General features: G+C 41.4%; 1 protein-coding gene across 9 annotated transcripts; it reads right to left on the reverse strand.

Moving 5' to 3' along the window:
- Positions 1–1,424: 1,424 nt before the first annotated feature.
- LOC129853503 (pre-B-cell leukemia transcription factor 3) lies at positions 1,425–95,233 on the reverse strand. Of its 9 annotated transcripts, none has more exons than XM_055919618.1 (11): positions 93,920–95,233; positions 93,122–93,195; positions 29,424–29,665; positions 27,612–27,802; positions 22,822–22,957; positions 21,912–21,941; positions 15,197–15,245; positions 14,398–14,475; positions 13,848–13,960; positions 12,273–12,362; positions 1,425–3,615 (listed from the first exon to the last, which is right to left on the reverse strand). In XM_055919618.1, the coding sequence occupies exons 1-11, from the start codon at positions 94,111–94,113 to the stop codon at positions 3,523–3,525; spliced, it is 1,290 nt and encodes a 429-aa protein (XP_055775593.1). In that variant the 5' UTR covers positions 94,114–95,233; the 3' UTR covers positions 1,425–3,522. The 9 variants fall into 9 exon arrangements, with proteins under 9 accessions (XP_055775593.1, XP_055775591.1, XP_055775594.1 ...); XM_055919616.1 differs by having other exon boundaries at positions 15,080–15,245; positions 93,920–95,225; XM_055919619.1 differs by lacking the exon at positions 21,912–21,941 and having other exon boundaries at positions 93,920–95,232.
- Between the last annotated feature and the right edge of the window lie 48,946 nt (positions 95,234–144,179).

The following is a 144,179-nucleotide window of genomic DNA, read 5'->3' on the forward strand; positions in this document are numbered from 1 at the left end:
GGAGTCTGCTACAAAAATAGGAATACATGGGTGTCAATTTCCATGTATTATTGGTAACCAAGGACCCATTGAGACAGCCTTCCTACCACAGACAGAAAGAATAACTGGAATTAGAAGTGCCTGACATTTCAGTTAATTGCAGAAAGCATGCTGGCTAAGCAGTAACCTCAGAACCAGGTTCAATGAAGTCTTCACCTTCCAGCCACAGTTTCAAATGAGAGCAAAGGCCACTTAAACAGTCCTATGAAATAAGAGGTGTACTGTATGATATTGGGTAGCAGTCTTTTGAGACAAGTTCCTGTAGGAAAACCACATTGGGTCATTGGATTTTGTACACTCAATTCTGTCTCTGATCATCAATTTTCTGATTTTCTATTAGACAGGTGATTGTGTCTATTTATTCACTCTAATCTTCACACTAATCTTCATAATTGGCAGGCTCTACAATACGCAACTCAATGCATCTAAATGCATGTCCATGCAGACCTTCATGAAAAGCTTACTTCATTGTCCAATGGTTTACATGTTGTTTATTTAGGATAATCCAGGATTTGGCATAATCCCAGATCTCCAAACAGCCTAATTACTTGAGGTAATTAATTTAGTTGCATTTGTCAGAGGGCTCAGGCAACAATTAGCACTATTAATATGATCTTGTCACATGTCAGCCTACCACATGTAACGGCAAGCTGTTCCTCGTATTTCTATCAAAGCAAATGCCTGAAATGGGCCCTGAAGTCTTAAAGTCTTTGACGCAGGCCTGGCCCTGTGGATAAACCATGCTTTCTTTAAGGGAAGGGATGAATTCACTCAGAAAACCTACCATGGTCCAGTGTGATATTTCAGCATAGTAATTCTTCGTGAGATAATTTTTATAAAGATGGATTCCGTTAAAAATGATTGGTTGGTTGATATTTATTTAGTATGTCACAATAGAATGAAGTACCTAGATTGGTCATAATTTATGCAATGACTGGAGGGGTCTAATGAGCCATATACAGTCATGTTATTACTTTTCACTGTTTTAGTTTATGAAATGCATTCTGGTCATGTCAAAGTCAACGAAACTGAAATTATCTAGACTAAGAGTACAAAACATTAAGAAAACCAGATTTTTCCATGACATACACTGACCAGGTGAATCCAGGTGAACTCTATGATCCCTTACTGAGGTCACTTGTTAAATCCACCTCAATCAGTGTCGATGATGAGACAGAATAAAGAAGGATTTTTAAGCCTTGAGACAACTGAGACATGGATTGTGTACTGTATGTGTGCCATTCAGAGGGTGGGGGGGGTGTGTGTGCAACAATATTAGGAAGGTGTTCCTAATGTTTGAAATACTCAGTGTACATGGGGACAGACTGTTAGTAATGTATAAATGTACAACGTACACATTAATAATAATAAGAGGAATTTCTGTCTTGAAAGCAAAAAGTTTATTCATGTTTGAAATTACACATAACTACCACAAGGAAGACTTTTCAGTCCAGGGTGTAGTCTGGTTAGAAAGAAACACTAAACATTTGTAATACATTAGAATCACTGCCACAAATCATTTGTCATGACTTTATCTGTTTCAGAATCACATACAATACAAAAAAGACAAAGAAAGTTTGAACCCTGTCAAACAGAGCTTGAAATGTACAGTTCAGAATACTGAAACCTCTATGCATTACAGTTTTTATAATGTTTTTTTTGTGTGAATTAGTAACAAGATGAGAAACATTCAAAATGTTCTTCAGTATTTACAACAGTTTTACTGTTTGGTGTTAATTTATGACCAACATTCTCTCAACCCTCCCTCAAAATCCACCAACGAACAATTTTGCACCTCTCCCTCTTATTTTTTTAATTGAATTTTTTCACTATTCTTAGTATTAATATTATTGTTAACATCATCAATGTTCTTGTTTTTGTGTTTTTTTACAGTTGCAACAAAGCAACTTTGTTTTCTTAAAAGATTAAAATATACATTAGATTACATGAACAAAAACAAAGAGCTAATTACAAGATATAATCAAAACAACTAAATAAAAATGTTAAATAAAAAGACAAAAACTATGGTCGTGATATTGTTTAGAGGTAGTAAGTGAGCACTCTAAGCTATAGAAATGTTGAAAATCTATTGGTTTCTATGATTTTGAATGAGGTAATAAAGCTGTGTATTGATTTCGTGGGATGTATAAATACTCTTAAGCTATATTATATACAACATATTTTGTGTGACTGGTATCTTGTCACATGCCAAAAGGAAGTGCTATAACTGGTTGGATTTAAGGTTAGACCCATGACTATTTCAACCCATAGCAAAAACAAAAACATATTTAAATATCACATGACTTTCATGCTTTTCTATGTTTGACAATCACTCCAGTCTTTTTATGCTTTTTTTGTTGATAACTGTCAAATATGTTGCAAGTTTGTAAAATACAGAGTTATCCCATTAGCATTGTCAATGAACTTCTTCTGTCAATTACTTCTAAAGCATTTCAAACTGGTGGTTGTAAAGCAAAACTAATATTGAAAGTAACTCTCCCAAGCTGCCATAGAGTTTACAATGGGAGCCTTATTTAGTTGCTGTACAACATTAGAGTCAAACATCACTCCTGGCATTCAGTGATAGAACCGCTACGTTGTTAGTCAATATACGGAAAGAGACCAAGAAACAAGGTAATTGATTGATCAACAAACCAAAAATTGTATAGGAAATATATACAGTACCAGTCAAAAGTTTGGACACAACACAACTGATTGGCTCAAACGCATTAAAAAGGAAATAAATTCCACTAATCAAGGTACACGTGTTAATTGAAATGCATTCCAGGTGACAACCTCATGAAGCTGGTTGAGAGAATACCAAGAGTGGGTAAAGCTGTCATCAAGGCAAAGGGTGGCTAATTTGAAGAATCTCAAATTTAAAATATATATTTGTGTAATGCTTTTTTGTTACTACATGATACCATGTGTTATTTCATAGTTGTCATGTCATTACTATTATTCTACAATGTAGAAAATAGTAAAAATGAAGAAAAACCCTGGAATGAGTGGGTGTGTCCAAACATTTGACTCGTACTGTATATATATATTGCATTTCAAAACCAAAACGTTTTAGAATATGAAAACACATAATGTCATACACTCAGCATTGGGAATAATTTCAGTTTGGGAAAAATCATTTCTTAAATCAATTGCCAATTGAAATGAATGTTGCACAATAAAGATCTGGGTCTTGTTTGATTTGTACAGTACGTGCTTACCCCTTCAAATGACAAACATAACTATAGCAATGGTGAATTATAATCATGAGACTGATGAAGTTTGAGTGACGACTTCACTGAACTACCAAGAAAACATCAGGTGTCCATATTGTAGAAAGTCATTGCGAGGGGAGTTGAGGACTCTGGTAGATGCAGCAGACAATTAGTTCTGAAAAAAAAGTTTTGTTTATCCTCTCTGGTTGGTCAGTCAGTGAAAGTTCAGGCTTTACAGCTTGGGGATCAGATGCATCGATAACAGAGATCAATTTGAGGTATCAGAGTGCACACTTCCAGGTCCTTCTGTTGGGGAGATTACAGCAGATGGAGTAGTTGTATCGTGCCATCCCCCATTAGCCTAGGAAGGAAGCAGAAGAGAAAGGATCACAATTAAATACTTAATAATATAATATCTCACTACAAATGAAGAAGTCCATGTTAACAACCTAATGCTTTTGTAAGGAGCCTCTATTTGTAATCAAGACCAGTTATTATTCCCCAAAAGACATTTTCATGTGAGGGAGAATAAGATATCTCTGTACAATAAAATTTATTTAGTAGAATACAGATAACCAAAACATAAGTTATAATAGTCATTCTCATTGTGTACACAGTATGTGTGTGTACGTATGCTCATTTACTAATTAATTAATACAAATAGGTGTCACCTTTAGGGCTGGGCGATAAGACTTAAAAATCATAGCTACATTTTTACACACTTGGGCGATTCACGATATACAGTGGGGAGAACAAGTATTTGATACACTGCCGATTTTGCAGGTTTTCCTACTTACAAAGCATGTAGAGGTCTGTAATTTTTTATCATAGCTACACTTCAACTGTGAGAGACGGAATCAAAAATCCAGAAAATCACATTGTATGATTTTTAAGTAATTAATTTGCATTTTATTGCATGACATAAGTATTTAATACATCAGAAAAGCAGAACTTAATATTTGGTACAGAAACCTTTGTTTGCAATTACAGAGATCATACGTTTCCTGTAGTTCTTGACCAGGTTTGCACACACTGCAGCAGGGATTTTGGCCCACTCCTCCATACAGACCTTCTCCAGATCCTTCAGGTTTCGGGGCTGTCGCTGGGCAATACGGACTTTCAGCTCCCTCCAAAGATTTTCTATTGGGTTCAGGTCTGGAGACTGGCTAGGCCACTCCAGGACCTTGATATGCTTCTTACGGAGCCACTCATTAGTTGCCCTGGCTGTGTTTTTTGGGTCGTTGTCATGCTGGAAGACCCAGCCATGACCCATCTTCAATGCTCTTACTGAGGGAAGGAGGTTGTAGGCCAAGATCTCGCGATACATGGCCCCATCCATCCTCCCCTCAATACGGTGCAGTCGTCCTGTCCCCTTTGCAGAAAAGCATCCCCAAAGAATGATGTTTCCACCGCCATGCTTCACGGTTGGGATGGTGTTCTTGGGGTTGTACTCATCCTTCTTCTTCCTCCAAACACGGCGAGTGGAGTTTAGACCAAAAAGCTCTATTTTTGTCTCATCAGACCACACTACCTTCTCCCATTCCTCCCCTGGATCATCCAGATGGTCATTGGCAAACGTCAGACGGGCCTGGACATGCGCTGGCTTGAGCAGGGGGACCTTGCATGCGCTGCAGGATTTTAATCAATGACGGCGTAGTGTGTTACTAATGGTTTTCTTTGAGACTGTGGTCCCAGCTCTCTTCAGGTCATTAACCAGGTCCTGCCGTGTAGTTCTGGGCTAATCCCTCACCTTCCTCATGATCATTGATGCCCCACGAGGTGAGATCTTGCATGGAGCCCCAGACTGAGGGTGATTGACCCTCATCTTGAACTTCTTCCATTTTCTAATAATTGCACAAACAGTTGTTGCCTTCTCACCAAGCTGCTTGCCTATTGTCCTGTAGCCCATCCCAGCCTTGTGCAGGTCTACAATTGTATCCCTGATGTCCTTACACAGCTCTCTGGTCTTGGCCATTGTGGAGAGGTTGGAGTCTGTTTGATTGAGTGTGTGGACAGGTGTCTTTTATACAGGTAACGAGTTCAAACAGGTGCAGTTAATACAGGTAATGAGTGGAGAACAGGAGGGCTTCTTAACCTGTTGAGGCTAGGGGGTGCTGTTGTCACTATTTATGTAAATCGTGTAATTTTTTTAACGGTTTCCTACTAAATTTTTGATCGTACAATATGCATATTATTACTATTATTGGATAGAAAACAGTCTATAGTTTCTATAGGCGTTGGAATTTTGTCTCTGAGTGGAACAGAACTCATTCTACAGCAATTTCCCTGACATGGAGTCAGATTTCAGAAATTTTGGCCACTGTTCTGGAGTCAGTTTTAAAGCCAATGTTATTCCTATGAGTATACGGACACTGCTTACGTCTTCCCCTGGATGCCTTTACGTGATGACGATTTGAATGGTGTCGATTGCCCAATCACAGCCACTATAAATCAAACAAACCTGTAGGTAGGAACTCTTTTCCAGCTGCGTCAGGCGCGCGGTGGCCACCGACCCGCACTTGTTCCAAGCATTAGTGTAGGGAGTAATATTTCTCCGGTCATGTTTCTACTCGTTATAGGAGTTAAAAACATCATAAGGTAGCTAATTTAAACCGTTTTATAGCAATTTATAACCGTTTAGTGCGATTTTGGGACATTTATTTCTGAGACACTGTGAAGCGCCGGGCAGGTTTTCAGTTCATGCCGAACGCAGTGGGCATTTCCACATGGCAAGAGGACAGCTTTCGACCAAAAGACGATTAGACCCAAGAAAGGATTCCTTGACCAAGATTCTGATGGAAGAACAGCTCAAAGTAGGAACAATTTATGATAAATCGTGTTTCTGTCGAAAAATTTTAATGGCTTAGGACGCCATCTTGTTTGACGTAGCTTCGCTTGGCGCAAACTGTATTGAAAAGTAAGGATAATTTAAAAAATGTAATTCCGCGATTGTATTAAGAATTAAATTGTCTATCAATCGCTGTCCACCCTGTATTTTTTAGTCAAGTTTATGAGTATTTATGTATAAGACTAGATCACTGTCTAATATGGTGCACGACATTGTCTGACCAGCTGAGCTACTTTTGTCATTGTCTAACCATGATTTTGGTGGCTAAATATGCACATTTTCGAACAAACTCTATATGGATTGTGTAATATGATGTTACAGGAGTGTCATCGGAAGAATTCTGAGAAGGTTAGTGAAAAAATTAATATATTTTGGCGATGTTTACGTTATCGCTCTCTTTGGCTAGAATCAATGCTCTGGTAACGTTTGCATATGTGGTATGCTAATATAACGATTTATTGTGTTTTCGCTGTAAGACACTTAGAAAATCTGAAATATTGTCTGTATTCACAGGATCTGTGTCTTTCGATTAGTGTATGCTGTGTATTTTTACGAAATGTTTGATGATTAGTAATTAGGTAAACACGTTGCTCTATGTAATTATTCTAGTCCATTTGTGACGGTGGGTGCAATTGTAAACTATGACATCTACCTGAAATATGCACATTTTTCTAACAAAACCTATCCTATACCATAAATATGTTATCAGACTGTCATCTGATGAGTTTTTTTCTTGGTTAGTGGCTATCAATATCTTAGTTTAGCCGAATTGGTGATAGCTACTGGTGTTGGTGGACAAAGAAAAGATGGTGGATTATGCTAATGTGTTTAGCTAATAGATTTACATCTTTACATATTGTGTCTTCCCTGTAAAACATTTTAAAAATTGGACATGTTGGCTGGATTCACAAGATCTGTGTCTTTCATTAGCTGTATTGGACTTTAATGTTTGAAAGTTAAATATTAAAAAAAAAAAAAAAAAATTAATTTCGCGGCTCTGCCTTTTCAGTGGGGGTGGGGGGGGGGGGGGGGTGCCGCTAGCGGCACCCCAGTCCTAGACAGGTTAAAGAAAAACTAACAGGTATGCGAGAGCCGGAATTCTTACTGGTTGGTAGGTGATCAAATACTTATGTCATGCAATAAAATGCTAATTAATTACTTAAAAATCACACAATGTGATTTTCTGGATTTTTGTTTTAGATTCCGTCTCTCACAGTTGAAGTGTACCTATGATAAAAATTACAGACCTCTACATGCTTTGTAAGTAGGAAAACCTGCAAAATCGACAGTGTATCAAATACTTGTTCTCCCCACTGTATATGGGCAATTTTCTAAATAAGCTCTGTTGTACAATTAAAGGTCAGTACACTAACATTTTAAACAGTCAGCAATAAACTAATGAATTCAGGGCTTGTGAAATTATACCTACAATAGGCTAAATATAAGCCTTGCAAAAACCAAAAGAGACAGTAATAATTGTATTATTTCATCAAAATAGTTTAACCTGGGATTTTCTTTTCAATAATCAGTGATCTGGCTTTCAAGTCTGTTTATGAAAATGCACTTGTATTACTCGTGTTACATATTTTTTAGTATAATTATTTTAAACATAGTTTGGAATTCCTCGTAAGCAAGCATTTCACGGTAAAGTCAACACCAGTTGTATTCGGTGCATGTGACATATACAATTTCATTTGATTTTGATTTGACTAACTTCTTGCAGCAGGCATGATAGAAAATGAACACAGGTCTCATAAACAATCTGTCAAGCACAAGCCTACATTTCAGTGAGTAGCCAGATAATCTTGATATGTAAAGTTGAGCAAAATTGTATCTATTTCCTAGCTAACAAGGTTGAACAGTTGAATTGTTATGAACACACCCTTCTGTCCATCTCCAACTGTTTAAACAGCATGCTAGCCTGTCCACTTTGTTCACATGTTGAAATCAACCTTATCTACCTTATTTCTCAGAATGAGAACGAGTTGCCAATTCTTTATATAATTGTGTTTTATGTTTATTGCATATCTATAAAACACAAATTAGACAGCTAGTATAACTGCTGATAGTGGGACAAACTGAGCATACATTTTCCACAATCATGTTAATTGATCCTCCTGTTTTAGTAGCGTCTGCTCTGCGCACAATTTGAGGAGTTGAGACACAAAAAGTGTATCGTTAGAAAGGTTAACTTCTCTATTACAGTAAAATGTATCAATGTGTTTCTGTGTCCATATGACTGATTCTGTTGGACCAAACCTCAAATGCAAATGGCGAGTTGAAACAGCTTGTCAGAGAGGAAGAAGTGCTCTCTCATCTTTGTTGTTGTGAGTGGCAGGGGGAGGGGCTTGGCATGTGTGTGTAAACAGAGAGGAAAAGGCGAAGCAAGAGGTTTCACTCTCACTAAAATCTGTCCAAAATAAGCCCAATGCGTTTCTATGTGCTTATTTTGGACCTAAGCTTGTCACCTGCCTTCCAGCCTTTGGCACAACAACTCCCATTGTTAGGGTGGAGACATGAGCGTCTCGTCATTAGATACAGATCTCAGATGTAAATGGGAAGGTGCACACAGCACAGAGGAGCAAAAGACACAAGACCAAAAATACATTATGAGAACAAGCGGACATAAACGTTCATAAAAATAATTTTAAAAAACGATTATTGCCATATATGTATTTGGAATATTGCGCAAAAAGATACATTAGAATTCATTGACTTAATTTGATATCTCCCATCCATAGTCTCCTTTGATATAGTATAACTGCCAAGCAAATGGGCATTCTCTGCGTTATATTAACACTAGCACTGAGACTCCTTGAAACAAATTGGCCTTATGTCTCAGCCAATGGGAGCGAACTCTGAAATCAATGTCCAATCAGATTTCAGCAGCTTGTCGCTACATATTCTTCTGTCAGTCAGGAAGAGGGAAGGCTGGGGCTGGGTGAGGTGGAAGTGACAGGGCAGGCCATTTCCAAGAGAACCAGTCTGAGCCAGCCTTACTTGGCTTGGCTCGCGGCGGGACTAGCCTTTGCTGGATCACCTCCGTCACATCAACAAAACAAAAGGTTAGCGTATGCTCATTTACCTAAGATGCACTTCATTATCAAAACAATTTGTCTGCATTACTGTAAACTGGGAGCTCTAGTACTCATGTGGCTCATTGGTGGAATTAGTATTTTGATGATTTAGATCGCCTGGAATAGGTCAATAAATAGCTATAGCTGGTCAGCTTTGTCACAATGTCGGTACTGCATTGAAATTAGAGTATTGCTGGATGAGAAGGCCTCCCCATCTCTTGAAATTAATTATCCAAAGCATGTTTTTTTGTTGCCTGGATATTTTTCCTCTTTTCACAGGTGCCCTTATTGGATGTGTTGACTTGTCATTAATGTTGGATTTCAGAGCATATTCTCATGTGGTGATTAAGTGAGCTCTGGCATAAACAGTGAAGGAAAGTGAGAAACCTTGTGGGAGAGTGTGAAACACTTCAGTTGAGCCTGCTAGAGGTTGACACTTCTTCTAAAGGCCTGCAGGCTAAAGGGTGCTCAACAAAACCAAAATGACAGCAAGCTCTTTCTGAGAACACTAATGGCGGCCTGTGTTATAGTTTAGCAAGAGAGTGCTTGCTTACATTGTAAACACCACAAAAAAACGGTGTGGTTATTTAATGTTCTTCCAAATACAGTTGAAGTTGGAAGTTTACATACACCTTAGCAAAATACATTTACACTCAGTTTTTCACAATTCCTGACATTTAATCCTAGTAAAAATGCCATGTCTTAGGTCAGTTAGGATCACCACTTCATTTTAAAAATGTGAAATGTCAGAATGATAGCAGAGAGAATGATTCATTTCAGCTTTTATTTCTTTCATCGCATTCCCAGTGGGTCAGAAGTTTATATACACTCAATTAGTATTTGGTAGCATTGCCTTGAAATAGTTTAAGTTGGTTCAAACGTTTCGGGTAGCCTTCCATAAGCTTCCCACAATAAGTTGGGTGAATTTTGTCCCATTCCTCCTGACAGAGCTGGTGTAACTGAGTCAGGTTTGTAGGCCTCCTTGCTCGCACAAGCTTTTTCAGTTCTGCCCACAAATATTCTATGGGATTGAAGTCAGGGCTTTGTGATGGCCACTCCAATACCTTGACTAGATTGTCCTTAAGCCATTTTGCAACAACTTTGGAAGTATGCATGGGGTCATTGTCCATTTGGAAGAACCATTTGCAACCAAGCTTTAACTTCCTGACTGATGTCTTGAGATGTTGCTTCAATATATCCACATAATTTTCCTCCCTCATGATGCCATCTATGTTGTGAAGTGCACCAGTCCCTCCTGCAGCAAAGCACCTCCACAACATGATGCTGCCACCCCCGTGCTTCACGGTTGGGATGGTGTTCTTCGGCTTGCAATCCTCCCCCTTTTTCCTCCAAACATAACGATGGTCATTATGGCCAAACAGTTCTATTTTTGTTTCATCAGACCCAAGGACATTTCTCCAAAAAGTACGATCTTTGTCCCCATGTGCAGTTGCAAACCATAGTCTGGCTTTTTTATGTCGGTGTTGTAGCAGTGGCTTCTTCCTTGCTGTCGATATAGGACTCGTTTTACTGTGGATATAGATACTTTTGTACCTGTTTCCTCCAGCATCTTCACAGGGTCCTTTGCTGTTGTTCTGGGATTTATTTGCACTTTTCGCACCAAATTATGTTCAACTCTAGGAGACAGAACGCGTCTCCTTCCTGAGCGGTATGACGGCTGCGTGGTCCCATGGTGTTTATACCTGCGTACTATTGTTTGAAAAGATGAACGTGGTACCATCAGGCGTTTGGAAATTGCTCCCAAGGATGAACCAGACTTGTGGAGGTGTACAATTTTCTTGACAATTTTCTTGACTGACTTGTGGAGGTCTTGACTGATTTCTTTTGATTTTCCCATGATGTCAAGCAAAGAGGCACTGAGTTTGAAGGTAGGCCTTGAAATACATCCACAGGTACACCACTGCATGTATCCAACTTTTATACAATGAATTGGGACTGGAGTGATTGTCAAGTTTGAAGAAAAAAATAATAATCGAAACTGTTGACCAAGGTTCATAATGTCGAAAGTATTCAGTTTATCTCGTTGTATTACTGAAAATGTATAACTTTTATATGATTATTTTAGACTGTACATATAAGCTCATGATATTCAAATGCCTCTCAATAACAATAGCTGTCATGATGGGAAGCTGAAGATAACTGAGCCTTCACTATCCCAACCATGGCAACATAAAGACAACAAATGGTAATTGTTTCTCTCTGATATTGCTAAGGGAAATATGTCAGTAGCCATTTCTCATCCTCCCTCTGCTGCTCTCTTTTCTTGCTCTCTCTCATCAAATAAATGAATCTTTACTCTGATGGCTTCAGATTATGCACTGTATTACAAAAAAGCCCCATATCAGGCCTCATCAAGGAAGATGGAAGTCACGTCTGTAAAAGGCTGCAGGCGATCTCACTTTCATATTTTATCATGATGATAAGGATATGGCGACGTCTCTGAAGCATTTAAAAAAAGCTAAATCAAACATAGATACGCAACTAAAAGCCTACTCATTTAATTTTGGTTTCAGTCACATAAGGTATTACAAGATGTTTATAAAAGCAAAAACAGGGGGATTTAATTACACCTGCACTATGATCTATGTGTGCTTTATTAAACTATGCATTTATCCTCCTGCAAAGAAAATGTACCAACATACCTACAATCTCTAATCTCCTATGTCACATGTTCTCTTCATCCTTTAAGAAGCTCAATCATTTGATATGGCAGTGCTGAATGGAGTTTCTCACTTCCCTGGCTCACTGAGCTCAGATTAGCCATCTATTCTTACTATGTTCCTGACAGCCTAGATTTCAATAAAACCTGTTCTAGTAACATTCAAAACTTTGTTCTGAGAAAAGGAAATGTATAACGGGTCAAGAAAGAAAATAAATGAGTGCAATTAATTTGCCTAAGCTTTCACTTTTATCACAGTGGGAAGCAAGGCAAGATGAACTGTATCCGAGCTTACTACTAACATACTGTGACTAATGTTTGCAATAGAATGGATCCAGGTTGGACAAGGTCTGCTCAAGGTATAACCACTGTCTCCAGAATGGTACCTACAAAGAGGAAGCAGTGACACTTACATTCAAGCCGTGTGGACTGTACATAGTGTTCCCCCCTAGAGCTTCACTGTATCCTGCCGTCTGACTGATAACATGGCGCAGGGTATCCACCTGATGGGAGAGAGGGTGGGCATGGCTGTCAACTCACTATGGCATGGAGTTTTACATTAACACACATGCTCAATGCCATGTTTCAAAACATACAAAACTTACTCTATGTGGGAAGGGACTATGAGACACAGACAACATGTTAACCAGACTAATCTCTCCATGATGTTATGATTGGTGTGTCCACTTTATGAAACCATGGCAGCTGGAAGATGGGTTGGTGGTGCTGTTGTTGGGAGGGGGGGCACCCTCAGCACCCCTACTTCCTGCGACTATGTCCAAAACCATTAATCTCTAGTTCTAATGGGTGCATCTGACATGTTTATGGATATGTTTCTCTTTGCCAGAAGATACTGACCCTACGGTTACAATTGTTTACACTGAGCTGCATTGGGTTCGGAACACAATCATGATTACATTAAGACACCATGGAGCCGGCGCAAGATACTGGTCGGATAACGTACCTCAATGCAGGGATGGGATATGCCACTGTACTCCAAATTTAACCTTTATCCACACTGATACACCGACAAGAATGAAATACTTCTAATTTTAAGGGAAAACTGCCCTTTTCATTCTCAATGTTGGCTAGCATTAGCCACCGCAGGCATTTTGGATTGGCAGTGCCAGCCAATCAGCTCGTTTGTTGTTCAACGTCACATGCCATTCAATAATGGCTGATGTGGCTAATGCTAGCTAGCATGAGAACAAAAAGGGCAGGTTTCCGGGGAAACTGGTAGTATTCCAATCTTCTATATGGGGCAGTGTGGATAAAGGTAACATTTTTAGTACAGTGGAATATCCCATCCCTGCATTGAGGTACGTTTTCCAACTCATATCTCACGACGGCTCCATGGTGTCTTAATGTAACCATGATTGCGTTCCGACCCCAGTGCAGTTCAGTGTAAACAAGTGTAACGGTAGGGTCAGTATCTTCTGGCAATGTTTCTCTATGTCTGTCTCTGAACCTGAAGAAATAACATAATGGATGACAACAACAACAAAATGCAACACAACCAAAATGAGACAAAGACAGGAAAGAATACAAGACAGGACTGTAGGGAGAATACAATACCATAAAACCCAACACCAACCCAAGAGCTCAAGTCAAAGCCAAATGCATTCACAAAATGGGAATCTTCAATCGAGTCAGTTACAGAGATTAAATAAATACATTTTCTGGAGTCTTTTAGAAATAATTGTTGATAGCAATGGGGTGAGATATTTTTAGGTAGGCCAGAATATTCCATCCAAAGCGAATTACAGTCAGTAAACACTTTCAATGTTCTCAAAATAGACAATGGAGCCCACTTTGTCACTTTTACAGTAGAGACTATGACACTGTGGGAATCTGAGCTGGCCCAATGTGGGAAGCATGTCTTAGTTACTGTACTTCAAGACTGCACTGTGGATGGCTCAGCACACAGGCAAAACTGGGACGGCTCTGTGCATTTGCACATAAGACCTGTCCCTGTTTGTGGCTCCTACCTGTGACTGCACATTGGCTCCGACTTGTGCCCCTTGGTAAGAATCCCCATTCAGAGACTGCATGCTCAAGAACATGTCCCCAGAGTTTGGGAGGTTAAAAGAACCTGAAGAACCTGGAAAGGGAAGATGTAAGTAGCTGAATAACTATATAGAGGGCTACGAGGAAAGAGTACATACTAACTAAACACACACAAGCACACAGAGAGACACAAACACACTCTACTGTACATACACAACACCCACTACTACACTCAGTTACTAGATTCCCAAAAAGCAAGCAACTACAAAAGGAAGGGAAGCAAGGAAACACATGATAAAGGAGAGGATAGTGGTCATGTCATAATTCTGAGGAGGGTATTCAGATTGTCCACAAAAAAGGAGGCAAAACAAATTTAATAAAAATCACATGAAACAAACAGTGATCCAACATGTGGCTGATCGCTTTAAGCTCCCAATTTGTTCCACATCCCTAACTCCCTATCTACTGTTAGTGGGGAAATATCATATACCAATAACAAGGACAATAAGAAGCTTATGAAAAGAGCAGTACCAGTAAACATGTTGGTTAAAAGAGTGTTTTTGCTCTCTGCAGAGTCCAGCTGAAATTCTTCATCTTTCATCTGGAATCCTGGGTGCAAGAAAAAGGGGACCACTTCAAATAGCTATCGCTTACCAGATCACATCCCCTTGTCAGGTCAGCCAAGTCCAAAATCACAGTCATTCTCCTGTACTATACATTGTGTTGGATGTCTTTGTACTGGCATTTGTGAGTCCCATTATTCATTAACAATTGTGTGCATTGCTGTTGTTATTTCACATTGGTGTAACCTATACAGTCTACTCTAACTGCTCCCAGCTATTATTTTCAATCTCTCTTAGAATAAAATGCACTACCATACAGTGGAGCTACAGTTTGACAAATTAGAGGGGGGGCTGAGGAAAAGTCAAGGGAAAACAAAACCTCAGTGACATCATTTTGAATTGTTATTTTTGTCAGATATACATCGGTTCTCGGTTCACAAACCAAGAATGCACTCTTTATGCATGAGTTTGCTTGTCTTATTTGGCATCGACTGTATCAAAGACAGGAGACTCTGTGATCCCAAGGCTGGGAGCAGTGCCTGTCACTCCTGCCTGTGTGAATGGTGCGTGAGTGGGGGTTAAGCATGGGGGGCTGGGGGCTGAGGGCTGGGGGTGGATGGCAGAGTTAGGGCCTGCACAGGGGTGCCTACCGGAGTTGGGTGTGGTAGGGGAGTTGGTCTGGCTGTTCTGCACTGCGGCGGCCACTGCATGCGCTGCTGTTACTGCAGTCTTAGCAGCGTACAGGTTAGCTTCTTCCTGGAACTTGCCTATGTTCTTCTTGTACCGGATTCTCTTGTTGCCGAACCAGTTGGATACCTGGGGGAGAGAGCAGAGGGAGAGCCGAGGTGTCAGACGTCAAGCAGCCAAGGCACTGTGCACTGAGCAGTGTGATTGTTTCAAGATGTCACGTTTGGGTCCATCAAGTACTCAATTCCCAGCCCCTGCAGTAATGTCCACTGGGTATGCAGGCTAATTAAGCAATAATCAGGAATCACTTGTGCGTTATCATAGAAAGGAGCATGACATGCTCTCTGTTTGTCTCTTGACAAAACCAACACACAAGGGGCTGCTTCTCTCCCACAACACACACTGAACATTTCTCAGATTGTATTACATTGCCAGGCCTAAGGAAATAAGTTCTGACATTTTATGTGTAGACTTGTTTGCTATTGCACTGGTGGTAGAACTTGCTTAACAGATACACAGATGAATATTAATGAAGATGATTTCTTAGTCCACCAGTGCAGAGCATCAAACCCATGTCTGGCCACTGCACATTCAGTCAGCCAGGCTGCACAATACAGGACGCAGGCATTGTGGTGCTATGGTGAGGTCAACGAGTAACAGTGAGGCCTACAACACAACGTTCATGAGGAACTTTTGTGTCCATATGAAATACAATCTCAGGGCAAAATGTTTGCTGTGTCTCTATTAATAACAACTCTATCATCACAGTTTAGCTATCACTTTAACAATAATAAATGCTAGCATTAAAAATTGTAAAAATTGTAGCTTCTGTAATTAAAAAGTGCAGTTTCTATATTTCTACTTCTAAATGCTTATATTTGTATTATATCATTATAACTAATACTACAGTATTACAGCACAGTGACAGAAATAAATCCTTCCAACCTCATGGTAGAAAGAAAGAAAGAAAGAAAGAAAGAGAGAAAGAAAAAAGGAAAATAAATAAATAAATGTTCCAGGTTGTGAGGGTTGGCTCTGCAATAAGAGTGGAATAATAAAGAGATTAGGGTTGTGTTTTAATAGGCCTATAAATGAAAGTGGCCTGTCGCCGTGCTATGGCTCCCCTCAGCTCCTGCAGCATTCTGCCGGACCAGCCAAAGAGCAGCTGCCCCTAATGAAGCTTTATTTCATTTCCACCCCTGCGCTTACATTTTAATATCTCCAGCAACCCGCCAATGCTGCAGCATGCGCAAACCAACTGGATTTGCATGACATCAGATCGTTTCTATCCTGCATGTCTCTGTGCTTCTAAATCTTTAATATCTAGGCAATTAAAATGAATGACCATTCAGGCGAAGCCACTGTTGGCAGGGTTTCCTTGACATCAATTGTTTAATGTGTTTACCTAGAGGTTAAACTAACAAGCAATGTTTAATTGGAAGCAATGAAAGCCCTAGCCATCATCCTTTTTACTTAACCTGCTTACAGTGGATGTTAAGGGCAGTGAGGATGCAGGCAGTCTCAACCTTTGAGCCATAACACCAACATATATATATATATTCACAGTAATATCTCAATAATGATACCACTCAGAGAGGTTTTTATGCACTTTTATGCATTTATTTATATATTGGTTTTTATTTATATATATATATACTACTGTATATATTTAACAGGAAATAAAAACACATTACCATGCTTTGAGAAATCACTTTAAGACAAATACAATGGCATTGTTATATTTCAGAAAATGCAGTACTATAATGCCTTTAATATCAGTAATGATTCTGCGGTACAGTACTTGGGCTAACATTTAAGAGAGCTAAAACAAAGCATAGGTAAAAAGAAGCCTCCAGACAGCTCTCTAAAGCCTCTGGCCTGTTTCATCTAATAGTAACGGCTGAGCTGAGCTGAGCTGCCTGTCTGTCTGTCTATGTGTGTGTGTGTGTGTGCTGCTGGGTAATGGCTGTAGCTACCTTTAATCGATTCTTTATGAAATCACATGGAGGACCGAGGCCGTACCTGTCTGCTTCAATGGCATCTATGGGCCTCACAGCGCATCATAAAGAAGTCACTTATCAGCAGCGCTGTTTTAACACAAGGGCCACAACATAATGAAAACTACCTAGCCCACCACAGCCAGACACTTTTATGAATCCCATCTACATGGCATTATAGTGCATAATAAACACAATGATAATGACAATGAGCTTGGATTAGCAATATATGAGAGGCCTTTGAAAAATGGTTATAATGGTAATCACCATGGTGACTATCGCTGGTTTTGGTTTTGCTATAGTTCTACTGGGGTTATAGTTCTACTGGGGTTATAGTTCTACTGGGGCTATAGTTCTACTGGGGTTATAGTTATACTGGGGCTATAGTTCTACTGGGGTTATAGTTCTACTGGGGTTATAGTTCTACAGGGGTTATAGTTCTACTGGGGTTATAGTTCTACTGGGGCTATAGTTCTACTGGGGTTATAGTTCTACTGGGGTTATAGTTCTACTGGGGTTATAGTTCTACTGGGGTTATAGTTCTACTGGGGCTATAGTTCTACTGGGGTTATAGTTCTACTGGGGTTATAGTTCTACTTGGGTTATAGTTCTACTGGGGGTATAGTTCTACAGGGGTTATAGCTCTACAGGGGTTATAGTTCTGCTGGGGCTATAGTTCTGCTGGGGCTGTAGTTCTACTGGGGCTATAGTTCTACTGGGGTTATAGTTCTACTGGGGCTATAGTTCTACTGGGGCTGTAGTTCTACTGGGGCTATAGTTCTACTGGGGCTGTAGTTCTACTGGGGCTGTAGTTCTACTGGGGCTGTAGTTCTACTGGGGTTATAGTTCTACTGGGGCTGTAGTTCTACTGGGGCTGTAGTTCTACTGGGGCTATAGTTCTACTGGGGCTGTAGTTCTACTGGGGCTATAGTTCTACTGGGGCTGTAGTTCTACTGGGGCTATAGTTCTACTGGGGTTATAGTTCTACTGGGGTTATAGTTCTACTGGGGCTATAGTTCTACTGGGGCTATAGTTCCACTGGGGCTATAGTTCTACTGGGGTTATAGTTATATTGGGGCTATAGTTCTACTGGGGTTATAGTTCTACTGGGGTTATAGTTCTACAGGGGTTATAGTTCTACTGGGGTTGTAGTTCTACTGGGGCTATAGTTCTACTGGGGTTATAGTTCTACTGGGGTTATAGTTCTACTGGGGTTATAGTTCTACTGGGGTTATAGTTCTACTGGGGCTATAGTTCTACTGGGGTTATAGTTCTACTGGGGTTATAGTTCTACTTGGGTTATAGTTCTACTGGGGGTATAGTTCTACAGGGGTTATAGCTCTACAGGGGTTATAGTTCTGCTGGGGCTATAGTTCTGCTGGGGCTGTAGTTCTACTGGGGCTATAGTTCTACTGGGGTTATAGTTCTACTGGGGCTATAGTTCTACTGGGGCTGTAGTTCTACTGGGGCTATAGTTCTACTGGGGCTGTAGTTCTACTGGGGCTGTAGTTCTACTGGGGTTATAGTTCTACTGGGGCTGTAGTTCTACTGGGGCTGTAGTTCTACTGGGGCTATAGTTCTACTGGGGCTGTAGTTCTACTGGGGCTATAGTTCTACTGGGGCTGTAGTTCTACTGGGGCTATAGTTCTACTGGGGTTATAGTTCTACTGGGGTTATAGTTCTACTGGGGCTATAGTTCTACTGGGGCTATAGTTCCACTGGGGCTATAGTTCTACTGGGACTATAGTTCTACTGGAAACAGTAGTTCTCAAATATATTTGCTTCTGATTATTGATAGAAATAATGAACTCGCCAGTATTCAACATTGTGTTACATGAATGCTTGAAATAGAAAAGTATTACAATCAATTCAAAAACAGAATTGCTTTTGACAGATCATGGGGAAATTCTATTGAATATATCAGTTTGTGAAGACCTGGTCAGTGTTATTCTATTATTCAGGACAAGTTGTTATGACTGTGTTTAACCACTGTACGGTGTTGTTAGATTGCACTGCCTCAGCAGTGTTAGCATCCTCTACCCTGGGTATTAAGGGGCCACTTCCCCTGGTCACACACATTTTTCTCCTGCCCACTCAACTCTGGCTTTGGTGATTCACAGTTGAGCTAAACATTGTGTAAATGCAGGCACCGTAAGGTAGGGACCACAACCCAATCCACAGAACTAATTCCCCTTTATCTTGTGGCAGACTGTGCATTCAATTGACTTCCCTGTGTAGTGGGAGCCAAGTTGAAAGACTGAATTACCTGACCTCAGCAGCTGCATCAAAAGGAGCGATTGTATAATGGTCATACAGACTCCTTGCAAGAACACGACACCGGGTTTGTTCTCAGTGACCCACTAGAGGGGGCATGTAACAGTAGTTAATAATTCACTAACATTTCTACCCCACTCCGGGTCAATACACTGCTCTTGTCATTGAAAGGGAATAGATGATCTTTCCAAGATCTCAATACCACTGGATTTATAAGGTCTTCTTCGGGAGACTCTTTAACGAAACCTAAAACATGGGTCTTAATTATACAGACAAAGGTGGTTTCAGTGGCCATCCTGCTGCTAATATTATAAATAATAGAACAGAGAACATGAATACTTAACACCTTAACCCAAGGCATCCCTCGCCTAAATATATAATGACCTGAAATATTGATAAGTGTGAAAACTGTGAGCTCTGAAATGGGTAAACACAGATTGTGGTGCTGAATCGGCCCTGTGTTCTGAGCTCTCTCTCTTTTGTCCGTTTAGAGGGCTGCCTGTCCCTGTCTGTGCCCTGGGAGCAGAGTGCCCCCTCACAGCAGCACTGCCTGGAGATTATATCAATTATGGCCCCTGACACATCCATAAACACTGACAGAAACCACTGCCGTCCAATCCCACACCTTTATATTCACACATGCATACTGACAGAGTGAAATAATACAGTAAGACTGACTCCTGAATGTAGAGGGCCATTGCTTCATGAAGTGAGATAATATCTTGAACAACAGAATTACAGATGTAGGATCTTAACTTTAACACTCTTTTGGTGCTGAGGATTTTCCTGCATAGCAGTTAATGCAAACTTGTATTCAAGTTTGTATTCAAGGTTTAAAAATGCTTCTAAAGTTTGTAATATCCACTTTAAAATGTCCGACTTGATTTTCCCTAAGGAAAGATTTATCAACCACTACAAAAAATGTCCATGAATTATAATACAAATAATAATTCACATTTCCTGTTGATGCAGGATTATTTTCCTGCTGTAGCAAACTGGCTCAAATTATACTGAACAAAAATACAAACGGAACACGTACTGTCAAGATGCATCTGTATAATGATCACTCTGTTTAATCAGCTTCTTGATATGCTACACCTGTCAGGTGGATGGATTATCTTGACAAAGTAGAAAGGCTCACTAACAGGGATGTAAACACATTTGAGCACAACATTTTTGAGCAATAACCTTTTTGTGAGTATGGAACATTTCTGGGATCTATTATTTCAGCTCATGAAACATGGGACCAACACTTTACATGTTGCATTTATAGTTTTGTTCAGTATATGTTCATGCAATGAAACACACACTCAGTTCCCTCTAGTCAGAGAACAATATTGGCATTGTGTAATGTCCACCTAAACCTACTTAGTCAATCCATATTTCAAAGCAATAGATTCCACCTAGACATCTCTGATAACCATCAGACTGATATCTAATGCTTATTGAGTCACATATTTATACTACAGTCACTGTAGTGTATATGAAATAAAGTTTTATAATGAAGTATACAAAGGTACTGTAATACTGTACATAATGCCTTCCTTAATGAACAAACCTCACCATTGAGTTTGAGAGTATCTGGAAATACCCAAACATGCCATTACTGCCCATTCTCTGGAGTAACTCTTCTGACTTCACCAGGCTCTCCTATGCTTGGGTAAGACATCAAACCCAGAGAGGACTTGACATAGTCTAACTCACAAAGACTGAGCCAAAGCACTACAAAGTAGTCAATAGGAGTGGCTGCAGTGGACTAGGCTTGTCAAGGAGAACCCTGCTAATGGGGCTTGAGATGAGTTCAAGTGAATTCTTAAAAGGCCTCTTATTTCTGGACTGATTTGTCCTCCTGGGAACTCCTACAGTGCCCTGTTAAGTCAAGCACTCAGAACAGAGAATTGTTCCACTTGTGAGGGTCAATGCCCACTACTTCAACAAACATGAACCACACTGGCAGAAAGCAGAACATTAGACATACACTGCATGTTCTAAAACCAAGAAGGACATAACTAGCAGACAATCTACAACTAACAAAAATGCATACTGTGTAGAAAACAAATGATTTGTGTTATAGAAATAACAAAAAAAAATTCAATGATGTGACATGAGACATCAAAACCAACATATAATGTGGTGGTATGGTTGTTGTCTTTAAATGGTATTTAGCAATCATAATTAATGATCAAAAGTGCACTGAAAATACAGTGAAAATGTTGTATGATACCTAGTCTTGGCGTATGATTTGCTCACCCAATATTGTGTGATATTCAACAGCAAAATAACACACATTCTATGTATCACAGTGGAACTTGCTTGGTGCCAAACTTACAGTAAAGCTGTAAGCATGGTACGCCTACATTAAAATAGCATCAGACTGATTTTGAATGCCAGGATATCAGTCCATTTGTGTGAGGAAGGGGGATCTGTGTGCAGTGGTAGACTGTGAAGGTGCACATACAGAAACCAAGAAAATATACAAAAGAATGAAAACAACAACAGTGGATCAGGAGAAGTCATGACATACCTGTGATACTGTGATGGTGCTTCCCACCCCCTGAAGGCAAAAAAGAATGGGCTTTTACAGTATCTGACTCTGCATGACTACACTCAATATACCCCTCCACACCCCCTCCCCACAGACAAGAGAGAACATTGCAAATCAGTGTTTATTGTATAGGTAATTCTCAAGTTGGAACAACCATGGATTAACATCTGAACTAGAATACACAAAACTAAACGATCCAACTTCTAACAATAGTAGCAGAACAGAGTGAAGGAGGATAACAACGCTGACTTGGTTTGGGTGTGGGGGTTGGGTGTGAGAGATTATATTGCCTTCAGGTTAACCCATCTATTAGATAAAAGGTAAAGTGGGAAAGTCACATAAATTGTTTGTAAAAACAAAATGTTTATTGGGTGAAGCAGTGTCGTCTGCATGTAAAAGCCTAAGCCTGAGCACTGTGACTTCACATGTACCTTAAACATCATATGGATTAACTGGATAACTTATACAGGTTGACATCCAGCCACCTGGACTGATCGAGCAGACAGAGACAATGACAAAGTAAATGGCAGGAGACCCAGAGTGGACATCTATGGAGGACTAACAGGCCCAGAGAGGACATATATAGAGGACTAACAGGCCCAGAGTGGACATATATGGAGGGCTTACCCACTGTAGGCCTCTGATTGCTGCCAATATTAGGACACTGACCTCCCCTCCCCGTGGCCACTGCTGTGATAGGCTGAACCTGCCCTAGCTGAGGTGTCATTAGGCTCAATGTCAAGGTAAGATAAGGACATTGTTCTCTGACAGTGTGGCCTAGCCGTCCTTCCAGAATGGTCATGAGTTGCAGCCAGGGACCTCGTATACTGCCTTTTCTCCCCTGAATACCCACCAGCCACTGCGTCTGAGATAAGGAAGCTGCACCCACCTGGGATACTGTAATGCTGCACTTTTTGGCCAACTCCTCTTTGGCTTCTTCACTGGGATATGGGTTGCTGAGGTGCGAGTAGAAATACTCGTTCAAGATTTCTGTCGCCTGCTTGCTGAAGTTTCTCCTTTTCCGCCTGAATAGTGAACAAAATGAGAGAAAGGCCAAGGAAGCTCATTAGCGAAACCAGCATTAACTCATCCATTTGGATCGGACAAATAGCACAATCAATCTCACACATAAATGGTGAAAATAATGAGGAATGGGGGTCTCAGGAGCAGAATATTGTGTCCTCCTTTCAGCACCATCCTCATCAACACACACCAAGCCATCCTCCAACCGCTAAACCCACACAACACACACAGAAACATACAAACACATACATTGCTTAATTTGGTCTGTTGGGCTCTGATCTCCAGGCCAAGCATGTAATGTGTAGTGTTTAGCACAACAGATGGGCAGGCTTGGTGATGGAGTGCTAGGCCCAGTTGCATCTCGGTACATTATAGAAATCAAGACATGCCCAGCGAGCATTGTTCCTGGAATGCCACGGCCTCAGGAAAGTCCAGTGGGAACAAATCCCCTCTAACTAGATCTGGGTCTCCTTTACCCCCCAGGGCACTACTTATCATGTTATTTAGCATTTGCTGCTTATTTTGCCTTGTTTACTGCACTTCACACAAGCAAATGGGCAGCAACTGTGCATCTGCTTGGTTTCTGCTTCCTCCCACTCTCCTTAGAGCTCCACTCCACAACAAGGAACTCCAGTGGGAACAAATCCCCTCTAACTAGATCTGGGTCTCCTTTACCCCCCAAGGGAACTACTTATCATGTTATTTAGCATTTGCTGCTTATTTTGCCTTGTTTACTGCACTTCACACAAGCAAATGGGCAGCAAATGTGCTTCTGCTTCCTCCCTGTAACAGTCCTGACCTGTTTTATGTTGTTTTTATGTGTTTATGGTCAGGGCATGTGTTTTGGGTGGGCAGTCTATGTTATTCGTTTCTATGTTGGTTTTGGTTTGCCTGGTATGGCTCTTGATTAGAGGCAGGTGGTTTGCATTTTCCTCCAATCAAGAGTCATATTTAGGTAGGGCAATTACACTGTTTGTTTGTGGGTGGTTGTCTCCTGTGTCTGTGTGATGTTACGCCACATGGGACTGTAGCGTTTGTTTGTAGTCGTGTACCTGTTCGTGCGTTCTTCAAGTTATATGTAAGTTCGTGTCCAGGTCTGTTTTCATCGTTTATTTGTTTTGTAGTTTATTCAAGTATAGTTCGTTTTCTGTCTACGTCGTCTTTGTCTATTTTGTTTATTTAATAAATCATTATGTGTTCAAACTTCGCTGCGCCTTGGTTCCCTCAATACTCCTCCTTCTCCGAAAATGGAGAGGAGGAGGAAAATCGTTACAGAACCACCCACCTCTCCAGAGCCAAGCAGCGGAGTCAAAGGAGAAAGGGACAGGAGAAGAAGGAGCAATGGACATGGGACGATGTGTTGGATGGAAAGGGTGTCTACACATGGGAGGAGATCCTAGCTGGTAGAGATCGCCTCCCATGGGAACAGCTGGAGGCACTGCGGAGAGCAGAGGCTACCGGAGAGAGGAACCGGAGCTATGAGGGAACGCGTCTGGCACGGAAGCCGAAAAAGCCCGTGAGTAACTCCCAAAAATTTCTTGGGGGGGGGCTAAAGGGTAGTGGGCCAAGGGCAGGTAGGAGACCTGCGCCCACTTCCCGGGCTTACCGTGGAGAGCGGGAGTACGGGCAGGCGCCGTGTTACGCAGTAGAGCGCACGGTGTCTCCTGTACGAGTGCATAGCCCGGTGCGGGTTATTCCACCTCCCCGCACTGGGAGGGCTAGATTGGGCATTGAGCCAGGTGTCATGAGGCCGGCTCAACGCGTCTGGTCTCCAGTGCGTCTCCTCGGGCCGGCATACATGGCACCTGCCTTACGCATGGTTTCCCCGGTTCGCCTACATAGGCCGGTGCGGGTTATTCCACCTCCCCGCACTGGTCGGGCAACCGGGAGCATTCAACCAGGTAAGGTTGGGCAGGTTCAATGCTCAAGAGTGCCAGTACGCCTCCACGGTCCGGTATTTCCGGCACCACCTCCCCGCCCCAGCCTAGTACCTACAGTGTCTACACTATGCACTAGGCTACCAGTGCGTATCCTGAGCCCTGTTCCTCCTCCACGCACTCTCCCTGTGGTGCGTGTATTTAGCCCGGTGCCTCCAGTTCCGGGCCCACGCACTAAGCTACCAGTGCGTCTCCAGAGCCCTGTACACACTGTATATTCTCCCCCTACTAATCCTGATGTGCTTGTCCTCAGCCCGGCGTCACCAGTGCCGGTACCACGCATCAGGGATAGAGTAGGCTTTGAGAATACAGTGTGCCCTGTCCCTGCTCCCCGCACTAGTAGGAAGGTGCTTGTCAGTAGCACGGTGCCTCCAGTTCCGGCACCACGCACCAGGTCTACAGTGCGCCATATCCGGCCAGAGCCATCCGTCTCCCCAGCGCCATCTGAGCCATCCGTCTCCCCAGCGCCATCTGAGCCATCCGTCTCTCCAGCGCCATCTGAGCCATCCGTCTCCCCAGCGCCATCTGAGCCATCCGTCTGCCAGGAGCCTGCAAAGCCGCCCGTCTGCCATGAGCCTGCAAAGCCGCCCGTCTGCCATGTGCCTACAGAGCCGTCAGCCAGACAGGAGCCGCTAGAGCCATCAGCCAGACAGGAGCCGCTAGAGCCGTCAGACAGACAGGATCTGCCAGAGCCGCCAACCAGACAGGATCTGCCAGAGCCGCCAACCAGACAGGATCTGCCAGAGCCGCCAACCAGACAGGATCTGCCAGAGCCGCCAACCAGACAGGATCTGCCAGAGCCGCCAACCAGACAGGATCTGCCAGAGCCGCCAGCGAGCCATGAGCAGCCAGAGCCGTCAGTGAGCCATGAGCAGCCAGAGCCGTCAGTGAGCCATGAGCAGCCAGAGCCGTCAGTGAGCCATGAGCAGCCAGAGCCGTCAGAGCGCCATGAGCGTCGAGAGCCGTCAGCCTGCCATGAGCGTCGAGAGCCGTCAGTCTGCCATGAGCGTCGAGAGCCGTCAGCCAGCATGGACCTGCCAGAGCCGTCCAAACAGGACCTGCCAGAGTCCTTCAGCCGGGATCTGCCCCTTGTCCCGGTGTTGCCCCTTGTCCCGGTGTTGCCCCTTGTCCCGGTGCTGCCCCTTGTCCCGGTGCTGCCCCTTGTCCCGGTGCTGCCCCTTGTCCCGGTGCTGCCCCTTGTCCCGGTGCTGCCCCTTGTCCCGGTGCTGCCCCTTGTCCCGGTGCTGCCCCTTGTCCCGGTGCTGCCCCTTGTCCCGGTGCTGCCCCTTGTCCCGGTGCTGCCCCTTATTCCAGTGATGGTCCTTATCCTGGTGCTGCCCCTTGTTCTGGTGCTGCCCCTTGTCCCGGTGCTACCCCTTGTCCCGGTGCTGCCCTTTGTCCCGGTGCTGGCCGTTTATTTAGGGGAAAGTGGTTTTAGGGTGGTCATTAGAAGGGGTAGACAGAAGAGGGGAGTGACTAAGGTGGTAAGGGGACAGCGTCCTGAGCCGGAACCACCACCGTGGTCAACTGCCCACCCGGACCCTCCCCTGGACTTTGTGCTTGTGCGCCCGGCGTGCGCATCTTGAGGGGGGGGGTACTGTAACAGTCCTGACCTGTTTTATGTTGTTTTTATGTGTTTATGGTCAGGGCATGTGTTTTGGGTGGGCAGTCTATGTTATTCGTTTCTATGTTGGTTTTGGTTTGCCTGGTATGGCTCTTGATTAGAGGCAGGTGGTTTGCATTTTCCTCCAATCAAGAGTCATATTTAGGTAGGGCAATTACACTGTTTGTTTGTGGGTGGTTGTCTCCTGTGTCTGTGTGATGTTACGCCACATGGGACTGTAGCGTTTGTTTGTAGTCGTGTACCTGTTCGTGCGTTCTTCAAGTTATATGTAAGTTCGTGTCCAGGTCTGTTTTCATCGTTTATTTGTTTTGTAGTTTATTCAAGTATAGTTCGTTTTCTGTCTACGTCGTCTTTGTCTATTTTGTTTATTTAATAAATCATTATGTGTTCAAACTTCGCTGCGCCTTGGTTCCCTCAATACTCCTCCTTCTCCGAAAATGGAGAGGAGGAGGAAAATCGTTACACTCCCACTCTCCTTAGAGCTCCACTCCACAAACGGTTTGTGATTACAGTAATCCAGAACACCTGCTGATTACATATGACTTTGTTCCCACTTCATTTAATCTAAAATGCTTTCAGGTGATAGCGGATGATTATCTTGAAAGATGGCTATAACACATAACACGTGCGCTTTATGGCAAGATCATCTATGAATATTTGCAGTGTACTGTTTGGCGCTGTATGTTGTTGATTCGTTTTTCGCAGATATAGAAGTACATTTCTAGGAAGTGTTGTTATTGCGATCATGCCTTCCTACTGTATGCTCCAAAATAGAAACATTGGTTTTGTGGGTCTAGAAACATTGGTTTTGTGGGTCTAGAAACATTGGTTTTGTGGGTCTAGAAGCATTGGTTTTGTGGGTCTAGAAACATTGGTTTTGTGGGTCTAGGAAAATTGGTTTTGTGGGTCTAGAAACATTGGTTTTGTGGGTCTAGAAGCATTGGTTTTGTGGGTCTAGAAACATTGATTTTGTGGGTCTAGAAACATTGATTTTGTGGGTCTAGAAACATTGGTTTTGTGGGTCACGGTCTAAGAAACGTTTTGGAACACAGAGACACACAGTAACACACATGCACGTCATATATACACACTGACCTGGCATCAAGGAATCTGGAGCGCAGGATCATGACGGCCTCACAGGTGCTCTGCTTGAGCTGCATCTGGATGGAGCTGAACTTGCGGTGGATGATGCCCACCATGCGTTCGATCTCTTTGGGAGAGATGGGTCGCGTGCGGGACTGCTCCCTCAGCAGGTTCATCACATGGGTGGTGAACTCGTTACACGCCTGAAGAGAAATCACAGAGCCCAACCCAGCCCTGTTAGTACCCTCCTGGCTAGTATCCTTTGGTTAGGAACAACTTTCAGTAGCTGAATGTGTTTATTAGCCTACTCCCTTAGTTAAAAGTATCTTCACTGATCGGGCTTTTGAAAAACACAGCCCAGTATTTATACGACTGCTGAGCACTTCAATTACTTAGTTGGTGAAGTCATCTATAAATGCAAATGCCGATTTGCAATTTGGCTTTGGCCCAGCACAGAGAGAATTTAAACAGCTTTTCGTTAAACCAGTAGTTCATACATGATTAATTAGAATAACTCATTTACGTAGTGCACACTTTAGCTCATTACTCTGAGTAAAATTCGTTAAGTATTTACATTTAGATAATTAAAACCTGGAAACACCCCTAAGAAAGATGCATTCACTCCAGGCAAAGTGTGTGTGTCCTCTTCTCCCCTCCCTCCTCTCCTCTCAGAGTGCCGGGAGTAAATTAGTCTAATTCACCTCGCTGCACTGCTGAGGCATCAGTGTTCCACCTTTCATTTTCTCTTATAATGTGTCTGTTTTATTGCTGAAGCTCAACATGGCACCTGAATGAGTTGATCATATTCTCATTTTACTGAGACGACTACATTACTTAGACTACACTACTTCCCAGACTTAGTTACCTTACTTAGACTACACTACTCCCCAGACTTAGTTAACTTAGACTACACTGGGCCTCCCGAGTGACGCAGTGGTCTAAGGCACTGCATCGCAGTCCTAGCTGTGCCACTAGAGATCCTGGTTCAAGTCCAGGCTCTGTTGTAGCCGGCCGCGACCGGGAAACCCATGGGTGCACAATTGGCCCAGCGTCGTCCGGGTTAGAGGAGGGTTTGGCCGGCAGGGATGTTCTTGTCCCATCGTGCACTAGTTACTCCTGTGGCGGCCCGGGCGCAATGCACGCTGACACGGTCACCAGGTGTACGGTGTTTCCTCCAACACATTGGCGCGGTTGGCTTCCAGGTTAAGCGAGCATTGTGTCGAGAAGCAGTGCGGCTCGGTTGGGTTGTGTTTCAGAGGACACACGGCTTTTGACCTTCGCCTCTCCCGAGTCCGTACGGGAGTTGCAGCGATGGGACAAGACTGTAACTACCAATTGGATACCATGAAAATAAAGTAAAAAAAGAAAAAATAAATTATAAAAAAAGAAAAAAAACTTAGACACTACTCCCCAGAATTAGTTAACTAACTCTGGGGAGTAGTCTAAGTACGTTAACTTACGACTTAGACTACACTACTCCAAAGAGTTAGTTAAATTAGACTTAGATGACACTAAACCCCAGACTTTTTAGACTACATAACTCCCCAGACTTAGTTAACTTAGATGACACTACTCCCCAGATGTAGTTAACTTAGACTTAGACTACATAACTCCCGAGACTTAGTTAACTTAGACTACACTACTCCTGAAACTTAGTTAACTTAGACTACACTACTCCTGAAACTTAGTTAACTTAGACGAACCACAAAATATGTACGTTTCCAATATTACAAATATTTTGTTCCTGGTTTTGTACTCTAATAATATGTCTATGAAGCTTAAAGGTGTGATGTGAAGGTGGTTAAAGGTGTGACTCACACCAACCTGTTCGTATTTCTCCAGCTCTGTGTGGTAGATCTGTCTGATCTGGGTGAGTTTAGCTCTGTAGTCGGAGTGTTCGATGGAGTTGTCTGAGGCCCCTCCCGAAGCTGCGGCTGCAGCGGCGGCAGCGGCGGATCCACCCCCTTTCTCTGGTCCTGACACACCCTCCGCCAGCAGCATGTTGTCCAGACGCATGAGCTGGGGGTCGGGAGGGTCCTCCTCCTGTGCACCACGGATGCTGAGGCCTGAGAGACATCAGAGAGAGAGAGAGTGACAGTTAGACATGAGGACGTCCAGACCTCCAGACATGACACAGACACAAAGGAGTTTTGATACTGTTCTTTTTTTGATAGGGCAGAACCTCCATGGTAACTGAATAATAATTTGTAATTTTTTAGTCTTCATTCTATACTAGATGGTGGGTTTGATGGACTCACCAAGAACCACATCTAGACATACTCTTAAACTGACTCCTCCATGGCTGACTGGCTGATTTCCATAAGGGTAAAAAAAATATAACAGCCCAGATTATGCCGTGCCAGCCTCACAATATTGTCTTGTACAGTATCCTGAGCAGTGAGCCGCTAAAGCCAAAATTATTTTCTATAGGTACCTTTCCCTGGATGTCTGTCATATAGCCAAAGTGCAGTGCGGGTAATCCCCTGTGGGAATGGATTGGGTACCTCCTGTGTACGTGCTGTGTTCCTGTCGCCTAAAGCCCGGGCCTGCCTTATTTTATCTACACACTGCACTGCACACTGTGTGTACAGGGAGGCTTACATGACAGCAACATCCATAAACTGACAAATGCTCAACTGCGAGGTGGCACTTCTATTCTCCGAAAGGATGCTAAACAGAGGAATAAACCTCAAGCATGTGTCTGCCTTTTCTGCATGATGCAAAGCCTGAAATCACCACTGTCTGTTGGTTTTCTGTGATTACAAACAGAGCCAGGGCTCTTCCACACTCTTAACGTTACCATATTTAGCATTATTCTACCTCATTTACAACTACTCATAGACAATATTTTCCCTTTTTCTCTTCTAATTGTGCACTTGATTACTGTGCAGCTCTAAGATACCTCAGGGCTCGCACGCAACCACGCATGCACAAACACGCGCGCTCACGCACGCACATACACACACACAAACAAATCATTGAGTGCTGACTTTTGCTATTGTTATCGGGACCTGCTGTTTCCTTTTCTCTTTTCATTCTTTCCTATATATTTCAATCCTAATTAGCCATCAGTCAGCATAGGAGTACACCTGCATGCATAGAGAATGTTGTCATGACGGCTGCAATGAAAAAAAGACTGCAGCCGGTCAGAATTACCAGCCAAATAAATCTGCATTATTCAGTCCAATAAATTAATAAAAAGGGCACCCAATCTGCAGTAAACACTGAGTGCCCACTTAGATGTTATGATTACCAGGGTTATCTCTATTCAATAATCTGCCAGAGATGTAGGGATTTAACAGTTTCTTAAGGCTTCATTAAGATATGGTGAGCCCTTGAATTTTAAATAAGAAGATTAGTCGTTCTATTGTGTGAGGCAGTAGCCTAGCAATCAGAGAGGAGGGGCTCTACCAGGCACCGACTGTGACCCAGAACACCATACTATATGGATATTTAAAGTAACATACTGTCACCTCTCTCATCACATACACCATTAACAATCCCCATCAACATTGGTGTGTGTCTCAGATTTGGAGATGCTACTGCAAGGCAAATTTGTGTCTATCTGTGGATCTATTGGCTGAATGTTTGTCCTGTAGTTGTAATGGTGTTAAAGTAGAGGATGCATGTGGCCATTGATGCTGGAAGAGTTGTAGCATCAGGCATGCCAAGCCAAATCACCCATGTGAACAATATGCCATTACTCCACTAACTTTAACCCCATCACCATAATATATTTAACCCCATCACCATCATATATTTAACGATATGATGGTGATGGGTTAAAGATATGATGGTGATGGGTTAAAGATATGATGGTTGATGGTGATGGGGTTAAAGATATGATGGTGATGGGTTAAAGATATGATGGTGATGGGTTAAAGATATGATGGTGATGGGGTTAAAGATATGATGGTGATGGGTTAAAGATATGATGGTGATGGGTTAAAGATGTGATGGGTTAAAGATATGATGGTGATGGGTTAAAGATATGATGGTGATGGGTTAAAGATATGATGGGCTTGTGTCTGCTTGTGATGGGGTTAAAGATATGATGGTGATGGGGTTAACCCCATCACCATCATATCTTTAACCCATCACCATCATATCTTTAACCCATCACCATCTTATCTGTAAAGATGCTGAGCTATTTGTATAGTACCTCTGGTGGTGGTAATATCTGGAAGTTGATTGAGCAAACAGGTTTGCTCAGTGCAGTACTTTTGCCTACCCTTTGCTGCAGACACAAGCTCAAGTCCGCACTTTCCTTTGTGATGGAGGTGATAGTAAGTAGTTAAGCATGTTTTTCATGTCAGGTATATTAACTATAACTCTGAGAGCAGCAGTGCACATTTCCACACCAAACCCATGTTGTCACTTTTACTCCACTCACTCTTTATCCAGGGGAAGCACAGCTGGGGGAATTTACAGGGTTTCATTCAAACCAAATAATCACAGGGCATAAAGAGCTACTTGTCTCAACATATATTACAGTAAAGTTCCTGTGAGCAATAATGTGTCCATTCAGAGCATGGGCAAACAGAGCGAGACATTAGGAAGTGACGTGCAATCCTATTAGGAAGCTAACGTGTGGAGTGGCCATGACATTTGTATCATACATGTCCATTTCTATTTGGGAAATCAGCGGGATAAAAATGATTACTCCACTGGTCTGAGATTGTTCCGCCCCTCCAGGAGCCCACTAGCGTGTGTTTGTGCCAGAGCAGCTATCGAGGCCCATCCATAACAAACAGGTTTGGAAACACTTCCCCCCTCCACCTGCCTCAACATACAGCAGGGAGCAGCTCCCAGCCAAAAGATCAAGTGCTGTGAATTTCCATCTTCTACTGGATTTCTCTCTCCTTGGATTTTTGTTTTTCTATCATTGAAATCTGTGTTCATATTGTTTACCTAAATTCTACTCTAGGGTTGAAAGGAAGTCGACATTGTGATTAATACATTCATATCAGTGAGGTGTGGTTTTACTTATTATTTTTACATGTTTCAATGTCATATCTGATCCGATGAAATAACACAACTGGCAGATGAAGACAAAGCAGGCCTTTCTCTCCCCTCCACTGTTTAGAATGATTTCCAGTTTAGTGCCATTGTCTCGTTTATCACCCCTGCTTGAAGTTCTGACAGTGATCTGAGCAATGCCTCTGGCCACTCTCCTTTCCTCCCACCTCTTTCCCCTTGTGCCTTCTTTTATTCCGGGGGCTTAGCTGACCTTTGGCCCAGCGTTTGTTTACTCTCATCACTGAAGTGTGAGCAGGAGAGTCATAAAGGCAGAGCCCTGCTGGGTTAATGTGAGCTGCTGAGGAGAGGAGCAGGATCAGGGGCTGGAGGATGGTTATCCACCAGATCATTCTGCAGTACTACACTGTCACAGAGAAAAGACCATAACACCTCAGTACATCACAGAGGAAAAGAGAGAGATTTTTTTTTAGTGAGATGATTTTCCCTTTTTACATTTACTTTGTCTGAATATTTGTTCCACAGATTTAATTATATACCTAATTATTTTCTCTCTACCGCATTTGGTTATATAGAGGGATAGAAACATGAAAAAATACAAACTGCAGAATAGTGTGTTGCAAATTAATTGTGAACTGTTTGCCTTGTTGTATTTGACAGAACACATTGTATCTCTGTTACTTCCACTGCTTTCAAAATATCCTGTTCGATACACCTAACCCTGACCCCATGCAGTTCCTCTCCTACTCAATGCATCCAACGAAAAGGCCCAGCGCATATCGACACACTGTGCATCTAATTGCATTGATCCACAAAGGTCTCCTAAAGCTAACTAATCGAAACCAAATTTATTTTCTGTCAATATTTGCAAAGGTCATCTCTCTTAGAGCAGGATACAATACCAAGCAATACAGAGACAGGCAGGCCGTGGCTCTCCTCTCAGCCTGCTGAACAGATCCCACCGAGGTGGCCCCTCTCTGGGTGAGTATTAGTGAAGATCCCTGAATCTTAACCCACCATATGATTAGAACACAATGTCAAAGCAACACACAAGAGACAACAGAACACAAAGAACACTGTGTCACTACAGACTTGTTTCCATGTCTCTTTTGACTTAATATCATCTCGTTTTCAAAGCCTCCACATTAGTGGCTCTCACTTTAGAAGCAGAGAAGTGCATCAAATTACCATTGGAAATCTTTTGTTCTGGCCAATAAAACATAAAGATTCTCTTTCATTGATGTCCTTAAAGTCTTTTTTAAGCTTGGCCTACATCCACATGGCACAGAGAATCTGGGAGAATGCCTTCGGGCTCTCTCAAGCATGTACAGTAATTAACACATTAATACACATTAGCTATTCCCAATGTTAATGGTAGGGTAATTACCATACCTGATACCACACTGAGGGAAAGCTAGCACGCATTAGCCACATTTTGTTTCACTTTCTTTCTTGCCATAAAAAAGCTGAAAAGGATCCTGTCTAATTCAGGGGCTAAATCATTATATTTCCCCACAGACAGAAACGGTGAATTTGACAGTTCCCTGTACATCTGTCAATGCGCGCTCACGCTCCCTCTTTCAAACTGCATCAATAGGAAAAGATACACACTTTACATTACTATTCCATCTCTATAAAAAGAGACTTCAAAGCATGTGAGTTCTTGTTGTATCCACTGTAAACCGCAGAGGGTTTGACTTTAGAGTTGAGGCAGGCAGAGATACTGTGGGGATGAACAAGTGAGCATGCAGATAGATTAAATACAGAGTAATAGAGGGCAGGGAAGGGACCCTAAACTGGGGAATCCCTGTCTAGCATGATGATGTATTTCCTCCCAGTGCGGTGAGTGATAAGGCCCATTGACAGTGAAGTGTTACAGCCCCCCGGTGCTGGGTCAAGACTTCTCCTATCATACACCACCAGCACACTCTAAACGGACAGCACAGAGGGCGGGAAAGAAAACGTGACAAAAAGTGGCTCCGGTCAAATAAGAAGATCCCTGTCAGTTCAGGTAGCCTTTGTCCTTCGATGATGATGCTCTCCTCTCCCAAAGCCCTTGACAAGAGAAAGGCGGGGGGTCGGGCTTCACCGAATCAGAGAGATGGGAGAGGGGATGGGTTAGGGGGTGGGAAAAGTAACCCAAACAAACATCTTGAAGACATTTTGCCGAACTCACCAAAATTAATCACTGTCCCTTTGTGGAAAGTGACACATGGCATGACAGACCACAGGGAGAGGATGGGAGACAACTGAGGGAGGGACACTGGGTAAACAAGGCCTACTGTCACTTGCTGTGGCCGTGTGTGTGTGTGTGTGTGTGTGTGTGTGTGTGTGTGTGTGTGTGTGTGTGTGTGTGTGTGTGTGTGTGTGTGTGTGTGTGTGTGTGTGTGTGTGTGTGTGTGTGTGTGTGTGTGTGTGTGTGTGTGTGTGTGTGTGTGTGTGTTTGTCCACTCTGGATGTTGCCCTCACAGACTTTGAGTGGGCAGGTGGCCAAGTGGCGCAGTGATGGCTGACCAGGCCTGGCTGTGGCGGCCGCACGCAGTGGTCAGGGAGACTGGCTAAATGAGTGGACAGGACCTCCTCCACAGATCATCACACTGACTGACCCTACAGAACACATACAGCATGGGGCTCAAGCACAGGGCTGGACTAGCAGCCCAGAATCAGCACCAATCATTAACGGCCTGTTAAAGCATTTACCATCAATACTCACATAAACCTAGAATACAAAAATACCTTATTTTTTTAAAATGGTACCTTCATGTAATTATTTAGTAACAAAGAAAATGAGATTTACAGTAAAGTAGTATTATAGCATTTCAAGATAACTAACAGCATTTGCTGCTTTTTCCTCTCTTATTTCATTTCATATCTGATGTACTTTTGGTTTTTAGCTACTAGCCTCAATTTACTGCAAATGTACCCTAATTCTTTATTCAGACCCCAAGCACATAATGCAAATGTGGCACTGAAAGCCAGTTATGAAATACCCAAAGGCAACTAATCTCTCCTTCCTTTGCAGCCTTCTCTGCAGCTCCCTAATTAGAAGATGGAGATTGCACGAAACCAGGTCACACAGCAGGTCCTGTACACACAGACAACCAGGCACATATAGATACCACTTCATCTAAATATAATGTGCATGAAGCCATGCATACATTACTCTAAAGGCTAAGGGTGAAACAAATAATACTACTTCTGTCATTAATCCCATGTTTTTACTGTATTCCTCTAAATAAATGGTTTCGGCTTGAGGCATTTGTGTGTGTGTGTGGTGTGTGTTTGTGTGCATGAGTCCACACATGAATGCGTGCAAGCTTGTGTGTGTGTGTGTGTGTGTGTGTGTGTGTGTGTGTGTGTGTGTGTGTGTGTGTGTTTGTGTGTGTGTGTGTGTGTGTGTGTGTGTGTGTGTGTGTGTGTGTGTGTGTGTGTGTGTGTGTGTGTGTGTGTGTGTGTGTGTGTGTGTGTGTGTGTGTGTGTGTGTGTGTGTGTGTGTGTGTGTGTGTGTGTGTGTGTACTCATGAACCATAAAGCAGCATTGGGAACATACAGCAGACCATGATCCAGTGCCAGACACAATATTCTTTGCAATGGCATTTCTACACGAGAGATGACAGTCCATCATTTAGATTTGTTTCAGTGAATCCACGGGAGAGACTGCACTGCCTGAAAAAGAGGGAGCTGTTTCCCTCTGAAGAGTGCATTTTATAGGGAAGAATATGACTCCAAATTATAGATTAACATTCTCTTCCCAGACAAGCTAACATATATAGCCCCAATTGCATGTGGAGGCAGAGGCTGTACCGTTGGAAATGGGTGTCTTTGACAGCCATCATACTGCTGAGCGGTGAGACATGTTGAGATGCTCACCAATGAGAACACATATACATTTGTTTTTTACAGTGTTTATAACCTAAGGTAAATAGTGGCTGTGATTTGGAGGGACAGAATGTTCAGCCAAAGTCTCATGTACCTGAAAAGGAGCATCATGGCTGCTGGTGTATTGTTGTGCCTGATGCCGCAGGTTGCTGTGGTTTGTAGAGTGACAATGAGGAAGACTAGTCAGATCAATGTACTGGACAGAGAGGATGGACATTAGAGCAGATACTACCAGGAACGCTGCCAATCTACTCTTAATTAGCTCCCCTTTTACTCAACGCATCACATCATATCCATCGCAAGAACTGTGACAGTACTAAAGTGGTACTGCGGTTTAATACAAACTATTATATTAGCGATTCACAATAAAAAAAACATTTGAAATAATAATTTCAACAAAAAATTGCGATAGGGAAAAACCCTTTGAAGTTTGTGTTATGATGGTGCTACTCCTTGTTGTCTAATACTACTCCTTGTTGCCAAAGGACAAGGTAAAAAATATGATTTGTTTCTAATTATTCTCAGAGTGTATTTTACACCATTTAATTAGTTCGTCTGGAGACATGGCCATGGGCTGTGACTTCCTTCCCCAGTTATCCATGATGAACTGTGCAGTCTCCACCACGTCACCCCCATCAAGTGAATCAAGTCCCTATCCCCACTCAATTCCCTACAAAGGGCTTCACCGGAGCAGAGAAGATGCACAACTGAAGCAGCACAACAGCTACCGTGCCATTTTGTCTCCACGTACCGGGAGAGAGGGAGGTGGGGGGTGACAGAGCGAGGGGCTTGCTCCCATAATTACAGTAATTAACAGTTGCAGATTTAATTGGAAGGGAAGGCATTAACGGAAGGAACATTGCAGCGGCGCGTGCAGAGGGAACCTTTGCGGCACGGGGCTTTTGTCTGGTACACACCTAATGGAGCCCTGGCTTGCTGGCTGGCTGGCTGGGCTGCGGTAGCGCTGCATCCCACTGCTGACACAACAAGCGTTGGGTTCAGACGCCGGGGCTTGTCACGACTCAGACTGGAGGCAGATAATTAGGTGCCAGGTTAATGAGAGCATGGGCTCTTGATGGCATTTGGTTACTGTATGTGGGCAATTAACGATTTTGTTTTTGTGTTTTTTGTTGCCCACTTGTGTGGAAAATATAGCCCATTACTCACCTCGGCCTCTGAGTTGAATGTAGTGATGGAGTGGCAAAGGGCTGTAGCTATGAGCCTTTTTAAAATGGCTAACGTTGAATACCTCCAGACAACCTAGAATTTTATAACAGATGTGTGGAAACATACATTTAATCTCAATTTCCTTGAAGCAACCAGCTGACCTTTTCAGACTGTATTGCCCTATGTCACCGCTTTCTATGTACAAACTCCCTATAGACATCAAGCAGACCATGAGGTTCCAGGTCAAATACAGTATATTGCCATGCACACACAAGAACAAAGAAACTGGGCACAAAGAAACCCCAAGTGTTAATATATGGTATCGACTTTCATAATGTGTTTGTGAAATCCCATACCCCTTTGAAAAGCACTGCTTTTGCATTCCATAGGATTAATTGGCAATAAATCCACAGAGAGAACTTAAGACATCCTCTTTCTCATGCAAACGGCTCCACACCTTCTATTTTGGAGTGTGTTGTTGTCTTGCCTGTGGTGGCTAATTAGTGGTATTCGATAAATGGGCACCTATAAGCTTTGGTTAAGATGGCATCTGTGTGAAAGTGTAGGCTCGGCCCTAATTTATGTGCTCTCTCTCACCGGCCGCATGGCAAATGACTCGACAAAACACAAGACAATGTCCAAGGACCAGTCAGCCCTTCCCCCGTCAAGGGGCCAAAATATATTTCTCTCTCAACAGTATCCAGAGGATTGGCTATTGGAATGTGTGTTAGTGATGCTAATGCATCCATGTTTGATATAAAGTGCATTCAGAAAGTATTCAGGTTCCTTGACTTTTACAACCTTACACTAAAGTGGATTTAATAGTTTTTTCCCCTCATCAATCTAAAAACAATACCCCATTATGACAAACCCAAAACAGGTTTAAAAAAACAAACAAAAAACCCCAGAAATATCCCATTTACATAAGTATTGCAATCCTTTACTCAGTACTTTGTTGAAGCACCCTTGGCAGTGATTACAGCCTTGAGTCTTCTTAGGTATGACACTACAAGCTTGGCACACCTGTATTTTCGAGTTTCTCCCATTGTTCTCTGCAGATCCTCTCAAGCTCTGTCAGGTTGGATGGGGAGCGTCGCTGCACAGCTATTTTCAGATCTCTCCAGAGATGTTCGATCGGGTTCAAGTCTGAGCTCTGGCTGGGCCACTCAAGGACATTCAGAGACTTGTCCCGAAGCCACTCCTGCGTTGTCTTGGCTATGTGCTTAGGGTAGTTGTCCTGTTGGAAGGTCAACCTTTGCCCCAGTCTAAGGTCCTGAGCGCTATGGAGCAGGTTTTCATCAAGGATCTCTCTGTACTTTGCTCCCTTAATCTTTCCCTCGATCCTGACTAGTCTCCTAGTCCCTGCCCTGAAAAACATCCCCACAGCATGACGCTGTCCCCACCATACTTCACTGAAAGGATGGTGCCATATTTCCTACAGATGTGACGCTTGGCATTCAGGCCAAAGAGTTCAATCTTGGTTTTATCAGACCAGAGAATCTTGTTTCTCATGGTCTGAGGTGCCTTTTGTCAAACTCCAAGCGGGCTGTCGTGCCTTTTACTGAGGAGTGGTTTCTGTCTGGCCACTCTACCATAAAGGCCTGATTGGTGGAGTACTGTAGAGATGGTTGTCCTTCTGGAAGTTTCTCCCATCTCCATAGAGCAATTCTTGAGCTCTGTCAGAATGACAATTGGGTTCTTCTTCCATTTAAAAATGATGGAGGCCACTGTGTTCTTGGGGAGTTTCAATGCTGCAGAAATGTTTTGGTAACCTTCCACAGATCTATGGCTCAACACAATCCTGTCTCTGAGCTCTACGGACATTTCCTTCAACCTTATGGCTTGGTTTTTGCTCTGGCATGCACTGTCAACTGTGGGACCTTATATAGTAAGGTGTGTGCATTTCCAAATCATGTCCAATCAATTATATTTACCACAGGTGGACTCCAATCAAGTTGTAGAAACATCTCAAGGATGATCAATAGAAACAGGATGCACCTGAGCTCAAATTTGAGTCTCATAGCAGAGTCTGAAAACGTATGTAAATAAGGTATTTCTGTTTTTATTTTTAATACACCCTTCCTGTCTCAGCCTCCAGTATTTATGCTGCAATAGTTTATGTGTCGGGGGCTAGGATCAGTCTGTTATATTTCTCCTGCCTTATCCGGTGTCCTGTGTGAATTTAAGTATGCTCCCTCTAACTCTCTCTTTCTCTCTTTTCTCTCTTCTCTCGGAGGACCTGAGCCCTAGGACCATGCTTCAGGACTACCTGGCCTGATGACTCCGTGCTGTCCCCAGTCCACCCCAGTCCACCTGCTGCTGCTCCAGTTTCAACTGTTCTGCCTACCCTGACCTGTTCATCGGACGTGCTACCTTGGCCCGGACCTGCTGTTTTCGACTCTCTCTCTCTACCACACCTGTTGTCTCTAACTCTGAATGATCGGCTATGAAAAGCCAACTGACATTTACTCCTGAGGTGCTGACCTGTTGCACCCTCTACAACCACTGTGATTATTATTATTTGACCCTGCTGGTCATCTATGAACGTTTGAACATCTTGGCCATGTACTGTTATAATCTCCACCCGGCACAGCCAGAAGAGGACTGGCCACCCCTCAGAGCCTGTTTCCTCTCTAGGTTTCTTCTTAGGTTCCTGTCTTTCTAGGGAGTTTTTCCTAGCCACCGTGCTTCTACATCTGCATTGCTTGCTGTTTGGAGTTTTAGGCTGAGTATAGCACTTTGTGACATCGGCTGATGTAAAAAGGGCTTTATAAATACATCTGATTGATTGATTGATTGATGAGGAAAATGTTTTATTTAATCAATTTTAGAATGAGGCAGTAACATAACAAAATGTGGAAAAAGTAAAGGGGTCTGAATACTTTCCGAATGCACTGTATATCTGAAACTTGTCCCCTGAGGAGAACTCTGACGCTATCTACATGGATGTATAATCTCTGTGGTAACTTGTAACTGTACAGGGTAATTCTAAACCACTCTATGCAAAGGGGTTTTAGTGTCTTTGGGAATTCTGCACTGGTCTCACTCCCCCACACAAGCCTTTAGATGCTGTGACATCCTGTGGAGATTGACTGATTAGGTTACTATAACTTGGTTTAGTTTGATTGGTCAATGGTGGTTGGTTTCGGTTTTAAAGAGTCACACATTCAGATGTTATAAATGGAATGAAATGCCTTTGTTCTGCCTCTCGCTCCTGTTATCCACTCTGCAGAAAGGTTGTATGAACATTTTTCTCTTGTAGGCCTGTAATGTTTTTTATGCTTTGCTTTGTAACTCTGGGATCTTCATGCCTAGATTGTGAATGCCTTGTGATGCTAGTATTGCCTTGTAACTTAAGCTTTATGGCTTGTATGTGATTCCATCCATTTTACAATGTAATTCAATATTTGCCTTTGATATAGACAATTATTAGACCTTTCTCGACCTTCCAATTCCTGTAACTCAACTATTTATTTTATTTATTTATTTAACCTTTATTTAACCAGGTAGGCAAATTGAGAACACGTTCTCATTTACAATTGCGACCTGGCCAAGATAAAGCAAAGCAATTCGACACATACAACAACACATAGTTACACATGGAGTAAAACAAACATATAGTCAATAATACAGTGGAAAAAAAAATAAGTCTATATACAATGTGAGCAATTGAGGTGAGATAAGGGAGGTGAAGGCAAACAAATATATGTATAAATAAATAAAAATATAAAAGGCCATGGAGGCGAAGTGAGTACAACACAGCAAGTCAAATAAAAACTAAAAAAACACTGGAATGGTTGGTTTGCAGTGGAAGAAAGTGCAAAGTAGAGATATAAATAATGGGGTGCAAAGGAGCAAAATAAATTAATAAATAAATACAGTAGGTAAAGAGGTAGTTGTTTGGGCTAAATTGTAGATGGGTTATGTACAGGTGTAGTAATCTATGAGCTGCTCTGACAGCTGGTGCTTAAAGCTAGTGAGGGAGATAGGTGTTTCCAGTTTCAGAGATTTTTGTAGTTCGTTCCAGTCATTGGCAGCAGAGAACTGGAAGGAGAGGCGTCCAAAGGAAGAATTGGTTTTGGGGGTGACTAGAGAGATATACCTGCTGGAGCGCGTGCTACAGGTAGGTGCTGCTATGGTGACCAGCGAGCTGAGATAAGGGGGGACTTTACCTAGCAGGGTCTTGTAGATGACCTGGAACCAGTGGGTTTGGCGACGAGTATGAAGCGAGGGCCAGCCAACGAGAGTGTACAGGTCGCAGTGGTGGGTAGTATATGGGGCTTTGGTGACAAAACGGATGGCACTGTGATAGACTGCATCCAATTTATTGAGTAGGGTTTTGGAGGCTATTTTGTAAATGACATCACCGAAGTCGAGGATTGGTAGGATGGTCAGTTTTACAAGGGTATGTTTGGCAGCATGAGTAAAGGATGCTTTGTTGCGGAATAGGAAGCCAATTCTAGATTTTACTTTGGATTGGAGATGTTTGATGTGAGTCTGGAAGGAGAGTTTACAGTCTAACCAGACACCTAGGTATTTGTAGTTGTCCACATATTCTAAGTCAGAGCCGTCCAAAGTAGTGATGTTGGACAGGCGGGCAGGAGCAGGCAGCGATCGGTTGAAGAGCATGCATTTGGTTTTACTTGTATTTAAGAGCAGTTGGAGGCCACGGAAGGAGAGTTGTATGGCATTGAAGCTCGCCTGGAGGGTTGTTAACACAGTGTCAAAAGAAGGGCCAGAAGTATACAGAATAGTGTCGTCTGCGTAGAGGTGGATCAGAGAATCACCAGCAGCAAGAGCGACATCATTGATGTAAACAGAGAAGAGAGTCGGTCCAAGAATTGAACCCTGTGGCACCCCCATAGAGACTGCCAGAGGCCCGGACAACAGACCCTCCGATTTGACACACTGAACTCGATCAGAGAAGTAGTTGGTGAACCAGGCGAGGCAATCATTAGAGAAACCAAGGCTGTCGAGTCTGCCAATGAGGATGTGGTGATTGACAGAGTCAAAGGCCTTGGCCAGGTCAATGAATACGGCTGCACAGTATTGTTTCCTATCGATGGCGGTTACGATATCGTTTATGACCTTGAGCGTGGCTGAGGTGCACCCATGACCAGCTCTGAAACCAGATTGCATAGCGGAGAAGGTGTGGTGGGATTCGAAATGGTCGGTAATCTGTTTGTTGACTTGGCTTTCGAAGACCTTAGAAAGGCAGGGTAGGATAGATATAGGTCTGTAGCAGTTAGGGTCAAGGGTGTCCCCCCCTTTGAAGAGGGGGATAACCGCAGCTGCTTTCCAATCTTTGGGGATCTCAGACGACACGAAAGAGAGGTTGAAGAGGCTAGTAATAGGGGTGGCAACAATTTCAGCAGATAGTTTTAGAAAGAAAGGGTCCAGATTATCTAGCCCGGCTGATTTGTAAGGGTCCAGATTTTGCAGCTCATTTAGAACATCAGCTGACTGTATTTGGGAGAAAGAGAAATGGGGAAGGCTTGGGCGAGTAGCAGAGGGGAGGGCAGTGCTGTTGTCCGGGGTAGGGGTAGCCAGGTGGAAAGCATGGCCAGCCGTAGAAAAATGCTTATTGAAATTCTCAATTATAGTGGATTTGTCGGTGGTGACAGTGTTTCCTATCTTCAGAGCGGTTGGAAGCTGGGAGGAGGTGTTCTTATTCTCCATGGATTTTACGGTGTCCCAGAACTTTTTTGAATTTGTGTTGCAGGAAGCAAATTTCTGCTTGAAAAAGCTAGCCTTGGCTGTTCTAACTGCCTGTGTATATTGGTTTCTGGCTTCCCTGAAAAGTTGCATATCACGGGGGCTGTTCGATGCTAATGCAGAACGCCATAGGATGTTTTTCTGTTGGTTAAGGGCAGTCTCTCCATATTGCTAAATGATCTTTATGGAGTCAAATAATTCATTTAATAGGCATATAGTCTTATTACGGTTCGCATGTGAGCTATATACAGTATAATATACACATATCAAATATTACCCCACTACAAAAGGTTTCAATATCCTCACAGCAGGAAATAAAAGGGGTTTATTCAGAAATAAAAAATAATGTAAATACTGTCTGAGGGTTTATGCTGGGATAGGGATCATCACTTCCACTGTGACTGGTGTTCATATTCATTATCCTTTATTGCCCAACATATTGGACATCTTAGTTCTGCAGATTAGCCAGGAAGAGATGATGTTTAGAGCTTTTCCAAATCTTTACTTCTATTACTCAGACGCATGTACAAATAATATATATTCAACTACATTGTACAATCCTAAAAAAAATTATGTAAAGAGCTTCAAATATTTCCTTATTTGTGCATATTTAATGCATGGGCAAAATTATGGATTCAAATAAATATAAAGTCAATTTTCAAAAACTACAAACCACTATAGTAGCATAGAATATGTAGCTATGTAGCATTCCTGTATGGGTAATGTGTAGCCTGTAAAATACTGCACAGTGCATGGCGATATGATAAAGTGCTTCTGAGAATATTTGCCGGGCTCCCATATATGTGTGAAGTGCGCACACCCGCTCTGGCCTGCGGACGTGCCCTTGTATATGCGTATGTAACTCAGCCAGGAATAATGTAAATGTCTAGAGAGTCTTAAGACTGAGCAGGCCCGTATAAAAGCGCCCTGTTAAAGGCTAGTAAAACAAGTCAATAAATACAGGAAGCCCGAGCTGTCTGCTGCGACTCTCCTGAACGAAAACAGGTGAACTGCTTAATTTCAACATGGCACCACTGGATGACAGCAGCATTATGAGCCCTCATACATTCTGACTATCACTCGCCACTAGCTACACATACAGTACCAGTCAAAAGTATGGACACACCTACTCATTCAAGGGTTTTTCTTAATTTGTACTATTTTCTACATTATAGAATAATATTGAAGACATCAAAACTATACAATAACACATATGGAATCATGTAGTGACCAAAAATGTGTTAAACAAATGTAAATATATTTTAGATTCGTCAAAGTAGTCAACCTTTGCCTTGATGACAGCTTTTCATTCTCTCAACCAGCTTCATGAGGTAGTCACCTGGAATGCATTTCAATTAACTTCTTAAAAGTTAATTTGTGGAATTATTTTCTTCTTAGTGTGTTTGAGCCAATTAGTTGTGTTTTGACAAGGTAAGGGTGGTATATAGAAGATAGCCCTAATTGGCTAAAGACCAAGTCCATATTACGGCAATAACAGCTCAAATAAGCAAAGAGAAATGACAGTCCATCATTACTTTAAGACATGATGGTCTCTCAATTCAAAAATGTCAAGAACTTTGAAAGTTTCTTCAAGTGCAGTCGCAAAAACCACCAAGCGCTATGATGAAACTGGCTCTCATGAGGACCGCCACAGGAAAGGTAGACCCAGAGTTAGCTCGGCTGTAGAGGATAAGTTCATTAGAGTTAACTGCACCCAAGATTGCAGCCCAAATACATGCTTCACAGTGTTCAAGTAACGGACACTTCTCAACATCAACTGTTCAGAGGAGACTGCATGAATCAGGCCTTCATGGTCGAATTGCTGCAAAGAAATCACTACTAAAGGACACCAATAAGAAGAAGAGACTTGCTTGGGCCAAGAAACACGAGTAATGGACATTAGACTGGTGGAGATCTGTCCTTTGGTCTGATGAGTCCAAATGTGAGATGTTTGGTTCCAACCACCGTGTCTTTGTGAGACACAGAGTAGGTGAACGGATGATCTCTGCATGCGTGGTTCCCACAGTGAAGCATGGAGGAGGTGTGATGCTGTGGGGGTGCTTTGCTGGTGACACTGTCGGTGATTTATTTAGAATTCAAAGCACACTTAATCAGCATGGCTACCACAGCATTCTGCAGCGATATGCCATCCAATCTGGTTTGCGCTTAGTGGGACCATCATTTGTTTTCAACAGGACAATGACCCAACACACCTCCGGGCTGTGTAAGGGCTATTCGACCAATAAGGAGAATGATGGAGTGCTGCATCTGATGACCTGGCCTCCACAATCACTTGACCTCAACCAAATTGAGATGGTTTGGGATGAGTTGGACTGCAGAGTGAAGGAAAAGCAGCCAACAAGTGCTCAGCATATGTGGGAACTCCTTCAAGACTGTTGGAAAAGAATTCCAGGTGAAGTGTTTTGGTTACTGCATGATTCCATATATGTTATTTCATAGTTTTGATGTCTTCACTCTTATTCTACAATGTAGAAAATAGTAAAAATAAAGAAAAACCCTTGAATGAATAGTTGTGTCCAAACTTTTGACTGGTACTGTATCTGTCAACAGTACACTAGCCTGCATCCTAGGAGTAAATAAAGCATCCACTTCCACAGAGAGGACTGTCAGTCCACAGCTGGTTGTGTTGGGCAGTGACGCTGCCTAGTTACTGACCCAGGTCGTGAACTTTCTCTCCATCTCTCTCTCCCTACAATTTTTCATTTATTCTCTCATAAGGCTCAGCAGCATGAGACAGTACAGGTAGGAAGGTATGGTTCCCTTCCTGTTTGCTCTCCAAATGGGAGGGGGATGACACAGACTCACCTAAATCGAAACACCATTATGAAGGCAAACACTTCACTATGAAAACTGTTATCTGATTACAGGTGAGAACAAACCATGGCATTCTATTTTTTACATTATGCCAACACTTCAGAAAAGCAAATTTTCTTAGGTCTAGTCCATTTGGTGTTCTTTCCCTTGTCTCCATAGCTGCAAACCACACAGGATATGTTTACCAATGGGAAGAGTTCCGCTGCAAACAGGCTACAGGACTGTATGTTTCATATTTCTGACATTATGTATGAATACACACAGGTCGTATATGACATTGAGGCCAACCTCAGTCCTTTAAAAACCCACCTGATATTCAATCGCTGTATGTGTTTACCCAATTCCATTTATTTTGCAGGTTTTTAGGGGGGATTATGTATGAAGTATCATGGCTGCATGTATTGCACACGTCTGCACAACAACGCAACATACAGTAGTAGATCTATCTCTATGGAAATGTATGGAGTGGGAGATGCCATAAGACAAATCTACAGGAACAAATATGAGGCATTTTTTTCCAATCAGACAATACCACCACCGGTACTATACACCAAATGTTGCAAGCCTACAATCCTGCGGTAAGCGATACAAATCCCCTGGACAAAATTAAATGTATTAAACATGTGGATTTCATAAATCTAGCCTCCCTCGCTTTGGGTCAGAGGTAGAGTCACTATAGAGCCCAGCATGCAGTTTCTCTGAGCTCTGTTACTCAAAGTCAGAAGTGCTCTGTCAGCTATTAAACTGAACACCAGCAAAAGCAGCAAGTGTATGACAATCAGGAGAAGCCTATAAATCATGCATCTCAGTCCAGGAGTTGTTGTCTTACAAACAGGCTACATTGACTTAGTAGGATGTTACAGGGTAACTATTATAGGTTCCAATGGTAGTGACTCTAGAGCAGTAGCTGTAACCTGCCCGTTTTGCGCTCAGAATGGCAGTAATGATGTTGTTTGCTCTATTCTAGCTCCCATATTGATGGTTGATGAGAAATCTGCATAAAAAGCATCTAATACAGATCCAAAGACAAATAGTTCACCCGGAAATAGGAGGGAGATATTCCTCAAGGTCCAGCACCCGGCAGCATTGCTCTTCTTGTTCAAGATAGCTAGTATTAGTGTTGTCCCGGGTCCAAGCCGTATGCAGTGTTAAACACCCATCTGGGATCCTTTTAACCTTGAGCAGCATACCAAAGGTAGAGGCAGCCTGGGGCTATGGGGGGACTGAGTTCCACAACTCCGAGTGCCATGGTGCTCCACAGTGGTGCCCAACATAGCCAGATTGGTAGAGAGGCCTTGTGGTAATAGGGCTGTAATAAGGCTGAACAGGGAGGAGGTGGGGGCTAGGTGGGAGGTGGGGGCACCAAACCCATTCATCTGGACCAGTGGTACTACATTCATTGAAGTTTTTTCATTATTTATTGTCTGGCAAAGGAAACAAAGGAAATGAGGGGTGCTCAACAACAATGACAAAAATCATTAGAAGGGCTTACCAAGAAAAACTTCCAAAAGGACTAATTCAAGGCAGAAAGCAGTTGGAGCACTCAACAAAAAAAACACAGATTGATTTATTTTAGCTCACTTTAATCCTTTGTACAGGATGTGAATAGGTGACTGCCATTTTGACGTCAAGCTGATATCTTCCTCAGAGTGACCTGCCCATTGGGTTGTGTTTTGAGTATATGTTATGAAATTGTTAGATATTACTTGTTAGATATTACTGCACTGTCCGAGCTAGAAACACAAGCATTTCACTACACCCGCATTAACATCTGCTAAACATGTGTATATGACCATTAAATTTGATTTGACCATTGCACTTAGCTCCTATGTATAGCCTAGTGGCCCATTGAGACACAACAATGTAATACAATTATTATTATTATATGTTTCAAGGTAAATGGCAAATTGTAGCACAAAATACTACTAATAATAAGATAAATAATGTGTCTCGTTAATCAATAGGCCATGTCAAAATATACATAGATGATAGTTGGTTGTCTGTGAAACCAGGAAACACAGCGACCCCAGAAATCTAAGCAACAACATTATAGAAACGAGGACAGTGAAAAATCATTGTTTAGCACCTTAGGAGCCACAGTGTTTTAGGAGTTCCTACCTCAAATTAGTTATTTAGGGTGTTATTCTTAGTAAGCCCTTCTCATAATACATTTGTATTTGAACCAAGTAGATCTTTTTTTCACTCAAGCTCATATTATTAGTTGTGCAAAAACAAATACAGTGCCTTCAGAAAGTATCCACACCCCTTGACTTTTTACACATTTTGTTGTGTTACAAAGTGGGATTAAAACCAATTGAATTGTCATTTTTTGTCAACGGTCTACATAAAATACTCTGTAATGTCAAAGTGGATGAAAAATTCTAACATTTGTAAACAAAAAAAGAACTAAAATGTAAAACAAATATACCATAAATTGATTAGATAAGTAATCAACCCCCAGTATCGAGTCAATACATTTTAGAATCACCTTAGACAGCGATCACAGCTGTGAGTCTTTCTGGGTAAGTCTCTAAGAGCTTTACACACCAGGATTGCACAATATTTGGACTTTTTTTTTTTTTTAATTCCTCAAGCTCTGTCAAGTTGGTTGTTGATCATTGCTAGACAGCCATTTTGAAGCCATAGATTTTCAAGCCAATTTAAGTCAAAACTGTAACTAGGCCACTCAGGAACATTCAATGTCATCTTGGTAAGCAACTCCAGTGCATATTTGGCCTTGTGTTTTAGGTTATTGTCCTGCTGAAAGGTGAATTTGCCTCACACTGTCTGTTGGAAAGCAGTTTTTCTCCAGGATCTTGCCTGTGCTTAGCTATATTTGGTTTATCATAAAAAAAACTCCCTTGCAGATGACAAGAATACCCATAACATGACGCAGCCACCACCATGCTTGAAAATATGAAGCATGGTGGTACTCAATGATGTCTTGTGTTGGATTTGCCCCAAACATAACGCTTTGTATTCAGGACATAAAGTTCATTTATTTGCCACATTTTTTACAGTTTTACTTTAGTGCCTTGTTGCAAATGTAACGGATGTGAAATGGCTAGCTAGTTAGCAGTGGTGCGCGCTAATAGCGTTTCAATCGGTTACGTCACTCGCTTTGAGGCCTTGAAGTAATGGTTCCCCTTGCTCTGCAAGGGCCACGGCTTTTGTGGAGCGATGGGTAACGATGCTTCGTGGGTTACTGTTGTTGATGTGTGCAGAGGGTCCCTGGTTCGTACCCGTGTCGGGGCGAGGGGACGGTCTAAAGTTATACTGTTACACAAACAGGATGCATGTTTTGAAATATTATTAATCTGTACAGGCTTTCTTCTTTTCACGCTGTCAATTAGGATAGCATTGTGGAGTAACTACAATGTTGTTGATCCATCCTCAGTTTTCAACTATCACAGCCATTAAACTCCGTAACTGAAAGTCACTAAATTCATTATTGCCTCTTGGTGAAATCCCTGAGCAGTTTCCTTCCTCTCCGTCAACTGGTATCTTTGTAGTTACTGGATGTATTGATACACCATCCAAAGTGTAATTAATAACTTTACCATACTCAAAGGGATATTCAAAGTCTGTTTTTTATTCATTTTTACTCCTCTACCAATAGGTGCCCTTCTTTGTGAAGCATTGGAAAACCTCCCTGGTCTTTGTGGTTGAATCTGTGTTTGAAATTCACCTTACAGATAATTGTATGTGTGAGGTACAGAGATGAGGTAGTCATTCAAAAATCATGTTAAACACTTATTGCACACACAGTCCATGCAATTTATTATGTGACTTGTTAAGTGCATTTTTACTCCTGAACTTACTTAGGCTTGCCATAACTAAGAGGTTTAATACTTATTCACTCAAGACATTTCAGCTTTTCATTTTTTATTAATTTGTAAACATTTCAAAAAACATAATTCCACTGATATTATGGGTTATGATGACAAACAAATAGCAATTTAATCCATTTTAAATTCAGGCTGTAACACAACACAATTTGGAAAAAGTCATGGGGTGTGAATACATTTTGAAGGCACTATACAGCCCACACCCGTTGAATCATTCAATTCCTATTTCCAAGTATAATTTGAAAGGAAAATTGTGACAGTTGATGATTACTTCATCACAGAGTAATGACAGATTCAAAAGTTGTCTAATTAAATATTTAAGAGTACTGCAGGCAGTTGTGAATTTTTTAAGGAATAACACAGATTGGAGAAGAAACCTATATGCATATTTTATGCCATAGGGAACTAATCCATATTTTATGCCATAGGGAACGAATACATATATTTTCCTCCAGGCCACCTACTTTGTAATAAAGGACTGGGAGTCTATAGATGTGCTAATGTCGCTGAGCAGAATTAATATGGGAGAGAAATTGCTTTCACACAATGATGTCAAAAGGAATATGTCACTGTATGATCATGTGGAATAAAGATAAGATTTTTTTCTCCATGAGTGAGTATTTTGTTAATGGGTTCATTATTCCCTTTAAGAATAAAGAAACCAGTCCTTTTTATGAACCTTGAATCAGCTTCTATTGAAAGTGGTTAAAAGCATTTTATTTTTCAACAGGGATATTCAGTTGAAAATGTAACAGCTTTCTTATAAATTTAACAAAAGAGTAACTGACAAGTGACAGTTATGGTATGGCAACTTTTGCGAGATGAGTTTTTGTAGAAGTACAAAGCCTGGATGAAAGAGGGTTAAGTCTTTATATAGATGGCAGGGTGGTCCTATGTTACACAGCCAACATCATTGATTCTAGGAAACAATGCCTGATCAATACCCACATACATGTCACGCCCTGACCATAGATTGCTTTGTATGTGTCTATTTTTTGTTTGGTCAGGGTGTGATGTGGGTGGGCATTCTATGTTTGTATGTCTATGTTGTCTCTCCGTCTTCTCCCTCCAGGTTCTCCCGCATGTCCGGCGCTGCCAGAGCCTCCCACCTGTCCGGCGCTGCCAGAGCCTCCCTCCTGTCCGGCGCTGCCAGAGCCTCCCTCCTATTCGGGGCCCGCTGTAAGGGTTCCTAGTCCGGGGTCGGCGGCGAGGGTCGCCACTCCAGAGGCGCCACATAAGTGGGCCAGGACTAAGGTGGAGTGGGGTCTACGTACCGCACCAGAGCCGCCACCGCGGTGAAATGCCCACCCAGACCCTCCCCTATAGGTTCAGGTTTTGCGGCCGGAGTCCGGGGGGGGGGGGGGGTACTGTCACGCCCTGACTATAGATTGCTTTGTATGTTTCTATTTTTTGTTTGGTCAGGGTGTGATGTGGGTGGGCATTCTATGTTTGTACGTCTATGTTGTCTATTTCTTTGTGTTTGGCCGTGTGTGGTTCTCAATCAGAGGCAGCTATCTATCGTTGTCTCTGATTGAGAACCATATTTAGGTAGCCTGTTTTCCCACTTGGAGTTGTGGGTGATTATTTTCTGTTTAGTGTTTTTCGTCACCTTACAGAACTGTTCGTTTGTCGTGTTGTTTTGTTAGAGTGTTCATATTTATTAAAATAACGTAGTATGAATACTTACCACGCTGCACCTTGGTCCTCTTCTCCTTCTCCCGACGACGTTCATTACAATACAAGCCTCCTCCTAACAAAGACCTGCATGCAGATTTCATGTACAGTATCATATCTCAAAAACAGATAGTTCTGGATAAATACAGTAAGACTCATTCCACAAGCATACTGCAATAGCACATACTGTACCCACTGTAACTCTGTAACTATCCACTGTAACTCTTCTGGGTGCTATTATTCAACAGTAGCACAATACTGTTTTCTTCTGACCTATGGTCATCTTTAGTTGTTATTTGTTTGTTTTGTCTTGTCTATCACAAGCTTTTCCTTTCAGTAACTGTTACTCAGACTCACTCTCATTTCCATACACACTTCCTCATGCAATAAGCATCATTGTCACAGTTCCTTCCCTTCCAAATGGCTCTGCCTCCACCATCTGCAGGCATTCCCAGAAACACTGCTTTGAATCTGCCATAATGATGCATGACTAACTACAGTTAAAGTGTTGCAGTCTGTTGGCAAAAAGCAGTCAAGCACTTTGCCAGTGTCACTACGGATATGTGAGACAGTTGAAGGTTGACGTTGAATAAAAGGCAGTGACAGGTGCTGTGTGTGTGATTGTGTGTGTGGGAGTTTATGTACACTGCATTTATGAGTGAGTGTGTGTGTGTGTGTGTGTGTGTGTGTGGACCATGGCCCAACAGCTTTGAGTGTGTTTTTCAGTGGCACATGAGATGAGGTTGGACACACAGTAAAGAAGTGCTGCACTGGGGTATATTAAATCTGGGACATGGTTTAAAATTAGCACCTCTGCCAGGGAGTGTGGCCACAGTGCTGCCAGTGCAGCTTGGTCACGCCACTGCCACTGGCTCAGTACAGCAGCTGGGCATCTCCCTCCACACAGGTGGCAGGACCCAGGCACCACTGGCACCGTCTCTTAGGCAACACCTCTGATGATGCTGGACTAGAGCTACTGCTCACACACTCCGATGAAGGAAGTGCATTGTGTAAACACATGGTAATATAATTCAAACTCTATCACATTTATAACATAAGACATCTATTGGAGAAGGCAACGTTACTCTACCGTTACTCTAATGCCAGCACAGAGTGCCCCATCACTTTCAGTAAGCCTGTGAACAAAGTGCAGCTTTTCTAGTGCACTCCTCATTAATGCAGTTTATTTGGCTTCTTACGCTGGGCTGTGAGAGACGGTCTCTTTGGTGAGTCTATGGAGCAGCTGAGGCCTGCTCTGTTTGACAAAGCAATCAGAGGGCTGGAGGTTCACTCAGAGCAGGGATTCTCTTTCTCTCTCTCCTTTGCCCTGCTTCTGCCACAAGATATTCAACTTACAGTCAATGAAAAGCAGACAAAGAAACACCCGCTCCCCTCTCTTTTGCCTGGGGTTTAGTGTCTACAGTAAATGCTGCATCGACTCACTCGCTCCTTTACCAATTGTAATGCCTCTGCTGCTTTCATGTAAATGATCTTGAATGCTATTTTTTAGGAATGCTTTTTTAGTAGAAATGCTCATTTTGCCTCTTCATTCTGTCACAGACCCTTTTCCTATCCCTCTTTCTCCTTTCCTCTCTCTTTCCTCTCTGCCGCCACAGCCTACATAATTGATGCAAATGCTGTCACTTGTGTCAGGAGTGGAGGTTCTACTGGTTTACTTCTGTGCAACACTTTATCTAGGAATATTAACTAGAGAAAGCAGTCTGGCGCCAGGGGTGGAAAATCAGCTTGTCAGGGGTCTCATTCAAACAGCCATTCAAGAGGCTCCTTCAGGATTGTTTCATCAAGGTGATTGAGAACAAAAAAGTACTGAAGCAAATTCCAGCTTATGTTTAGGAGCCTCAGCACATACATTACACTGGCCCACCCTAGCCTCTCCACCTTCAGAATACATCACTGTCTGATTGTCAAATAGTTCTCCAGGTTCCATCCTATTTAAGCTATATTCTTTTCATATCAGACCCGCCAAACCATTAGGCACAGACAGCCTGCTTTTTGTGTGTGACACAGACTTGGAATTATGAATTGCTGCTTTCATGTGGGAGCAGTTGGGGCTTGATGGGAAGTCTCTCATGATTGGTGAGCGACAGGGATGCAGTCAGAGACACAAACCAAGTTCCATTTCACAGAACAACGTTGGAGGAATATTGTATTCAAGCCTTTTTGTAATGGGGTATACATTGTTTTCATTTATGCAATTACCAGTATTGAGATTCCATATATTCTTATGTGCATGTAAAAAATGTAGCAGCTTAAAACTGGTTAGGAAGGATAGCTGAGAGCCAGACATTTGCAGTTCTCTAGTCTGCACATTGGGCTGCTCCCTCCGACCTTCAGCAGAGTGCCGTGCTCGTCTGCTCCTGCCTCCCCCTTTCTCTTTCTCTTTCTCTCCCTTGTCTTCTGTTTCTGGCCCTGGCCTGTGCTACAGATTAAGTGACTTGATCCTGCAAACATCTGAGGAATTTAGTTGCACAAAGGGGTCAGAGCGAGGCCAGGGGATAGCCTTACAGATCCTGGTCCATTAGCAGATCAGCAGAGGTGTCATCTGCACGACTCTACCGGCAGTGCAGGAAGTAGGCCTCTTACAGGCTACCATTCAACAACACTCATTATCATTACAACCATAACTTCAGCGTGCTCACACACACATTCACACAGATTGAAGAGGAAATGAATTAGATCCACACAATAGTTGTTTCTTCTGTAACACGTGTGTAGCTTTATCGGTTGTATTTAAGAAGCATACCTTTGGAGATAATACATTAGTAATTGAAATGACATAGTTTTGAAAAGTGAACAATGAAATATTGCAATATTTTTCAATGGAGTTCTTATTTTTGAACTGCAAAACTCAAACTCACTAGGCTGCTAACTGGTTCTTTGTAGGTGCTTCTTGATATAAACACATAGAAATACCCTATATTTCTGGGTAATAACGTTCACAAAGAATATCTGGGCCTCCTAGAAAAACATTTCAACCATAATAAGCTTTCTCCATGAGAGACTCAAACGCTTCAGAGAGATTCTTTGAAGCTCTCACTGTGTTGACTGTTCATTCATAGACGGCTCTTGGAAAGCCTGAGCGCCATATCGCTGTAACCTCTCACTGTTACTGAATTCATATTTGATTGGCAATGTGAGTAAACACCACTGTAGATACAAGAATGCCCCTAGCCACACACACACACAAGCCCGCGGGCATGCACGCACGCACACACTCCCTCTTAAAGTGATAGACTCAACAAATTTGGTTATGCCTGTGCATACATGCCAATGTTGCAAAGATACTGTGTACAGACTTCTAATTTTATTTTATTTCACCTTTATTTAACCAGGTAGGCAAGTTGAGAACAAGTTCTCATTTACAATTGCGACCTGGCCAAGATAAAGCAAAGCAGTTCGACACATACAACAACACAGAGTTACACGTGGAGTAAAACAAACATACAGTCAATAATACAGTAGAAAAATAAGTCTATATACAATGTGAGCAAGTGAGGTGAGATAAGGGAGGTGAAGGCAAAAAAAAGTCCATGGTGGCGAAGTAAATACAATATAGCAAGTAAAACACTGCAATGGTTGATTTGCAGTGGAAGAATGCGCAAAGTAGAGATATAAGTAATGGGGTGCAAAGGAGCAAAATAAATAAATACAGTGGGGAAAGAGGTAGTTGTTTGGGCTAAATTATAGATGGGCTATGTACAAGTGCAGTAATCTGTGAGCTGCTCTGACAGCTGGTGCTTAAAGCTAGTCAGGGAGATAAGTGTTTCCAGTTTCAGAGATTTTTGTAGTTCGTTCCAGTCATTGGCAGCAGAGAACTGGAAGGAGAGGCGGCCAAAGGAAGAATTGGTTTTGGGGGTGACCAGAGAGATATACCTAGACTAATTGTACCAAGCAAATGTTTCATATATTGTGGTAAGCAATTTAGGTACGCTATTTAGCTTGCTTGTTTTGGGGCATTTACATTGCTCGTGATTGGCTCTGTGGCAAAGCTTATGGGTGAAAACATGCCAGCATGGAGAAATGCAGTTCAGGCCGCGAGGGCCATCTCTGATTCACAAAGCTGTTCTCAGGACCCCTGCATAGCCTGACCTGCTCAGGAAGAGACTTGGAAGCATTGCTCCTGTGCAGTTACCCTGTAGCTTACGGGCAACACGCTGTGAGTTTACAGCTAACACAGCCTAATTTATTTGATTTATAGAGAGGACCCTGGGCATGTTCTGTAGAACATGCTGACCTTGTCGTTCTGGGGGTAGGCTGGCTATCTCCCTAGGCTGCAGGAGGCTGTTGGTGCTAAGGTACTGCTACCCATCTTCCCTCTGGTCCATCACAACATAACAAAAAGGAGACAGGGTTTTTGTGTAACAGCAGAAAAGATGACTGTTGTAGGGTTAGGCATAACTATCTAACTATTGTTGTATAGTAAGATAACATGTTGGTATTATCATTATATCGGATGACTAGGACATAATGGGCTATATCTGGTTTTGAAAGAAGATAAATATTTCCTTATACATATGCTGAGTATAAGAGAACCAAAGCATACATTACATTAGTCTTAAAGGTGCTTTAAAATGATGCCAATGAGCCTTAAGGAGAGAGGAGGATGTGTGGCTGTAAGTCAGGAGCAAGGAGAGCATCTCTTAGCGCCCTATACATCATTATTATTTCAAATAGCCTTTTTGAAGGCAGTCACTGACAGACACAGCCAAGTCCTATGGGTTAATGTAATATCACAGTTGGATACCTCCCCATGCCACTTAAACTCCCTATTAGTAAAACAGTCCTTCTATGCACAAAAAACGAGAGCAGTAACATTGTCTAGGCTACTTCAGGGAGTAGACATATAGGGAGTAGATAAGGGAGAAACAATGCACACTCAGTTTCGATTGTAACAAACATTATATGAAAAAACAAATGTACAATGAATGTAATAATACTGAGGTTGGTAAAACAGTTTGTAAAAAAGAATCCATTTACATATACACTAAAGTTCTAGCTTTATTCTTTACTAACTGAGATATTCATAAACCCAATTTTGGTCATAGGAGGAAGTTAAACAAAGTAGCCAATGGAAAAATGGAGTGTAAAAAAATCCATGGTTCATCTAGTGGGACTGGCATATCAATTAGGATTCTGAATAAGAGTGTAATTGCAAGCAACAGGAGCAGAAAGAAGCGGAAATTCATCAAGGCAAGCATGGAAAAGCACAAATGGGTTCTGAACAAAACATAGAGAGCCACTACTCCACTCCCCTACTCAGTCTTTGCCAATAATAAAATCCCCTACTATCTCCAATGCTTACCAAACAATTAAATCAGCAACCAGAAACCGGTCTTGTTTAGCTGTTTCCTTCCCTGGAGAGTTAATGGTTTTGCAGCAAATATTGGTGAATTATTTCAGAACCCTTGGTCCTTCAAGCCACATCAACTGAGATTAAACTGGGTCTTAATAGCAAACTTGGCATTCAAGTTTTATAGCTCAGGTGCTCCACCAAGTTGTAAATTCAGTTTTTATTTTAAAAAATAAGATAAAAGGGAGTAAATTAATCTAATGACTGTCTGATCCTGATTGGAGCAGCTCTCAGCATATCTCCCTCCAAATAGGGCAAAGTCATTTTGTAAAAACTGAAAATGCTATGTGGTGTTCCAGGGTGTTTTGTAGGTAGGTGGGTTTTATGGGGTGAGTGCGGTGGTGGACATACACACACACATAGACACACACAGCCAATGAGCCCTTTACTTGTGCTTGCAGAGCAGGACTGGCTGCCCGGTGACAGAGGCCCACTGCCTAGGAGCATCTGTGTCTCCACACGCCCTGCCCCTGCTGCCAAACAGGCACACTGGTGCAAGCTCAATGTGCCACGGCTCCACTGTCACTAAATGGCACGTTCGCTCAGCCCCAGTCCTCCCTTTTCCAAGGCACAGGCTTCTCCAGCTGCAGCTTAATTTCCTGTGACTTGCCTAATTACTGTAATTAAGGATTAATTGCCATTAATTATTCACACATAAGCTCATCGCAAATCATGGGGTAAATGTCTTATGAAAGCTGCCATACAAGCAATGTATAAACACACTAGGATGCTCCAGGCTTCTGACTCGATCACTCAGCCCTCCAGCAAATCTCCACGCCACACTTAAGAAAACAGCGATAACTCTCCCCAAAGTCAACAGCCTATCCAGGTAATGGAGGAATCAATCCAAATGCTTTATTTGTCTCTGTTTCAATTCATTTATTTCCAATGGGGCATCCAAACACCTAAAACATCCAACAGATATATATTCCAGAAAGTGTTACTTAAACACAACGGTAAACGTTGGTGTAACACCGTTTTGGTTAACTAGTGAGTCGTGGTCAGAGATGATGCATGATGGTACTAAACACAGGAAAGCCACGTCTGCAGAAAGCACAGACTAGAGAAACCAAGAGGAGAGAAATAAAGTCAATGTGTGAGAATAAACATGAGCATATGAAAGGGCTAATTTAGCTTCAAACTCTGCTTCTCATCCTCTCCCTCCAGGTCAACAGCATGAGGATGGTTTATTCACGGCTATCAAAAAAAGAGAGATGCATGAAACACTGGGAGAATTTACACCATTCTGTCATGTTCAAGGTTATTCCCTGAAAACTGGCAGAATTTATCTTTGTGTGGCACATGGGGAGAATTAAATCAGTTTCATTTTTTCCCGGAGGTTTCAGGAGTCCGCTAGGAGAAAGAGATGGGGGTCATGCAGCAACAACCTCTCTCACTCTTTTACTGAGATGGCTTTTAGTCATGAGCTCCTCTTCAGTGGGGTGTCTGTTTGGCTTTGGTCAGAGCTACACAGACATAGACAAAGATTTACACCGGTCTGTGCGGAGCCTGAGATATCCCCATGCACTTTTAAAGCAATAGTTTTAAACGCTCATGGTTCATAAAATCATAATAATGGCCATAATGTAAATCTGCTGAATATGAAATGTCTTCCAGGGGGTGGCATGCAAACAGTATTTAAAATCAGACACTTTTACTAGCACTTAAATCAGTCGTTCCAGTTTGGCCCAACTAGCTATGTGGAAAGCGTTCTGTGTGTTGAGAGAGAGAAATAAAGAAAAACTCTCTAGTCCTTTACAGCAGCTCTGCACAACCTCACAGCAACACGACAAACTCAGTCATAATATACAAGTCTGACAATTATTTTCAGATTCCTGGAGTGGTGTCTGGCAAAGATGCTGCTTCAGCAGTGACATGGCACTCCAAATCTGCTGCCCCAGGTAGTTTCTACATCAGGAGACCACCTCCTTTTGTTGTTGTTTTTTTCTGGGGGGACTCACTCAGGGTATCAACTTCCTGTTGTGAGTTAGAATAGTAGAACACACGAGGTGCAATTTTGAAATTTGGTAGTGCATCAGCAGTTTTTCGCTTGTTTTGTCAGTCACTGACCGTCACTCAATTAGCCCATGTCAGCTGAAATGTTTCAGATAGGTACATTAGTCTAGCCAGCTATCTAATCATGGTCAATTTATCGACCGGGGGGCCCCCATTGATTTTGTTAGTCAGTCTCACTCAGATATCGTATTAAAACTGCAAACATTTCTCCTCAACCTATCACAAAATATGTAGAATTGTAGGAAATTAGCTGTAAAACTGCACATTTTTCTCTCTCCCCATGGCAAAATTTGTAGAATTGCAGGAAATAAACTCTAAAATGTTTTGAACACAAGGTGGGGGGGACCACATTTCACTTAGGGCCCCCAAAAGGTTAGGGCTATGTGGGTATGGACGTAGGTACGCAGTACCGCGAGCCACTGCAGCCCCTCATGATGAGTACATATTTTCTATGGCCCCCACCCCCATCAAAGTAGCCCATTCCTGTTTTACATAAACACTACTGGTACTACTGAATGAGCACTGGGTGGGGTGAGTGTGGGAGGGGTGGCAGAGGGGGCACTAATTGTTAGGCTGGTGCCGTCTGTGCCAGATTAATGCAGGGAACATTTTCATTTGGGTATATAAGTTTGTTTGTCTGATTTAAACATTTATGTTAATGGCCTTCTGGCAGCTCTTTAATGCTTTACACACTCTTGTAAACAACTCCTTAGCAGATCCATCATTTAGCCATCCTTTCCATGCTATCCTGCTCAACCCGGGTATTGTAGAGAAAAGAGGGCAGATAGAACAGCATTTGAGATTGAGAAACGTGGATAACAAGACGTCCTAACAGAGCTGACTGGAGCCAACACTTGCAGAATTTCATAAGATCAGCATTATTGCAGCCAGTGTTTAATTTTTAGAGCGGACCCGGGCCTGTTTCATGCGTTTACTAGATTAATGTACAGAGCCATACTTTTTTACTGCTGTGGTCTTTGATCAAGTTCAATTTATTGGGATTAACATGCAGTTCAAGCTTGTTCTGTGATCCATTCAAAATCATTATAAGAAGCCACTATTTTTTCCTCTCTATGATTGAGTCTGCAAAGCACAGTTATTATATAGAAACATAAACTGTCAGGTTGTCTGTCAAGCCACTATGAAAACCTCCCCATAAGGCTATTACTGTACATTTTGAACAAATAAAATAAATGCAAGATAATCGTAATAAAAAGTTAATCGGGTGCTAATCCTTACACACATAGACACAATCACCTAAAACAACACCTTTTTAAAAGTGTCTGGGGTAACGTGCTGTTAAAGCAGCAAAGGGATGTGCAGCCAGTGTGTCATCACCACTACACAGTATGTCAATGTGTGAGCTGGGGGAACCCCACAGCCTCTGTCTATAGCTAGCTATCTGTAGACCCCTCTGCCCCCGCACGGAACACTCCTCACTCCTACCTCCACCCCATGCATGACACTTCCCAGCACACACATGCATCACCGTCACTGCCTCTACTTAATTGATAGTTCCCTATTTATCGTCACCTTCCTCCTTTGTCAGCTGGCTAGGTTCTCCATGTCGCTTTGCATTTATGGACTCCCAACTGCCGTGATCTGGGTAATTAAAGTTTATGTGTTAATTGATGTAAATACAAAGATGGGAGTTGCAGCAGGCGAACATTTCACATTGCCAGCTATAAATTGTGGCTCTGATAAGTGTGGGCTGTCTTTTTGGAGGGACAGCAGAAGTGTTTACAAAGGAACAGAGTGAGATTTCTGTCGCAGATTTTAGATCTTCTCCTTCCAACTGCAGCAACAAACTTGATGATGTGATTGTCACAAAGTGTTTCTAACAATCCATACGTATGAACACATGGTGAGTGGTGATTAATATCTACATTACCTTCTTAATAAAAGCATCATATATTGTAAATGTAATATATGATTTGTTGTATTTCTGTACAAGAAAATGGATAATGATTAGCAGAGAAGCAAATAAAACAAATAACAACGGGGAAATGCAAACACCATAAAATGTTTGAAAACTATCAATTAAATAAGAAAAATAATAAGAATAACACGATCAAACATAATATACAGATCAATCACACAACTTGGAGCTGATTCCAAACATGCAGGTTGACCTTAATTGTCTTGAGTCTTGTCCTGGAGGCAGAACTGAGCGATTATCCCTTAAAAATGGGCTATGTTGTAAAAAAAAGAATGAAAACAAAACATTTGTTTTTTGGTCTTAATTTAAGGTTAGGGTTAGGCATTAGGGTTAGCAGTGTGGTTAAGGTTAGGGTTAAGGTTAGGGTTAGGTTTAAAATCAGATTTTATGACTTTGTGGCAGTGCCAGCTAGTGACCACTGCAGAGCTCCCTCCAGAAAAAGATTAATGACAAAAAACACTAACCTGCTACAAAGGTGGCCCAGGTAATGTGGCCCATGCCTGTGCTTTTCACATGCAAACACACAAATGGATGTTTCTTTTCACCCCCTTTTCATTCTCAACTTGGTTCATTTTAAACTCTGTGTTGTCAGCAGATGTTCTTCTAACGGAGACAAAGCAAATGAGAAGGGGCTGGATATATTCAGCATAGGAATGAGGCTCCTCTTACTGTCCCCTCTAAGGCACAGCCACAGCACCACTCCAGCCACTGCACTACCTTTCAACTTGCAAATGACAGTGTCACCAAATGCTATCCTTCCATCAATCAAGTCGGGGGGGTCATGAATATACAAAAGGCAAAGCGGAGACTGGCTGCCTCCCGCCGCTCTACTTGGCCCAATTATACAGGCTCAGCTTTCTCCTCTGCGCTCTCACTTTTTCTTGCAGTTTAAAGGGTACAGTCCTAGGCAGCCCTGGGCTTAATCAATGTAGGTCATGCATACTGGCCCTCTCAAGTGGACTGCAAATGCAAGTTAAATGTAGACACCAAATGTCATATTTCATTTAAATCATTAGTGCTAGGGGGCAAAGACAGAAGGGGACAGTTGTGCACCCCTACCCAGACACATCCCATATACCACAGTCCTCATCTTACACCAGAACCACACCAAAATCCTACACCTCCCATCGTCCCCCCTCTCTGAGCCACCCCCTTTCTGCTCCTTTCTCTGGCCCAGCTGTCAGATCATAGTAGAGAATTAGCATTCTAACGGATGCACTGCAATCCAGGGATGAATTAGCGCACTGGGCTAACTAATGACCTCCCTGCTGAAAGTGGAACTGATAGTCAATGGCACTGCTGATCAATACCCAATCCTCAGCTCTCCCTTTCTTGTTAATCTTTTTGTTGAATTCCCAGCCTCATAAGACACAGTAGATGCATCTTCAATACAAAGATAAAATCCTTTGTTATCATGGGAGTCATAAGCATGAAACAAGAGGGAGAGAAATTGAAGATGATCAGGGCTGTGTAATCAAGAAAACTATAGAAACTATTTGTGACTTGTTTCAGGAAACTAGCGTATGTCCTGCGTTTCACAGGAGAGGCATTTGAACGTAATTTTTTAAAATTTTTATCAAAATGCGTGTTTTGGAAGAAATGCCTTCTGGAATGTGAATTTCATGTGCTTTAATATCAAAAAAGCACAAGCACTTTTATTCCATCCGTAAATAAAAATAAAATTGTTAAATTACGAGCCTAGTTGGTTTAGTCACGGAAAGATTCAGGAACCTTCCAGCTAGCCATGATTGGCTGAGATAATGGATGGGTTGGACATGCCAGGAGATGAGCTTGAATTGGTCTGCCATGTAGAATGCTTCTGTCTGTAATGTGAGCTGCTCAGTATGTGTTGATAGTGCTTTCTACCACGCCATTTTTGAAAGATATCATGAAGAACTGCAAAAGTGTTGCTAAGGCGCTCTACTTTCTGGAGGACCGAGTTTTGAAATCAGTGGAATGCCCAGTGGAAGCAGAGTATGATAGCTAAGGAGATGGAGAAAATTCAAGTGTTTTGACTGGAAAGAGAACACTGGCTGTTGTATAAAACACCTGTCTCCGGATTATATCTTCAAACTAAGGGCAACCATGGCATCCGTGACAGAGAGGGAGAAGTTTTCATCCATGTAAACGGGTAAGAGAGTCTAGCTAGCTACATTTTCAGATATTATATGTTTCTAATTTTGTCAGAATGTTGTTTCATTGCAAGTTAAAGCATACTGTTAGCTAACTAGCTAGCATTAGCTGGCTGGCTCGCTAGATAATGTTACATGTATGATCTGTTTAGTAATATTATTCGTATCTTGGAGCCATTTGCATTGCTAGTTATAAGCTAATATTAGCTAGCTAGCTAACATTGAAACTACTTGGTTAGCTTTAGCTACATGTAGATTCATGCAGGGTAGTAACGTTATGAGTAGGGATTATGATTCATTGTTTAGCTAGCTACATGTCTAAACAAAAGACTCCCTTATGCAAGTAACCAATTCACTCAACTGTAAGGATTTCACTGTACACCTTCTGTATCCTGTGCATGTGACAAATAAACTTCGATTTTATTTGATATAGTGTGTGTTTACCAGAGATGGTAACACAAAGAAAAACATGACCTGCACCAAAGTCAAATTAGGATATAACGCTAGGCCAACGAGACAGTGTCCAAGTTTTACAATTCTCCAGTAGAATGCCCTGCTTTTATTTCGTCATACTCACAACCGTAAGCTATTTTTCTGTAATTAGCTCGCCATTAACTTGTAAATAATGATCGTGTTGTGAGTTTATTTTCCTGTAATAATGAATACAAATTAGATAGCATGGCTAATAGAGTACAAGACATCAATCACCGAATACAGCAACAATTTATGTACTGCATTGACAAAGTTGTAGTCTGAGATGAGTAATTTATCATCTTATTAAAAGTGATGGCTCTAATTGCTTATATTAGCGCATCCCGGAAACAAAGGTTAAGGCCCTTTCTTTGGGCTCAGCCCAGAGTGGCTGATGTGCTACAGTATGTCGGAATTTGACACGTACATTTGTGCTTTACTGATGGAGGGGGAGTAGATGTTCCTCAGCGTCTGACCTGGTAGGCTATGCTTTGTTCTGACATGACCATGACCACTCCCTGACCTTAGTCAGTTTGGCATTTCCTTGAGAAGTTTGCACTCCCTTTCTCAGATCACTCAGACAGACAATGTTATCAAGAAAAACATAAAAGCCTATTTATACTGTTAAAGGAGGAGGATTACACCAGTATTTCTCCATCTTCACAACAGACCGTCTCAAAGAAATCGAGATAGTGAGTGTCTGAAATATATTTGACAGGGTCTCTTTTGAATTAGCTTTGATCATCTTTTGGTATGTGTTAATGTGGCAGCAGCACCCTGGTAATTAACACAGAGACAGAGTCCCACAGGAGAATGAGAAAGCACACAGTTAACGTGGGCCCACGGCTGAGAAAATAAATTACTTTAAATATGTAAGTGGACATTGGAATTACCCCTGCAAGAGCGTAGTGGGTTTGGGTAAACCAACAGTCTGTCTCCAGTAATTTATAGACAGCTATGATAAATACTATTTGTCCATGACAGTCACATGAAATAATAAACCTTGTCTTGCTATAAACATTACCAAATCCTGACACTATTGATTTATAATGTCTAACAGTGACATCAAACCAAACAACTGACAGAAACAATGCCAGGGCTTTAGGAGCAGTTTGTCAACTATTAATTCTGTCAAATTGGGTTTCGCTCTAAACTGGAAGAGCTTTTCTTGCACTTGTCAATCCCTGTACTGAGAATGAGTGCAGTACGTCCGCGGGTAAGGGCCCAAGGCACTGCTTCGTTAGCCCTAATTACCCACAGTCCTGCCTTGGCAACCACAGGGCCAGCCTCTGTTAAAAATGCATGTTAATTATGCAAATTATTAATTGGGCTGGTGCTTGAGGATTTGTGTTTATGCCCGGATTACAGGTAATAACTGTATCAAGCTGCATTTTAAACCTGACCTATGACAAGTAATGCAATATTTTCCAATACATTACCTTCTCTCCCCTTCCAAGTCCATTCCCCATTACTACGAGCTGAATAAATGGCATACGCATTTTCCAACATAGTGGAAGGAAACGGGGTATGAATACCCTCCTGAAATGCTATAGTAAGTACATTAGTTCTTAAGAACAAGTAGCTCATATTGTGTTATATTAACTATAATTTGTATAGTTTATCAAAAGCCAGATGTTTATTGCATGTGCACATGCATGCGCACACAGGTATTCTAGAAGAGGTCCCATTTCATGGCTGTCCAGGATTAGCTGTCAGGCTAATTGCACACAGCTGTGTCGGGGACCACACATGCCCTGTCACCACCTGCCATAGGGAGCAGGCTGAGTGCACGCTGTAATCCCCTCACTATCAAAGTCCTGCCACCCAGCCCCAACCCCAGCTCCAATTCTCAACGTCTATAATGGAGTCCTATGAAAGCAGATGTATGTCCCTCTTACTCCATACCCAACCTACAGGCCCACTCCAAAACTCTCAACATCAGTCCTGTGTCCCCTGATTCTGACTTTCCCAACTGCAGCTCAAGCTCTCCTGTGCCAGTATGCCAGTATGCCAGTATGAAAACTAGTGCCCTGGCCTTCAATGTTGAGCAAGAATACAATAGGGCAAAGTTATGTCCTATGGTATAGTGAGCATGGTTATGACTACACTCTTAGAAAAAAAGGTGCTATCCAGAACCTAAAAGGGTTCTTCGGCTGACCCCATATGAGAGCACTTTGAAGAACACTTTTTTGTTTCCACAGAGATTTCTACATGGAACTCAAAAGGGTCCTACCTGGAACCAAAAATGGTTCTACCTGAAACCAAAAAGGATTATCCTATGGGGACAGCCAAACAACCCTTTTGGAACCCTTTTTTCTATGAGTGTAGCATACCTTAATCCTGGCAATGACTCACTCACACAGATCTTGCTGGAGCTTGCAGGACCCTTGGGATGGGGTTTCCTGGATGAGGTTAAAGCGTGACTTGGTGTGCAGACATTCATGCATGAGTGAGAAAGTGCTACACAATACCCAAGAGCTATGAAAATAATATCCTCGACCAAAACCTTGACATTAGGGGATCTTCAGTGAGCCAGGACACCATAGCAAGACATTTAACCCTATGATTCAAAAACACATACATAATAACAGCCAGAAGCCATTATCTGATGTTAAATAAGAAAGCATTGTCAAATGTGAAGATACTTAATGGCATTACTTCACAGCAATATGGGTTTCACGCATTCCTGACAAATCTATTAACCCGAGTTAGCTAGCTAACACAGAGGCCTATGCAAGGGAGGAAGAAGTACGACTAGCCCAAAGGAGAGTTGCAATGCTATTGAGATTGCATACTGTAGATCAACACACTGAGAGTCACAGTGTGTGTGTACTGTTCCTTGGTTCAAGTGCCAGTTGGCCAACAATAAGCAGCAGTTCCTCTAGTTGCTGCCAGCGCTGAAATGGTTAAGAGAGCATTAAGCCATTTTGCTCAATGGCCCTTGACCAATAAAGAAATACTGGATTGCATGTCCTGATTTATGCCCTGTGAACACATGCCTATGCATGTATACAAACACAAACAAACACTTTGCTCCAAAAGCCTCGTTATAACACACTAAAATGGTTAGAAGTTCATAAGAAAGAAAACAAAGGACTGAAATGTTAAAATCAACATTCATAAGGACTTGTGTTACATTACATTTGAATTAGAATTCTAACCATTCACTCAATGGATTTAAATTATGGTTAGATTAGAGCCTAGTAGAAGGCTACTGTAAATCCTACTCTCCTTTAATGTTTGCCGCAATTCCTCTCAAATAGTCAATATTGATCAACGTGATTTCCCTGGGTACCCCAGGAGCCAGAGCCAGGCAGAGCAAGTGAGATACATTATTTAAGGGACATGGAGCCAAAACGTAGAGTAGTAGAGGGGATGTTTGTGCAGACGATTTATACATCCCAACACTCCTGTCAACAAGACGACAGTGACAAGCATAATTGCCTCATACTATATGTGCTGTATGTGTTGTGAATTTGCAACAGGCAACAGGGACTGTTGGCTACACTGTCTCTAGCTCAACATCTAATGGATGCAATAGATAAAGCTATTTACTTCTTCCTTCTAACCTGTGGAGAGGAATCTGCCATTATTTGCACTAGATCAAAGCATGTGATCCTGTTTTAGAAATCAATCATTGTAATTCTGTTTGAGTTGCCTGTTTTTCCTGTCTGAAAGAGAGTGGAGGGGCTTTAGCTGGTCAGGTATAGGGCATGCATCACTGCCTGGGAACCAGTGGGTTGTGATTTCATGTTGGTTTTTCATTATTAATTTGAGACACACAAGGTCATTGGGGCCTGATAGTCCTGGGAACTGGTTGTTATCTTAACACAGTTGTCAACCTGCATTGACTGATATGACACTGATTGATAACACAGGGCTGTGCAGCGCTTCTGGATAATCTTTGGTGATCTCTGAAATGTAAATGCCAGACATTTTGGTCTAAATGTCTAAAAAGTAATTTTTTTAATACTGAAAACAAATGTTTATTCAGTCTGCTGGATGGCAAACTGCCAGAACTAAACATACAGTATTGCCCCCTTAAATATAGCTTAAACAGAAATGGAAAGGGAATATTGTCAAAACATCTGTCCTATTGGAAGAGAAAGCACGTCTATTGTTAGAAAAAAAAAATCTAATCAGAAAATAAACATTGTAAAAACCTGTGAAATCTTGAACAAAAGGTTTGAATCCTGAGCAGCTGGCATGAAATGAACTATTCTGGAGAGGGAATGCCAGTTTCAGAGCGCCCCGAGCATCGATTTAGAGCCAAGGCAGTAAACAGCTTTTATCAGCAATAATGATGGCATAATCCCAGCTAAAGAGGAAAGTAGCATATGGCATCGGGCTTACAACTGCAATTCCATCTAAGTGTGTGTGTGTGTGTGTGGGGGGGGGGGGGGTATCACAACGTCCACTTGAACGATATTCAGCCAATACTATTTTTTTAATTGCACAGGTTATCATCAACACTGTCAAAAGATTAACCTGACTAATGGGAATGTACAGGTACTGAGGATCTTTCTTTTGTTCTGATTTGAATCTGTGATAATAAAACCCATAAAGATCACGTCAATATACATCACAAGAGTGTAATACTGCAACATAAGCACTATAATGCACCATGGCACCATATGGTTAATAGATTACAACTGGCACAAGTGGGGAAGTATCCATGTTACCCATCCTACCATGTAATACAACTTGTCACAATGTATCAGTAAAATAAATCGTTTGATAGATAAAAATGATATAGAAAAGTATAATACCTCAATATTGCAGTGATGGCTGTTGCCTTGTGAGTCCCTGCACTGACAAGCTACAGTACTGTATGTTTACGCAGAGCAAAAGCTGTCTCTTAACTTCCCCTAAGCAGCCAATTAAGACGTATTATCAATCAGGCCTACTGCATTGGTGGGGCTTGCACAGAAGTAGAAATGCACTGTGCTGCAATATCTATATTTCTGTTGTTAATTGAAAAGTATCTCCCTTCATTAAACCTATCAAGTGTTCCCTTTGATCATGCAACCAAGGCCAGAAGACAGATCTGTTCTTGGAACAGTGTGCGCCTGCCAAGTTGCTCTCAAGACCGGTGTCAACCTCCTCCATTGATTTTCCTCCAAGCTGCGACCATTCATTGTTTGTGACATTCTCCTGTCGCCTCTTTAACACCCTTCAACCAAATCAATTTCATATTTTTGTCAATGCCTTGCAAGAGGATGAGCCCAATGGAAAGGGACTTCACATGATTTAGCATTTCGATTTTCTGCAACAGTTTTATCTGCAGTTTTTACAAGACTTATAAAGCTGGCACTACGTGTTCATTTAAGGACATATAATAGAGAGGAGGAAAAATGTACTGTCGTTTGCCACAAGCTACCCATAGTCCTCTAAACCACCTCTCTAAAGAAATGGTTAATGGAAAAAGGTGATAAAAACATGTCAATTCTATGAGACAAGAGATACACAAATAATGTATGTGGAGCACGAAATTTTTATTTATTTAATCATTTAAAAAACAAATAGTCCTCGATTTGAACCAAAATGCTAATTAACAAACTAGCTGAAGGTAATAAATACTTGTATTATGACGAGAATGCACTTATGTTGTATGCTTTACATTGTAGGAATTGATTTTCATCTTCAGTTTTTCTCCCTCATCTCAGCGTATGCCATATTGCTTTGTCCTCTATTCTAGTATTTATACCAGAATCAAAATGACAACAATAATAACAAAACTGACCTTGACTTTCAGCATGAATTCTAAGAGTACTATTTGATAACAATATTAACTGCAGCCATAATGAGATGAATATTCCCTATTTAGCTTGGACAGCATTAGGACAAATTCCGAGGGGAGAGCTGCCTGCTCCAGATACATGCTGGTCACTCTTAGTTGTCAAAGCTGATTTATTGCCTCCTAGCTATTCAATTTCACATTTTGTCCTCGTCATATCCCCGACTCATGATCATTCTGCGCTGACCCTTGTAGGGCAGGAAGGGAATATTGATAAAACAATTATCATTTGATTTTCCATTTCAATTACGGATTGGAGAAGGCAAAAAGAAAAAGATTGCAGCATTGATTTTTTCCCCTACCTTACAACAGGAAAGAGCCTGGCATTGATGCGATGCTTTGTTGACATGGGCTTTCTACATCTTCTTTTCTGTTGCAGTTGTAAAGGCTTTACTTCATGGCCTGTTCACAAACTAGGTACAAAGGTTTCATAGGGACCAGTGATGGTCTTTTAAAATGCAACAGGGTGGAAATCATAAAGGTACAGAATGGTTACACGTTTACCATTTGAAAATCTCAAACAAAATATATACCTGATTTCTGTCCTACTCTATAGGCAAAGGGTTTGATGGCTACCTTCTCCACCAGCCGAGTCTGCCTGCGATGAGATGAGCTACTCTCCATGAGGGAGCACCATGTTCACACCACTGCTGACCTGAGGTGAATCTGTGCCTGGTTCTCTGGATGCCAGGGGCCCTAGAGGTCAGGGCACTTTGTCAGTGGCACCATTCCATCCTCTCCCCCATCCTGATTGTCTGCCAGTGATTATTTGTCACTATGAAATGACAACATAACTGCATCATACTAGTTTTCCCCATGGCACTGACACAATCCCTCCTCAACATGGGGCTGTGCTATGGTTGAGAGGCTACACTGTGAACAGACCAGACAAGAGAGCCTAATGTATTCCAATAAAAACTAAACAAATAAAGGCTGCAGGCTGCTGCAGGCATTTGAGTGCAAATTATGAATGACTGAATCTTCTGTCATACATAATGTAAATGTACAGTACCAGACAAAGGTTTGGACACACTTACTCATTAAAGGGATTTTCTTTATATTTACTATTTTCTACATTGTAGAATAATAGTGAAGCGATCAAAACAATGAAATAACACATATGGAATCATGTAGTAACCAAAAAAGTGTTAAACATATCAAAATATATTTTATATTCTTCAAAGTAGCCACCTTTTCCTTGATGACAGCATTGCACACTTTTGCCATTCTCTCAACCAGCTTCATGAGGAATGCTTTTCCATCAGTCTTGAAGGAGTTCCCACATATGCTGAGCACTTATTGGCTGCTTTTGTTTCACTCTGCGGTCCGGTGGGTTGAAGTCGGGTGATTGTAGAGGCCAGCTCATCTGATGCAGCATGCCATCACTTTTCTTCTTGGTCCAATAGCCCTTACACAGCCTGGAGGTGTGTTTTGAGTCATTGTCCTGTTGAAAAACAAATGATAGTCCCACTAAGCGCAAACCAGGTGGGATGGCGTATCATTGCAGAATGCTGTGGTAGCCATGCTACCATTCTCTAGGATAGGGGGCAGCATTCGGAATTTTGGATGAAAAGCGTACTCAAATTAAACTGCCTGCTACTCAGGCCCAGAAGCTAAGATATGCATATTATTAGTAGATTTGGATAGAAACACTCTGAAGTTTCTAAAACTGTTTGAATGATGTCTGTGAGTATAACATAACTTATTTGGCAGGCAAAACCCCGAGGACAAACCATTCCGAATTCTTTTTGTTTTGAGGTCACTCTCTTTTCAATGGGTTTTCATTGGGAATCCAGATTTCGAATCGACTTTCTTGCAGTTCCTATCGCTTCCACTGGATGTCAACAGTCTTTAGAAATTGGTTGAGGTTTTCCTTTGAGAAATGAAAAAGTAGCACTGTTCAGAACAAAGCTAGAGGGAAGTGTAATCTTTGTTAGAGGTGCGTTACACAGAGGCTCGCTACACATTGTTTTCCTCCGGTATTGAACACAGTATATCCAGTCTTAAATTTGATCGATTATTTACATAAAAAAATACCTAAAGTTGTATTAGGAAGTAGTTTGAAATGTTTGGACAAAGCTTACAGGTAACTTTTGTAGTCATGTTGCGCGAGTTGGAACCGGTGTTTTTCTGGATCAAACGCGCCAAATAAATTGACATTTTGGATATATATCGACGGAATTAATCGAACAAAAGGACCATTTGTGATGTTTATGGGACATATTGGAGTGCCAACAGAGGAAGCTTGTCAAAGGTAAGGCATGATTTATATCTTTATTTCTGCGTTTTGTGTCGCGCCTGGAGGGTTGAAATATGATGGTCTGTGTTTGTTTGCTTGGGTGCTATGCTCAGATAATAGCATCGTTTGCGTTCGCCGTAAAGCCTTTTGAAATCTGACACATTGGCTGGATTCACAACAAGTGTAGCTTTAATTTGGTGTATTGCATGTGTGATTTCATGAAAGTTTCATTTTATAGTAATTTATTTGAATTTGTCGCTCTGCATTTTCACTGGATGTTGGCCAGTTGGGACGCTAGCGTCCCACATATCCCAGAGAGTTTTTGGAAGTCAGTTAGGACATCTACTTTGTGCTTGACACAAAAAATTGTAGACCTCCACAAGTCTGGTTCATTCTTGGGAGCAATTTCCAAACGCCTGAAGGTACCACGTTCATCTGTACAAACAGTAGTACGCAAGTATAAACACCATGGGACCACGCAGCCGTTATACCGCTCAGGAAGGAGACGCGTTCTGTCTCCTAGAGTTGAACATATTTTGGTGCAAAAAGTGCAAATAAGTCCCAGAACAACAGCAAAGGACCCTGTGAAGATGCTGGAGGAAACAGGTACAAAAGTATCTATTTCCAAAGTGAAACGACTCCTATATCGACAGCAAGGAGGAATCCACTGCACCAAAACCGCCAAAAAAAAGCCAGACTACGGTTTGCAACTGCACATGGGGACAAAGATCGTACTTTTTGGAGACATGTCCTCTGGTCTGATGAAACAAAAATAGAACTGTTTGGCCATAATGACCGGGCTTGCAAGCTGCTGAACACCATCCCAACCGTGAAGCACATGGGTGGCAGCATCATGTTGTGTGGGGTGCTTTGCTGCAGTAGGGACTGGTGCACTTCACAAAATAGATGGCATCTTGAGAAAGGAAAATGATGTGGATATATTGAAGCAACATCTCAAAGCATCAGTCAGGAAGTTAAAGCTTGGTCGCAAATGGGTCTTCCAAATGGACAATGACCCCAAGAATACTTCCAAAGTTGTGGTAAAATGGCTTAAGGACAACAAAGTCAAGGTATTGGAGTGGCCATCTCAAAGCCCTGACCTCAATACCATAGAAAATGTGTGGGTAGAACTGAAAAAGCGTGTGCGAGCAAGGAAGCCTACAAACCTGACTCAATTACACCAGCTCTGTCAGGAGGAATGGGCCAAAATTCACCCAACTTGTTGTGGGAAGCTTGTGGAAGGCTACCCAAAAAATTTGACCCAAGTTAAACAATTTAAAAGCAATGCTACCGAATACTAATTGAGTGTATGTAAACTTCTGACCCACTAGGAATGTGATGAAAGAAATAAAAGCTGAAATAAATCACTCTCTCTACTATTATTCTGACATTTCACATTCTTAAAATATAGTGGTCATCCTAACTGACCTAAGACAGGGAACTTTTACTCTGAATAAATGTCAGGAATTGGGAAAAACTGAGTTTGAATATATTTGGCTAAGGTGTATGTAAACTTCCGACTTCAACTGTATGTGTTATTTCATAGTTTCCATGTCTTCACTATTATTCTACAATGTAAACAATGTAATAAATAAAAACCCTGGAATGATTAGGTGTGTCCAAACTTTTGACTGGTACTGTATTTAAAATGTAATAAAATTCAACAGAAAAGCATGAAGTACATAGAGAAGAAATGGGTGATATAGGTATGAAATGCTGACTTTCATGAGCATTGAGCAAGCCATGTCAAATGAATGAATTACCATATAAAGTAAATAGATGATTCCATAAATTATTTGGAACATTGGTAATGGGTTAAGACCTAATGGGAATCCTGGTAAAATAGCCTTCAAGGAGTCTGGGAAAATATGCCTCAGTGAAGTGGCCGGCTCCAGGCCAAAACTCTGTGTAGAGTGGAAGGGGAGGAGCAGATTTCACAGAGATGGCAGGAGAGTGTGAGAGAAAAAAGGGGGACTGGGGATGGAGAGAGAGAGAGAGAGAGAGAGAGAGGAGAGAGAGAGAGAGGAGAGAGAGAGAGAGAGAGAGAGAGAGAGAGAGAGAGAGAGAGAGAGAGAGAGAGAGAGAGAGAGAGAGAGAGAGAGAGAGAGAGAGAGAGAGAGAGAGAGAGAGAGAGAGAGAGACTGTTCTAAGAATCTTCACCCATGGATGATGTTAAGTTCCAGTGTTGAGCATAATCGTGTAAAAACGCTGAAGACTTGAAAGGTGATGATAATGCTATTGCTGGCCGGTGATCCAGCACGGTCACAGGCAGCAGCAGCAAGGCACCCAGTGCTCTACAACCTCCTATACTGCAGTTCGCTTCAGCGCACACAGTAGCTCCAGGGGAATTCACATGGCTGACCTTTAAGGAAGTTTGGCTTTGATCAAAGTTTAGCGTTAGCATGATTGGGCTGCCTCCTGCAGATCCGGCCAGGGGATCAGGGGATGAAGCCTGGGCTAAGATCTGTTCCCAAAGCTCCAGTGCGCCCTTCCAAAATAGGATTATGTTTGGCAATTAAGGTAATGAACTGGATAACGTAAGAGCGCATAATGATCCTCTTTATCCCAATCCATTGCGGTGCCTCTCCTACTTCTTCCAACACGTTTACCACTCTATCACAACTGATACTAGGACTTCCCTATCCTGTATTACACAGTATTCATCAAACTATGATCATCTTAACTGGTATTCTCACTTATGATACACAGAATTATATCACAAGTGCTGAAACACAAACATTGTCCAGCGTGAGCATCTGTAAAATAACACTTCCTTGTAGACTGTGTTCATCAGCAGGGGTGAAATACAGCAGCCCTTGTTCAGAGAGCAGCCAACAAGGAGAGGCCATGGAGAGAGCAGAGGGGCAGACAGAAGAGACAGAGGAGAAAGAGAAGAAGACCTCCAGTAGGGAGAGAGGTAGTGCTTCCAGGTCATACAATGTGTGTGTGTGTGTGTGTGCATTAGTGTGAAAGATAGAGCCCTGTGTCCATCTGTGTCGCTGCGAGTGCCCATGCTCTCGTTCCCCAATTCAACCTCCCACCTCATCAATGCACAACTTGTCTGATCGCTCCCTTTTCATTTGAACACATTATCTAGCCCCAAATTTCACTTCAATCTCACCTCATCTCTCCATACTACATTAACCCCTGGCAATTGCCTTCCAAATGACCCCATTAGGCTGTAATTGCCTCAGCAGGCCTGCTCCCTCGCTTGTAATTCTGTGCAGCTCACCCACCAGACGTTGCCCAGGCATTGTTTCATGTTCTGGCTCCCATCAGCGAGTTCAGCCCCTGACCCCCCTCCATCGGGGCCGGAGCCGCCGCTCCACTCACCGACCGCTAGCTAACAGTGGCACTGTCAGACGACTACTACTACCCCCACCACGCCACAGTGAGCTCACTCACACTGGAGGCGCCATGCAGTCACTTCCTCCTCAATGACCAGACTCACAGCCAATTTCACAACCTTGCAGACAATACAGGAGCCACTAATACAGGGCCAATGAATCTGAACTTCAACTTAGACTACCTCATACTCATTAACTATTTCAGTATTATACTCCATTTATGATACCTGGCAATGGAAATATGCTATGGAAGTGTGATGTAATCTCTTTCCAAATCAAATCAAATTGTATTTGTCACATGCTTCGTAAACAACAGGTATAGACAGCGAAATGCTTACTGATGGCCTCTCCCAACAATGCAGAGACAAAGAACATGGAGAAATAATAGAAAAGTATAACAAAAGTAATAATAAATACACAATGAGTAACGATAACTTGGCAATATACACGGTGTACCAGTACCGAGTCGATGTGCAGGGGTACAACGTTACATCTGTTCCTATATCAGCTATATGGAAGATGGAAATCAAGAAATAAAGCCCAGATATTCATGCGATGTGTTCAGTATTAAACATAGAAGGTGAATGGTGTGCTATTTGTGCATTAACAGCCAATGAGCTAACAATCCATTTTTGCCTTCAGTATTAATCAGGTTTGTGTTGGGAGAGAGTGCAGCCAGCAGTGACACCCGCCATGGCACCTCCCAACATCGCATCACCTTTCATGTTCCCACCAGGGAGCTTGTGTCAGGACTGTTCAACTTTTTTGACGAGGGCCTCCATGGGTAACTAACGTGCAAATGCAGATGGGTGGTGAAAGCGATCCTGACAGTGATGTATTGCAACTGGTTGCAGGTGTCAAAAAAAGAGAGAGGCTTTGCCAGCCATTGGCTGTGTGTGTGTGTGTGTGTGTGTGTCTGTGTGTGTGTGTGTGTGTGTGTGTGTGTGTGTGTGTGTGTGTGTGTGTGTGTGTGTGTGTGTGTGTGTGTGTGTGTGTGTGTGTGTGTGTGTGTGTGTGTGTGTGTGTGTGTGTGTGTGTGTGTGTGTGTAGGGGGTTATGGTGGAGTAGGACTGATACCCTATTTACCATCCCCTTCCCTCTTAGCCACCATGTCCACACTGCCTCCCATAACTGGTTCATTACCCCATCACAGCCCTCCTCTCCTCCCATCACAAACCCCTCTCTCCTATGCTCTTTCTCTCTCTGTGGAAAGATACTGTACTGTTACCTGCTGTCTCACTATGCTTGTTAACAGCACTACTAAGCTAACAGCCTATTTCACCTCAATATCCATATATTTGCCTTTTGAATACTGAAAAGTGAGAATGACAAATAAATACTTCAGGACTGTTGCAAAAAGCAATATAGCCTCACTGTAGAGGCTATACACCACAGGTGTCAAACTCATTCCACGGGGGGCCGAGTGTCTGCGGGTTTTCGCTCCTCCCTTATACTTGATTGATGAATTAACATCACTAATTAGTTAGGAACTCCCCACACCTGGTTGTCTAGGGCTTTATTGAAAGGAAAAACCAAAAACCTGCAGACACTAGGCCCTCCGTGGAATGAGTTTGACACCCCTGCTATACTATAACATATTGTGGTGAAGTTCTACATAAGTATACTCAACCAATCCACCCAATACACTACACAGCACACACATTCATACAGTGTAAACACACAAACATTCACAAGTCATTTATATCCATTTCATTGTTTCTGTTTTCAAATAGCTCATTTAATTTCATTATTTTCCTTAGCAAAATGTTCCCTCGGAATATCAAGGTGTTTTTGTTGCAAAGCTCTAACTGATCCAGGGGGATTTGGTTCCAACAGCCTGTCTCTCCCTGGCCTTTCAACACAAAACTCTGTGCTCCAATCAAAATGAACCACCAGGGACCCCCCTCCCCTCCCCCCCGAGCTATGCCTGCTCCAACTGCTGTGATGCCAGCCTCTCTGCCATTGATCGCAGAGTATCGCAAAGAGCATGCATGCTAGTATTAGCAGAGAACAAAGGCCTGTGCTGCCTTGTTAAACTACTGCACACGATAAGTGCATCTAAGTTCTCAAATGTTTATCTCTTCTCCAAAGAATAAAAGAAAGCAGATGACTATTAAAGAGGTTACCTATGTTTTCACACTCGTCACAACTCATTTTTTACAGAAATTGTATGACCCCCCCCCCAAAAAAGAGTGATATTTTTATTGTTTATAATTGACTTGTCATATATGATAATAATGTGTATATACAGTATGTAATACATATACAATGTTTTTGTGTGATGCCATTGTATGCACTGTAATTTCTTGTATTATGCACAATGTAATTTCAGGCACTGAATACATGAAATGAAATACAGTTCTATTGATCTATAAACTGACACAAATCAAGGAAATCTAATAAATTATAATTGGGATAAATCACAATTAACCCACGGCAAACTCAGTTACTGGTCCGCCACTGACATAATGCTAATTATTTTTGAAATCGGTGTAATTCTTCCTGGCAAAGTTTAAAAATAACTCTTCTATAAATACAGTATGTGCTCGTTTATTTAATCAAAGGCTAATTTACTTCTGACAGAGAGTAAATTCCACTATTTTCTGTGAGGCTCTTTAAAATTGCCATCATTTTTAATTAATTCTTAATTAAAATATATTACACCACAGCTTCTACTCATCTCTCTTGATATTCTAACATAATCAATTCAGAACCATTTACATATCATTAATTAAAAGCTTTCCTCTCTCATCCTTAAAATCATAATGAGGGCCTATTCCTCATTAACAACATATAAGGTAGAACATAACAATGCTGTGTAGGATGGATGTCAGATTCAACAATGTGTCCTCCATCTCTGGTTTTCTGGAGAGCTTTTTCTCATTTTAAAGTTAACTACAATGTTATAGCGTAGATTTAAAGCACTGGAGACCTATGAGTAAAACATCATGTTTATAAATCACTATCAGAATTGTCCAAAAAGTAAACCCAATGTTCCCAATTTTGCAATTCAAAGAAAGGGGAGTTGAAACTAATTACATATATTTATAATGCAAAAAGAATTGACAGCTCAATATCAGTAGTCCGGCATTTTACTGTATAATGAATTGTGCAGTAAAAAAACCTGCAGTGCATTCATTAGCCAGGCTTTAAATACGCTGCCACATTTCACATATCTCTCCATCTTGAGCTCTCTCTCCAGGAAGAGTAATAATATCAAGTAATGATAGGTATTGTTATGCCGAGGATCAGGCATATCCTGATTTTTATCGTCAGTCTCTCACAGGTGCACCAGCATTACTTGTCACGACTGCATGTCTGGGTCTTCTACATGTCAGATAAAAATCGCTGCACTTGGTGTTTCGGCAGCCTGACAGCAATTTATTTGAATGTTTTGTCACAATGGTCGGTGGTGCATTTTGTGATGGGCTGCCTGCACACTAGAATGGCAACAGCTCATACCATTCTGACACACACATGCCCGTGTGCACCACACACACACACATGTACACTGTAGTGCTCTCACAAGTCCTGTCAAATGAGCCAAATGGCCAGTGAGGAGGTGACACAGTTTTTAATGACTTATCCACAACCCACACCCCGCTATGTCTTATATCCAACCATCAAAACCACAAAAATGACAGATTTCTGCAAAATAAATTGAGTCAAAGACACATTGACATGTTCCACCAATGTAAGGCTATGAGACAATAATCAACACAAGAATGTTTTGTGTTATATAGCCTCAGTCATTGTTGAATAGTAGTATTGAGCAGCTCTAGTAGGTGAAGATCATCAGTCTCTCTGCACCTCTGGGTTGTACAAGCACCTTTACCCTTATAAGTATAGGCCCATGCTCAATTACATGTCTGTAAAGTCATACCCATGTAGAGAATTATAAACAGAACATACTGCAGTCTCACCCTCACACACTCTTAACAACACATGCCCAAAGCAAGGTAGCTGGCACACACACACACACACACACACACACACACACACACACACACACACACACACACACACACACACACACACACACACACACACACACACACACACACACACACACACACACACACACACTCACACACAGCCAGCTTGAACATTGCTGTACATCAATCTGAAACCACAAACTCAAGTCTCTAAGAGCAATAAACAGAGTAGGTTGAATGTAATTGGCATTTCGTTCCACTATATGAACTGTTCTTGGCTTACAGCCTGGTCAAACACAATGGCTTTATGTAAATAGAAAAGAATTATAATTTCAGGAATTAGAAAAAATATATGTGGAAATGAAGTTGTTGTGGCTAGTAAAAAACAAGAAAGGATGCATGTCATAAAACTATTATGTATTGGATTCACACCTAAATTAAATATTTAACTTACTTTACATTACAACTTGGAAGCCAAAATAGTTTAACACAAGACTGTCAGCAAATGTCAAGATCGTTGTTGACTTTGGAAACTGACATGAATATGTTGTCTCTATTTTAGGATAGGTACTTATCTTTCACTTGCCAGAATAGCCCTGTGTCATGGGCTGGCTGTGTCATTACATACATGTACCTACAACTACATCATGTAAATCAAATGAATCTTATGATTATGGAATAAAAAATGAGCACACACAGGATAGTCAGTAAGTTAATGAAATCCTCTCAAAGACAGGATCTCTATTTTAACACTGTGATAATTAAAGTACTGCACAGTTGTAATTTACAGCCCTCGCTTAATTGCATAGGAAAAGTAAAATGGGAAAGGTCTATGAGAAGATGAAAATGGTGTGTGTGTGTGTGTGTGTGTGTGTGTGTGCAAGCGTGTGTATTTCTGCTCTTGACGCCAGGCTGCAGCCTTAACAAGGGATTTCCATGCACCTAAACAACAAGATTATATATTTTAGCATCATGGAATCAATCAAAGATTAGGTAATGAAATATGTACTGCCCTATTTTTGTCTGCTACCAGGCCCTTTGACAAATCGAGTACAATCCAAAATCTCCATAAATCACTATTAAAGACAAGTATATCATCACCACCGCATATATCTTCCCCAGCCTGACCCGTAGAGTAATGAGAAAAGGCCTAGACTATCTTGTCTGATTAATTCATTCAAAATGTCGGCTGTTATTCAAATGTGAGGTTGCTATTTGAATAAGACTTGACAGCAATGTCTGAAGAAATCATTTCTGGTTTGTGAGGCTGCTGCTGCATTACTGATGATGGCTTATGAAAATGTTAGAAGCAGGGAGTATTTTCTCCCTCTACGCCACTTCTCTCCCCCTCTCTCTCACCTCTTTAGTCATGATAGCTCAGAGAAGTATGTCATTACTTCAACCCGTTCACAATTAGGGCTCTTAGCACTTATTTCCACAGTCCTCAGTGTTTTCTGCATTCCCTCCCACAGCCAGTCCAGATCTACAGGGCAGTGCTTTGGCTCCACAAGAGACATGCTGGCAGAGAGAGAGGGCATGGTTTTTACAACCGCAGCTCCCCCACTGCTAACAGCCACTGCTGCCAAAGTGACACACACTGTTTGGCTTTCCCACGTTCATACAGATCTTCATCTTGATCACACAACTAATCACAATTACTCCTCACTCGGATTTCCCAGCATCGCTCGCTTTAGCTCACCATACTAAATTATAGATGAGGTACACTACAAAATGATCACAGGTGTACAGCCAAGAATTGTAAAACACCTCACTCTATGGCATGGTTTTCCCTAAGCCTTGTTTCTGATCTTTACTGAAGGTTTTGTGGAAAGTGGCGGAGACAGAGTGGGGGTGGGGAGGAGAGAGGATGGAGGAATCGGAGCCTGTGGGTCTACGTGCATGAGGCTGGTGCACTCTATCGCTTCTCTCATCAAGCAAGGATTCTAATCAGGGCTCGGGAGATATAAGACGCTCAGTCATTAAATAAATTAACTCTGCCACTCCATGCTCTCCTTCAGCACCCGGGAGGTCAGGCAATGCTCGGCATACTTACAGACAGAGGCACCAAGCACCCTCGAACCAAGCCTTCACACCGGGACCTGACAGGCTGGCTGACTTGCGCACATGCACACATGATGTTAGGGTTTATTTTTCATTATTTAGAGAAAGAGGGGAACCATGCCTTCTGTCCTAACACAGCTATGTTTACCCTTGCATGGGAGGCCTCTCAATTTACATAATTATCTTCAAAGTCCAAAAGCAAATTGAGGACATTACAGTACAAAATACAGACTGACATGTGCAGCAACTTACTATATAGAAAGGTAAAGGGGGATACCTCATTCATTATGTCTAACCCAACCCCTCTGAATCAGAGAGGTGTGGGGGGCTACCTTAATCGACATCCACGTCTTCGGCGCCCGAGGAACAGTGGGTTAACTGCCTTGCTCAGGGGCAGGACGACAGATTTTTTCCTTGTCTGCTCGGGGATTCGATCCAACAACCTTGTAGTGACTGTGCCAAGGTTGAAATAGTCAACAAACCCCTGCAACTATGCTGATTCATTGACTTTATGAGATCTTGTTGATGTGGGCTTTGAGTCTTAGTACACTGCAGTACAAAGCATCAACAGGAAGCAACTGAAATGATGAATGGTGAGACAGTAACTGTTCAGATCACTGAGAACCAAAATAAAAGCTGACATTGTCTTCCTACACACCCATCTGGGAGCAGAGACAGACCCTTATGAGACTGTTTAAAACGTTGATATTTCTGCTGCTTGCATAAAGTCCTACCTTCCACAGTAGTATGAGGGGGGAAAAGGCTATCTAAATATGTATCAATCATTCTGAAAGAGCTAGTGTTTATTTGAGAAGAAGTGTGAGAAATACTCTGTGTCAGCAAAATCTCTGTTGTCAAAACTTGCTTTTTGAATTTTCACTGCAATGTGCAGAGACACATGTCCTTAGAAATCGGTTACAAGGTGCCTGGTATCATCCTAATGCATGCTTTAATTCCACATTACGTAGAAATGAAATACCTGGGAAGGTGGAAAATACATTAGTGAAAGTAAGGCCTGAAAAGAAGGGTCTGGGGATCTCTATGGCAGACAGGATTAAATATTAATGTGTCTCCTGCTAGGACACAACAGATACTGATATCATGGCTACTGCACATCAGTTCATTGTGTTCACACATTGGGCCCTGAATTGTTCACTTTCAGAAAAGCCTCAATGTTGAAGATGTTAAAACCCAGTGCAGTCAAAAACGTGATTTCCTGTGTTTTATATATATTTCCACAGGTTGGAATGATACTGTCCAATTGTGAAAGTGTTGATAATGTCATTTTAGTGTAAGAGCTGTTTGAAAAGACCGCTTGAAATTTCAGCCTGTTTTGGTGGGATGGAGTTTTGGCAGTAAAAAAAGTGAATAGACCAACAAGAAAGACAATTCATACTCTTTGCCAATAACAGCTAGTTTTCTGTTTTTTCCTACCCACTCAGACCTATCCGCAACAGTACTAGCTACATTCTTGTTTGAGAAAATGTTCTTTGCTAAGAAGCAATTTTTAAAAAACATTTTAATTGAAAACAATCACAGTAAGATACATAATTGTTTCCCAGAAATTATTTGAGATAAAAATGGCTGCATCGGACCTTTAAATAAGATTTATGTTGGTAATTTCAAAAACACAGATACTATGAAAAAGCACATTGTCATCATTCTTTTTTCACAACATTGAATATATCTTATTTTAGTTTTCACAGACATCATAAATAATTTTGATATATGGATATAGGTTGCCAGCATGTCATTAACTGGTTTATAATATCTATCGACATATAGTAAAGATGTTAAGCGAATCTGATAATCAAATGAAACATACATTTGTGAATAACTGTTAGGTTGTAATATTAGTAATTATCTATATCAGTAGGTGCTTTTACTTTCCCATGTACTTCCTAACAGCGATAACTCCAAGGAAGACTGAGTACTCCCACCAGCTTGCTACTGGACAGGATGGGTCCACTTCCAAATCAGGGGAGCGGACCCATCCTAAATTCATTAGGAGGGACCATCCAATCCCCCACCGCCTTCCTCTTGAGGAAAAATGGGAAAGAAAAACAGCAGTAATGTACTCTGGGTGACATCCACTTTCTAAAGAGAAGAGAAACCAGCCTCTTTTGCTTTTCAATCCCCATCAAAGTGGAGTAAGAGGAGGGACAGCGTTCCCCTACTCGCCGTCATTAATCATGACTTTCTGGGAGCAAGTGCGTATTAATTTCTGTCATCCCAAACATCACTGCATATTGTTATGGCACGGCTTAGTCCTCATTCACCACCAGACGTTACCCGCTTGTCCTGGCTGAGGGGAGACTATGACGGTGTGGCTATGTTCAGAGCAAGAGGCCTTTATCCCTCGGGCTCTGACACCAATTAAGCCATTTCACCAAGAGAGGAAAACAGGACCTGCCGTTTCACTTTAACATGAGCCATCACCTAGCCTTTGGCCACTTGCCATCTTTCCGTTGCTTCAGCCCACAAAAATGAACTTCAAGGAAGAAAGGGAAAGGTACATTTCGAGTAGTCTGAAACATTCACCAACCCATAAGAAAATATGACGATAGAAGGGGAAGGGGTTTTCAGTCCCTTGTATATTGTTTTAGGAGTAAAGATAGTAAATCTGAATCACTTAAATAATATAAGGTTTCTCTGTGTTCAACACCAGGAGCCAATAAGTTGCCTTTAAAAACACAAATACGAGGCCATCAAGGAGTTTCAGTGAAACGATTGATGCTATGTTCCATCTGACCTGGCAAATATTCAAAATGTTCTATTCTCATTTTAATGTTAAGTAAAAAAGACTATCAATTGATAAACAATCTCTGTCCCTAATAATAGTTAATAATGCAAGGTAGTACCATTTAGTGATGACTTCAAAACTGGCCATCCAGATGCTTTCAGACATTTACATTTAATTTTACCTTTATTTAACTAGGCAAGTCAGTTAAGAACAAATTCTTATTTTCAATGACGGCCTAGGAACAGTGGGCTAACTGCTCGGGGATTTGAACTTGCAACCTTTTGGTTACTAGTCCAACGCTCTAACCACTAGGCTACCCTGCCGCCACATCTGCTTTTAAGTTTTTAATGTTGCCTTTTGGCAGGCAGCAGAGTGGGGCTTGTCAGGGCAGGGGTAGAATAGTGCAAGGTTTGGTATGAATTAAATATTAGAAATCTTAACACAGCAGCCAATAAGAATTATTTGCCTTATTAAAGCAGCAGAAGACGCTGATTAAATTTTCATTGCATTGCAGTCTTTTTCCCATTTCTGCCTTCAATATATCATTCTAATGTATGAACCGTGTGGAACAATGGTTTGCGGAACAATAGAAAAAGGGACTTAATTTCAGATGAACAAATAAGGAGAGAACTTTAGAAAAGACCTTTTGTGAAAACAATACATGTGATAAGGGCAGAAATAGACAACAATAACACATTGTTCTGTTTTCTATAAGAGCTACATAACGCTACGCAACATTGTATAGTATGTGTGTGGTAACATGGATAACGATTTGAAGCCTTGCAATGTTCAAATGTTAGAACTGTTCAAATAAAATCTGTAAATCTAATCATCTAGATGAAATTGAAAATGCCAACACCTCTCTGAAGGACAAATGATCGCCTGTAAAAGTTCCCTTCACTATACCCTGTTACTGTATTACATGGATAATATGATATGTATCATCAAACCTCGAAAGATGACTCAGTCAATTATAGAATGGATCAACACAATAACAAATAACATCAAAATATATTTCCTGTAAACAGAGGGGGGGGGGGGGGGGGGGGGGCCTCTTTACTAAAAACATTCTGGTATGTTGGTTGTCCACATTTAATGTGTATGGAGAGTAAATGAACATCAGGCATCTATTGCCCCATGAGAAAATATCTTCTCTGAAACACTGGAGCTAATGAAATGGGGACCTATAAATAGCAGTATCATTACCGAGAGAGGACTTGCTTTGTACCCGTCTCTCCATCTGACACTCTTTACACTAATAACGCTCTATGGAAATATTGTTCCACCATCTAATGATACTGCGTTAAAACATTAAGATCAGGATTGGACTCAGATAAAGAAACTCTATAGGAAACATCCGGTAACCAAACCTTTGCTCTGTTTCTAGTTGTATCAGTCTTATTACTGTGTAACAGTCTGCCCATTGCATTGGTGCAGTGTCTCTGTTACCTGACCTGATCTGTGATTAGCTCTTACTCAATCAATATCACTTATCGCTCCATAAGATACATTCAGACTATTCCTCAATGGGCTTGAACTGAATAGTACCTACACAAATCTAGCATACTAATGTATACTTATGAAAACATCAATAAATAAACATAAAACGCATTGATTTAACAGAATTACTCGCTGTCAAATCTATATCTGACAGGAACCGTCCAGCGAGGTGAGCATGGGTAAATGGTAATTTTATATTTTGCTGTAGTACATACGGGACATAAACACCATTGCTGGTTGGATGGCTTTTCAAGCTTTTATGCTTTCTGACAAAATTATTGATGACAACACATCACAAATTGTACTTATGTCATATACATGTCAGGAGAAAAGCATAAAATATTGAAAACAGCTGTGGCTGGCTTAACATTCACTTCTTTGAATGAAAATGTAATGTTTCATACTGAGCGCAATTTGGTTAACCTGCAAAGAATAGCTGACAAGTCAAAGGTGATATCGAATTCATCAGCTGGTCTCTTTCTGGTCTGAAGGGCGCACAACTCCAGTAATATATTAGAGGAGACGCCTCGCTAACAGATGCCAGGGCCCTGATGGAGAACAAGTTACCTCCATGTTGCAAAAATGTCTCCAACATGAACATAAAGCACCAGGTGGCCCACGGGGGAAACATTATGACATCTGACCGCTGGAGAGGAGGGCCTAGCTATATGCAACGATCACAGTGAAATAAATGTGTTAAAACATTTATTATGATCAGTTATACAGGGGTTGAACATCTTGAATTAACTAACACGACAGACAAACTTATTCCCATTGACAAAAAAAAGTTTTGAAGCCAACTGAATTAATAAACTCCAATGAAATTCCAATAACAGAATTCTGTCTATGAGGTAATATTTTACATGTTCATATTCACTGTATTTTCTTGAATAACAAAGAATGGAGCAAACCGAACGATCTGAGGTAGAAGGTAATTAAATGAAACATGAGCTCATCTCCAGAGTTGGGGGTGGGGGTGCAGGGACCACATTTATTAAATGAGATTAGCAAATATAAGACAATGTCATTGATACCCAGACTGGGTCAATGTGGGAGGAGCCTTTCTTCCTGATGGATGAGGCTGAACAATGCTGAGGAGGATCTGAGAGATTTATTCTAATTTTCTTTTCTATTATTCATCACGCTTCAGCAGCATGTTGGTTCAGGTGGGATACTCTGTTTGGTTAGCTGAGAGAGGGACCAGAACACTGAGGATAATGGAGTGCACAGAAAGCAAGCAATGCTGCTCCAAGCTTTACCGATGTCAAACGTTTCAATCAAGCTTTCCCTTTTGCATCCCAAGCAGCCTCTCCTGGCTGCCACCGCCTGAAGATAACTAGTTCACCAACTTTGTCATGCCTAATTAACAACAACTCAGATGTACAATTGAGAAATGTTGCAATTAACCTACTAAAATATTGTTGGAGGATGCACATTTTTATGCCAGTTGCCATAAAGACTAATTTGTATAATGTATTGGCAAAAATACAATTATGGGCTGCTGTTTGCACAGGAGCCCACAGAAAACGCTTACAGCTATAGAAGAGGTAGCGAGAGAGGCAAGCATAAGATGGGGTGTGTGTGAGTACAGATGGAGGGTCATCAGCACCAGCAGGTTATCGTACCAAAGCACCTCATTCAGATCAGAATCAGATTCAGGTGCTGCTATACTGTAGCAGTCGGGAAAACAAAATACGACAAATACTGGGAGAATGTGAACATATAACATTCCAGATTTCCCTCCCCATCGATACTGATACGCACCCCACTTTTTCTATTTTCTCTCTTTATCATATGCTTTTTTTCTCTGCTGTTAGGAGAAAGCAGGGGATTTGGGAGCTGCTTAGATAACCTCCCCATCTTCCCAATCCCCTACCCGCTGCAGAGGAAGCACAAGTAGCCCTGCCATTGAGACGGCCAGGAACCCAGCTGTGAGCGAGCCATTCTGCCGAGCGCTATCTAGTCGCAGCAGCCGCATCACTGAGGCACTCTCGAACAAAAAGCATCCAAAGTCAATTGTCTGTCTGTTGAATGGATTTCTGTTCGACGGCATACATTGACTGTGGTATTTTGCACAAATCCAACACTATAAAAAGCAAAGGGTAAAGAACAAGGCAGTCTTCACAAATATTGGCTTTTGATCTTGGTCCATGGTAAGGATTGTAACACTGTTAACTTCATTGTTTTCTCAATTTAATATAACTATAATCATAATATTCATAATAATCATAATGGCATGTCAAATTAACAACAAACTAGATTTAGGGGTCTCATTAACTCTTTGTCAGGGAGCCTTAAAATGAATGTTCCCTAAAGGTTTGACAAATGTTTACACCCTCAATCCTAACTATATTTACTCAGGGTAATGCATTTAGTCAGCCTTGCACGTGGTTAATTACAACCTCAATCTGAAAGTTACTCAGCCAGCCAGTCCACTGTTCATAACCACAGCGTGCACATAGATGAACTAACAGACAAATACTGTGGCATGTTCAGCAGTGGTATCAGCAGTATGAGGAGGCTAACATGTAGGCTAACCCTACCTCCCATGTCAGATACTGTAACTAGTCTCTCTAATCCACTGCTCTACACACTGGATCTGGGCATTTATCAGCCTGAGCCTCCTGCAATCTCCTACCTCTCCAGACCAGACCTCCCATTTCTGAACTTGATGAGTCAAAGGTCAGGAAAACAACAAGTCAATACACAGCCAGGAGGAGTGCAGTGCAGCTGAGAGAGCTGTGGAGAGGACTAAGCCTCTGTGGCGCGCTGTGATTTAGCCTGTAATAGTTTTCTGTAATCTCTTTCTATTGATTAAACTTCACATCAAAGAGGAGTGCTTTTGCAGAACCTTTCCTTTTCCTGGTCAGAAATACCATATGGAGGTAATCTTTCACCTTTGTTATTCTTGCTGCTCCCGCTGCTGATGCGAGCCTCGCTTCCAGGGCAAGAGAGAGACGAGAGGAGAGAAAACAAACCCAGCACAGAGAAACTACTGCAAAACCCATCTGATTAGCACTGAGATCTCATGCCCAGTGCACTGTATGTCTTCCTCAAGCTACAGTAAAAAAAAAAAAATCAGCAAACGTATCTTTTTAGAGTTTACTTTTCTTTATCTACCCCTGACATGCTGGGCACAATTCAGAAGAGGTGTGGACAAAAGGAATGTGTCAAAGAACAAACACGTGTCATCATTTGCGGATTGCCGATATCAAACATGATGAGTGAGAGAGAAAATAAACAATGGACAATAAAAAGGTAAAGAATTGTAGCAGTTTCAGCAATATCTCACATTCAGCTCATTGAAATGCAAAAACAAGAGAAAGTGAAAAAACAAACCCCTCCTGCTAAAAACACTCAATTTACTGACAGGCAAATGACTTCATGCTGCCACTTAATCTAATTTCTTGCATAATGCCCCCTAATTAGCATATCAAAGTGCATTAATATTTCTAGGGCATTAGCGATGAGGAAATCTGCTCTGGGTCTACAATAAGAGTAAGAAGAGTGCCAAAAATCCTCTGAACACTACAAATAGTCTGTTTACCAGTCAAGTGCATCCCACTTTCTTTCCCAACCACACAACACCCACCGCCATGCACCAAGTTCCCTAGTGCGTTTCTGAGATTCTAGGTGGGTTAAAACGTCCTTCTTACTTCTAACATACATATGAATGTAAAAAAACGGAACGTTCTGCACAGTATTGAAGCATATCCTGTAAACATAAAGTACTTACAGCCATATTTGTTTGCTGCACTGCTGTCAAATTCATGTTTGGATATGGTTTTCCCCGGATGGGATCATTGGGTGGCTAAATGACATTGAGATTATGTGCCAGTGAACAGACATGAAAGGAGCAAACAATCCCTCTGTATGATGCCACGGGAGCATGTGAATGACCCACAGTGGGAGAGAAAAACTGTTTGGTTAAGAAGGCCACCAGACCAGCTGAGATCTGTCAATGGCTAAGAGGGGGAAGACTGTGACTCCAAACCGCAGATTAACCACACACACACACTCACACAGATACACACACACGCACACAGACACACTCTCTCACACACACAGAGATATATACACATACACACACACAGACAGACACACATCATCCATTACCTCTTCAAACAGATGTAAATCCAAGTATGTTTGCTGTCATTGTTTACATGGCTACAATACAAACACTTCAGGTTTGATTTAGCCTGTTTCTATTTACACCTGGTACAATGTGATCCAAGAATAATAATAAGCATTTTACATTTCAAAGTTTTCTCTCTCCTTACATGTACATTGTACTAATTGCATTTAATTGTATTATGAAACTACTGATACAGTTGTATTATGTATCTATTGATACAGTATAATCAAATAAAGCACTGGATTATCTGATTAAAATGAGATCAATAATGTCCATATGTCAAAACACACACACACACACACACACACACACACACACACACACACACACATCTCAATTCCAAACTAAAACTGGATTTAAATTCTCAATTGTAAAAACAAAGACTTTACAGCTACTCCCATACTTCACACAGCACACAAAACACATACTGATCAGAGGGACTGGGATAGAGAAAATGTACAACCAGAAGCATTGCTACACACAGGCTTTTCCAAATTGAGTGCTCAAACAAAGTAGCACAGAAGTACAGTATATTATTTACTGGTTTAGTTATTGTGGAAAATGACATTGAAACAAAGACCATCAAAGGGATTAAAGAAGATTACAACAACTGGAATAGTAAACAAGCTCATTTGAATAATTAGCATACTTAGAGACTCTATTTCTCATGCATAATTAATTAGATATTTAATGTAATATAAAATATAAAAATGTCAAAAGTAATCCAATATGTGCCCACGGAGATAAGTTCTACAGGTGGGGTTAAGATCTGAAAGCGTGTAGGGGTACATGCATATCGTGTGTGTTGATACTAATGCATGGATTAATCTATGATGCACACTCATACAGTATCAAACATACAGTATACTCACAGTCGCTCCCACATCGTTATATAGAGCATCCAGTGATCATGTTCCCCCTTTTTCTTACACAATCACTCTCTGACTTTCCCACTTTCCAGTGATTAATCCAGTAATCCAGTGTTATATATACATCCAGTGATCATGTTCCCCCTTTTTCTTACACAATCACTCTCTCACTTTCCCACTTTCTTTCTCGACAGGCATAAAGAATACCTCAAGTAGGCTAGGCAGCCAAGAGGGCCCTTCTCATGCCCCTGCGGACACCTCCTGTGGCCGAGAAGTTCATTAAGTTTTATGATCTCACCCAAGTCACTTCTGCTTATAAGCCACACAAAGGCCATGAATCTGACACCTCGTCACTATTTTAAAGCAGTAGCAAATTAATGTCATTTAAGGGGTTTCTCTATGATAGGCAACTTTCAACTGGGTTTAAGAGTTTACCGGTATTTGACAACTGTCATCCCTCTCTCTCTCTCACTCTTTTAAAGGATACCAAAATACCAAACGTGGCCTTGACTAACATGTAGGGAAAAATGCCAAACGTGGCCTTGACCAACATGTAGGGAAAAATGCCAAACGTGGCATTGACCAACATGTAGGGAAAAATGCCAAACGTGGCCTTGACCAACATGTAGGGAAAAATGCCAAACGTGGCCTTGACCAACATGTAGGGAAAAATGCCAAACGTGGCCTTGACCAACATGTAGGGAAAAATGCCAAACGTGGCCTTGACCAACATGTAGGGAAAAAATGCCAAACGTGGCCTTGACCAACATGTAGGGAAAAATGCCAAACGCTTGCACCACTGTTGTGATACTGTCTTTTGTAGCCATAAACGACTGGAACTTGACATAATATGATTTACCATTGGTATCGAAGATCACTATTCACTAGCGAGAGTAAAGTGGACAGCTTATAATGCTTCTGCAACAGCTTGATATAGAATAAAACATTTCAATAACTTAAATGATTTAAATGTTAAATCCATAAAATAAAGTCTTAAAGAAATAGTTAAATATTGTGGATAAAAATAAAGAGCCTCTGCCTATTACACTGTATAAAGTATCCCCCAGAAAATCAGCCACACACCCTTTAGTAATGAATCAACAGCAATATTTTTTATATGCTTTCATATAGGCCGTCATTGTAAATAAGAATTTGTTCTTAACTGACTTGCATAGTCAAATAAAGGTTAAATTAAATATTACAAATATATACACTTACAATACTGAAAATGTTAATTTTGTATATTGCATTGCAGTCCAAACACATCTTTGTAATAGGTTTATATGTGAGAAGTTGACTAGCACTAACCTCCTTTTGGCCCATCAACATTTTCAGAAGTATCCTATCCACAAAAAATACCTTCTCCAATAGCGTGGGCGTAAAATCATAGTATTTGTTGTCATATCCAAAAGAGATATTATATTTATTAAGACCATATGATATGCATCTGGCCTTGCAACGACTGGTCTAGGCTACCTACCCTAACAAAAGCGTATTCAAGATGCACACCATCACATCACTGACTGTAGCATGTGGTTCCTGTCTTCTTATGAGCAATCTCCTTTTGGCAAAACCCTCAGGCCCACTAGAAAGACTTTGGGCAAAAAGCAGAAATGAAAATGTGCATTATAATAAAATAGTGTTCTATCGATATATGGTGTTTGATTTGCTGTGATGTCAGGATTGCATGGCATTGCGACGCACAAGAACGATGCATAAGATAGGTTGCACAATTAGTATGCTAACCTTAGTAGCTTGTGGATTTATCATGGTTAGAATTTGAAAAAGGTTATCTTAAAGTAGCATGGTTCCACAATTGTTCACTCATGCGCTCGCACAGACTGGCATGCACAAACTCACTCACACAGCCTATACACACACACAATAGTGTTGTTTGGGGGAAGCCTATTTAACTTTTTGAGTTTAACTCATCATCTTGTAGAAGGCTAGTAGTAGGAAGACCAAACCAATTTCCTGTTTAAAAAAATATACCAATCTTAAATCATGTCCTATTTTCTAACAATATATTAACCCTCATACAGTTACTCCTTCGTAGGCTACCCATTTGTATTAGGAAATTAATATTAATGTGGGCAAGAGACTTGTTCTAAAACTTGTGTCCCCAAATGCTGGGCAGATATTTGAATATTATGTTTTCTTTTAGGCTCTACAATGCTCTTATATATACTTTCCACAGTTTCATTGCACTTAGCTTGTCACGTTAGAAACGGCTGGCTCTATTGATCGTCTGAATGCTTTATGTGCGTTACAGAAGGCAACAATGGTTAGACTCGTGCCAATAATGCCAATAGTGATCCATCCTGTGGACAGCAAACCTCATTAAGCACGAGATTATAATCTAACTGACTAAATATAGGATTAATAATTACCATCACTGTTGGCTATACTTTCCATTTTAATAAAAAACGAGATGCATGGCGCTGAAACGGCTCATATAATGCGCATGGTGTGGTGTAGCCTAATAAAACCAAAGCAAGTGAATTTCCTTTATTTATGATCAAATATGATCAAATATGGAGGATTGTTACGCACCTCATTGTCCATTCCATCCCTATGTAACCATCGGATAACAACCCTATATCAATTTCTACATGATAGCACCGATACCTTTTTGCGGAGATCTGCAGATGCTTCTCAAAGGCTGTAACGTTAACCATAACCTGAATTTTCCCATTTAAATTGCCATGACCGACGGGAGCTGATTCTGTCTCCCGCTTGATAACTTCGGATAAGGCTGCCAACGGGGAGAGTAAAGATGGCGGTGTGAAATGCGTTGGGGCTCAGCAATGTTGCCTATTGATACAGTCCTCCTGATGTTAAATCTTTCACTTTAATTCATGTGAAGTCTTACCTGTTTTCTCTTTGATCTCGCAGAGGACGCTGAAGAGTGCAGGTTTCATTCTGTGGCAGTTCAGTCCATGTTTCCTGTTTCAGTTTGAGACAAGAACCAACATTGAAATATAGTCACTATAACACCTCAGTTGTTAAAACTTTTAAGATAATAATGTGTCTTTGTTCTTTACAATAACTTCGAGGTCTTGCTAATTTTGCACATGTTGACATGCATCGCAAAGTTGTAGCATAAACAGTGATTTGTCAACACGAATGACGATGGATGCTTTGTTTGTTGAAATGCTAACTATTTTGTAAGACTTCAAAGTTTGTTTAAAAAAAGTTTATTTGTAGAACATTCACAATTGAAACTACGAGTGTAGTCCTACATTCAAAATTGTTGCTATTGGTAAATAACTTACCATGGAATTACATTTGGACATTAGCCAACGTTATTTTTAAATACCAGGAGTTACTGTGAAACAGTACTTTACAAATACGCATCAATGTTTACAGGAGCCCCAACCTACCAATTCGCAACATTATATGTAAATGCAATGTAAAGCCTGCACTTTGCACATTATTATTTATTTTTTTGCCTCCACACAGCCAGAAGCAAGTTTCAAAACTATTAGAATTACTGGATGACAGCTGTTAACTTTTTAATCTACATTGGCCGCTGCAAATAATTTTGACCATGGGATTGCCATATGGATCAGCATTTTATAGCCAGCCTTTTATTACATGAATGTTAATTAGCTATAGTGAGTAATGGTGCGTAAAGTGTTTTGTAAAGAAAACATATAAATGAACCAACTTTGCTTGCGCCTCGTCCAGACTTTGGTCAGTAATGGTCATTATTTGATGCAGAATGTCACCGATATCTTGTTTTCTCCCATCATCTATCCCATCGTGTCCATGTGGAGGCGGCAGTGCCATGCCTCCTTGTATCGAGTGGCCAGCCAAGCTGACACCGCCGAGAGCCTGCATGATCCGGGCTTGTTCGTCCATAGTCAGCCGAAACAGAATCACGAAGCCACACAAATGGAAACTTGGCTTGAAAAACTCACATACAAAAAAACAACTACAACATGTGTTGCGTTAGAGAGCTGTATATTGGGGATATTGCGTTTACGCGTAGCCTATAAGAAAAAATACATAGGATAACGTTAGCTGAGTACCAGTAATGGTATCAATATCGCGTGTCCAAGTAATCACTTTCTTGCAATCTTCCTTCTTTATGCACGGTCCGAAGTGTGAGTATCTATAAATGTTTTTGTCCGAAAATGCATAAGCTATAATTGTTCAAACTTATTTGTCAAAATGACAGCCGCTGTCCCTCGTATCCTGCAGGAGTCCTCTTGTCAATTCGTCTTTCTCTTTTGAGTTGACGAGTTGTGTATGATTGCTCCTTGCTGATCTGTCATTTATTAGTCGTCTTCTTTTGATTATGTTTCCTCGTACAATTCCTCTTGAAAATGTTCAAATCCCCATTATTGTCAGCAGGAAACAAAATATCCAGTGAAAATTAACAATAAACATGTGAATGAAAATATAAAAAATATAACACTTAGACAGGAAATTGGTAGGCCTACCTGCTACCTGTAAATGTATTGCAATTATTTAAAAAAAAAATGTTTTGCATTAGTGGAAAAATTATAGAAAAAAAGAACAGCGAGAAATTAATTAGGCTACACGCTGTAAAGCGATGCGCAAAAATATCTGCCTGCTGAAATTTATGAGCGCGAGCCTCTGCCTCTGTGTGCTTTATGTTGTTTGATGGCAGAGGTAGTGAGCGATTGAAAGTGTGCCAATGCCACTCACTCAGTGCAAACGTGTCAGAACATTAAGAGCTGGAGAGAAAAAAAGACAACATCGAAATACAAATGCATGCTCCGCCCATCAGAGGAGGGGTCTATATTCTTGTCACTTCTCTGGAACCCCGAAAGCTAAAATTCCAGTGCATTGCTTGAGATGGTGATTATAATGACGAAATAACGGTGTAGTTCCACTTGTCGTATGCCTCACGAGTGCACGTGCACCAAAATACTGTCATTCAACACATTATAAAAATGTGCATGTTACAAACAAAATAAAATGCATAGGCCTAATCAGATGTTTATATAGTTTAATACAGAACTGATAATGAATTGCACACACTTTTTGCTTTTCAGGGCTATGGTATAGTCATCTCTACCAAGCCGAGGCTCATAGGGTAGGCAAGCAGTAAACATGTTTATAATATTGGAAATAAACCACTTCGACCAATCAATGCTGTGTTTGAATGCGACTGACGACCAGAGTGTCCTATTGCTGGCAGATGCATGGTCCTGAAAGCCCACCCACCATATCCTCTATCGTCACTGTGCTTGAACAAAAGGATAGAAACTTCTGATTGGTCGTTGCTATGGGTGACATGCATTGCACAGGCAGGCAGCGCTGCTCAGCGCTCCCCTGCAGTTGCTATGGCAGCAGACAAGTTGTTGAGCTGAATGCAAGGCTACAACATTTAAGCGTCATATACCTACACACCATTCATATAAGACTGTTTCATTGAAATCACGCAAACACCCCAGAATAGCAAGTGTGAGATGAGTATATAATATACAGTGCATATGGAAAATATTCAGACCCCTTGACCTTTTCCACAGTTTGTTAAGTTACAGCCTAATTCTAAAATGGAATACATCATTTTTTCGCCTCATCAATCTACACACAATAACCCATAATGACAAAGCGAAAACAGGTTTTTAGACATTTTTGCAAATGTATAAAAAAAATAAGTAGTCAGACACTTTGCTATGAGACTCCAAATTAAGCTCAGGTGCGTACTATTTCCATTGATCAACTTTATTGGAGTCCACCTGTGGTAAATGCAATTGATTGGACATGATTTGGAAAGGCACACACCTGTCTATATAAGGTCCCATAGTTGACAGTGCAGGTCAGAGAAAAAACCAAGCCATGAGGTCAAAGGAATTGTCCGTAGAGCTCCGAGAAAAGATTGTGTCGAAGCACAGATCTGAGGAAGGGTACCAAAAAATGTATGCAGCATTGAAGGTCCCAAATAACACAGTGGCCTATGTTCAAGATTCTCTGGTCTGATGAAACCAAGATTGAACTCTTTGGCCTGAATGCCAAGCATCAGGTCTGGAGGAAACGTGTCACCATCCCTACGGTGAAGCATGGTGGTGGCAGAATCATGGTGTGGGGATGTTTTTTAGCAGTAGGGACTGGGAGACTAGTCAGGATCGAAGGAAAGATGAACAGCGCAAAGTACAAAGTGATCTTTGATGAAAACCTGTTCCAGAGCGCTGGAACGAAGGTTCACCTTCCAACAGGACACCGACCCTAAGCACAAAGCCAAGACAACGCAGGATTGGCTTTGGGACAAGTCGTTGAATGTCCTTGAGTGGCCCAGCCAGAGCCCGAACTTGAACCCGATCGAACATCTCTGGAGAGACCTGAAAATAGCTGTGCAGCGACGCTCCCCATCCAACCTGACAGAGCTTGAGGGGATCTGCAGAGAAGAATGGGAGAAACTCCCCAAATACAGGGTTGCCAAGCTTGTAGAGTCATAACCAAGAAGACTCAAGGCTGTAATCGCTACCAAAGGTGTTTCAACAAAGTACTGAGTAAAGGGTAATCAGAGGGCTGATATAAATACTATGCATGCCAGTCTCTCTTGGCTAGGAGTTGAGGAAAGACTAACTGCATCACTTCTTCTTATTATAAGAAACGTTAATATGTCGAAAATCCCAAATTGTTTGCAGAGTCAACTTACACACAGCTCTGACACACACACTTATCCCACCAGACGTGCCACCAGGGGTCTTTTCACAGTCCCCAAATCCAGAACAAATTCAAGAAAGTGTACAGTATTATATAGAGCCCTTATTGCATGGAACTTCCTTCCATCTCATATTGCTCAAATAAATAGCAAACCTGGTTTCAAAAAACAGATAAAGCAACACCTCATGGCACAACGCCTCTCCCTTATTTGACCTAGATAGTTTGTGTGTATGCATTGATATGTAGGCTACATGCACCTCTTTAAAAAATGTATGTAGTTCTGTCCTTGAGCTGTTCTTGTCTATTGATGTTCTGTATTATGTCATTCTTTATTATGTTTCATGTTTTGTGTGGACCCCAGGAAGAGTAGCTGCTGCTTTTGCAACAGCTAATGGGGATCCGAATAAAAAAAACAATACCAATACTTATGTAAATGTGATATTTCAGTACTTAATTTTTTATACATTTGCAAACATTTATAAAAAACAGTTTTTGCTTTGTCATTATGGGGTATTGAGTGTAGATTGATGAGGGAAAAAAACAATCTCATCCATTTTAGAATAAGGCTGTAATGTAACAAAAGTCAAGTGGTCTGAATATTTTACGAATGCACTGTATGCCATTAGCAGACACTTATATCCAAAGCTACTTACAGTCAGGCATGCATAGATTTTACTTATGGGTGGTCCCAGGAATCGAAGCCACTACCCTGGTGTTACAAGCCCCATGCTGAACTACAAAGGACCACACCCTACTTTGGTGTAAACTAGACAGAGAGCTCAACATGTTGGTGATAGTGAAGTTCACACAAACTCTGTCCTGGTGGCACCATACGACCCATCACATAACATGTTATATTATCTTAATTTATTGTAAGACTGAATTAAAGAGGCCATACAGAAATTTTGCCTCTGGAGGTGCTCTTGAGGTAAAAGGGGTCCCATAAATAGACAGATATTCGCCAGAAATTACCTCATTGGACAGGAAGGGGCTCATCCATGCCAATGAGCAAAAGCCCTGTTATCCTAAATGACATGATTGTATGGTTTCATTAGTTTTGAGGTAAAACAGTAACTAAACTTACAGCCTCTTTAATGAAAACTGAAGGGCACAACTTTTGACTCAAGCGCATTCCCAGAGGCATTCAAAACTCCTGAGATAAGTTACAAAATGTTGTAAACTGTTCTTGGATCAAACGACCATCATTGGACATGGACAAAAGTGATTTAGTGTTATCAGAATGGAACACCAATTATTTTTGCATCACTTCATTGAACACCGTGTAGGTACATTTCCTTTGAAAGAAATCATGAAATACATTTAAGAGAGATTTGGTTCTAGACTCAGTCAAGAACCTAAAAGGTCTGAGGGTTGAGATCGCGGCAAGCAGTTTCTACCAAGTCAAAAAGCAAATGAGATTCTCTTCTTTAGCGAACTGTGTGGTTCCGCTCTTTCTTATTCACTTGACCTTGAAGTATCAGCTCAACACATTCTTGAGTTTAGTGAATAGGGAGTCCCAGGACTACTGCATTTATCATTGAAATACTGAGCTGTCAAGTCAGACTGCATACCTGTCAAGGAGGGCTCAAAGGTACAGCTCGAGCTCCTCTCCTCTGTTGCAGTGCATGATTCTTCATTGCATTGCATAGCATGACTTTTCACCATTGTTCTCAGCCATATGTCAACATAATTCATTTCCGTACTATGACAGCCCCCTGCAAAAAGACACAGTAAGTTCACCGCACAGTTTACATAACCAGGAGCGCATTATTGTCATAAAACTATGATTTCAATTCTGAAACCATATTATTAATCTAAAATGAATAATTTCTTCTTCTTTTATTCATTTCCCTAATCATCTGCAGCAGGAAACCACTGCTTCTGAGGGATACAAAAAACACCTTTTAATGCATTTGTAATTCCACTTCAGTTGGTTTAAAGAGGAGTTAGTCATAACTGAAAGTTTATTATACTGTATACCTGCTTTTGGTTGATCTGGATTCGTTGAAACAGGCCCCACTTCTATAAAGAAAAGATTAACATTTGAAATAAATGATTGCTGTTACAGCTACACCACTTGAGTCCAGGGCAAGAAATCTACGCATCACATTGCATAATGAAATATTCTGATGATTTATGATTTACCTTCTGTGGACTTTGTTGGGAATGGGCATGGTATAGTTGGAAAGGATGTGTGGTATAAAATGTTTAAGGACTTTAAATTACTGAGCCAAATTAACTCATCACTACTAATGAAATGAGGACTTTTAACACAGAGAATGCTAGTCTGTTTGAACTACACATGAGTGTGCATATACAACACTTCGTCATCTGTTCAAATTTATATTATGCTTCATCTGTTCAAATGTATATTATGCTTTTCAATGTGACATCTGAAAAGACCCACAGGTGCCATAGAAAGCAGTGACTGTGTTGACATATTTCATTTAGGCATCCTTCTGCAAAGCTGTAATTGCCTAATTAGCTTGTTAATTAGGAGATTAGCATGCACTGATATAATGGCTTGCTCTGTTGTGATGGGAGGATAACGTTTAAGTGAGGATGTTATGGGTGTATGATTTTAGAAGCCTGGTGTCTGCAAGGGGTCAGGGAATACTAAAGAGTTAAAAAAAAGAAACATGACAATTCTGTAAATCTTGTTGAACACAAAACGAATGAATTCAACATTTCCAAATTAATTGAACATCCAAATGTTTTTGCTTTAATATGTCAAAATGATAGGAATTAACAATGTATCATTTGTTATTATGACTCAATCTTTGTAGATCCAAAAGGAACTAGAAGTACTGGTTATGTGTCCACCTCTGACCGACGGTCGTAAGGAGACTGTGAGGTGGATCCTGGTCTGAGTGGTGGCTCTGTGATCCCCTTGCTGAGGGAGATTTGAGTAAATGACCAAATGACCAGAGAAATTACTAACCAAATTATGAACAGCATTTTCTTTGGTTTGTGTACATTGTTCATTCATTTCATGTTATTTATCCCACTGGAGAGCTAGGCACAGCCAATCAGAAAATGTTTTTTCCCACAAAGGGGCTTTATTACAAACAGAAATACTGCTCGGCAAAGGAGAAATGCTCATTAACAGGGATGTAAACTAATTTGTGCACAAATTGTAGAAGAACATTTCTGGGATCTTTGAACCTGCTCATGAACCATGGGACCAACACTTTACATGTTGTGTTGATACTTTTGTTCAGTATACAAATAAAGTGGGCAAAGCAGTATGTAAACATTATTAAAGTGACCAGTGTTCAATGATTCTATGTACATAGCTCAGCAGTCTCTAAGTACCAGGTTGTAGCCTGCTAGTAACATTAGCTAAAGTTCAGGGCAGTGTACTGGGTGGAGCCTGGCTAATTGTGACTCTTTAACAGTCTGATGGCCTGGAGATAGAAGCTCTTTATCAGTCTCTTGATCCCAGCTTTGATGCACCTGTGCTGTCTCCGCTTTCTAGAGGCCGTGGCTCGGGTGGCTGAAGAGGTGCTGTTGCACCACTGTCTGTGTAAACGCACTACAGTGGCTTGCAAAAGTATTCATCCCCCTTGACGCTTTTCCTATTTTGTTGCATTACAACCTGTAATTTAAATTGATTTTTATTTGGATTTCATGTAATGGACATACACAAAAATGTCAAAATTGGTGAAGTGAAATTTAAAAAATAACTTGTTGCAAAAGAATCACAAAAAAACAGTAAAGTGGTGTGTGCATATGTATTCACCCCCTTTGCTATGAAGCCCCTAAATCAGATCTGGTGCAACCAATTACTTTCAGAAGTCACACAATTAGTTAAATAAAGTCCACCTGTGTGCAATCTAAGTGTCACATGATCTGTCTCATGATCTCAGTATATACACCTGTTCTGAAAGGCCCCAGTCTGCAACACCACTAAGCAAGGGGCACCACCAAGCAAGCGGCACTATGAAGACCAAGGAGCTCTCCAAACAGGTCAGGGACAAAGTTGTGGAGAAGTACAGATCAGGGTTGGGTTATAAAAAATATGCAAAACTTTGAACATCCCACAGAGCACCATTAAATCCATTATTAAAAAATGGAAAGAATATGGCACCATAACAAACCTGCCAAGAGAGGGTCGCCCACCAAAACTCACGGGCCAGGCAAGGAGGGTATTAATCAGAGGCAACAAAGAGACCAAAGATAATCCTGAAGGAGCTGCAAAGCTCCACAGCGGAGATTGGAGTATCTGTCCATAGAACCACTTTAAGCTGTACACGCCACAGAGCTGGGCTTTACAGAAGAGTGGTCAGAAAAAAAGGCATTGTTTAAAGAAAAAAATAAACAAACACGTTTGGTGTTCGCCAAAAGGCACGAGGGAGACCCCCAAACATATGGAAGACGGTACTCTGGTCAGATGAGACGAAAATGTAGGTTTCTGGCCATCAAGGAAAAAGCTATGTCTTGCGCAAACCCAACACTTCCCATCACCCAAAGAACATCATCCCCACAGTGAAGCATGGTGGTGGCAGCATCATGCTGTGGGGATGTTTTTCATTGGCAGGGACTGGGAAACTGGTCAGATTTGAAGAAATGATGGATGGCGCTAAATACAGGGAAATTCTTGAGGGAAACCTGTTTCAGTCTTCCAGAGATTTGAGACTGGGACGGAGGTTCACCTTCCAGCAGGAAAATGACCCTAAGCACACTGCTAAAGCAACACTCGAGTGGTTTAAGGGGAAACATTTAAATGTCTTGGAACGGCCTAGCCAAAGCCCAGACCTCAATCCAATTGAGAATCTGTGGTATGACTTAAAGAACTTGAAGGAGCTGGAGCAGTTTTGCATTGAAGAATGGGCGAAAACTCCCACTGGCTAGATGGGCCAAGCTTATAGAGACATACCCCAAGAGACTTGCAGCTGTAATTGCTGCAAAAGGTGGCTCTATAAAGTATTGACTTGGGGGGGTGAACAGTTATGCACGCTTAAGTTTTCCGTTTATTTGTCTTATTTCTTGTTTGAAAAAATGGTAGATGTGCAGAAGATGAATGTGCAAGTAGAGATTCTGGGGTGCAAAGGAGCAAGATAAATAAATAAATAGAGTATGGGGATGAGGTAGTTGGATGGGATATTTACAGATGGGCTATGTACAGGTGCAGTGATCTGTGAGCTGCTCTGACAGCTGGTGCTTAAAGCTGGTGAGGGAGATATGAGTCTCCAGCTTCAGTTCTTTTTGCAGTTCGTTCCAGTCATTGGCAGCAGAGAACTTTAAGGAAAGGTGGCCAAAGGAAGAATTGGCTTTGGGGGTGACCAGAGAGATATACCTGCTGGAGCGAGTGCTACGGGTGGGTGCTGCTATGGTGACCAGTGAGCTGAGATAAGGCGGGGCTTTTCCAGAGACTTGTAGATGACCTGGAGCCAGTGGGTTTGGCGGCGAGTATGAAGCGAGGGCCAGCCAACGAGAGCGTACAGGTCGCAGTGGTGGGTAGTATATGGGGCTTTGGTGACAAAACGGATGGCACTCTGATAGACTGCATCCAATTTGTTGAGTAGAGTGTTGGAGGCTATTTCGAAAATGACATCGCCAAAGTCGAGGATCGATAGGATGGTCAGTTTTACGAGGGTATGTTTGGCAGCATGAGTGAAGGATGCTTTGTTGCGAAATAGGAAGTCGATTCTAGATTTCATTTTGGATTGGAGATGCTTAATGTGTGTCTGGAAGGAGAGTTTACAGTCTAATCAGACACCTAGGTATTTGTAGTTGTCCACATATTCTAAGTGAGAACCGTCCAGAGTAGTGATGCTGGACGGGTTGGCAGGTGCGGGCAGCGATCGGTTGAATAGCATGCATTTAGTTTTACTTGCATTTAAGAGCAATTGGAGGCCACGGAAGGAGAGTTGTATGGCATTGAAGCTCGTCTGTAGGTTAGTTAACACAGTGTCCAAAGAAGGACCAGAGGTATACGGAATGGTGTCGTCTGCGTAGAGGTGGATCAGAGAATCACCAGCAGCAAGAGCGACATCATTGATGTATACAGAGAAGAGAGTCGGCCCGAGAATTGAACCCTGTGGCACCCCCATAGAGACTGCCAGAGGCCCGGACAACAGGCCCTCCAATTTGACACACTGAACTCTATCAGAGAAGTAGTTGGTGAACCAGGCGAGGTAATCATTTAAGAAACCAAGGCTGCTGAGGCTGCCGATAAGAATGCGGTAATTGACAGAGTCAAAAGCCTTGGCCAGGTCGATGAATACGGCTGCACAGTAATGTCTCTTATCGATGGCGGTTATGATATCGTTTAGGACCTTGAGCGTGGCTGAGATGCACCCATGACCAGCTCTTAAACCAGATTGCATAGCGGAGAAGGTACGGTGGGATTCGAAATGGTCGGTAATCTGTTTGTTAACTTGGCTATCGAAAACCTTAGAAAGGCAGGGTAGGATAGATATAGGTCTATAGCAGTTTGGATCTAGAGTGTCTCCCCCTTTGAAGAGGGGGATGACCGCAGCAGCTTTCCAATATTTGGGAATCTCAGACGATACGAAGGAGAGGTTGAACAGGTTAGTAATAGGGGTTGCAACAATTTCGGCAGATCATCTTAGAAAGAGAGGGTCCAGATTGTTTAGCCCGGCTGATTTGTAGGGGTCCAGATTTTGTATCTCTTTCAGAACATCAGCTATCTGGATTTGGGTGAAGGAGAAATGGGGGAGGCTTGGGCGAGTTGCTGTGGGTGGTACAGGGCTGTTGGACGGGGTAAGAGTAGCCAGGTGGAAAGCATGGCCAGCCGTAGAAAAATGCTTATTGAAATTCTCAATTATAGTGGATTTATCGGTGGTGACAGTGTTTCCTAGCCTCAGTGCAGTGGGCAGCTGGGAGGAGGTGCTCTTATTCTCCATGGACTTTACAGTGTCCCAGAACTGTTTTTGAGTTTGTGCTACAGGATGAAAATGTCTGCTTGAAAAAGCTAGCCTTTGCTTTCCTAACTGCCTGTGTATATTGGTTCCTATTGAGATAGTATGTACAATTGAGTACTATTGAGGTAGTATGTCCATGAATGTATAGTTAAAGTGACTATGCATATATGATAAACAGAGAGTAGCAGCAGCGTGAAAAGAGGGGTTGGTGGGGGGGTTGGGGTGGGGGGCACACAATGCAAATAGTCCAGGTAGCCATTTGATTATACCTGTTCAGGAGTCTTATGGCTTAGGGGTAAAAACTGTTGAGAAGCCTTTTTGTCCTAGACTTGGCACTCCGGTAGCGCTTGCCATGTGGTAGTAAAGAGAACAGCCTATGACTGGGGTGGCTGGGGTCTTTGCCAATTTTTAGGGCCTTCCTCTGACAGCGCCTGGTGTAGAGGTCCTGGATGGCAGGCAGCTTAGCCCCACTTATGTACTGGGCCGTACGCACTACCCTTTGTAGTGCCTTGCGGTCAGAGGCCAAGCAATGGCCGTACCAGGCAGTGATGCAACCAGTCAGGATGCTCTCGATGTTGCAGCTGTAGAACCTTTTGAGGATCTCAGGACCCATGCCAAATCTTTTTAGTTTCCTGAGGGGGAATAGGCTTTGTCGTGCCCTCTTCACGACTGTCTTGGTGTGCTTGGAGCATTCTAATTTGTTCTTGATGTAGACACCAAGGAACTTGAAGCTCTCAACCTGCTCCACTACAGCCCCGTCGATGAGAATGGGGGCGTGCTCGGTCCTCCTTTTCCTGTAGTCCACAATCATCTCCTTAGTCTTGGTTACGTTGAGGGATAGGTTATTCTGGCACCACCCGTCCAGGTCTCTGACCTCCCTATAGGCTGTCTCGTCGTTGTCGGTGATCAGGCCTACCACTGTTGTGTTGTCTGCAAACTTAATGATGGTGTCGTGGCTGGCCATGCAGTTCTGGGCACTTTATGTTGATGTTTCCTTTATTTTGGCAGTTGCCTGTACATTTTTATGAAATTAAACATTCAATATGGGATTGTGTATTGAAATCCAAAATGAATCTATGAAATGATCTTATTCATGTAAAGGGGTAACCTGCAAAGAAAATATTCCATGGTGCCTACTTTAATGTTGATTATCTACAAGTCCATGTATGCTCTTTGCAAAGGTAGATAAATATGTTTAAAATACTGCATCTGCCATTGTCTGTTGTTAACTCCCATTGTAGTCATTAACTCATTTCAAGTGCAATCTTAGTGTAGGAGGTAAATTAACAAACCATGAAGAATGTTATAAATGCACAATTAGCATACCGACATTTATACGACATATTCATAAGACAGCAGTAATTTTTGATAGGGAATTTGCAGACCCTTTTCTAACACCATCTAGTTTGCAGTCTGTTTGAAAAAGAGGTCTCAAGATGTGCCCTGATTTAATGGGTCATTAGAAATGAGTAACTACCCAATAGATTTGGGTTCGAGCATGTGCATTTCACCCCTCATTTCTTTATCTTTGGTCATTCCTGCTTTGTAGACCATGGCTGTTTACACCGCTCCTCCGTAGACTCTTCTATGATACTGTATATTGGCAACCACTGTAATTTTAAAATAATAAGATGAGGGCGCTATGGTTTTTGTGATTTGACATGGTTGCTGGGTTTTATGACAGGTTTTACAATTGAAGCAAAAAAGAGAATTGTACTCAATACAAAATGAAGCTTGAGAATTTGAACATTCAGCTTGAGGTGCATGACAATTTGATGTTTTATGTTTTTGGGCAATCTCTTGCAAACTGGTTACCATAACGCTAACCCTAACCCTAACCGTGAACCTGACCCTAATCCTTACCCTTACCTTAACCTACTGTAACCCTAAAACTAACGCTAAACAATACAACAACATGTACAATTTAAAATACTGGAAATCACAAAACTATGGTTTGAATGTCTTGTCCCTAACCCCAAAGTTCCTCTCACCCATAAAAACAGAGTTAGGAATGTAACTGTGAGAGGTATCCTGGGGGACTGTTTCTTTTGGAAGTCAAGACAGATGTGAGAGATCAGAAGCAGGCAATAAGCACGAGGGGAAGGTGAGAGGTACACAGCTATACTGCTCCCAATGATCAATCATACTCTACTTGTCCTCCCTAGACTCCAGCTGTTACACTGTCTCCACTGAATGCACTGGTTTCTTTGCTTAAAATTATTACACAGACCATAAACCCTGAGAGTGAGGAGTCCATGTAGTCGTCGCAGTAAGCTTTAAGATTGGCCAGTGGTGGGATGGACACAGGCAATATTTCCCGTGTAATACAGGATCAAGGTTTGACTTCTAAGGTCTTTCCCTTTAATTGCCATGCGCTGACTGTTTACTGCAGTTTCATTGATTATCTTATGACTACATTGGACTCAGGCCTTTATTTCAAGGCTGCACTGGAGAGCAAATAAAAAATGTCTGGCATTGTAAAACCGATCATGAAATATTGGAGGAAATTGGATTGCATTGTTGATGAAGTAATTATGCATAGAATTAGCCTAACATGACAGTATTTTCCATCAAACAATGCATTATAAATCAATGAGTAATCAATATGCCAGATATGATTCACAAGCAAGTTTTGTGAGATCATTGTTGTGTATTTATCATAGAAGAAGCTGTGAGGATGCTAACTAGCAATAATGATAATCGCGAGAAGGGTGTGAGTTCTAGTTATTCAGTTGTTTTAATTGTTTGGTATGTGTGTTCGGGTGATATGATAGATTTTGATTAGGCCTAAAGTATCTTCCCGTCAAGAATAAAAGTTGTTTGCCTAGTCAGGGATGTGCTGTAGCCTATAATTATGTGAAACATTCTGATAACAGTGTATTATTCAACATACTCTGTTAACAGCTTGGAATGTAAACTTTGAATATCAATCATCTTATTCAAATATCATCAGACAGATATCTAAAAGATTAGAACATATGGATGACTATGATAAATTGTGTTACCTGAATGATACACCCACAATTCATATAAAAAGTGTGATCACGCTCTCCGCAGCCGTTGTGAGTAAGACCTTTAAACAGGTCTTGCATTCACAAGGATGCAGCGCCAGACGGATTACCAGGACGTGTACTCCGAGCATGTGCTGACCAACTGGCAAGTGTCTTCACTGACATTTTCTACCCCTCCCTGTCTGAGTCTGTATTACCAACATGTTTCAAGCAGACCACCATGGTCCCTGTTCCCAAGAACACTAAGGTAACCTGCCTAAATGACTACCGACCAGTAGCACTCACGTCTATAGCCATGAAGTGCTTTGAAAGGCTGGTCATGGCTCACATCAACACTATTATCCCAGAAACCCTAGACCCACTCCAATTTGCATACCGCCCTAACAGATCCAGAGATGATGCAATCTCTATTGCACTCCACACTACCCTTTCCCACCTGGATAAAAGGAACATCTATGTGAGAATGCTATTCATTGACTACAGCTCAGCGTTCAACACCATAGTGCCGTCAAAGCTCATCACTAAGCTAGGGACCCTGGGACTGAACACCTCCCTCTGCAACTGGATCCTGGACTTCCTGACGGGCCACCCCCAGGTGGTAAGGGTAGGTAACAACATGTGATGTGATGCAAGGACAACAACCTCTCCCTCAACGTGATCAAGACAAAGGAGATGATCGTGGACTACAGAAAAAGGAGGACCGAGCATGCCCCCATTCTCATCAACGGGGCTGTACTGGAACAGGTTGAGAGCTTCAAGTTCCTTGGTGTCCACATCACCAACAAACTGGTCCAAGCACACCAAGACAGTCATGAAGAGGGCACGACAAAATCTATTCCACCTCAGGAGACTGAAAAGATTTGGCATGGGATCTACAGCTGCACCATTGAGAGCATCCTGACTGGTGGGATCACTGCCTCTTTTACGCTGCTGCTACTCTTTGTTATTATCTAGGCATATTCACTTTAATAACTCTACCTATATGTACATATTACCTCAACTAACCGGTGCCCCTGCACATTTACTCTGTTACCGGTACCCCCTGTATATAGCCTTGCTATTGTTATTTTACTGCTGCTCTTTAATTATGTGTTACTTTTATTTCTTATTCTTTGTAGGTATTTATTTTAGTATAAAAAAGTAACTGCATTGCTGGTTAGGGCTTGTAAGTAAGCATTTCACTGTAAGGTCTACACCTGTTGTTTTCGGCACATGTGACAAATACGATTTGATTTGATTTAAAATGCTACAGCAATTTTTTTCCTGCTACATGAATTAAACATTGTGCAAAGGTCATAGCACAGTGTGTCTAAATCACTGTAGCCAGGCTGCCCTCAGCTCTACTTGAGTATTGACATCATGCCAGATATGACACCATAACTCAGCCCACTGCGATGGTCATTTGATAAATTGTACCATAAATTTCTGACAAAACAATTTGTGATGTATTATGTTACTGATGATTTGTACTGCTTATCAAATCAAGTAATCTGGCAGGGTGCTCCATTCATCAGTGTAATGCAAGCACTTGTTTGGGTGGGATAGAGACAACTTTCCTGTCCAGTGGACATAAAGCCCCACAGTGAAGGTGTCATAATACCCATAAACCTAGCGGTCAAACAGGGAAATGGTTCCAATAATTTTCCCACCATTAATTTTCCCCATAGGGAATATTAGAAACACTTAAAATAAGGTCTGTGTCTCGTGTAGGCTTACCCTAGCGTGACATTTCGATAAGCATGTTAATCTACCTCGGACAAGGTGACTTTTATCAATATATTTCGCTCTATTTACTCTCAGATTCTAAAATGCTAATTAGCCTCAAAGTAGATATCATGCAAGACTACAACTCCCTGCAACTCCTGCACGTCATCTCTAGCTGACACCTTTGCTAACAGGTATTGTGTCAATTTAAAACTTACACAAGACAGTTCACAGAATTGTCAATTTAAAGAAATGTAGGCAATTTATTAATTACAACATTTTGCTTACATTAGATAGTATAGATTCTTACCATTGCTTCGATTCGGCAGTCTCGTCCAGATCATTGTCATGACGTTGGGTTGGGGGTAGGTTTATGACAGTCATAAATACCTCTTTCCCCTTTTTCTCTCTCCCTACTATAACTGATGTGACATAAGAAAACCCCTTGGTTAACATGGAGATTCTGGGGACATCAGAAGGTGGGGGGAAATGAACTATATTCTGGTAATCCGACCAACTGAACATATGCGGTGGTACTTTATATCAGTTCGGTTGCCCTCTGACACATTCTCATCAATGATAGAATGACGTAAACTCTACTGTGGAAAGTCTAAACGTCAGAGGTATCGGATTCACATGGAATTGTTGTTTAATTCAAATGTTTGATTATGAAATTATTTGTGAAGAGATTAAATGTAATTTTAGCTTCCAAATGAGAGATCTGGGCTTTCATAAGTTTTCCTCTGCTCACAGTGGCCCGCCCCTGTGAAGAGGCATGGGTTATAAACTTTTCAGACACACCCCTCTCCCTCCACTATAAAAGCCATTGACAAGAATATAACTTTCTGTTCCGGGTACGCTAGGATGATGATCCGGTGTCAGAATGGTTCAGATAATAACTACAGAACTAAGCCAACAGCAGCATGGACTTTGGTTGTGAATGGTATGAACTTTGAATTCGTATTCACTACAGAAGGGATACCTCCTAGCCGTTGAGTTAGCAACAGCTGCTACAAACGTAGGTTAGGAAGGACAGTCAGAGTATCCCGTCTACTACACACGACGTTACTCCAACGTATCCAGTGATCACCAGAAACATTCTTCAAAGGACAGAGGACTCGGGTTGGCGATACGGTCTTCCATCTACCACCAACCTACTGAAGCGCAGCTCAGAGTAAATATTTATTGCATTTTCCTTTTCAAATGGGCGGTAATTTAGAATGCATAAGATACTGTATTTACGATAGCACAGCTTCGCCTCTGTTCCAGTCTCCCGCTCTTTCACTAAAATCCCGCCCCTTTTCTTTGTGTAACAAGCTGTCATATCGATTCCGCCCGCTAGGGACATTTTTCTGTATGACGTAATTTGTGATCAAGTTATGATTTCATTGTGTATGTGTGATTCTGTGTGATTGGTTAGGTATTTAGTAAATAAATAATTAAACCCAATTTTGTATTGCTGATTCAACTTGTTAGCCAGGATTCTTGCAGATAATCAAGGATTTACAACTTTCAGATGAGACTGAATAAACTGACGATTAATGTGACTGCTATGGATGTAAAATATTCCTAAATCTTTAAGAGTTTATTCGAAAGATAACAGCTCTATAAATATTATTTTGTGGTGTCCCTCTCTAGTTAATTATGTTTACATGATTAGTTCAATCAGGTAATGTTAATTACGGAGAAATTATTTTATAGAATAGCATGTCATAGCAATTAATCTGGCATAGTCAAAGACACGACATCATCATGGCATTTGTAGTTCTTTATGATAGCCACATTAGCAGTTAATTAGCATTTTAGTTTTTGGGGGTAGAACAGTAGAACAGAGGAATACAAGAAACCTGTTTTTTTGTTAATTATGATTTGTCTTTTTTTAGTACTTCAGCGAATAAAGATAAATTTGATGACATATTTTTCCCTGTTGTTGTTTTTATTATGCTATGTGGCGAATCATCACTTCTAATGTATTCTTCAGGACTTTTACTATACTGTATACTCTAGGTCTAGGACTTGGATTTGGTTGTTATTGTAAGACTGTTTCTCTCGCTGGACTGGCACTGTTAAGCAGTAGACAGATTCACTTAATTTTACCCATATCACCAGTCATCTTTCATGAGAAATGCCACAGATGCCACAAAAGCACACTTTATATTTCACAATTGATGAAAAATAGTTGATTAATGTTGGACAGCACTGTGTGATAATTTCCATCACTTTGGTTACTAGTCTTTCTTTAGTGTCCTCGTCTAAAGGCTCAAAGACATAAAAAGCAAAAAGGCAGGCAATAGAAAGGTAACAGTGACTGAAAAAGAAACAGCTTGTCCAAATGAGGTGTCTGTGCATTCAGGTACACTTACAGTATCATACATGTTAAAAGCAATCCCCTTATTTGTTTGTTCCCATCAACAGAATCAAACAATTGAAAATGCTTTCTATTGTTTCTATACTTCAAACTCCTTTGTTGAGCATGTCTGTCAGTATCATCATTGTGACTGGTTTCTCTGTTGGCTACTCGTTCATGTGAAACGTGAACAATACTAGTGCTACTCTAAAGCCATTCAGCCCATGCAATAGTTTGTTTGAAAAAATGAAATAATTTATCGTAAAACAATGCCATTGCTCAATAGCGGTTGCATTTTTTTGATCAAGAAAAATGTCTGCATAACGTCTCTTCATCATGTCTTTGATGGAAGTCGGCTGTCCATTCTCTCATATATAATGTGCAGTATCTGCTCGGCTGACAGTGGCTGACCTGCGGGCTTCAAAGATACATTGTTCAGCAAATAATCTGTCTATCATGGAGACTGGCAATGATCACACGATTTATCCAAAACATCCCAATGACCTGTCTACTGTTGGCAAAATTAATTCAGATTTTCATCATGTTACATTTTCAACTTGCCTCTCCCTATTCCTCCTGCATGCTCTATAACCTGGTTAATCTTTGACTTTGTTTTAATGCAATCTGTGTGAAAAAGTGATCAGATGATCTCCTGACCTGTACTTATTAGTGTCCAGCAAAAAGGGCCAGGGGATTTATGAAAGGGTTCATAATGACACCCATAAGTCTTACTTAGGCGTCGACTTAAAGTCACACAACCTTGAGAGCGAGCGAAACAGATTGCTCAAAAAAAAAAGTTCACACAGTGCATTCTGCCTAGATTAATTAATAAGGCAATTACAGTACATTTTTTAAGTAGACAAATAAAAATGGAAGTTTAGATTGATTCTTTTCACTATATCTTGAACATTAAGGTAATTTTCCTTTAGCTTGTGGAATATGTGTAATTTGTTAGGTGGTGATATCATCATGCTATTATTATTTTTCTTCCTGTATTATGTGATTGAGAGAAAATTGATTATTTGAAAGCTTTGTGGTCTGCCAGTGAGAGCATCTTTAAATGCCGTAACTAAGCCCAGCTGACAGTCTCTGGAGGAAACGGAGGGGTGGAGGGAGTAAAGTGGGGCTAGGGATGGGATAGGGGGTGGCGACTCTGGGCAGACCTGGTTTTAATATCTCTTACAAGACTTTGAGAAAGTTCTCACTTAGAGTGAGAACTAGCCTTTTAAACGATGTACAGTTTCCTAGTTGCCAAACATGTCTGACCACAATATGACAGTTAAAATGAAGGGATTTGAGTAAACTGGCCAGGGCGAAGCTGGTGAGGGAGGCACGCCCTGCTCAAATCGAACAGTAATCTGAACCGCTCTGTCATTTGGTCAACAAGGCAGCATGATGCATACATCTCTTTCCATAAAATACTTTCAAACTAGGTTTTATCAAAGCAATCATTTTTGCATATAAAAACATAGAATCCAACGCATTACTCCACATACAGTACTTAACGTCACTTTTGTTTTAAGCCGACTTCGACGTCAGCCAGAACGGGGAGCATGGCTCACACCCGGAACGCAGCCCGGTTCCGCCCAACCCAGGCACCCCGGGCCAGCTTAATCAAATTCCCTAAATGGCTTCTCCCCTTCCTGTCAAACCCACTCCCTATTTCAGTCAAACCAGGAAGTGACTCTTAGCCACCACTACTGTATATCACTTCCTGGTTTCACTATCGGTTCTAGTGGGTGTTTTTAGCCTCTCTGTCCCTAAAGTCGAAGAAATCCATAACACATTCCATAAGAACATGTAAAGTGTTCTGCAGCTTCTTGTTAAAAAACACAAACATTTGATTTGTTGCCAAGCAAACCTTGAATACCAATGTCATGTAAAAGCCCTTGTGCTGGCCTTTTATACAGCCATTCTTGGAATTAGGCTTTTACCTCTTGAAATAGTGCCGGAGATGAAGATGCCAGCTTTAAGTGCTCTTAAAGTATGTGAGAAGAAGATAACATAGAGTTCAACAGATAGATAATACGGTATGGTGATGGTATGGTGTATGTATGGTGATGTATGGTGATTACAGTAATGGTCATTGGATTTATTTTATTAGGAAAATAATTATAATTATAATAATTATTTATTATTATTATTATATATTTTAGTCCTCATTTGGACTATTCTTCCAAGAGTCCTTGAAAATAAAAATACAATTTATAATACGGTCACATTTTCACATATAACAACACACTGTTACAAACAGACATAATACACTGACATATTGACCAGATAAATACTTTGGAGAGTTGAATCAAGCAGGCTGATAACAGTTTGATGGGTGCCCCCTGTAATTCCAGTGCTCCGCATACATGTGCTGCATATGTGGTATAGAGACCTGGGGCACAGGTCGTAACTGTACTGTAGGAATTATTGAAGCTCTGTAGAAAATCAATAAAAATACATTTTATTGTCACATGCACCAGATAGGTGTAGTGAAATGTGTTGTTTTACAGGGTCAGCCATATTACTATGGCGCCCCTGAAGCAAATTAGGTTTAAGTGCCTTGCTCAATGGCACATTAACATATTTTTTACCTCCGGTATTCAAACCAGAAACCTTTTGGTTACTAGCCCAACGCTCTAACCGCTAGGCTACCTGTTGCCCAATTTGACCATTACTATTTAAAGTTGCCCACGACTTTGTTGAACAGGCTGACGGCACTCATTCATAGCTTTAAATAATCTTCTTCAGATAGGATATAATGATGAATGCTATTGAATTTAAATTATGTCTACGTAATTGACATTGAGGTTTTTAAAGTTAGGAAGTAAAATAATGATTTTTTTCTCTTTCTCATTTATGGGGACTGTCGTTTATGAAGTAGGCTTTGACTGATTCAGACAGAACATCTGAGACTCAATTCCATTCTTTAAAAATAATGTTCATCGTTTCCCATTTTTGATATTGGGGGGGGATGTAACTGAATTCCTTCAAGATGAGTTTCTTTAGTGTTAGAGGAGGACATTATCCTTGTCAAAAGAGATTGCATAGGTCTGTTGACCATGAATACTTTTTTTGGACAATTTTGTTACTCTGGCACATCCTTCACTAGGCGTTCAGCATTAAATTAGAATAGTACCAGTTTCCAATAGTAATTAACTTGAGTATATCAGGAGGCCATTATTCACACTAAAGTAACCTTTTAATAGCTGAGCCTTTAACTCTACTGCAGGTAATGACTCTAAAGAGCGTATATTAAAAGTGAAATGGTAATGAGCTTTAATAAAGCAGAACAACTTTGAAATGAAGAGCAGTTTTCAATAGAAAAGGATGGAGGGATAGAACCCATGATTTCATTAAGGAGACTAATGATTCTTTATCAGCCCTCTTATGTGTACATGAAGTTAACATTAACCGTGATTGAGGATGAATCTACATGAAAATGGCCGAGGACTGATAACACAACTCACATGACCTAGAACTAGTAGTTTAACAAAAATCTCTTTCAAAAGTTACATGGACTGTCACAATACACTACTTATGTAAATGGTATCATTATAAAATGAATCTTTTTCATTATTTCGAATATTTTCCAGGTAAAGAGAAGTGGATTAAGCAAGTGCATCAAAGGGTTTCCTATTAAGGTTTAAGGAAGTTGAATTGGATCTTGGATCTCACACATATGTAATTTGCTGCTATGATTTATTCTACAGGAAATCTATACAGTCAATGTGCATGGTTAATTCTATAAACTATTTATTCAAATCTGGATTGAACAATGAAATCATTTACATTTTGTATAGCATTATACAATATTGTTGTAATACTGCGAATGTAACGTCCGTCGTTAAGGGTAGACGTCGTTAAGGGTAGATTTGGGTTCATCGTACTTTATTTAAATGTGAACCAGCGGAAAAAAAAAACAACGAAAGAAAAGTTTAGTCGTACAAAATACATGTAACCAAACAAAGACAAGATCCCACAACTGAAGGTGGGAAAAAGGGCTGCCTAAGTATGATCCCCAATCAGAGACAACGATAGACAGCTGCCTCTGATTGGGAACCATTCTAGGCCAACAAAGAAAAAAGAAAACATAGATATACTAAAACTAGAGTACCCACCCTAGTCACACCCTGACCTAACCAGGGCGTGACAGCGTACTTAGTGAATGTAACGTGTATAAAGGTATAGGGATACACACTTTAAATACATTATGATAAAGAAAATACATACTGCATGCATTGACATGCTGACTGTTTGGTTACACTTTACATTCAGTTGATCTATACCTGTGTTATATCACCGTAATTACTACAGTTCTACAACATGCACAATATTCCGTAACTATGCATACATTACAGTGATTTTGATACAGGTGTTTTGAAGACCCAGGGAAAGTATCGAAGTAGACAAACAATAGACAGAAAGAGAGAGCAAAAAAAAGACTGACAGAAAGTAGACAAAGAATTAAGGAAAATAAGGAGAGGACAGAAATAACGGAAATAATTAAATGAATCTGTGTGAGCAGCTGGATTCCAGCTGACACCAGCACCTGGGTGTGCAGCTCAGGCTGCCTGGAGCTGGTGAAGGACCCCCCCCCTCCAGCTCCCCTATGTGACGTTCACAGACTAATTAAAGGGATGATTTGTGAAACACCTTTTTTATTGAATTAATCACCAACACAAAGCCATAAAACTCATCATTTAAAAATATTCTTCTTAGGTTGCCATGTGCCTAATAGATGATGGTACATTAAAGATGTGACATGATGATGTATTTTAAAATGTGGCTCCTGAAAAGGTTGGCAAACTTCCCAATATTTTTAGGCACTGTCAATCCGTTTGGTGTGTCAGCATTAGCGAAACAATACAAATGCTTCGGTCTACCTATTAGTGACGACTGCGTGCTCTGTGTTAAGAACATCACTTTTATTTCTCTAGAAGTTACAGAAGACGATCATACATCTAAATGAATGACTATGCAATTTGCAAACAATGCTTTCTTCCTTCAATGTTCCTCTTCCCCACTGGGAAAAGACGTCAATTCAACATCTATTCCACGTTGGTTCAACGTAATTTCAACCAGTGTGTGCCCAGGAGTCCCCTCGACATATATTAATTAGTCATGAAAAATGAGTTCATTTGGGAGATAAATAACATGAGCTATGCATGTCTGTTTTTTTATGGCAGAGCTAAAGATGTGTACATCTCAGGGGTGTTTTTCTCTGCATGGGCCTTTTCAGGAAAATAATTGAGAGACTTAATTTGCATATACCTCATGAAGTTTCCGTTAGACTCTATTTTACAGTCTGTTATTTACCTGGTATTCAGAAATGTAATAATTTAGTAATGACCTATACTTACTCCCTTATTTCTCTGTTCATTCTAACAAACACCATTACCTACCATTTGGTACCAGGTAAGTTACCCATGGTTACCACAAACTTCCTTAATAAATAGCGGGAAAATATTAGCTGAAACAGGACTGTAAAGTAAAGTGTTACCACAATCTGTATTCTGATTAAGTGTTTGTTCATTGTTTCACTGAAAAAGTGTATTAACATGATAAACTGATTGGTTGCCTTTTAGTGAACAATCATCTACCATCTGACAATTAAGAGTTGAAATAAAGCATGTGAATATGGAGACGACACATGGGGGATGTCTACAATCAGGGAGTATGTGAAGAGAAAGGTAATTCATGTTATTAATGTTATCATTACTGTGATGTGTCTACCGAGGTACTGGTCAGTGAAACGACGAGTTGTAGACTTCCAGCTACAATGCATAGCACTCGTCTCTGCTGTGTCTGTGTAACATTTAAAACTACTAGTGTCTCTCAACTGTCAACTCATTTTTATGTAACATGTCTTATCACACATCCATAAATACCATAAGTAACAGAAATGTACAATAAACATTTGTTCAGCACTTTTGATTAACAATGTGTGAGCTAAAGTAATTTAGTTTCTAGCCTATCAAGATTAATTAAGTCAGGAACATGATGAATGCAATGGCAGACAATACTCCGATGCATCAGTGTCATTCCAGCCGCTTCTCTAAGATTTTTCATGGAAGTTGAGCGTTTCCAAGATTAAGTGCAGTATTAGTCATTGTTTTGGAAGAGGACTTGTTCACTAATTTACAGAAGGAGTGACAGTCTGTGGGGGAGTTTCCATTAGCCATGACAATGAACTAAAGATATAAAGTAAGAGTGGGAAAATGTGATTATCACCCCTCTCTAAAACAGTAACTCATTTCACTGGAGGTTGGGAAAGTAAGTCCACACTTGCAGGAACATATTACAGCTCTTTTGTCAACATCAGTCTCTCTCTTCAGCAGGAGTTTTGTCATGCTACACTGAAAGCGACCAATGACAGTAGAGAATGAATGATGTGCTGTTTATGGAAGTTGACTAAACAGGGAAGTGTGGGGTGCATGGTATGAGCTAACAGAAATATACACCATCTGAACAACAATATCAAAAGTGAGCTATTTGTTTTTGAATTTAGAAAGGCATTAAGTCTCCCTTCCTTCGAGCAGTATAATGTGCCATATATTACCTGCGTGGCGATGATAGAGCAAAATTGTTTTCTAACAAATGACAAAAACATGCCTGCAGCAAACATGGAAAGTAGGGTAAAGCATGTTAGCGAAATGAGATTTTCTGATTAAAATCTGTATCATTATCTCCCTATGATCCCATCCACCATGACTTCAATAAATGGATAAATGAAATACTAAGAAGCAAATATGTTAGTTGTCTTTGTGATTGCAGGATTGACCTCTCACTGAGAAAATGTCACTGTTATTTCTTCTTTCCTAGGTGGCATTCCTATTGAGATGCTCTGAATGATTCACAGTGGCAAACTGCTGTCAGTACTGATACTTACTTCCCTTGGAAAATATGATGTTGAAATACTCCCCAAGCAGATAAGTGTCTTTACACATGAACGCCAGATTTGATTGCCTTCTGTAGAGAAGTGTGTTTGGATTAGACCTCAATGCGTGCCACACTACTCACTGTATCTCTATATACCTCTCACAGACCCTCCATCTGAATTGGAATGGTTCTTTCATGCTTGGCTGTTTCAAAGGGGGAAATAGAATGCACACTGAATTGGTTCCGGTTGTTTGCTTTGCACAGGGGTATTCACTCCTTACCTTCTCATCGTAACGGAACTTGTGACCTTTACATGATAGATGTCTGCTTATTTGTATGACAAATGTTTTTTTCCATGTATTCATTGTGCACTCAGAATGGCAGTCTCCTTTTAACTTAACATGTGTTGCCACTCTAATATCAGATAGTATAGCTAGTTGCAAAACACATAGTTGTCTGCCACTATTACAATAGTCATGCATAGTATATGTGAAGTACTGTATAAGATACATGCATATGTCATGCATAGTATATATGATGTACTGTATAGGAGACATGTATATGTCATGCATAGTATATATGATGTACTGTATAGGATACATGTATATGCATACAGTATCGAATGTATGTGGTAGGGGAGATGTTACTGTTTGTTGTCATGTGTATTCAAATGGAGACTTGATTGTAGCCTCTCCACACAACTGTAAAATAATACATTTTGGGCTATGGGGGTCTGGCATTGTGTTGCGCTCAGTATAATTAAACGGTACATTAGAAAAAGGCCTGGAATAAAACATGAGTATGTAAATGCAGCCTGGAGCTGATGTTGTAGTGATTATTACAATGCAGATAACGCATTTCTCACAACTGCTTGTGTCTACTGAAGCCTCCAAAAACATCTGGACCTTTTAATTGAAAAATGGCATGGTGCTCTGCTGTGTTGGTACTTCTGCTAAGTGAAGTCAACAATTAAGACAAAATGTAATTGATAAAATTGCATTATTTGGTGTTCCAGTCACATGAGACAATTGAATTATCATTGTTTATTGGTCACAGAAAAGGGGAAACAATTGTTCTTAGTCACTAAAGAATGAAAATATATTTACAGATAATACTCAAAGCTCCAACAATATCTGTAATGCAAGATAGCTTAAGGAATTTATGTATTTTGGTTAATAATTTTCAATTAGAATTTATTTGTACTTGATTTTACTTAATATGGCACGCATAATGATTCAATTCTGTATTCCGTTTTGAGGTACATATGTAAATAACCACGAGTCATTGGCTTCACAATTGATGTCAAAGTTCTACAGTTCACCTGCTTGATCTGACTGTACAGTAGGGCAGCAATATTGTCTTACACTTCCTGGTCATAGAACAAACAATTTGCCTAGGTGTTAACTACTAATGTGATGAACGGTTTCTCCATAGATGTATCTCCCTACCTTACATTTAATTAAACCTAAACTCTGAAAATATATAAATCCACATGTCCTTTGGCTGAGTGAGGGGAGCAGCACACCCCAACCATGTCAAATAAGAGCTGCAGTCTGTCCATCTGGTCTGAGGCAGGCAGCGTCACTCCTCTGTCATTGTGATGCCACGTGAACATTCCTTCAGATTTGTGGTCCAGGGGCAGTTCATCTGCCAATATTGCACTGCTTTGAGTGATGGGCATGTGCCGATGTCACTAATGATCAGGCCTAATGATTCTCTGACAGGAGAGGAGAGCAATAAAGCGTCACACGGGGAAGCTAAAGAGGTGTCCTAATGCTCTATTCGCAGACACAGCCAGAGGCCCTCTTATTTCACCCTCGTTCCTCCCAACGTTACTAATCGGGCTCCTCTGCAGTGGAGGGGGGCACCATGTTGTCTTAATTTTTTTATTTTTTTATTTTTTTATTTAACCTTTATTTAACCAGGTAGGCAAATTGAGAACACGTTCTCATTTACAATTGCGACCTGGCCAAGATAAAGCAAAGCAATTCGACACATACAACAACACATAGTTACACATGGAGTAAAAACAAACATATAGTCAATAATACAGTGAAAAAAAATAAGTCTATATACAATGTGAGCAAGTGAGGTGAGATAAGGGAGGTGAAGGCAAACAGATATATGTATAAATAAATAAAATATAAAAAGGCCATGGAGGCGAAGTGAGTACAACACAGCAAGTAAAATAAAAACTAAAAAACACTGGAATGGTTGGTTTGCATTGGAAGAAAGTGCAAAGTAGAGACAGATATAATGGGGTGCAAAGGAGCAAAATAAATTAATAAATAAATACAGTAGGTAAAGAGGTAGTTGTTTGGGCTAAATTGTAGATGGGTTATGTACAGGTGCAGTAATCTATGAGCTGCTCTGACAGCTGGTGCTTAAAGCTAGTGAGGGAGATAGGTGTTTCCAGTTTCAGAGATTTTTGTAGTTCGTTCCAGTCATTGGCAGCAGAGAACTGGAAGGAGAGGCGTCCAAAGGAAGAATTGGTTTTGGGGGTGACTAGAGAGATATACCTGCTGGAGCGCGTGCTACGGGTAGGTGCTGCTATGGTGACCAGCGAGCTGAGATAAGGGGGGACTTTACCTAGCAGGGTCTTGTAGATGACCTGGAACCAGTGGGTTTGGCGACGAGTATGAAGCGAGGGCCAGCCAACGAGAGTGTACAGGTCGCAGTGGTGGGTAGTATATGGGGCTTTGGTGACAAAACGGATGGCACTGTGATAGACTGCATCCAATTTATTGAGTAGGGTTTTGGAGGCTATTTTGTAAATGACATCACCGAAGTCGAGGATTGGTAGGATGGTCAGTTTTACAAGGGTATGTTTGGCAGCATGAGTAAAGGATGCTTTGTTGCGGAATAGGAAGCCAATTCTAGATTTGACTTTGGATTGGAGATGTTTGATGTGGGTCTGGAAGGAGAGTTTACAGTCTAACCAGACACCTAGGTATTTGTAGTTGTCCACATATTCTAAGTCAGAGCCGTCCAAAGTAGTGATGTTGGACAGGCGGGCAGGAGCAGGCAGCGATCGGTTGAAGAGCATGCATTTGGTTTTACTTGTATTTAAGAGCAGTTGGAGGCCACGGAAGGAGAGTTGTATGGCATTGAAGCTCGCCTGGAGGGTTGTTAACACAGTGTCAAAAGAAGGGCCAGAAGTATACAGAATAGTGTCGTCTGCGTAGAGGTGGATCAGAGAATCACCAGCAGCAAGAGCGACATCATTGATGTAAACAGAGAAGAGAGTCGGTCCAAGAATTGAACCCTGTGGCACCCCCATAGAGACTGCCAGAGGCCCGGACAACAGACCCTCCGATTTGACACACTGAACTCGATCAGAGAAGTAGTTGGTGAACCAGGCGAGGCAATCATTAGAGAAACCAAGGCTGTCGAGTCTGCCAATGAGGATGTGGTGATTGACAGAGTCAAAAGCCTTGGCCAGGTCAATGAATACGGCTGCACAGTATTGTTTCCTATCGATGGCGGTTACGATATCGTTTATGACCTTGAGCGTGGCTGAGGTGCACCCATGACCAGCTCTGAAACCAGATTGCATAGCGGAGAAGGTGTGGTGTGATTCGAAATGGTCGGTAATCTGTTTGTTGACTTGGCTTTCGAAGACCTTAGAAAGGCAGGGTAGGATAGATATAGGTCTGTAGCAGTTAGGGTCAAGGGTGTCCCCCCCTTTGAAGAGGGGGATAACCGCAGCTGCTTTCCAATCTTTGGGGATCTCAGACGACACGAAAGAGAGGTTGAAGAGGCTAGTAATAGGGGTGGCAACAATTTCAGCAGATAGTTTTAGAAAGAAAGGGTCCAGATTATCTAGCCCGGCTGATTTGTAAGGGTCCAGATTTTGCAGCTCATTTAGAACATCAGCTGACTGTATTTGGGAGAAAGAGAAATGGGGAAGGCTTGGGCGAGTAGCAGAGGGGAGGGCAGTGCTGTTGTCCGGGGTAGGGGTAGCCAGGTGGAAAGCATGGCCAGCCGTAGAAAAATGCTTATTGAAATTCTCAATTATAGTGGATTTGTCGGTGGTGACAGTGTTTCCTATCTTCAGAGCGGTTGGAAGCTGGGAGGAGGTGTTCTTATTCTCCATGGACTTTACGGTGTCCCAGAACTTTTTTGAATTTGTGTTGCAGGAAGCAAATTTCTGCTTGAAAAAGCTAGCCTTGGCTGTTCTAACTGCCTGTGTATATTGGTTTCTGGCTTCCCTGAAAAGTTGCATATCACGGGGGCTGTTCGATGCTAATGCAGAACGCCATAGGATGTTTTTCTGATGGTTAAGGGCAGTCAGGTCAGGAGAGAACCAAGGGCTATATCTGTTCCTGGTTCTAAATTTCTTGAATGGGGCATGCTTATTCAAGATGGTGAGGAAGGCATTTTTAAAAAATGACCAGGCATCCTCTACTGACGGGATGAGATCAATATCCTTCCAGGATATCTCGGCCAGGTCGATTAGGAAGGCCTGCTCGCTGAAGTGTTTCAGGGAGCGTTTGACAGTGATGAGTGGAGGTCGTCAGACCGCTGACCCATTACGGATGCAGGCAATGAGGCAGTGATCGCTGAGATCTTGGTTGAAAACAGCAGAGGTGTATTTGGAGGGCAAGTTTGTTAGGATGATATCTATGAGGGTACCCGTGTTTACGGAATTGGGGTGGTACCTGGTAGGTTCATTGATAATTTGTGTGAGATTGAGGGCATCAAGCTTAGATTGTAGGGTGGCTGGGGTGTTGAGCATGTTCAAATTTAGGTCGCCTAGCAGCACGAGCTCTGAAGATAGATGGGGGGCAATCAGTTCACATATAGTGTCCAGAGCACAGCTGGAGGCAGAGGGTGGTCTATAGCAGGCGGCAACGGTGAGAGACTTGTTTTTAGAGAGGTGGATTTTTAAAAGTAGAAGTTCAAATTGTTTGGGAACAGACCTGGATAGTATAACAGAACTCTGCAGGCAGTCTTTGCAGTAGATTGCAACACCGCCCCCTTTGGCCGTTCTATCTTGTCTGAAAATATTGTAATTGGGGATAAAAATGTCTGAATTTTTGGTGGTCTTTCTAAGCCAGGATTCAGACACGGCTAAAACATCCGGGTTGGTAGAGTGTGCTAAAGCAGTGAACAAAACAAACTTAGGGAGGAGGCTTCTAATGTTAACATGCATGAAGCCAAGGCTATTACGGTTACAGAAGTCATCAAAAGAGAGCGCCTGGGGAATAGGAGTGGAGCCAGGTACTGCAGGGCCTGGATTCACCTCTACATCACCAGAGGAACAGAGGAGAAGTAGGATAATGGTACGGCTAAAAGCTATGAGAATTGGTCGCCTAGAGCTACTAGAGCAGAGAGTAAAAGGAAGTTTCTGGGGGCGATAAAATAGTTTAAAGGAATAATGTACAGACAAAGGTATGGTAGGATGTGAATACAGTGGAGGTAAACCTAGGTATTGAGTGATGATGAGAGAGATCTTGTCTCTAGAAACATCATTGAAACCAGGTGATGTCATCGCATATGTGGGTGGTGGAACTGATAGGTTGGATATGGTATAGAGAGCAGGGCTAGAATCTCTACAGTGAAATAAGCCAATAAACACTAACCAGAACAGCAATGGACAAGGCATATTTACATTAAGGAGAGGCATGCCTAATCGAGTGATCAGTAAGGGTCCAGTGAGTAGAGGTTGGTTGGGGTCGTGGCGATCCAGACAGCTGGCCGGGTATATGGCTATCGGTAGCAGCATAGGATGGAGGTCTGTTTGTAGATACCTCGTGCGTTTCCGTCGGTAGGTTCCGTGTAGTGGGGTTTTGTTCAGATAGCAGCCGATAGGACAGCTAACGATTAGCGGGCCTCAGGTGAGCGTTCAGGTAACGTCGGGACGGATTTGCCGGTTGGATAAATCCCTCGGGCAGATAACGTCGGCAGTCAGTCGTGAAGGCCCGGTGGGGTTCCGTATCTGCAGCAGCAACAAAAGAAACGGGTCCGGATGGTGATGGAACTCCTCAGCTGGCTAGCTCCAGCATGATTTGAGTTTGCTCCGGGGTCGACGTAAGCCAATAGTCACACGGTATGCAGCTAGCTAGCTGCGAAATCAAGGTGCAAGTGTCCAGAGCCTGCGGTTGGAATCCGGGGAAACTGAGAGAAAAAAAGTCCCGGAATGCTCCGGTCCGAGTCGCGTTGCACAAAAGTGCCAGTAGATTATCGAGCTAAAGGAATAGCTGATGACCGCAAAACGTGGGCAGCTGAAACACCAACGCTAGCTAGCAAACCGGCTAATTTCGGGGCAGCTACAGATTAGCTTCTGGCTAGCTATCGGAGTAGCTTCTGGTTAGCTATCAGGCTAGCTTCTGAATTAGCCCCTGGCTATCTTCCACGATGGATTTTCAGATTGAGGTAAATAATACTTATTGTAATTGGTGAAGCGGGTTGCAGGAAAGCTTTTGCAGGAAAGCTTTTGTAGTTGAGTTCTTGGATAATAAAATAAATAAAAGATATGTGAAGAAAAGGTGTAAATATATATATATATACAGGACACGACAAGACAATACGGAAAAGACGTCTGAACTGCTAAGCCACCTTGGAGCCATTAATGCCGTCTCACTACGTAAACATCTGACTCCTCTCTATCTATATTTTAGGCCATTACCTTTTAAGCCTAGGGTTGAGCACTGTAAGCTTCAGGGAAGTTGATTGCCACAAGCATGATCCTTCAACTGAGGACGGATCAAGTAGTAATCATTGGGTTGCACGCCAGTGTTTTAGCAGCGTATGTCCTATATAGCAACATCCCAAGTGGGCCCATTTCTGTAGGACTCAGCAAAATGAAGAATACCTTACCATGACCTCTATTTTTATCAGATACTCTGTTACCTGTCTCCCTTTTCTTTTTCAAGTTCTTAACCCCTTTGCAAGTACAGTATGTAGCTGTCAGGCTATAATTAATGAAAAAATATACACACAAGGCCAGCCACAAATTGACTATATTTTTGTATACATACCGTGTGCATTACTTCATCCTAGTATGATGATTAGCATGGCTGACTTGGAAAGGGCATTGTGACATGTTCTATCTTCCTAGACACACACACATTTTGAGAGACATGGTCAAATTCCAACCATTTTGTAATGTTCGGATTGCTTTGTTCTAATTAAATATGAAATAAGTATGAAAAAGGAAAAAACTGGGTAAGCTTTAATGCTGTTCATAACAACAAAAATGACACTGGAATTTGAATCTCTTGAACAGCTAGTCACCTGTACTAACTACAACAGATTCTCCGATAGTTTTTGAACTTCCATGATTTTGACATGGTTTGATAGATACGTGTGCCACCTGAGTTTGATTCATGGCAACATTTCCAACCAGCTTTGCTAGAGAACACTTTCACCCCATCAGTGTATTTAATTATGCCTGGACTAGATTCAACGCCCCTCCCCGCAATATTATTTTATCTTATTTAAGGCTGCAAGTACTTTTGTAATTTAAGAGTGTTAATGAGTGGCTGCTAACCTTTCCCAGTTATCCATCATCTGATAATGGAGGAGAGGATCCCTTTTCCAATCTGCTTCATTAAAAACGTTGTATTAAATCTAAATATGACGCCATGTACCGCTGAAATTAATAGAGTTTCCGTATGTGTAATTTATCCTTACGGTGTTGAAATCCTTCCGGAACATTTTAACTGCATTTATTTTATAATACAAATATGATTCAAGGAGACAGAGGTCCTTAAAAGTGCATCTGAACAATAAAAATGCTCAACTGAAATCAAGTGGCATTTATGTTGCATCATTAGTATAGAATTTGGCATTAACAATATAGATCACCTTGCAGAGTGAATTATTTATGAACTCAATGGTCTCTTGATGCCTGTACTTCATGGGTGATTGAAAAACAAACTATAGTACATTTGTCACTCCTGTTTTAATGTGCCAGGGGTCAAAGGGCACATAGCTGGCACACACAGTGCACTCAATCTCAGCATATAAAGCAGATTAACCTATGGGTACCAACAGGACATGTGATGTCTTCAATAAAATGAAATACACACTTTTGACTTCAATCTGAGTGCCTTATTGGTTTGTTTATTTGGTTTGTTATTTGGGCTGCCTGTGTACAGCTGCTTCCTGCCAAGTCTGTCCTGACACAGGTGTGTGTCTGCCAGCCATCAATGCCACAACCCTGTATGGTGCTCTTAATTAACAACTCTCCTTCATTAGGGAAACAACATCTTACCTGTCAAGAGTTAGCACAGACAGCAACTGCTTACTCCGAGCTACAATTTGTCTGCTTGGATTGTGTCCATTTTTTTCTCCAGATGGGTCAGAACATTGGGTACGGATAAGAAATGTTCACTTAAAGTTATCACAGATCAAGACCCACTTGGGGTTATCAGTACTGAATAACACATTATTTGTGGGCATTAGTATTACCTAAAGGTTACAATATATGGGACATTTAAATCAATTAGCAAGTTCAGACACAAGCTGCCAATATTGAACATTTTAAAAACCCAGATTAAAACATTTAAATTAGAAACACATGGAAATATTTAGCTCTGTAGCAGTTTTAAGGTGAGTCTATTATGACAGCCTAATGAAAAGCTTATGTGCGCCTGTGGGAACATCATAAGTATGACTGGCCTTTTGAGCTTTGGGTCATGTTTTCTGAAAGAGGGAGAGATAATCAACTTCTCTGACAGCAGAAACTTGATAATTACCACAGAAGTAATGTTTTGTTGATCTCTAAGATAATATTTTGATCTTAATTAGAGAAAATGTAGCGGAGGAAACGATTGATCTGACAACACCTCCGACGTGGCAATTACGTGGAGTAGAAGGTTTTACAATTCAGCATCAGATAATTCAAACAGTACTGAACTTGACATGTACGCCATTAAGCCCATGTCTTGTCAAGTTGATCACTTGTGGCAAGTACAACTTTGCATTTAGAGTTTAATTCTTTAATTTTGAATATGATGCTGCAAAGTCACTACAAATTTACTCAAAAGTCTTATGTCAATGCCTAGCATATAGAGTTAACCCTTTAGACCCCCTATGTACATGACTTGCATTATATTATAAAGCTTGTACTAAAACACTGGTTGGTAAAATTACTTGAGAATGTCACCTCAATAGATGTGTAAACACATAAACATGCTAATGAATGCATTGAAATGACATTACATTTCTAAACCCAGGGATATTTACACATTAGTGGATGCAATCACATCACATTCACATATAGTAAAAACAACAACATCACCAGAGAGAGAGAGAAGATATGGGATTAATCTGGCCTCTACCTGGCTTGGCAAGAACTAAACTCAGCAAAAAAAGAAATGTCCCTTTTTCAGGACCCTGTCTTTCAAAGATAATTTGTAAAAATCCAAAAAAACTTAACAGATCTTCATTATAAAGGGTTTTAACACTGTTTCCCATACTTGTTCAATGAACCATAAACAATTGATGAACATGCACCTATGGAACGATCGGTAACCTTTCAAGGACACATGTTCCGCTAGCGGCACACCCCCCCCCCCACCCCCACTGAAAAGGCAGAGCCACGAAATTCAAAAAAAATATATTTTTTAAATATTTAACTTTCACACATTAAAGTCCAATACAGCTAATGAAAGACACAGATCTTGTGAATCCAGCCAACATGTCCGATTTTTAAAATGTTTTACAGGGAAGACACAATATGTAAAGATGTAAATCTATTAGCTAAAAACACATTAGCATAATCCACCAACTTTTATTTGTCAACCAACACCAGTAGCTATCACCAATTCGGCTAAACTAAGATATTTATAGCCCCTAACCAAGAAAAAAACTCATCAGATGACAGTCTGATAACATATTTATGGTATAGGATAAGTTGTTAGAAAAATGTGCATATTTCAGGTAGATGGCATAGTTTACAATTGCACCCACCGTCACAAATGGACTAGAATAATTACAATGAGCAACGTGTTTACCTAACTACTAATCATCAAACATTTCGTAAAAATACACAGCATACACTAATCGAAAGACACAGATCCTGTGAATACAGACAATATTTCAGATTTTCTAAGTGTCTTACAGCGAAAACACAATAAATCGTTATATTAGCATAGCACATGTGCAAACATTACCCCAGCATTGATTCTAGCCAAAGAGAGCGATAACGTAAACATCGCCAAAATATATTATTTTTTTCACTAACCTTCTCAGAATTCTTCAGATGACACCCCTGTAACATCACATTACAACATACATATACAGTTTGTTCGAAAATGTGCATATTTAGCCACCAAAATCATGGTTAGACAATGGGAAAAGTAGCCCAGCTGGTGAGAAAATGTTGGTGCGCCATATTAGACAGTCATCTACTCGTATACATAAATACTCATAAACGTGACTAAAAAATATAGGGTGGACAGCGATTGATAGACAATTTAATTCTTAATACAATCGCCGAATTACATTTTTTAAATTATCCTTACTTTTCAATACAGTTTGCGCCAAGCGAAGCTACGTCAAAAAAGATGGCGTCCTAAGCCACTAACATTTTTCGACAGAAACACGATTTATCATAATAAATTGTTCCTACTTTGAGCTGTTCTTCCATCAGTATCTTGGGCAAAGGATCCTTTCTTGGGTCTAATCGTCTTTTGGTGGAAAGCTGTCCTCTTGCCATGTGGAAATGCCAACTGCGTTCGGCATGAACTGGAAGCGTGCCCAGAGATTCACAGCGTCTCAGAAATGAATGTCCCAAAATCGCACTAAACGGATATAAATTGCTATAAAACGCTTTAAATTAACTACCTTATGATGTTTTTAACTCCTATAAAGAGTAGAAACATGACCAGAGTAATATTACTCCCTACACTAATGCTTGGAACAAGTGCGGGTCGGTGGCCGCCACGCGCATGACGCAGCAAGAAAAGAGTTCCTAGCTACAGGTTTTTTTTATTTATAGTGCCTGTGATTGCGCAATCGACCCCATTCAAATCGTCATCACGTAAAGGCATCCAGGGGAAGACGTAAGCAGTGTCCGTATACTCATAGGAATAACATTGGCCTTAAAACTGACTCCAGAACAGGGGCCAACATTTCTGAAATCTGACTCCATGTCAGGGAAATTGCTGTAGAATGGGTTCTGTTCCACTTAGAGACAAAATTTCAACTCCTATAGAAACTATAGACTGTTTTCTATCCAATAATAATACTAATATGCATATTGTACGATCAAGAATTTTGTAGGAAGCCGTTTCAAAAATTACACGATTACCATAAATAGTGACAACAGCACCCCCTAGCCTTAAGAAGTTATTAAGACACTAACAGCTTACAGACGGTAGGCAATTAAGGTTACAGTTGTGAAAACTTAGGACACTAAAGAGGCCTTTCTACTGACTCTGAAAAACACCAAAAGAAAGATGCCCAGGGTCCCTGCTCATCCGCATGAACGTGCCTTAGGCATGCTGCAAGGAGGCATGAGGACTGTAGATGTGGCCAGGGCAATACATTGCAATGTCCACACTGTGAGACGCCTAAGACAGCACTACAGAGAGACAGGATGAACAGCTGATCGTCCAGCTGATCGTCCTCGCAGTGGCAGACCACGTATAACAACACCTGCACAGGATCGGTACATCTGAACATCACACCTGCGGGACAGGTACAGGATGGCAACAACAACTGCCCGAGTTATACCAGGAACACACAATCCCTCCATCAGTACTCAGACTGCCCGCAATAGGCTGAGAGAGGCTGGACTGAGGGCTTGTAGGATGGTTGTAAGGCAGGTCCTCACCAGACATCACTGGCAACAATGTCGCCTATGGACACAAACCCACCGTAGCTGGACCAGACAGGACGGGCAAAAAGTGCTCTTCACTGACAAGTCGCGGTTTTGTCTCACCAGGGGTGATGGTCGGATTCGCGTTTATCTTCAAAGGAATGAGCGCTACACCGAGGCCTGTACTCTGGAGCGGGATCGATTTGGAGGTGGAGGGTCCGTCATGGTCTGTGGCGATGTGTCACAGCATCATCAGACTGAGCTTGTTGTCATTGCAGGCAATCTCAACGCTGTGCATTACAGGGAAGACATCCTCCTCCCTCATGTGGTACCCTTCCTGCAGGCTCATCCTGACATGACCCTCCAGCATGACAATACCACCAGCCATACTGCTCGTTCTGTGCGTGATTTCCTGCAGACAGGAATGTCAGTGTTTTGCCATGGCCAGCGAAGAGCCCGGGTCTCAGTCCCATTGAGCACGCCTGGGACCTGTTGGATCAGAGGGTGAGGGCTAGGGCCATTCCCCACAGAAATGTCCGGGAACTTGCAGGTGCCTTGGTGGAAGAGTGGGGTAACATCTCACAGCAAGAACTGGCAAATCTGGTGCAGTCCATGAGGAGGAGATGCACTACAGTATTTAATGCAGCTGGTGGCCACACCAGATACTGACTGTTGTTTTTGATTTTGACCCCCCCTTTGTTCAGGGACACATTATTCCATTTCTGTTAGTCACATATCTGTGGAGCTTGTTCAGTTTATGTCTCAGTTGTTGAATCTTGTTTTGTTCATACAAATATTTACACATGTTAAGTTTGCTACAAGAACAAACTGGCTTCTACTGGAAACTTCTAGAATCAGAATGTATACAATGGCAGCCTACAAAAACAGTAGTAATATGGAACACTAGCCTATACATCGCCGTGCTAGCGGGTGAGCAATATAAATACACTGCGGGTTATTGCGCTTAACCTACTTAGGTCTATAGCAAAGGCAATACGGAATAGCATGCACAGGACACATAAACGATAGTGCTAGCCGCTGGAAGCGAGCAACAACACTGCAAACTTATCTTACAAATTCTCAACCTTATCTTTTTGGCTAAGTACCTGATCACACATTGCACACCCCAATAATATAATCCAGATCATTTGCACTGGATGCACAGCACGTCAAGATGGCAACAAGTGGAAGTCAGTCAGTGACCCAACTTGTGGTTCCCACTACATGGCCAAGCCAAAATTGTGTATATCGTAAAAATGTTCACCCATGCGCCTTTGTTATTGCTTTGTTTTGTTGATGTAACAGAAGAGAAACAGAGGAGAGGAGCGTGGTAAGTATTGTAAAATCAGTACCTATTCTGCTGTTTTATCACGTGTGCAATGTGATGTCCGAGGGGGAAAAAACAGTGGTCATTGTTTGCAGTTCTTCTTTGTTGTTGTAATATCCCAAACCGACATGGCAGTTCCACCAATTAAGGATTCTAGCTTTAAATGAGCTACATGTAAAACGAAAACCCTTTGTGGAAACTAGGCAAATTGCAACAACACGTAGCTTAAAAGCCCCGCAAAGTCCTTAAGTTTTGCTTTTTTAAGTCTTTTACTTTCAGGTTTTGTCCAGCAGCTTCAAACAGAAAATACAAAATGTTTTCATTATTGTAAAGATATTTCAGAGCGATTTAGATGGTAAAAAGATTCTCTATACTATGCATTGCTTATTGTATGACAAACGGAAATTAAGGGAACAATGTATAATTGTGGCTTGCAAAAAGTAATAACCCCCCTTGGCATTTTTCCTATTTTGTTGCCTTACAATCTGTAATTAAAATTGTTTTTTTTTGGTGGGGTGTATCATTTGATTTACATAACATGCCTACCACTTTGAAGATACAAATTATTTTTGGGGGTGACACAAACAAGAAATAAGACAAAAAAACTGAAAACTTGAGTGGTCATAACTATTCACATCCCCAAAGTCAATACTTTGTAGAGCCACCCTTTTGCAGCAATTACAGTTGCAAGTCTCTTGGGGTATGTCTCTATAAACTTGGCACATCTAGTCATTGGGATTGTTGCCCATTCTTCAAGGCAAAACTGCTCCAGCTCCTTCAAGTTGGATGGGTTCCGCTGGTGTACAGTAATCTTTAAGTCATACCACAGATTCTCAATTGGATTGAGGTCTGGGCTTTGACTAGGTCATTCCAAGACATCTAAATGTTTCCCCTTAAACCACTCGAGTATTGCTTTAGCAGTGTGCTTAGGGTCATTGTCCTGCTGGAAGGTGAACCTCCGTCCCAGTCTCAAATCTCTGGAAGGCTGTAAAATGATTTCCCTCAAGAATTTCCCTGTATTTAGCGCCATCCATCATTCCTTCAATTCTGACCAGTTTCCCAGTCCCTGCCGATGAAAGACATCCCCACAGCATGATGCTGCCACCACCATGCTTCACTGTGGGGATGGTATCCTCGGGGTGATGAGAGGTGTTGGGTTTGCGCCAGACATAGAGTTTTCCTTGATGACCAAAAAGCTCAATTTTGGTCTCATCTGACCAGAGTACCTTCTTCCATATGTTTGGGGGGTCTCCCTCATGCCTTTTGGCGAACACCAAACGTGTTTGCTTTTTTATTTATTTTTTAAGCAAAGGCTTTTTTCCTGGCCACTCTTCCATAAAGCCCAGCTGTGTGAAGTTTATGGCTTAAAGTGGTCCTATGGACAGATACTCTAATCTCCGCTGTGGAGCTTTGCAGCTCCTTCAGGATTATCTTTGGTCTCTTTGTTGCGTCTCTGATTAATGCCCTCCTTGCCTGGTCCGTGAGTTTCGGTGGGCGGCCCTCTCTTGGCAGGTTTGTTGAGGTGCCATATTATTTCCATTTTTCAATAATGGATTTAACGGTGCTCTATGGGATGTTCAACGTTTCTGATTTTTTTTATAACCCAACCCTGATCTGTACTTCTCCACAACTTTGTCCCTGACCTGTTTGGAGAGCTCCTTGGTCTTCATTGTGCCGCTTGCTTGTTGGTGCGCCTTGCTTAGTGGTGTTGCAGACTCTGGGGCCTTTCAGAACAGGTGTATATATACTAAGATCATGTGACAGATCATGTGACACTTAAATACAGTCCACCTGTGTGCAATCTAATTAATTATGTGACTTCTCAAGTCCAGGCAATCATGTGGGTTTGAAAGTTCTTCAATGTTAAAAAGTCTTATATGTTTTAATAATGACAGCCCACACAATAAAGGCTTTTCAATTTTCCATTACGGAAAAAGTTGTTGATTGTCCCAGTGGCCAAGAACAACCAGCCAAAAGGAAATAACAATATATGGACTGTAGCCCTGACATCTGTACCTATGAAATGCTTTGAGAAAATAATTCAAAAACATATTTTCTCTGGTGTCTCATCCCTCCTAGACCCAAACAAATTAGCCTATCGTGCCTCTGGGGGCGTTGGTCATGTACTGGTCATGTAATCTCTCGTGGACAGATTGACGTAAACATAACTGGTAACATAGAATATGTGGAGAAGGAATGGGATGAGTGGGATAATGAGCAGCAGTATTTCCGGTGTTTGGTTATTTGGACAATTCACGATTTCACAGGTGTTAGCATCTTTCAGATTTTGAAAAGGGAGGTAGACATTCGGCATGTAACTTGCAACAAGAGAGGTTGGGGCTCCTCATTCTAGCATCTCTTCATCTCTTCTCTTAACACATATGGAGCTTAATTAAGAACTTAATTAACTTCTACTTCCTCCCAATCCCGGGTCCGGGAGCACCCCCACCAGTAAAAAAGCTGACTAGCATAGCCTAGCATAGCGTCACAAGTAAATAGTAGCATCTAAATATCATTAAATCACAAGTCCAAGACACCAGATGAAAGATACACATCTTGTGAATCCAGCCATCATTTCTGATTTTTTAAATGTTTTACAGGGAAGACACAATATGTAAATCTATAAGCTAACCACGATAGCAAAAGACACAACTTTTTTTGTCCACCATTTTTTTCCTGCATAGGTAGCTATCACAATTTCGACCAAATAAAGATATAAATAGCCACTAACCAAGAAACAACTTCCTCAGATGACAGTCTGATAACATATTTATTGTATAGCATATGTTTTGTTAGAAAAATGTGCATATTTCAGGTATAAATCATAGTTTACCATTGCAGCCACCATCACAACTCTCACCAAAGCAACTAGAATAACTACAGAGACCATCGTGTATAACATAATTACTCATCATAAAACATTTCTTAAAAATACACAGCGTACAGCAAATGAAAGACACAGATCTTGTGAATCCAGCCAATATTTCAGATTTTCTAAGTGTTTTACAGCGAAAACACAATATAGCGTTATATTAGCTTACCACAATAGCAAACATCACAACAGCATTGATTCAAGACAAAAATAGCGATAACGTATAAACCACCAAAATATATTAATTTTTTCACTAACCTTCTCAGAATTCTTCAGATCACAGTCCTATAACATCATATTACACAATGCATATAGAGTTTGTTCGAAGATGTGCATATTTAGCGGCACAAATCGTTGTTATACAATGTGATTAGTAGCCAATACTTCAAGCAATCTGTCCGGCGCCATCTTGGAGAGGCACCTAATCTAATCGAAAACTATTCATAAACTTGACTAAAAAATACAAGTTGGACAGCAAATGAAAGACAAATTAGTTCTTAATGCAATCGCTGTGTTACATTTTTAAAATTAACGTTACTTCAGCATACAGCGTGCGCTATCGCTAAACCGAAATTCATGGCGGAATTATTATTTGACAATTGTCAACATAAATACGAATTAACAACATAAAGATTGCTTACTATTTGCCGAGCTTCCATCAGAATCTTGGGCAAGGTGTCCTTTCTCCAGAACAATCGTCTTTTGGTTGAAAGATGTCCTCTTCTTATGTGGAAATAGCAGCTAACGATAGCCACCCACTGGAGAGGTGTCCAACTCGTGAAAGCGCGTCACAAAGAAATCCCAGAAAATCGCAATAAACTGATATAAACTGCTATAAGTCGGTTTAAATTAACTACCTTATGATGTCTTTAACACCTATAACGAATAAAAACATGACCGGAGATATAGAACTGCTAAAACGAAAGCTTTTGCAGGACGCCATTTTGATGTCCCCCTTGCCCCAGATGCCCCGTTAAAAAGAATGGTACTTCCGTTCCATGATCCTTTATAGTGGCCCAGATTGCGCAATCCACTCCATTCAAATTCTCACCGCTTACTGACATCTAGCGGAAGGCGTATGCAGTGCATGTAGCCCCATGGCTTACATGGGGACTTATAAACTGACCTCAGAACAGGGACCTCGATCGAGGTCCCTGACATTTTCCTGACAGGAAATGTGCTGCAGAATGAGTTCTGTTTCACTCAGAGAAATAATTAAAACGGTTTTAGAAACTAGAGAGTGTTTTCTATCCAATAGTAATAATAATATGCATATTGTACGAGCAGGAATTGAGTACGAGGCATTTTAATTTGGGAACGGAATTATTACAAAGTCCCAACAGCACCCCCTCAGCTGACCAATTAAGCAAGACTTTAGTTCTGTATAAGTGGAAGTTGTATACATTCAACCCCATCTTCTGGGTGTCAACTTTCGACTGGTGAAACCAGTCAGCAGCTTCCTTGTGAATCAAAAAGTGAGGTTTAACTCCACCATCTACTCATCCTTATCGGTAAACAAGGGAGCCCCACAAGGATGCATACTTTCACCGATACTGTACACACTGTACACAAACCATTGCCAATCTTCTGAACCAGCCCATGCATTCTTTAAATGTGCAGACGACTCGAGTCCTATTGTTTCAGAATTGTTGCACTTGACTTGTTGCAAAGTTGAAGATGTTTGCTAGCTATCCAGGTTTGCTGCAATAAAAGTAGGCTATGGAATTTATTCCTTCATATGGAATTTTCACAGTTATGTTTTGAATTGGGTATCATATTTTATAGGCCTACCTGGCGCTGCAAGGCCCCCCTCTCTCTCCTTGACCAATGGCCCACTTGCACACACACAGGTGATGCACACACAGAGACACGCTAAAGGTTCATTCCGATCCTGGCTGACATGTTGAGTGATTTCTAAAATATATATTTAGAAAAAGTGTGCCTTACTGAATTACGTGAGCAGAAAATGTATATAAAATATTTGCATGACTTTTCCAAAACATTTCAGATTTGATTATTTTACAAAACTTTTCCAGCCCTTGAAAACACAACATTACAATGCCATGACTTTTCCAGGATTTTCATGGCCATACAAACACTGTTCAAGGCCAGCTGTTATTCCCCATAAAAATAAAAATAATAGCCAGCAAATCTGGCTTGCTACCGATGGTATTAGCTATACAAATAATAAATATAACTGATGGGGATTCTTTGAGTGTGTTCCCCTCTGTCTAGATCAACGGTTTAGTTCCTGCCCAGAGATGAGCAGGCATTGCATTGCATCAAACAATGGTTGCGTGCCTTAAACCACCTCAATTTGGCAGAGAGGAAAGGGTGGAGTTGGGCGCAGGGAAATCCGTCCAGAGCTCTACCATAAACATTTGCAGTAGCTAGCTAGATAGAGCTTGCGGAAGATATTTTCAATTAATGTATTTCGCAGGTAAGAAGTTTGCATGGGCCTTGACATTACGTGTATGTTCACTGACTGTCTGTGGCTAAAATTAGCCTAGTTATCTGTGTCCGAAATGTGTGTCCACCTCTTTCATGTTTCCAAGGGGATTTTTTTATGCCCTGCCTACCCAAACTCGTGATTTGTTGGGAGAATTGTTTGTCTAAAAACCACCCTCCATGAATTAGTCAATAAAATCTCACATGATTCCCTGACTTAGTGCTGATGCTCTAGGTCAGAGATTTCCGAGACGTATTGGTTGATGCTAGCCAACGCCTGCGCAAGTAGACATGGGGGAGCACAACCATTCATTTTAAGTAGCAGAGACCTATAAAATCTTGCAAAATACAAAGCACACTTCCAGCCAAGATAGAATCCACAATGATGTTCACGCTGTCTATTCGTTTCACCACTCTCCCCGTCCCGTCATCTCCATCTGGGGTAACATTTAATTTGTTGCCTGACGGATATATTCCTCAGCCGACAGTGGTTGGCGACAATATAGAACACTGCCTTTGATATGAATACTCCCATGGAGAATTGTCCAAATGTCCCTGTTTGTAGCCAACACTTTCATGCCAGAGGATATCGAAACGGACCTGAAGTCTTAAATGAGGGGTTGCCAGGTCATCAAAAGTTGAAAAGTGAAGCTATTCCATCGATTTTCCCCTTCACTTCAAAGACAAAAGCATCCAATCAGCCAACAGTTCAGAAGAAAAGAAGTAGAGCAGAGGTAACGTAAGTAACTTAGCTAATTTGCTAGCAAACTACATTTGTATATCTAAACCAAAATGAAGCTAGCTAAGTTTCAAAATACGCTAGCTAGACATTCCAAAACAAATCAATGTAATTAGCCAACTGCTACGTTAAGTTACGTTAGCTACAGCCTACCGGACCGGACCTTAACTAACCATTAGCTAGCTCGCTAACTAACTACCACAGAGGCTTATGTGACTGGCCTATGTGTTCTATTTACAGAGTCCGATCCCATCAACATCTGCAGCTGCATCAACATCAAGCTCAGCACCAGGAGCTAGTGTAAGTCACCTTTGATAAATCAGATATTTTTTACATTTGAATAATCTATATTAATGTTTTCTTTTTCACATTTTACAACATAATAGATTCATTAATATAAATACAAATCTGTTTTCACATGGGTTTATTATTAGGCAACTTAACATGATTTACATATTTAATATTGTCCATGGAAGTTTTTGTAGGTCAACTTGTTTTTTGGAGTCCAGCTTTTATCCTCTTTTTCTTTCTGTTTTGATGAAAAATAGTGTTTGAGGGGACAAGTTGTTTTACATATTGTAATACATATTTTCTTCCAAATCTTATTGTTCACAATGCATATTATTGTCTACCATAGATCTTGTCATCCATGTGAGTATCAAAAACAGCGTGAAAGATTGTCATATTTTTTTGTTCTGCAGTTCAATGAAAGGTGTTCTAAACTCTCTTTATCACTACAACTCGGCATAGGACCAAATTTACTTTTAACAAAACAGCTCCACTTTACTACAGTACTCACTGGTAAACAATGTACAGAAGTTTTCCATGACCATGATGAGCAACTAAATATACTGGAGCCAGGCATGAACATGGTCGTTGTCTTGTTGTCATAGTTGGTGCGTTTATAATGTAAGTAGGCTACATTTTATACTGCAGTTCTCTGTATTATGGAGGCTTAGCTGATTGTTTATGCTAAGCTTGAAGTCTAAATTGGAGAAAAGCAGAGCTATTAGTGTGGGTGACTGATTGGTGTTTGTTGGTGGTGGGTATTGTGTGTGAAGGTTAGTATGCATGATCTATTGACATGAGGGGCATGAGTGGATATAGTACCTTGTTTGACTAGGGTAAGGAGTGCATATAGTACCTGTGGATTGATTAGGATAAAGTAGTAAAATGTTGGCTGATCACTGATGAGTGTGTGTCCTGAAGACGAATCCTGCTGTGGACATCCTGCTATCCTGGAGCATAATGAGAACGTGGGATGCAAACAAGCCCAGACAGCCAAAGGTATTTATGAAAGCACACCCTTCTTGAGAAAACAAAATCACCAATAAACAAGCCAAGTGCTCCTCAAACTTTTCACACCCTTACAGTCTGTTCTTTGGCATGGGGGAGAGGGGCTGGTAGTAAAATATTCTGGCCTACTCACTGAATTGTTGGCAGCACTTTGTCTACTCAACAGCACAACTGTAGGCGCTCACACACAACAATACACGACTAGACCGTCTACAAGTCAAGCCCAACTCAAACTTTTCATCTCAATGCCCCATCATTGACTCTGAGAGTAACAAAACACATACAGTCAACTGTACCCTTTTTTGTTTACAGACAAACATGGTTTTTGCTGTGTGGCTAAATTAGCTATGTGGCTAAATTAGCCATGCTAAGACAATTAGCAACAAAACTTCAGCAAACAGAAATGTCTATAAAGCAATGACAAGTCCAATACCTGTATCTGTTGATGTCCAGCAATGTTTTTGCATACAGGGAAAAGCCAACTTCGACCATGGAAATAAGTGTGAGTGGTTGTAGTAATGATTTATATACAGTTGAAGTCGGAAGTTAACATGCACCTAAGCCAAATACATTTAAACTCAGTTTTTCACAATTCCTGACATTTAATCATAGAAAATATTCACCGTCTTAGGTAAATTAAGATCATCACTTTATTTTAAGAATGTATAATGTCAGAATAATAGTAGAGAGAATTATTTATTTCAGCTTTTATTTTATCCATCACATTCCCAGGGGGTCAGAAGTTGACATACACTCAAGTAGTATTTGGTAGCATTGCCTTTAAAACCGCTTAGGGATCCCTTAAGCGCAAATCCCGCTCGAATCCCGTTAGCGGGATTGATTTGACAACATCCAGTGAAATTGCAGCACGCCAAATTTCAACTACAGAAATATCAATATTCAGCATTCACGAAAATATAAGTGTAATACATCAAAATAAAGCTTAACTTCTTGTTAATCCATCCGCTGTGTCAGATTTCAAAAAGGCTCTACGGCGAAAGCAAACCATGCGATTATCTGAGGACAGCGCCCCGCATACAAACACATGAAAATCATTTTTCAACCAGGCAGGTGCGACACAAAATTCAGAAATAGCCATATAAGAAAGGCCTTACCTTTGAAGATCTTCTTCCTTTTCCAATCTCAAATGTCTCAGTGACTGGTGAATGAATGGTAGTTTTGTTCGATAAATTCCTTCTTTATATCCCCAAAATGGCGCTTTGATTCAGAAATAGACCGGTTCCAACATGACTACAAAGTATCTAATAAGTTACCTGTAAACTTGGTCCAAACATTTCAAACAACGTTCCTAATCCAACCTCGGGTATCCTAAAATGTAAATAAACAATACAATTTAAGACAGAATAAACTGTTTCTAATGCCGGATAAAAACAATGTGAAACGCGATCCAGTTCACACGCAACAAAAGACTAAAGCCCTTCAGAGTGACACCTACAAACAACAACCCTAATTCTTCATTTCTCAAAAGAAAAACATCGAACAATGTCTATAGACTGTTGACATCTAGTAAAAGCCATAGGAACTGCAATCTGGGCACTAATAAATCAGGTCTCCCATAGAAACCATTGGAAAACACAATGACCTCAAAAAATATTTTCCCTGGATGGATTGTGCTCGGGGTTTCACCTGCCAAATCAGTTATGTTATACTCACAGACATTATTCTAACAGTGTTAGAAACTTTAGAGTGGTTTCTATCCAAATCTACTAATTAGATGCATATCCTAGCTTCTGGGCCTGAGTAACAGGCAGTTTACTTTTGTGGACGCTTTAAAGATGGACGTGAAAATACTGCCACCTATCCCAGAGAGGTTAAATTGTTTAACTTGGGTCAAACGTTACAGGTAGCCTTCCACAAGCTTCCTACAACAAGTTGGGTAAATTTTGACCCATTCCTCCTGACAGAGCTGGTGTAACTGAGACAGGTTTGTATGCCTCCTTGCTTGCACACGCTTGTTCAGTTCTGTCCACAAATTTTATATACGATTGAGGTCAGGGCTTTGTGATGACCACTCCAATACCTTGACTTTGTTGTCCTTAAGCCATTTTGCCACAACTTTGGAAGTATGCTTGGGGTCATTGTCCATTTGGAAGACCCATTTGCGACCAAGCTTTAACTTCCTGACTGATGTCTTGAGATGTTGCTTCAAATATATCCACATATTTTTCCTGCCTTATGATGCCATCTATTTTGTGAAGTGCACCAGTCCTTCTTGCAGCAAAGCACCCCCACAACATGATGCTGCCACCCCCGTGCTTCACAGTTGGGATGTGTTCTTCGGCTTGCCAGCCTCCCCCTTTCCTTCCAAACATAACGATGGTCATTATGGCCAAACAGTTCTATTTTTGTTTCATCAGACCAGAGGACATTTCTCCAAAAAGTACGATCTTTGCCCCCATGTGCATTTGCAAACCGCAGTCTGGCTTTTTTATGGCGGTTTTGGAGCAGTGGCTTCTTCCTTGCTGAGCGGCCTTTCAGGTTATGTCGATATAGGACTTGTTTTACTGTGAATATAGATACTTTTGTACCTGTTTCCTCCAGCATCTTCAAAATCAAATGTAGTTTTATCGCCCTTCGTACATCAGCTGATATCTCAAAGTGCTGTGCAGAAACCCAGCCTAAAACCCCAAACAGCAAGCAATGCAGGTGTAGAAGCACGGTGGCTAAAACTCCCTAGAAAGGCCAAAACCTAGGAAGAAACCTAGAGAGGAACCAGGCTATGAGGTTTGGCCAGTTCTCTTCTGGCTGTGCCGGGTGGAGATTATAACAGAACATGGCCAAGATGTTCAAATGTTCATAAATTACCAGCATGGTCAAATAATAACAATCACAGTATTTGTCGAGGGTGCAGCAAGTCAGCACCTCAGGAGTAAATGTCAGTTGGCTTTTCATAGCCGATCATTAAGAGTATCTCTACCGCTCCTGCGGTCTCTAGAGAGTTGAAAACAGCAGGTCTGTGACAGGTTGCATGTCCGGTGAACAGGTCAGGGTTCCATAGCCGCAGGCAGAACAGTTGAAACTGGAGCAGCAGCACGGCCAGGTGGACTGGGGACAGCAAGGAGTCATCATGCCAGGTCGTCCTGAGGCATGGTACTAGGGCTCAGGTCCTCCGAGAAAGAGAAAGAAAGAGCGAAAGAGAATTAGAGAGAGCATACTTAAATTCACACAGGACACCGGATAAGACAGGAGAAGTACTCCAGATATAACAAACTGACCCTAGCCCCCCGACACATAAACTACTGCAGCATAGGCTACCCTGGGGCGGCAGGGTAGCCTAGTGGTTAGAGCGTTGGACTAGTAACCGAAAGGTTGCAAGTTCAAATCCCCGAGCTGACAAGGTACAAATCTGTCGTTCTGCCCCTGAACAGGCAGTTAACCCACTGTTCCTAGGCCGTCATTGAAAATAAGAATTTGTTCTTAACTGACTTGCCTAGTTAAATAAAGGTAAAATAAAAAAATAAAAAAATAAAATAAATACTGGAGGCTGAGACAGCAGGGGTCAGGAGACACTGTGGCCCCATCCGATGATACCCCCGGACAGGGCCAAACAGGAAGGATATAACCCCACCCAATTTGCCAAAGCACAGCCCCCACACCACTAGAGGGATATCTTCAACCACCAACTTACCATCCTAAGACAAGGCCGAGTATAGCCCACAAAGATCTCCGCCACGGCACAACCCAAAGGGGGGCGCCAACCCAGACAGGATGATCACGTCAGTGACTCAACCCACTCAAGTGACGCACCCCTCCTAGGGATGGCATGAAAGAGCACCAGTAAGCCAGTGACTCAGCCCCTGTAATAGGTTTAGAGGCAGAGAATCCCAGTGGAGAGAGGGGAACCGGCCAGGCAGAGACAGCAAGGGCGGTTCGTTGCTCCAGAGCCTTTCCGTTCACCTTCACACTCCTGGGCCAGACTACACTCAAACATATGACCCACTGAAGAGATGAGTCTTCAGTAAAGACTTAAAAGTTGAGACCGAGTCTGCGTTTCTCACATGGGTAGGCAGACCATTCCATAAAAATGGAGATCTATAGGAGAAAGCCCTGCCTCCAGCTGTTTGCTTAGAAATTCTAGGGACAATTAGGAGGCCTGCGTCTTGTGACTGTACTGTACATGTAGGTATGTACGGCAGGACCAACTCGGAAAGATAGGTAGGAGCAAGCCCATGTAACGCTTTGTAGGTTAACAGTAAAACCTTGAAATCAGCCCTTGCCTTAACAGGAAGCCAGTTTAGGGAGGCTAGCACTGGAGTAATATGATCAAATGTTTTGGTTCTAGTCAGGATTCTAGCATCCGTATTTAGCACTAACTGAAGTTTATTTAATGCTTTATCCGGGTAGCCGGAAAGTTGAGCATTGCGGTAGTCCAACCTAGAAGTAAAAAAAGCATGGACCAATTTCTCTGCATAATTTTTGGACAGAACATTTCTGATTTTTGCAATGTTACCTAGATGGAAAAAGCTGTCCTTGAAACAGTCTTGATATGTTCGTCAAAAGAGAGATCAGGGTCCAGAGTAATGCCGAGGTCCTTCACAGTTTTATTTGAGATGACTTTACAACCATCAAGATTAATTGTCAGATTCAACAGAAGATCTCTTTGTTTCTTGGGACCTAGAACAAGCATCTCTGTTTTGTCCGAGTTTAAAAGTAGAACGTTTTCAGCCATCCACTTCCTTATGTCTGAAACACAGGCTTCTAGCGAGTGCAATTTTGGAGCTTCACCATGTTTCATTGAAATGTACAGCTGTGTGTCATCCGCATAGCAGTGAAAGTTAACATTATGTTTTCGAATTACATCCCCAAGAGGTAAAATATATAGTGAAAACAATAGTGGTCCCAAAACAGAACCTTGAGGAACACCGAAATGTACAGTTGATTTGTCAGAGGACAAACCATTCACAGATAAGACAGATAAGATCTAAACCAGGCCAGAACTTGTCTGTGTAGACCAATTTGGGTTTCCAATCTCTCCAAAAGAATGTGGTGATCGATGGTATCAAAAGCAGCACTAAGGTCTAGTAGCACGAGGACAGATGCAGAGCCTCGGTCTGACGCCATTAAAAGGTCATTTACCACCTTCACAAGTGCAGTCTCAGTGCTATGATGGGGTCTAAAACCAGACTGAAGCATTTCGTATACATTGTTTGTCTTCAGGAAGGCAGTGAGTTGCTGCACAATAGCTTTTTCAAAAGAATTGAGGGGAATGGAAGATTCGATATAGGCAGATAGTTTTTTATGTTTTCTGGGTCAAGGTTTGGCTTTTTCAAGAGAGGCTTTATTACTGCCACTTTTAGTGAGTTTGGTACACATCCGGTGGATAGAGAGCCGTTTATTATGTTCAACATAGGAGGGTCAAGCAAATGAAGCAGCTCTTTAAGTAGTTTAGTTGGAAAAGGGTCCAGTATGCAGCTTGAAGGTTTAAAGGCCATGATTATTTTCATCATTGTGTCAAGAGATATAGTACTAAAACACTTAAGTGTCTCTCTTGATCCTAGGTCCTGGCAGAGTTGTGCAGACTCAGGACAGCTGAGCTTTGGAGGAATATGCAGATTTAAAGAGGAGTCCGTAATTTGCTTTCTAATGATCATGATCTTTTCCTCAAAGAAGTTCATGAATTTATTACTGCTGAAGTGAAAGCCATCCTCACTTGGGGAATGCTGCTTTTTAGTTAGCTTTGCGACAATATCAAAAATATATTTTGGATTGTTCTTATTTTCTTCAATTAAGTTGGAAAAATAGGATGATCGAGCAGCAGTGAGGGCTCTTCGATACTGCACGGTACTGTCTTTCCAAGCTAGTCGGAAGACTTCCAGTTTGGTGTGGCGCCATTTCCGTTCCAATTTTCTGGAGCTTGCTTCAGAGCTCGGGTATTTTCTGTATACCAGGGAGCTAGTTTCTTATGACAAATGTTTTTAGTTTTTAGGGGTGCAACTGCATCTAGGGTATTGCGCAAGGTTAAATTGAGTTTCTCAGTTAGGTGG

The sequence above is a fragment of the Salvelinus fontinalis genome, chromosome 4 (assembly GCF_029448725.1).
Source record: "Salvelinus fontinalis isolate EN_2023a chromosome 4, ASM2944872v1, whole genome shotgun sequence".
NCBI lineage: Eukaryota > Metazoa > Chordata > Actinopteri > Salmoniformes > Salmonidae > Salvelinus > Salvelinus fontinalis.

Excerpts from the sequence above, each read along its gene's own strand:
- LOC129853503 (XM_055919616.1), bottom strand. The coding sequence starts at position 94,113 with ATGGACGAACAAGCCCGGATCATGCAGGCTCTCGGCGGTGTCAGCTTG. Across the intron at positions 22,958-27,611 it reads TCCAGATTCCTTGATGCCAG|GCGGAAAAGGAGAAACTTCA; the intron begins GTCAGTGTGTAT and ends TTCACTATTCAG. Across the intron at positions 12,363-13,847 it reads GAGCCAATGTGCAGTCACAG|GTGGATACCCTGCGCCATGT; the intron begins GTAGGAGCCACA and ends CTCTCCCATCAG.